Genomic DNA, 144,179 nt, shown 5'->3' with positions numbered 1-144,179 from the left:
GGTGGTGTGTTTTGGTGTCTTCTAAAAATGGAAAATGTGGTCTAACAAGCAAAAAATAAATAAGAAGCCTTTGGTTTTCCGAGAGAGTGTAATCTAACTGAGCATCTAAACTCCTGCTCTCCTGCTCCTCTTGTTATACATTAACATTTCGAGAAAAGGTCAGCACATTTAAGTCAATTGATAGGTCAAATACTGTCAGTCGACCGGTCAGTTGGCCACCTGTTTAATGATCAGGGTCAGATATTGCCAATATTCCACGAAGGCATGGATGTTCTGCTGTCGGATTGCCCTTGACATTTCATCATGGTCTTTTATTTTGCCAGCAAGGAGAGTCGTGAGGGCATCTTTCCCCCAAGTCAGGCAAACACCGAGCAGCAGTGGAAATCTTAATATGAGAGCAACCCACTTGGATTGGACTGAAGTCCCATCTAGTCCGTCGCTCTGTGTTTCCATTGTGTCTAGGCAGAAGCTGCCAGGAAGTCCAACGGCAGAACTTGAAGGCAATAGTCCTTGCCCCCTGTTGGCACCCAGCAAGTGGTATTCATGTTGCCTCAAAATCTGGGAGGCTCCATTTATCTGAATCTGTCCAACCTCCCTTTTAAAGGTCATCTGAGCCGTTATAGCCCTCGTTACATTTTGCGGCAACAAATTTGGTAAATTTATTATTGTGCTGTGTTAGGAAATATTCAACTTTGTTCTGAATTTATTGGCGGGCAGTACCATTGTGTGATCTGCGGAACTAGTACTACAAGAGAGGGAGAAAAACTTCTCTCTATTCACTTTCTCCATGCTATGCATAATTTTTGCACCCCCTTAGTCATTTCTAAAAAAAAAAAAAATACCCTAAACACTTCAGCTTCCACTACCTGATAATTTTTAGTTGCCCTCTTTCCACACCTTTTCCAGCTTTCTGATAATCTTTTTGAGATGGAGGGACCAGAACAACACGTTATATTATAAATGTGACTGCATTTATCAGTTCCACCACATTTTTAACTTGGTTTCATTGCAACACAGCCATAGTTAATTATTTTGCTTTTGTGATTAGCATGCACGACGACGGAAGTATTTAGTTTTTGTTCTAATAAAACAAATGCTTTAAAAATCCTTGTCTTTAACTGATGCTGGAATACCCAGTACCACATTATTTCTTGATGGGTTAAATGCCCAACCATATTTTGAGAGCATTTAGTGGGATGTATTGTAACTTAAGATCAATTGAGAGAACCTAATGATTGATGTTATCTCATGTATATTTTGGCCTAAGGGGTTTGGCTTTTAAATTTACAATGCTACCCTATCCATGTCCACTTGCATGTAAGTCTTAGCGAGTTCAATGAGACGTACAGGTATGCTTGCATAGGATGGCAGCCTTAACTTATTTCATTTAACTTGGAGAATCCGGTGCCCCCATCAGCCCCAGCAAGCATGGACAATATTTTTTGGGGGTATGCATATATTGTCCAACATCTGGAGGCTTACAGGTTCACCTTTCCAGGCTTAAGAAGACAAGAGTCTGTCTCTGACATTAGGGTCTTAGATGCAATCTAATTTTGTAATATTTGCTGTGCCCCCTGGATTCCATTTCCTTTAGGTACTTTTTAGCTTCTAAGCCAGGGTTCTTAGAATTTTGAATCTTTCTTTTCTACATGAACCACTTTTTCTACCCATTTAAATTCTCCTCCTCCTCTGAAAGGTGACCTTGTGACAGCTGTTACTGAGAGAGGGAGAGAGAGAGGCTTGTGCATATCTCATCGGTAATTTCCACATCAGACGTGTGCTGTTACAAATCGAAGCGTATTTGAACGGTGAAAAAATACCTGGTGGTGCCCCACAGCCAAAGTGGTTCCTCTTCCATTTACTTCAAGGATTTGCTAGCCTCCTGGAAAAGCTAGTTGTATTAAGACACAGCTTCAAAGGCATTCTGTGCAGGGCAGGCAGTCATCAAGCGGAGGGGTTGAGCACAGGGCTTTGTGTTTTGAGAAAATACGTCTCTTTGGGGCCCACCTTTCTTCAAAGCCCTTGCTTAAAATCCACTCTTCTACAACCCCAGCAAACTTCAACAAACACACACCTTATTATGCTTGCTTCTCCCAACAGCCTCTTTTCTGTTCTCTTCTTACTTTATAGTCATACCTCAACAGTGTAAGCTTGTTGGGGCAGGGATCTTGTTTTGGTGATGCTGTAAAGCACTCTCCCGCTATGTAGGGAACATTTATTTATGTAAGTGGGCAGTCATCACCACTTGCTATCGTAATCCAACCCCATATCATTGCGGCAGTTTTTGCCTAGTGTGACTCAGGGCCTGGAGTTACAGGCTGCTTCGTGCAGGTATGCACGAAGGTGAATATCTGAAGCCTCTGAGTGCCTGCAGCATCCACTGAGCGCCTTCTTCTAGCATTATTGCCTGGTCTGGCAGCAAAGAGAAATAAGGGTGCTGTGGAAGTTGTACAAACCAGTTCCTCTCTGTTGCAAGAAGATTCTGGGTCCAAACAGAGGTTGGTTTATGCTGCTGTTGAGATTGCTGGAAAGGGTCAGCCTGTGAGTGGCTGTAGCAGCTGTCAGAGCTGCTAGCTACTACAGTCACCTAGAGGCATCCAGCTATGTGGAGTCTTGATCATGGGTTGCTGTGGAGATCATTTCTAGGTTATTCCATTTCCATAAACTTACAGTTAAAGAGGGTGGAACTGGTACTTTGGTGTAGTCCTGTCTTTATATGATATTATATTAAAAGGTAAAGGTAAAGGACCCCTGACAGTTAAGTCCAGTTGCAGACGATTCTGGGGTTGTGGTGCTCATCTCGCTTTACTGGCTGAGAGAGCCGACGTTTGACCACAGACTGTTTTTCTGGTTCATGTGGCCAGCATAACTAAGCCGTTTCTGGCAAAACCAGAGCAGCGCACGGAAACACTGTTTACCTTCCCGCCAGAGCAGTACCTATTTATCTACTTGCACTTAGATGTGCTTTTGAATTGCTAGGTTGGCAGGAGCTGGGGCCAAGCAACAGGAGCTCACCCTGTCGCGGGGATTCGAACCACGACCTTTTGATCGGCAAGCCCTAGGCTCAGTGGTTTAGATCACAGCGCCACCCGTATCCCTATGATATTATAATTTATGAAATCTGAATACCCACCTGGATCTGTAGATCTCAGGGAGGTTCACAACATAAATAAAAACACAATAAAACACAATAAAAACACCACCACCACAAATCAATAAATTCCTTTCCCACAAACACATTTAAAAGGGCATAGGATGTAAATCAGATCAACCAAAGGCCTGGTTAAAAAGGAACGTTTTTGCCTGGCACCTAAAGGTGTATAATGAAAGCACCAGGCGAACTTCCTTGGGGAGAGCATTCTACAGATGGGGAGCCGCTGCAGAGAAGGCCCTGTTCTCGTGTTGCCACCCTCTGAAGCTCTCAAGGAGGAGGCACATGAAGAAGGGCCTCAGAAGATGATCTCAGGGTCCAGGTAGGTTCATATGGAAAGTGGCCATCCTTGAGGTATTGCGGTCCTGAGCCGTTTAAGGCTTTATAGGTCAAAACCAGCACTTTAAATTGGGCCCGGAAACTAATTGGTAGCCAGTGCAATCGGACCAGGATCGGTGTAAGATGCTCAAACCGTCCTGCTCTGGCGAGCAACCTGGCCACTGAATTCGGCACCAGCTGAAGAAGGGCCTCAAATGATCCTTGCAGGGTCCACATAGGCTCATATGGAGAGAGGTGGTCCTTGATTATGTCAGCAGGCTCCAAGGGGTGCTGTGGGTTTAGTTGCCCCAAAATGACTGTGATCCCCTCCGTCCACAGATGGGACCTTAGCATCCTCTGCCTTTTGCTGTGTAAGCATAAAAGAGCAGGAAATGACCAAAGAACCACATTACTGTTGCAGGGGCATCAACGGCTATGCGCTATGTTGAAACTCTTGCCCGAGTGTACAATTTTCAAACTGCTGATAAGCTCTCTGTGCATCGAAAGGGGAAGAAGCTTTAGTCAGCAGTCTCCTTGAAATGTTAGATATTCTAAAGGTGATTTTTTAAAAAGTTTAAGCATGTGATTTCCCTTCCCCCATCCTCATCACTCCCTTGATTAAAAAAAAAGCAGCACAGTCCCCATTCTCAGGGGGCTAAGGTGGTTGCCCTCTTTCAAATTCCTTTCAAATTTGGATAGTAGTTGAGCCACCCCTCCTTGTATTTTATTCAAATGAGGACCACCTGATCTAATTAGCAGCCTTATCAGCTGGGGGAAGCTAGCCAAGGATTTAGATTTGGTGCAATCTAGGGAGGAGGGAGCCCACTCCATGAGCTCAAGGAGAACCCCAGCGGATGACAAGCAGCTGAGTGAGTTTGGCAGCAGGGCCAGGAGGCCGGGGCAATCTACCCTGCACCATTTGACCTAACAAATCCCACGCTCCCAAGTAAACGAAAGTCGATAAACTGCAAAAAAAAGGTGTTTGGGGGTGGGGCTTGCTCCAAGGAGGCTCGACAGCCGTGTGGCTTATGGCTGATGTCTTACACAACAGGCCACACACCTTTCACCATTTTCTGCTTGCTTAAAATCGCCGTTCAGGGATGGCAAGCATTTCCACAAGCTTATGGCCTCAGAAGGCTGCAGGCAAACCCCCGGAAAGTGCTCTGCTGCAGCTTGAAAGCTGCAATCCCAATTAACATTCTGCATCAAAGGCCCGAAACATGTCATTTAGGTCTGCTTTTTTAAAACATCCCATAAAAAGAGGAGGAGCTGCTTGGACACGCTTTGGTCTTCACACACACACACACACACACACACACACACACACACACACACACGATGTTTGTCGGCCTTGATCACGAATGCTTGTGAGACTTCTGGAAGAATTAAACATGGTTTTTATCCTGTTCCTCACATCTCCTTATTTTGGGAGTGAAAACACTTTCTTGGAAGATGCGCCTGTTGAGTTACCTAATCTAATTCGCATAGCGTGCTGCCAGCGTGCAGGTAATTAGGCTATTCAAGGAGGACGATCCTCATTTCAGCAGATAAAAATGAAATACCGAGAATTATGGGGCAGTATTCTGGCGGGGAAGAAGGGTCCCTGGGAAGAAGGGTGCTCAGGCCTTTTCACAGAGGAGAATAGGACGGCACAATGACGACCCTTGTAGCTGGCAGACAAGATGCAGCCTTGGGTGGCCAGATCCTGCCACAAATGCTAGGAGCCCAGTTTTATGCCCTTTTGTCTGGTCAACAGAGCAGAGCCTTAAGCCTGTTGCACCTGATCTTGGGGTGTTGGAGTTGGCGTGGCTCTGGAGAAAGCAGCCTTCGAGTCGGAGTCAGGTGTGAAGATCTGCATTTTGGCCCCGGTGGTCGGTACGCGTGCAGTTGCAGCCAGAATCACCAGGTCCATGCAAACAGAAATGTATCACGGCTGACCTTTGGGCTTTTGAACGTGCAAAGCCCTTGCAGCTTTGAACTTGGCTGACCCCTCGCCAGCACCCTGTGAGTCAGGCTGCCATTTCCCTTCATGGTTTTCAGTGAAGCTAGGGGCAAGAGCTTGTGAACCCAAAGGCACCAGGCAAAAATCAGTGTCTTTCCTGCCTCCTCTATTCTTTTAAAAAACTGAGTAATTGTGGTTATGGCCTAAGGCCAATGGGAAGTTGGTCAGAACTCTATAGGCAAGATATGCTTATATATATATTTGTTTTGCTGCTGCTACTGGAACAGCTCTTTCAAAATTGTGCAACCCAGGCGATCTCGTAGGATATTTGAAGACGTTTTGGCTTTTCACAGACCCGAGGTGTATCGTGCCTCCTACAATTGCATAGCCGTGATACCATACAGTAGAGGTGGGAAAGTTTTTTTCATCCTGAGGGCCGTATTTCCTTCTGGACAGCTTTCCGAGGGCCACATGCCAGGGGCGGGTGGGGTCAGAGGAAAGTGGGAGGAGCAACGAATGTAAACGTTACCTTTGTGAAACAGTCTGCTTCCCATACACACTCACATACCCCAACCCCACCCTCTGTTTTTCAGCCAGTCTAGCATAAACACTTAGGGGGTAAAGCAGAGGTGGTCTGGGGAGAATTCCAGGGGCCAGATGTGGACTTCGAGGGCCACATTTAGCTCCCAGGCCTGAGATTCCCCGTCATTTCCAGCAATGGGGTGTTAGCAGAACGCTTAAGCGGTCTTCTTGAAGCCTTGAGCCTAGGAAACCACTCCGAAGCGTCTTTATAAGATGCGGCTTTATTTAGGGGGTCCCCTTACCAGCAGAAAAGTGCGTTGGAAAATGAAACATTGGTGATCGTAGCAATATGTAACAGAACCCAGAGACCGCCTACAGTCAGCCGGAACAGCTAATCCGTGGCCCAGTGAGAGGAATGTGATAAATGTAATAAACAAAATCTCCTCTTACAAAAATGGAAGTTTCAATACGACACACAGGAGTTTCTGGATAGGGAATGATGTTGATATTTGGGGGGCAGGTGGGGTGAGAGTGCTGATCTGTGGGGTTTTTGGACGGAAAATGTGCCGGTCTGTACCTGAAAGCCATAAAATGGAAGTGCCTTAGAAAGCACTGGGGCAAACCCAAGTGAGTTCTATGCACAGAGTGTTATGAGATGTTTTAGAAGGCCTGAGTGACTTTCATTTTCTCTTCTTCTGCCTGCTTGGGCAGAGCTTAGCCCTTTAAGCAGCTTAAAATGATTCGGGTGGAGATAGATGTTGCCTTTGAAGCTCATGCCACATTGTTGTTGTTTAGTCGTTTAGTCGTGTCCGACTCTTGGTGACCCCATGGACCAGAGCACGCCAGGCCCTCCTGTCTTCCACTGCCTCCCGCAGTTTGGTCAGACTCATGCTGGTAGCTTCGAGAACACTGTCCAACCATCTCGTCCTCTGTCATCCCCTTCTCCTTGTGCCCTCCATCTTTCCCAACATCAGGGTCTTTTCCAGGGAGTCTTCTCTTCTCATGAGGTGGCCAAAGTATTGGAGCCTCAGCTTCATGATCTGTCCTTCCAGTGAGCACTCAGGGCTAATTTCCTTAAGAATGGATACATTCTTAAGAATGGATCCTTAAGAATGGATACCATGCCACATTAAAACTGGTTAATTCCCAAGATGACGAAAGAGCAAAAAATAACATGTCTGTTATGGGGGACTTTGTCAAAAGCCTTACCAAAATCAAGATAAACTACGTCCATAGCATCCCCCAGATCCACCAAGATTGTAACTCTCTCAAAGCTCATTTAGGATCGTAATTTGTCCAGCTTCAGAAGGAGTTAGGAATGCTGGTTGTATACTAGTTTATGTTCTGTGCCTGCGGCTATGAGGTCAGATAGTTTTAAAACTAGTCATGGATTGAACTAACTGCCTGACAGCCATAAGCAAATAGGAAATCCAGGCAGGTGAGTTAAGAGGCCTGGAATGCTCTTTTCGGAAGGAAAGTCCCTTTCTTTGCAACCAGCATCAAAATGCGAAGGTCAGGAGGGACAGAGTGGCTCCCCTCCATTTAAATAGCCCGTTAGGAGGCTAAGAGAAGCCAACTGGGGAACATGGAAATACAGGTGAATAGTAGGCTGTAAATTTGGTTGTCACTATTGGCAAGTAAACATTTGTTTGCTGAATGCTTTTCAAAAAAAATCAGTGGTGCATTCTAAGGCTTGTAAAGATCTGATTGCACAAGAATCTAGAAATCATTGCTTTTTGTAGCGCTTCATAACTCCTTTCTAAGAACATTGAGCGTGAACAAAAGGAGAAGTTGAGAAGCTTTTTGGTTACTCTTAAGAGGGGAAAATAAAAGGCAGAGGAACAAAACAGAGCCCTGTTTGGCATACAACAGTTGGTATTAAAATGCAAGTTCAAAAATGCCAAAAGGAAATAACCTAATTAACACATGGGATGTATTGCCAAGTAATGTGGTTGCAAGCCAAGAATTTAGCAGGGTTTTGATCAGATATGATTGCATAATCAGGTAACATCCACTCCGGTGTATTTACAATGAGGAGCTGTTTCTGAGGGCATAAGAAGCGGCTGCGTCGGAAGACAAGCCAGGTTGTCTTCAAAGCAAGAGAGCATTTTTCCGGGGAAGGGAAAACAGCAACTGCTTGGCTTTCGGCAGCGCAGCGAAGTTTGCCAAAACGTTTCCCATTAGAAGTGCAATGTGCAGGGTGATGCTGTTTCTCTCGCTTCTCTTCAGAACATCTTTGTAAGGTAAGGTAGGGCTATGCCTGTTAAGTAGATGGATACCTGTGGGCTGCTTCTTGGTCCAACTTCCCCTATGCGTGCTTTTATTTAGGGTGTACATCGAGAAGGTGACTTGGAAGGAGAGTCAGAGTGAAACCTCTGAGCTACATATCCCTGCAGAACTTGGGATGTGGGGGAAAGTTGCAGGTTGGGGCATGGCAGCCCTGCCCTTCCGCATATAGCAACTTTGGAATTTCTTGTAGCGTTGCAATTAATGGATGGGCCCTTGTCACTTTCTGCTATACGTTCTCTTCGAAGCGCCTTCGTTTTCTCACACTCAGCTATACTTGTAGAAAAAGCCCGAGACTTTGGAAACAATGGGTTATACCCAGGTTTAGTCATATGAGTTGGCCTGTTGAAATCCGTGGGACTGAGCATAGTCATCCCTGACTTAAATCCCCTTGATCTCGGTGGGTCTGCTGTAAGCATGGTTAAATCTGGTTCCAACCTGATTGCTGCAGCCTGGAGGAGTTCGTCGAAAGCTTCAAACGCATGTGTAAGTGCTTTTTTAGGGTTTTCTCTGCAGTGATTCACACACACACACAAAACCACAGCACTTTGTATTTTAGAGACCTACTCAGAAACGTTAAGAGAACCTGGCTTGGTTCAGGGATTGTGACCAGTGAGTCTGGGAGCTTAAGAGTTGCGTTGTAATAACACGTCTAAGGGTTACCTGTGATTGTAGGAAATTTTGGTATGTGTGCATACTTTTTTTTTTTTGGTAAGTTGCTCTGAGCAAAAAAGTAATGAATAATAATAATAATAATAATAATAATAATAATAATAATAATGCCAAGGCACTGTTACACACACTACTCTTCCCCAGAGAGTGTGACATTTTAGGGGCACAGTGCTTAAGCTAGTTTAGTTTTTTCCGGGGGGAGAGATAACGGAATCGTAGACTTGCAGATTTGGGTCTGAGGACCATCTAGTCCAAACCCCTGCGATGCAGGAATCTTTTGCCCAAGGTGAGGCTCAAATCCATGACCCTGAGATTATGCTCTGCTGACTGAGCTATCCCGACTGGAGCTCTAAGGTGCTTCCGTAATAGTTGCGTTTTTGACAACAAAAATACAAGTTGAGCATAGGTGGACGAGGTAGTTTTAAGCACTCTCTACAGCAGATTCACTGCTGCATTTCAGAATCCCTACTGAGGCACTCCCTGCAAAAGTCCTTTCCAGAACTCAAAGCTATCTTTTCCCCACCCCTCTCTACTTGCCTCAAGTCTCTAAACTGCAGTTTCTTTGCACATACCTACTAGGTTCTATTGTCTCCAGCTTGGAGTTGGGGAAAGGTGAGCCTTATTCAGAATATTCTACAAAGGTCTTTGTATTGAGAAATGGAGACCTCTTGTCCTGGCCCTTAACATTCATCTCTTAATGCTGTGATGAAGCATTGCTCCAAGGCAAAATCCACAATGACCCGTTATGTCATGGTAATTGAAAGGTAACCTTTACCTTTCGATCTAGGCTTTTATTACTTGAGAATTGGTTTGGGGCAGTGCTAGCTGTCCTGCTTCTGTAGTACCCAAGAGGGAGGAAACTGAATCAGTTGCTTGCCGAACACTCCATTAATGTTTGTGCTACCCATAGTTCCTGTTGCAGCCCATCTCATGCACACTACGTGAGCATGAGTTCCCTTGGAAGGGGGGTTGATAGTTAAACTGCTCTGGGAATTGTAGCTCTCTGAGCAGAACAGGGGTCTCCTAATAACCCTCAACAGATTCCAGTTCCCAGGATTCTTTGGGGGAACCCATGACTGTTTAATGTGGCATGATGCTGCTTTAAATGTTCAGATGAGGCCTGATTGCTGGTCCATCTGGCCCAGTATTGTCTACCTAGCCTTCCCCATCCTGGTGCGTTGGACCACAACTCCCAATAGTCCCAGCCAGCAGTGTTGCTCGCCGAGGCTTGCTGGGAGTTGTAGTGCAGAAAATCTGGAGGGGAACGGGTCTGCCAAGTTTGCTGAGCTGTGTCTGGAGTGGCTTTCCAGGGTCTCCAGAGGTCTGGTACTGTGGTCCTCTTGAACTGGAGAGGCCAGGGATTGAAACTGGGACCTTCTGCACATACGCCGCATGTGCTCCACCACTGATCTGCTTCCCACCCACATCCAAACCACAATGCAGTGCTGCTCTTAACTCTTTTACAATCCCTGCTGCTCAATTTGGCCACCTGCAAAACATCCCAGCGGCACAGCTGAGTATCTGAGTCCACATGAGGCTTACTCTTCTCCCCTCCTGCAAATCCCCTCCCTTCATAGCACGGAAAGCATCTGGATCTCAGTTCAAAGGTGGCTTTGAAGATTGGATTGGTGTAATGGTTTAATTTCGTTTGAGGCTGCACTTGTTTCGTCTTGATCTTTCAAGGCTGCCACGCAGCAGCTGAGAAGCCTGTTCATCTGCATGGTGTTTGGTGGCGTCTGTCTTTAAATTTGCCTTGCAACAGGTGATATAAAATTCCTGGATCTTTTCCTCTGTGCTACATGTGAACCTGGGTGTGATCCAGTGCTCGAAGAGCAGTATCCACAGTCCATTGCCAAATGATGGACGGCTGTGTGTTGTGGCTCGGCAGTAGAGAACTCTACTCGTATATTTCTGCACACCAGCTCTTTAAAAAAGGAAAAATCAGGGTAAGAGTTCTCCAGCACCTGAGCAGGGATGCAAACAGCTTGAAAAATAAAATTAAAAGGGAAGGAAAAAGTCACATGAAACAGTCAGGCGTTTGCCTGTGCTGAGTTGGGGCGGCGTTGCCCGCTGGAGCAATACACTGGGAGAGATCTCTGCTTCTAAAATAATCAAAAAAGAAAAATGCACTTAAAAAAAAAAATACCTGGCAACAAAACTTAAAGTGATCATAAAATGGTGAACGATTGCTTATCGTAAGCTCCCAAGGAAGAACTTATCTGTACTTAACTTCTGGGATTGTCTGCTGCAAGGTGTCAGGATCGGCCGCCAGCTTAGATGGCTTTGGGAAAAGGGTTGGGATAAATCATGGAGGATAAGTCGATTAACAGTTGTCACTCATGTAAGTTCAGTGCTCAAGAAGCGGTATACTGCTAAGTCAGTGGTTCTCAAACGTTTTTCTCTGGGCTGCACTTTCAGAATAAAAAATTGCCTGTGCCACACAGATTTCTTAATTGATAAGAAATACACTGGTAAACACAACTAGGACTGTCCTCAGTATCATTTGATGCTCTTGCTCTCATTTTGAAAAAAACACCTTTCCCTAGTCTGCAATTATATTTTTTATACTGTGCTATACTATACTGAAATGTTTAAATGTTCTGTAGATTGTCCTTGAATCTCCCCCCACCCCCGCACTTGCCATCCTCTCTTGCCACACCAGTGTGGGGCGCCACACCTGTTGAGAACCACTGCCCAAAGCGCTACATAGAATCATAGAATGCGGGAATCTCAACTAGATCATCAATGATAGATGGCTGCCCAACCTTTGCTTAAAAACCTCCAAGTGCACAACCTTCTGAGGGAGTCTGTTCCACTGTTGAGCAGCTCTTACTGTCAGAAAGTTCTTCCTGATGTTGAGTCAGAATCTCCTTTCTTGTCACTTGAAGCCATTGGTTTGGGTCCTACCCTCCAGAGCAGGAGAAAACAAGCTTTGTTCCCTCTTCTATATGACAGCCCTTGAGATATTTGAAGATGGCTCTCATATCTCCTCTCAGTCTCATCTTTTCCAGGCTAAACATACCCAACTCCTTCAACCATTCCTCATAAGGCTTGGTTTCCAGCCCCTTGACCATCTTGGTTGCCCTCCTCTGCACACGTTCCAGCTTGTCAACTTCCTTCTTAAATGGTTGACAATGTTGGGAGTCAGTAACAGGGCAGAGCTTCTAGGTGGCATCTGCCCAGCTTCGGTTGCAAATACAAATCTGGATTTGATGGAACTTTGCTGCAACCCAGCAGGACTCTTCGAACGTTCTTAGCACTCTTGGAATACGTGCCTGGGAGACTTTGGGCTCTGCACGCTCTCCTGAATAGCGATGGATGCGCTGACTGGCCTGGGAAAAGGAATGGCACATTCCCGGTAAATATTGTGATTAGAGCGCTGGGAAAACGTGATCTCCAGCAGTTCTGAAGAAAGTGTTCCGTGCGACAGCTGTGTGTGTATTGGCACCTGCCGTTTCCTCTCGCTGGTTTCCAGACCCTGAGCATCTTGTGAACTCCACCCGCCTCGCTTCTTCCTCACACCCAGCTGATTTCACATTTGTCCCTGCCTTTTATTTTCAGCTGAGTCACAATGTTGAGCAGCAACGTTTTAAAATTTAAATGACTGCGCAAACAAGCAGCACAATTCAGCATTGCTGAGCTAAGCAGTTTTGGATGCTGCCGTTTTTTTAAAAAAGGCTTCACTTGAGAATTGCTGCCAGCCCACCCCAAAACCAGCCTGTGGAAAAGGCTGGTCTTTGACTCCCTCTCCTTTTTCCCTGGGGTGACGCTGGCAAAGGAAAGAGTGTCCTGTCACAGCCCTGCGGTCCCTTTGCGGGTAACCTTTCATTTTCCCAGAGAAGGTTGTGAAGGACGCCGAAAAGTCCTTTTATAGACTGGCAGACTTTGCTTCCTTCCGAGTCTTTAAAAAAGAGAGAGCAAAATGTCCAACTGGAAAGACTTCGTTCATGTGCAAATTTCCCTTCCCTTTTAAGAAATAATAAGGAAGTTGACCCCGGGGAAAGTCACCCATTCTCTTTTAGGTCAGCGTTTCTACGGTTTGCTGCTCAAAACAAGGCAGGTCAGAATGGTTGGCCAGTAAGACGCCAAAGAAATGGCCACCACATTCATTGAGAGCCAATTTGCTCCAGTGTTCCTTCCTTTGAAACACGACTTCTTCTAATAATGCATTATAGACTAGTGGGTGTTTTCAGACCTCAGACGACCCGGTCTGGAGAACATGGGTAGCCAATGCAATGTCCTTTGAAAGCTCCCATCAGTCCCACTCAACATGGCCAATCATCTGGGATGCTAGGAGTTGAAGTCCAAAACAACTGTGGAGGACTACCCCTCCTGCAGAATAAGTCATCCTCTCATTTTGGCCTCCTTCTCCCTCTGTGCATTTCACCCCCTCTTCTGCTCACTCCTGTCTTTATCCTTCTCTTTGAAATGACTTAAACAAAGGAGAACGGTGATGGCATCAACCTTTCATTAGGTCCCGACTCACCAGTTGCTGATCCATGGAATTGATGGGTGGAAGTCAGTGTTGCGCTAAAGCGGTTGTTCTATCAGTGTGAGTATTTCTGCTTATCCGACTGAGTCATCTCCCCTCTCCTCCCCACTGTGCCCTCTTCCAGGGCATCTCCCCACCTAAGCAGATTTGGGGAGGATGCAGGGGTCGCAGGGGACAAAGAACAGGGAGAAAGCCCTATTGCACTAGCCAGACTTATTTATACTCTTCCATTAGCTCAGCAACTTAGCTGAACCCAGCCCGGCACTTTTTAAACATTTCCGTAGACTTCCAAATATTACGTGTTTCACCCATGTTACCATAGAGTTGGATAAAGGAACTCAAAGAGAGCGCCCCCTAGTTTGGCTCCCTGGCAGTGCAGGAGACCCAGTGCTGCAGGATCCTTCCCCTCTTGCTGAAGAGATTGCACATAGAGAGCTGTATCCAACTAAGCTATTCTTGGAGTAGTCCCATTTAAATCAATGGACCAAAGTGCACTGTGCCCATTATTTTCAGTGGGTCTACTCTGAGCAGGACAGACAGTGGAGACCAGCTGTGCCTGCTCCTCTGTTTTTGCCTGGGCTGATCTCTCCAGTTCTGTTTCCTTTTCTTACTATGGCCCCCTTTTTCTTTTGGATTTCGACTGCAGCTCCTACCTCTTTCTCGCGTCTTCCTAATCCCCAGCTGGACTGGATAATGAGCTCCACTTTTGCTGCTAAGTGACCAGGCCCTGAACCCAGTTGTTGGCCCTCATATGTGCTGCTTTGCCAGAGGTTCCTCTAACTTGGGCCACTTACGTATTGTCGTTTTCTGAGATCTGAGGGCCCTTGTAGAGCATGCCCAGCGACGGGAGGTGGGGGGTTATTTGAGTTCTCCAAAGACATGATTCATGCCTCTTTACCTGGCAGAACATGCCTTAATTTGAGTGTTTGGAGGCTTCTGCCTGGTCTGAGTAGTGTTTTTGGAAGTGCCCCTTGGCAGGTAATATGCTCTGCCCATATGGTAGCAATCAATTCCACCCTCGTAGTCGGAAGCGTTCAGACCATATGCCAACGCGCTTGGTGGCTTGTTAAATAAACTTCTGCTTGTCAACAACTTCACTGGGGTTTTGTGTATGCGTGCGCTGGAATTGAAAGTGGCCTTGTGGTGATTTGGCCAGCTAGGAACAAGTTCGTTTTGCCCCAGGGGCACGGCACCAGTGAAACGAGTTGGAGAGCAGTGGTGGGAATCTGCAAGGCTTTGATCAGCATTTATATTAATAGTTCTTCAGCCCAGAATTTATTCATTTCCTCTCTCCCTTGCTCCTTACAAGTAGTGAGTGCTGGTGGGAGAAGCTGCCTGTGTGGCGTCCGGTGCCAGAGGCTGGCAGAGTTGGGCATCTGTCAGGACCTCCCCCAGCAGTTAAGGGCCACTCCCCAAGAGCACTCATGATTCTTGCGTTCTTGATTCTCGCTTGACTCTAGGCCCCGTCTGGCTAAGCCCCACATGTGAGGTGCATCTCCAAATCCTCTTTGTTTTCTTGGCAAGAACACTGGGGGCACTCTCTGAGTTTGCATGTGCCTCTAGGCTCTGCCACATCTGGTCTGCTTATGGGGCCCTCTCGGGCAGAGATGCCCAAAGGCTTCCTAGAAGCTGACGCCATCCCTGGCGGATGAGCTTATTATTCTGTATTGGGTGGGAGTCAAGACAGTACAGGGTGCTTTACCGCAGCAAGACAAATAGAGCCCTGCCCTGACAAGCTTACAGTCTGAATTTCAACATCCTGTGTCTGAATGTTCCAGGCTGGGAAACAGTCAAACATCAATTAAAACAGCAGGAAAACAGATAAGCAGATAAAGCTCCTGATATTTATATAAACAGCCTGTTATTTTTACTGGCTCTTTTTTATCTGTGTTTATATTGCCTGTGTTTTTGGTTTTAGAATTTTATGATTGCATCCCTGATATCATGTATTGATGAACGGTGGCTTTAAAACATTTTCAATAAATACATTAAAAAATAATAATCAGCACATCAGCTGTAACATAATATTCCATCCCAGCTGTTATTTATTTCATGCCCGATTCACTTTTCCTGTGATCGTGCTGGTCTGCCTCAAAAAAATCATTCGTAAAGACATTTCCTCGTTGGAATGTGTTTATTAAACAGTTTCACATCCTGCCATTTCCACCACTTAGGCCTTTGAGGTGGCTCAATGAAGTTGCTTACCGTCTCAGCGGTGGGACTTCCACATGTAGATCTTATCGGTGCTAGAAATTCCCCAGGAGCCAGGCGCATTTTGCAACTGGCACTGGTCCAATTGTGACCACGTGGAGATACCTGGATGCCAAGCTGGCTACTGGCATCTCCATCTGGCTGGCCCATCCATCCTTCTTAAGCAGGTAAGCAGAAGAGCTTATTTATTGCATTCATATCCCACCCTTTGCCCCAGGGAACACGTGGCTCACTCCCCTCCTCAGTTAATCCCTACAACGACCCTGCGAAGTAGCTTCAGAGGCCGTGACTGGCCCAAGGTCTCCCAGTGAGCATCCTGACGGAGTGGGGATTTGAACCCTGATCTCCCAGGTCCTGGTCCGGCACTCTTAACCACTACACCACCCTGCTTTCTTAGAGTAATTCTGCTATGGGGTAGCTCTATAAATTGAGTATGTAGGTCACTATGGGGAAAACAAATTGTCACATAGAGAAGGATCTGAAACAAATTGTCACATAGAGAAGGATCAAGTTTCCTTGAAGCTTGAATTTGTTCTGGATTGTTTGCTCTGCCCCTGCTAGCCGCTTGCATGATCTCATGTCCTGCAGAAGGTTGTTGAGAAGGGAATGCAGCTCTTGGGCCGAACGGTTTTCCCCGCCCCTGCCTGAAAGCATCTGGAAAACTTGCCCCTGTGGGTTGTGTCGGTGCAGTTGCATCCTCCGCAATGGACTGCTTGTCCCTCTTAAACAGCCAGCGTTGAAAGTCAAAAGCATCGGATCTACAGCGCAAAACAATTTCAGTTCACAGAAGCTTCCCTTGCCCTTTTCACACTTTGTGGTTCCCGACGGCCACCCTGCTAGCATCTTCACTTCCTCAGCGTTCCTCACATTCTGCAACGTGCTCTGAAATGTTGACTTTCCCAACTTTCAAATTTGCCCAAATGTGGGGCGCTAAAAAGTTGTAACAGGACTTGGGGAGTTCAAAAGATATTTCGGTTAAATTAATATAGTTTAGTTTTGCTTGGCAAGTGTGATGCGTGTAAAATTGCATAGAAATCATTAAGAATGATTGCGAAGTATTTGTAGTTATGTATGTATGTGTGTTTGTTTATCAACCAACCAAGCAATCAATTAATCATTACACGACATTTTCTGAAGGTAAAATTAAAACTGGTTTTCTGAAAGCAGTTTATGTGCTTTTTCATCAAAGATAAACTTACTAAGCTAAATGTTGTCCAGTCACAAAAATAACAGCAGATTTTAATTCCTCACACCCAAAAACATGTTTTTAAGTCCCTTCATTTAAGAAATGTGCAAAAATTAAGTTTCGCCCCTTAAAATGACGCACCATACTGCAGCCCAGTCCAAGGGGATGAACTTTCAGGCTTTTTTGATTCTCTTATTTTAATATGCACCCGTCCCTGACTCAGTATGTATATTTTAGACAGGATCTAAGCCTCCCTAGGTTCCTTGCCATGAATTCGTTTGGTACCCAAGGGTAGGTCAGTATCGCTCATCCTTCGTATTAGTGACTTATATTACAGGGTTGTCACAAAGGTGGCTACTATGAAGCATTTGAGAGTAAACTTGCACCTTAAAAATGCAACTATAGGGTCATGGTCTTTCAAACGCGTGTGCAAATTTTGGGAAGAGGTGATAAAGGAAATTTCTGAAACAGTAGCCCTTTAGAACCCAAACTGTGACAGTTTTGGATGCATCAAAGACAGACTTAGCATGTAAACCACTCATCGTTTTGCTAGCTGCTCATTTGACCATATCACAGGGCTGGGACAAGTCATTGGGCTTTTCTCATTTCGTTCAACATGGTAGCGTTTGTTTTTATTTCTGAGAAATTGACTCATAAACTAAGGGTATCTCGGGGTGCAAAATCCATAGGATGAAGGATCCAAGTGATGAAATACGGCTTTATATGGTATTCACAACACTTGTTTTCTCTCTGTAGCAGGCCAGTTTTTGTTGTAACATCTAATTCATTGTGTAGTCTCTTGAGAATGACTTTGTTTTTATGAGGTAACGTGAACCTTGTGTGTCCCCCCTTCCCTTTATTTCATTTCATATTTCTCTTACTATTATTTTAACTTTGCAGTAAAGTTTTGAAAACTAATAAAACCCTACATAGAACAATTCTGGCTGACACGTTCAGTGCGACAAGAGTCGCAGCCTGCAGCAGTTCAGAACAGCAGGTGTCTGGGATTCACCCAGGCTTCCTTTGTGGAATGCCGAATAACCCGGGACATTGCACAAAATGTTTTATTTGTCGTTCCTGGAGGTTGGAGGGCTGCCTTCAGAAGGAGGGAGAGGCAAGACAGGATCCTGCATGTCTCTCTGCGTTTCTCTTGCCCACTGGTGAGAGCACACGGCGTTCTCTTCCAGGCAGTGTGCTGTTTGCCTAAAGAGACAACCTGCGATTTAGGTCCAGTGAGTTGATAATGGCTTAGTACATTCCCATCCTGCCTTTCTTTCATCACAGAACTCCAGGCTGTTATATGGGGTTCCCACGGCAGTCATCTACCCAGGCGCTGGCCAGATCCAGAACTGTTTGCCTTCTGCAAACTGGCTGCGTAAAGCGCCAAGATTTCATCACTCCTAATAGCTTTTTTCCCCCAAAGAGAATGCCAGGCAGGGTGGACCGCGCGGCTCCTGGGCTAGCTTGCCTAAGCAGGATGTGCGTGTGTCATGTTTGTAGAACTCGCTCTGTATGTTTGTGTTCTGCATTTGGGCGGATGAAACCTGAACAGAAGTGGTGTGAGCTGGCTGGAAGGGCAACCCCCCCCGCCCTTTTACAGGTCAAAAATGCCATTCTTCACTTTTGTAGCCCTTCCCAACTGCAAGATTTGGAGCAGGCAACGGGCCACTGTTATCTTAAAAAGCCCGTGGAAAAAAATAGAAGCACGGACCCTGAATTGGCCTTGATGCTGGAGCCATGTCAATTCTGCAGTTTCAGCATGAGCTTGGAAATCAGCACCAAGCTCCCCAAGAATTGACTTCCACTTTGGGAAATGAAATAGAACACATTTGTATGGGAAGCTTCCTTATACGGAATCAGACTGTTTTGCTCAGTTATGTATACACTGGACTTTTTAAGGAGGCATTTTCATTCCTTGGCCTTTCTCCGCACCCCCTTCTTCGAAAACACCTCCTCTCCCCAGCCAAACCCTTGGGTTGATTGTCAGGAAATGCTTGGGGGCTAGTTGGGCAACTTCTTCTGCTTTTTCCTTTCCTGGTGATCTTCTCAAGTTTCCAGGTGGCCTTATAGGAATCATCAGATAGGATTGAGAGTCGGATGCGACTTTGAACTCACTTTGGGCTGGACTCCTGCCTATCTGTTCGTAATGGAGCTGATAGCATTGTCTCTGAGTACCGGCTAATCTAATCATAGTGGAATAGAATTTCTCCAGGCCACACTGGAACTTTTAGCAAGTTGGGAAATGGTTACAAAACTTGCCAGGCCCCCTCCCTAATTATATTTGTCATTTGTGGCACATGGAATGCCTAGGTGGTGAGAGGGGAGAAAAAGAACCAACTTTCTTCCAGTTTGCTGAAAGTTCCCTACTTGGTTTCCTGGAGGTGATTCCTACTTGCTGCAGGTAACCAGACGAGTGGCTGATTTGCAAGTTCATTAAGGTAAAGGTAAAGGGACCCCTGACCATTAGGTCCAGTTGCGGACGACTCTGGGGTTGTGGCGCTCATCTTGCTTTATTGGCCGAGGGAGCCGGCGTACAGCTTGTGGCCAGCATGACAAAGCTGCTTCTGGTGAACCAGAGCAGTGCACGGAAACACCATTTACATTCCAGCCAGAGCGGTACCTATTCATCCACTTGCACTGCGTGCTTTCGAACTGCTAGGTTGGCAGGAGCTGGGGCCGAACAACGGGAGCTCACCCTTTTGCGGGGATTTGAATTGCCGACCTTCTGATCAGCAAGCCCTAGTTCATTATAGACCCATTATTTATTGAAAGCCCCTTTCTACAGTTTCACACTAACCCGCAGAACTAGTTGTGTGGAAAATACCCAGTGTGGGTGTACCTTGTACGTGCTGGGCACCCTGAAAGCATTTTAAATTTCTCTCAAAATGTGAGTCCTCAGCTATCGCTTTAAACAGCAATATTACATTTTAATACAACCTGATAAGCCTTCAGTTTGTTTTGAAGCCAAGCCCCATAGTTCTTTCTGCAGCGTGGTGCTGATATTGGAAGAGCTCGCTGGTCCAAGCTTTCAAATTCTTCCTTTGGCTTCTGATGGTACTTATGCAACAACTTCTTTTTAGGGTTCTTTTGATGTCAGCATCTCATTGTGGCACTCACGGATGTCTTGGGCAAGCAGAGCTTGTCTCACTGATTGAATTGGCCCTTGATGTTCTCAGCGCAATGCTTGTATTGATCGCCTCATTCCATTACTTTCCAGCTTTGTTGGCTAAAGATGGGTGAGATGAAGCAGGCTGTGAAAACACCGCCTTTAAAAACAACCCAAATCTGTCGCATTTGGTTGATACAGGAAATTGCACAAATGGCATTTCAGAAGCGTGATGTGTTTGCCAGCCGTGGTCTGGTTTCCTTTTTCATATTTGCGTAGCTTTTGAAAAATTTGTACAAACAGGTGGGGGCCAATGAAAAAACAGCAGAGGGCAGAGAGGAAGGGGAAAGAAAACATTTTCTTAACACCTCTCTGCTTTTGCCTTTGCACCTCACACCTGGGAGGCAGACTCTTTTGCTCTACTTTTCTGTCTTCCACAAGCTCCCTGTCTTGAGCAACTTTCAACATCCACATGGGATGTCTGTAAGACGTTGCTTAGAATCCTAGAATTGTAGAGTCCGAGGGTCTTCTAGTCCCACTCCCAGTGTCCAGCCCTGCAGCCTCTATTCAGCTGACGTGTCTCTGGGATCTTTTCATATTGCCTACCCTGACACAACTCCTCCTGTGATATCTTTGTCCCAGCAAAACCGACAACTTCCTCTTCCCCCACAGAAGATGACCGCAGACATTCTCACAGCTTGGCCCCTTGAGTTGCTGCAATCTTGGGAGGCAAAATGCTGTGCCCTTTTACGCGTTTTCTCCATTCGGAGTTGCAGTCTTTGCCGCTGCGTGTGCAATAATACTACATGGATCTGCAAGAACTAGTTGGGCTACCAATAGCCCAAGACCAGAAAGCCACAACAATTTCCCTTCATCTCAGGACTCATCAGGCAGGGAGGACCTCGTATCTTGCAGCACCTCGGATAACCAACAACTGGGTGGGATTTTAGATGGGCATGCTATTCCAGGTTTCAGCTCAGAATTCTCTGCTACTGTGTGGCTCTTTATGCACTCATAAGCGTGGCACACTGTGTAATTTGAACTTGAAATGCTCCTGGCTCCAAGGCCCTATCATCAACTTAGCTTACATGCCACTTAACTTGTTTTAGAAGTTCAGACCTTTTTTTGGCACTGCGTCCTCAATTGTCTTTCCTGTGGATTTGCACAGCGATCGAGGAAAGGGTTGTGTCTAACCAACGGACTCTTCCCTGTCTGGATCAGAGAGTGGGGTGGGTGGGGTATGGGCATCTTCTCTGTATTTATGGCCTGCCAACTTTCCCTCTGAGGTTGTTTTTTTTTGGGGGGGGAGGGGGGATTTCAAGCTGGCATCATCACAGCAGGGTGTCTAGTGGGTGCTGGGCTGGGTGCTGATAAGTTGTCTGCATTTGCTGCCAGCTTGAAACCCTGAGCAGTGATAGATGCTCAGCTACAATTTCTCGTGTGAAGAGGCTGTGTGTTTTCATATTTAGCTTCCTTGCTCTTTTCCAACCAGGTCAGCTGCCATGCCCCTTATCTTTATGCACCGAAGCTTATGTTTTGTGGTTGCCAGAGAGGCAGAAGGAAAACTGAATCATTCCTTTGCTCTGCAGGTTTTTCACAGAATGTGTGTGTGTGGCGTCTGGGTTTTCCTCTACCGCAAGATTGGCACCTCGGGAGGGTCTATATGTCTATAAAAAGACATGCAAGGGCAAAAATGCATGTGAATTTTCTGAAAATATCATCTTTGATGACCGGGTGGATGCTTTTGTATTCACCAAGCCTTTCATTCCCGCAGAGTCAGAGGCATTTATATTCCAGGCCGGTCTTGCTTTCCTTTCAGTATCTCTCATTGAGAAGGTTTGGCTCTTGTTTCGGGATCCTCGAGTCCTGGGACGCCAGTGTTTCTCCAGAATTTATTGCTGCGCTGGAACAGGGAGATTGAAAAGCGACCTGAAGGGAAGGGAGAAGAGGGAGATAGGAAAAGAAAATTGCCAGTCTAATGCTCCGAAACTACTTTGTGTCCCCTTTCTTGGCAGGTTCCTTAGAAAGAGAGCTTGGACGGCATGCAAAGTAGTGAAATATCTGCAGACAGCACTGATGATCCTCTTAGTAGTGGCCTACGGAGAAAGCGACAGCCGCGAATAGTAGTTATCGGTGCTGGGCTCGCGGGCCTCTCTGCGACAAAAACCCTCCTGGAGAATGGTTTCACGGATGTGACTGTCCTCGAAGCGTCTGACCGAATCGGAGGCAGGATACAAAGCGTGAAGCTCGGTAAGGGAATCATTTCCTTGCAACGTGGCTTCCGGTTCTTGACCGGCCTTTGCATAATCACTATAAGAACAGGACTCAACGTTAAGGTCCGTTTAGCCCTTGTGACCTGTTTCTCATGGTGGTCAGTCTCTGGGAATCTCACGGGCAGCTGAGCATGACAGCCAAGAGCCCCCCTCCATGGTGTGTGCCCCTTGCACTTAGGTTTACTGCCTCTGGACCTGGGGGCATTGAGCTATTGTCATTCTCCCTATTTATGATCGTCAGAAGTTTGTGCTGTTCCTTATGTAGCCAGAAACGGCACTATCCATGTATGAGAGGGAGGAATTGGCAGGCAAGGCTTGTGGGGAAACCCCAAAGTAGGCAGAAGTACAAAAACAGCTTTAGGAGAAGACAATATTGATGGGGTGGAGGTTCAGAAATAACCCAAAGAGGAGGACCGAATGAGTTCAGGGGCTGTAGAATGCTGTGGGGATAGGGGTGGCAGGAACGTAATGGAGTGTCCCGGAGGAGGTGCTGGCTGGCTGGCTGGCTAGAGTGAAACCCCCTACATTTTGTGTAATGTCCTGCTTGTTACAGCTGATCGGTGTGTCCTCCGTGAACTTGTCCAATCCGAACAATGTAGGAAGATTCTCCCTCTCTTTCCCTAGCAAAACAGATAAATATTACTCAGAGTGTTTTATTAGAGGGTGAGGTCCTTTATGCCCAGTTCACTGGGCTCTGCAAAGTATCCCAGGATCTACCATGGCCTCGTGCCTTTTCCATTTCATTTTGCTTCAAAAAAAAAAAAAGTTCCTTCGCCCGTCTCGGTGCACAAGGATCATTGTAGTTGTTATCTCAAATGCTCTTTGTTTTCACATGTGGGTTTTTGAGCTGCACTTGCTGCAGCCGGCTTGGCATGCAAATCTAAAGCCGTACCATTGGCCAGAATGGCGACGCGCAGCGTAAACGCCCCCCCACTCCTTCCGCATTTGTGTCCTTATAAATTGCACGCATTCCAGAGGGGAGCGGTGTTGAGTCTGTTACAGCAAAAACAAAGGAACCTTGTGACTGCTTAAAGGCTTATCTGATCTGTGGCGGCAGAACCTTTCCCGGGCTGAAACCCACATCATCAGATGTGTGGAGCGTTGCTCTCTTTCATATTATGGGCTGTTCACACTCCCCTCCATCTCCGTCCATGTGTAGGGATTGATCTACAGGCTGAGGATAATATTTTGTGCTTGTTCCATAATATACCTGCCAGCCTCTTTTTATTTTGGCTGGCTATCTGGAAGGGCTAACAGAGACCTATCTATCATCCTTAGGGCTCAGTGGTCGAGCACCTGAGTGCCAAAGGTCCCAGGTTCCGTCCCTGGAAGCTCCAAGTAGGGATGAAAAAGATTTCCCTATGAAACCTTGGAGCAGCACTGCCAGTCAGTGCAGGGCGGGGAACACAGGGGCCAAATGTACCCCTCCACTTGGCCTTTGGGACGCTCCCTTCACTTCCTCAGCCGTGCCCCACATTCCTAATCCTCACCAGCTGACTGGAGCAAACTTGCGGTAAATCACACCGAGAAAACTGGAGTGAACTATTAGCAAACAGGATCTGCATAGGGGTGCCAGGCCTAATGAGCAGGTGGTGCCCCGTGAAGCCATTGCCGAGACTATAGGTCCCGGCCTCCCCACAGCCGGCTATGTCTCTTCCTCTCCAGGGTCCCTCCCCCAATGCAATCTGAGACTGCGTCTGTGTGCCTGTGTTTGCTCTTCCCTCTTCATGCCTCTCCTGGTTCTCAGAGGCCAGCAGGGAGGGGAGCTTGTTGCAGCAGGAAGGGGAAATTAAAAGCCTGACCCATCCTTGGCCTCCCTGTTCTCCTGCTTCAGCTTCTGATTCTGGGCTTTTCTCTGCCACAGACTCTTCTTGCTCACTAAGCCCTGTTAGCTCTTTGGCTTCTGGCTTCTCCTCTTCCCAGTCTTCTCCGCTTTCCCCCTCCAACCACTCATTGTTGTCCCACCACCAATCCCCAGGCTCAGAGCCTTTGTGCCTTGGGGGTTCCCCAGCTACTGCCTCCCACCATTCCTCTGCATCCAAGATGCCAGCTATATTCTGCATCCTCCTTGATTGTCATTGCCCAGCTGAAATGTGTCCTTGAACACTTAATAATGCTTGTCTTGCTTGTCTGAAGGAAGGATAGAGAGGAGTCGTGAGGATGGGTGAAACTTTGCTGTACCAAGGAACAGTTAAAGTAATAGAATAATAATAATAATAATAATAATAATAATAATAATAATAATAATAAAATAAAAATATAATAATTTATACCCTGCCCATCTGGCTGAGTTTTTCCAGCCACTCTTGGCAGCTCCCAATAGAATTAGTAGAATTAGTGATAACAAAAATAATAAAGCCATAAAACATCAGACATTAAAAACTTCCCTAAACAGGGCTGCCTTCAGATGTCTTCTAAAAGTCAGATAGTTGTTTATTTCCTTGAGATCTGATGGGAGGGCGTTCCACAGGGTGGGCGCCACTACCAAAAAGGCCCTCTGCCCGGTTCCCTGTAACTTTGCTTCTCACAGGGAAGGAACCACCAGAAGGCCCTCGGCGCTGGACCTCAGTGTCCGGGCAGAAGGATGGGGGTGGAGACACTCCTTCAGGTATCCTGTGCCGAGGCCATTTAGGGCTTTAAAGGTCAGCATCAACACTTAGAATTGTGCTAGGAAACATACTGGGAGCCAATGCAGGTCTTTCAGGACCAGTGTTATGTGGTCTCGGCGGCCGCTCCCTATCACTAGTCTAGCTGCCGCATTCTGGATTAGTTGCAGTTTCTGTGTCACCTTCAAAGGTAGCCCCATGTAGAGCTCATTGCAGTAGTCCAAGCGGGAGATAACCAGAGCATGCAGCACTCTGGCGAGACAGTCCTCGGGCAGGTCATTCATCCACATTTTTGCCTTAGCACAGAGTCAGGCCATTCGCTCGTCTTTCTCAGTATTGTCTATACAGACTCTCCAGGGGTTCAGGCAAGTGTGTTTCTCCCAGCCCTGCATGGAGATGCCGGGGATTGAACCTGAGACCTTCCGCATGCAAGGCAGCTGATCCACCACTGAGCCACAACGGGAGGATGCTCTGGGGGAACTTTGGGCAGAGCATGTCCTGGCTGCGCTGCAAATGACTTCCTTCTCTGCCTTTCTCATGGCAGTGAGCTGGTTTCCTTTACTATTTGGCCGTGCCCCGTTATAATAACCGGAGAAAGGGGCCCTAGGCCACCCCCCCACTTCCTGCTCCTTGCAGAAGCCCTGACATCACGCCCTGCGGTTCAGTCGATAAACACACCAGCAGTAAATTAAAAGCCGAACATCTGAGGGAAGTGGAGGGGAAAGGATGCCTTGCAAGCCCGGCATCCGCCTTTTCATTCAGGAGTTGCTGCTGAATGCTTGGCACCGGCCTGCGGATGGGAAGTGGGTCGTCCACTGCCGATACGCCGTGTCAAAAATAGCCCCCCTGGCAGGGTGTGCTGCCAGACAGAAGGGAAGTGCTCCATGCTCCGAGCCCTTAAGGGAGCCATCGCGTCACTCAGCACACCTGTGGAATGTTTCCTGGCTGTGGTCTTTATATATAGAAGGCCGGAGCTTCTATGCACACAAGAGGGCAATAGCACAGCTGCCCAGATTCTGTGCGCTTCCTTGCTTTTTCACGTTGGGGAGTCTATAAAGTGGTACCTCGGGTTAAGTACTTAATTCGTTCCGGAGGTCCGTTCTTAACCTGAAACTGTACTTAACCTGAAGCACCACTTTAGCTAATGGGGCCTCCCACTGCCGCCGCACAATTTCTCTTCTCATCCTGAAGCAAAGTTCTTAACCCAAGGTACTATTTCTGGGTTAGCGGAGTGTGTAACCTGAAGCGTCTGTAACCTGAAGCGTATGTAGCCCGAGGTACCACTGTACTGCCCTGGCTCTGTGCAACCCACAACTTCACGCACAAAATTCAGTGTTCTTGTAGGGCCAAAGGGCGTGGCAACAACCACTGTTACAGTTCCCCGTCTGCAAGAAACCTTTCAGTGAGGTGGGACTCCCTGCCTGTTGGTAATCTCAAACCTCTCCCGTGAGACCTATCTGGCTCCCACCCCATTTCTTCCTGTGATTGCACAGGCTTCGTTTTAGCCTTACACAAGGGCAGTTCTGGCAGAAAACTCCCGCCCTTGGGGGGGGGGCGCAGGGTTGTTACGTTATAAAGGTAAAGGGACCCCTGACCATTAGGTCCAGTCATGGCTGACTCTGGGGTTGCGGCACTCATCTTGCTTTATTGGCTGAGGGAGCCAGCGTACAGCTTCCGGGTCATGTGGTCAGCATGACTAAGCCGCTTCTGGCAAACCAGAGCAGTGCACGGAAATGCCGTTTACCTTCCCGCTGGAGCGGTACCTATTTATCTACTTGCACTTTGATGTGGTTTGGAACTGCTAGGTTGGCAGGAGCTGGGACCGAGCAACGGGAGCTCACCCCGTCGCGGGGATTCGAACTGCCAACCTTCTGATCGGCAAGCCCTAGGCTCTGTGGTTTAACCCACAGCGCCACCCATGTTTTGTTATATTCCTCTGGAAATATGCATTTGTTCCCAGCTCAGGGAAAAGAAAAACGGCAGCAAAACATACCCACGACTGCAGTAGTTGTTGCATTAATTGCAGGAGACTGCGTACTTTCCCTCCTCCATGCTCCAAGGGGTCTTTTAGTCAGGAGGAGCATCTGTTGTCTAAAAGGATGTGATTAACGTCACACTTTGATGTTGTACGTTTGCACCAAGCTCATCTGCTTTGAGGACTCTGGCTTAATGAGTTAGTAAACATTACAGGTGGCCCCGGTTATTTTTAGCCTGACTCATCCCTCTTCTCTGCTTTGCACATCTGATGCTGTACGGAAACGAGGACGTTTTGGCCGGTGTCCTCGGCACTTCTAAAGCCATCGTGAGCATCCCCGGGCGCGCGGCGCTCCTGGCATCTTTGCAAGGCAAGGCGGATGGCGGCAGAGCCGATGGCCCCGCCATCAGAGCGAGGGTCTCGCTTTCATGGATGCCCCCGCCTCAGTGCTCATGGGAATTCCCTTATTTATTTATTTTTTAATTTTATTTTTTTCCAACCAGCAAAACACAGTGAAACCCCCCAGGCGGCAGATACATTGGTTATACAATATTCAATAATATACATCTTCAATAATATACATATTCAATAATATTCAATAATAACATATTCGAATTAACCATATATACACTTCTATATACCTTAACACTCTTCCTTCCACAATAAGGCAATACGTCGCCGCATTTGGGACTTTTCCGTTCAGAGAAGCGGCGAGTAGCAGGCGACAGGACAGAAGTTTGCAAAATTATGTGTGGCATGGAGAAATTGTCATAGAATCAATAGAGTTGGAAGGGTCATCTAGTCCAACCCCCTGCAATGCAGGAATATTTTGTCCAACGTGTGGCTCAAACTCACAACCCTGGGATTAAGAAACTTTAGCTGGTGCAGAATTCAGTGGCCAGGTTGCTCGCCAGAGCAGGGCGGTTTGAGCATCTTACACCGATCCTGGTCCGACTGCACTGGCTACCGATTAGTTTCCAGGCCCAATTCAAAGTGCTGGTTTTGACCTATAAAGCCTTAAACGGCTCAGGACCGCAATACCTCAAGGACCGCTTCTTTCCATATGAACCTACCTGGACCCTGAGATCATCTTCTGAGGCCCTTCTTTGTGTGCCTCCTCCTCGAGAAGGCCGGAGGGTGGCAACACGAGAACAGGGCCTTCTCTGCAGCGGCTCCCCATCTGTAGAATGCTCTCCCCAAGGAAGTTCGCCTGGTGCTTTCATTATACACCTTTAGGTGCCAGACAAAAATGTTCCTTTTTAACTAGGCGTTTGGGACGTGGGTGGCGCTGTGGGTAAAAGCCTCAGCGCCTAGGGCTTGCCGATCGAAAGGTCGGCGGTTCGAATCCCCGCGGCGGGGTGCGCTCCCGTTGCTCGGTCCCAGCGCCTGCCAACCTAGCAGTTCGAAAGCACCCCCAGGTGCAAGTAGATAAATAGGGACCGCTTACTGGCGGGAAGGTAAACGGCGTTTCCGTGTGCTGCGCTGTTTCGCCAGATGCAGCTTTGTCACGCTGGCCACGTGACCCGGAAGTGTCTCCGGACAGCGCTGGCCCCTGGCCTCTTAAGTGAGATGGGCGCACAACCCCAGAGTCTGTCAAGACTGGCCCGTACGGGCAGGGGTACCTTTACCTTTACCTTTACCTTTTGCTTGATCTGATTTATATACTGTGCCCTTTTAAAACGTGTTTTCTTTTTGGGTGGGGGGACTCTATTGGGTTGTTTTTATTTTTATCATGTATTTTGTGGTTTTATATCTTGAATTTATTCTGTGAACTGACCTGAGACTCCTGGGAAAGGGTGGTATATTATTAATAATAATAATAATAATAATAATAGTAATAATAAGAATAAAAATAAGAATAAGGAAAGAGTCTCATGGTCTACCAACTGAGCTATCCAGCAGCTAGCGGATAGAGAAAAGCTTTTCTTCCTCTCTCAAGACACTAGAACTTATGGACATCCAAGGAAACTTGAGTGTTGGCAGATTCAGGATGGATAAAATGTACTTGTTCACGTAACTAAACTGTGGAACTTGCTTCCCAAAGACACAGGCGTGGTAACCAACTTGGATGGCTTTAAAGGAGGATTAGACAAATTCATGGAGGAAGAGAGGGCTATTGATGGCTGCTAGCTTCTGAATCCCAGTTGCTCTGTGGAAGGGAGAGGGCTCTGTGTTCGAATCCTGACTGCTGGTTTCCCACAGGCAACTGTTCACACACTGTGAGAACAAGATGCGGGACTAGATGGGCCATTGGCCTGATCCAGCCAGGATCTTCTTAGGTCCTTATGGCAAAGGCTAGTATTGGTCAGTGGGAAGACATGGGGACCATCTCTGTTTGCAGCTGGTTTTCCGTGAAAGCCCTTGGCTTTGCCTTTACCTGAAGGAGCGTCTCCACCTCCATCGTTCTGCCTGGACACTGAGGTCCAGCGCCGAGGGCCTTCTGGCGGTTCCCTCGCTGCGAGAAGCCAAGTTACAGGGAACCAGGCAGAAGGCCTTCTCGGTAGTGGCACCCGCCCTGTGGAACGCCCTCCCAGCAGATGTCAAAGAGAAAAATAACTACCAAACTTTTAGAAGACTTCTGAAGGCAGCCCTGTTCAGGGAAGCTTTTAATGTTTAATAGGTTATTGTATTTTAATATTTTTTTGGAAGCCGCCCAGAGTGGCTGGGGAAACCCAGCCAATGGGCGGGGTATAAATAATAAATTATTATTATTATTATTATTATTATTATTATTATTATTATTATTATTATAGCATCCTAACATAGGACTTCCTTCTCTCTCCCCTCCATAGAAAACGCTACTTTTGAACTGGGAGCTACGTGGATCCACGGTTCCAATGGAAACCCCATCTATCATCTAGCAGAAGATAATGGCTTACTCGAAGAGACGACAGACGGCGAGAGGAGTGTGGGCCGCATCAGCCTGTACTCCAAGAATGGGGTGGCTTATCACCTCACCAACAACGGTCAAAGGATCCCGAAAGATGTGGTTGAAGAATTCAGTGATTTATACAACGAGGTTTGTCGCCGATGAGTTACTAAAGCAAATTTGAAGGCAGCACGGACCCACCCGTCAGGGGTGTTTGCACGGTTTCAGGGTTGACCAGGGAGCTTTTCAAAGACGGGGTCGCCAAGGTGCGTTCCCCCCACAGGGACACATCTGCATGTAATATCCCCCCCCCCCCCGCTGAAATTACACTTGAGCAAAGCTTCTATCAACACAAGGCTTTTCTGAAGCGTATTGATGGCAGAGGGATGAGGGAATGGGCTGTTTTGGGATCCAGGCAGAGGGCCTTCTCGGTAGTGGCACCCACCCTGTGGAACGCCCTCCCATCAGATGTCAAAGAGAAAAATAACTACCAAACTTTTAGAAGACATCTGAAGGCAGCCCTGTTTAGGGAAGCTTTTAATGTTTAATAGGTTATTGTATTTTAGTGTTTATTATCACCCCCCTGACAAAAAAACACAACCCAGTGGGCCAGAAATGGCGACCTCACTCTCAGCCACAATTTGAAGCCTAAGAAGCTTTGAATTGACTGCAAGAGAAGGCTTCTTTCAGGTCTAATAACAATCAAGGAGAGGCATTTCCCCCCCCTACTGGTGCTGGTGTGTGTCTCAGCTGGGGGTAGTTAACTCTTTCCTTCCCACTTCTAACACCCCACCCTTTGCAGTTTGTTTCTCCCCTCAATTAACTGGGGGGGGGGCTGGCCTTATATTGAAGCCAACAGAAGGTCTTTTTTTAGCCTAATTGTTGCAGTGTGTGTATAAGGGTGTGTAAGACAGAGGGATCTTCCTGGAAAATGCAACTGGCATTAGAAGGTTAACTCTTGCCTCCCCAGCTATGCTCTACAGGACAGTCATGTCCTACCCCCATCCCCAGTTAAGAGTAAAGGTAAAGGGTAAAGGGACTCCTGACCATTAGGTCCAGTCGTGATCGACTCTGGGGTTGCAGCGCTCATCTTGCTTTATTGACTGAGGGAGCCGGCGTACAGCTTCTGGGTCATGTGGCCAGCATGACTAAGCCGCTCCTGGCAAACCAGAGCAGCGCACGGAAACACTGTTTACTTTCCCGCGGGAGCGGTACCTATTTATCTACTTGCACTTTGACGTGCTTTCGAACTGCTAGGTTGGCAGGAGCAGGGACCGAGCAACGGGAGCTCACCCCGTCACCGGGATTCAAACCGCCGGCCTTCTGATCGGCAGGTCCTAGGCTCTGTGGTTTAACCCACAGCACCACCCGCGTCCCACTCCAGTTAAGAGTGGACGAGAGCAAAAACACCGTTTTCCAGGCCTAATTCATTTCTAGCTCCCCACTTAATTGTCATTTTGCGTGCGGGGAGGGAAAATGTGGGTGTGTGGTTGTGCATGTGTGCACTGTTGCAGTTTGTGTGGTGTGCACAACAGATTCTCCAGCTTGCAATTGTTGTTGTTGTTTTTAATACGTTTTTATTTAAGCTTTTCCCTGTTGCAAAACAAACATATAAACAGGGAAAGGTACATCTGTGGTCTCTAGCCTGCAGTTGTTCGTACAGGCGCAGGAAAGTCTGGTGACTCTAGCAATCCGTCATGACCCACTTGGGACTGTTGCTCTTACGTTTGTCTCCGCTGGCCTGGTGGGTTTCTCTTTCGGATCCTTCTTTGGCCAGCCACAGTTCCAGCCCCCACCTGATACTCCTCCTCTCCAAGTTTCAGGGTTTTCTGAGGTCCTGTTTCTTGACTCGTGCAAATCTGCTTTACTGTGCTTTGTCTCATTTTATCCTCTTCGGGTCCTCGAGAAAGTGGATTAGGTAGAGAGGTTGAGACGTGCATGAGGCCACCTAGGGAGAGGCAGTTCATGAGATCCGTCACTCATAAATTGGCGCTTTGCTGCCTGTGCATGTGAAAATGGGAAAGGGTCATTTGGAATCACACCAAATAGTGTGATAGCTCTCTCTCCACAGCTGGAGGCAGTGTTGCTTCTGAACACCAGTGTTCAAGAGCAGCTGGTTTCCCACAGGCACATAGCTGGCCACTCTGAGAACAGGATGCTGGACTAGATGCGCCACTGGCCTGATCCTGCAGGCTCTTCTTATGTTCTTACCAGAAGCCAAGAGTGGTAGCTTGCCCCTGTGCATCCATCACACATTTGGCAAAGGGAGGTGGCTCAGTGAGCAGACATTTGCTTTGAATGCCGAAGGCACCACGTTCCGTCTCCTGGTGGAGACCCCTGCCTGAAACGCTAAGAGCTGCTGCCAATCAGCGTTGACCATGCTCAGCTAGATAAACCAGTGGGCTTACTCAGTATTAAGCCTGCTTCCTGTGTTCCCTGGTGTGGGAGGTGCAGCATGCTGAACTGAGCCTCGGCTACAAGACTGAGTGGAGAGTCAGACCTGGGTTTCCTGCTTTGCAATAATAATAATAATAATAATAATAATAATAATAATAATAATAATAATAATTTATACCCCACCCATCTGGCTGGGTTTCCCCAGCCACTCTGGGTGGCTTCCAACCGAATATTAAAAACAATACAGTGTCAGACATTTAAAACTTCCCTAAACAGGGCTGCCTTCAGATGTCTTCTAAAAGTCAGATAGTTGTTTATTTCCTTGACATCTGATGGGAGGGCGTTCCACAGAGCGGGCGCCACTACTGAGAAGGCCCTCTGCCCGGTTCCCTGTAACTTCTCGTCTTGTAGGGAGGGAACCGCCAGAAGGCCCTCGGCGCTGGACCTCAGTGTCTGGGCTGAACGATGGGGGTGGAGACGCTCCTTCAGGTATACAGGACCGAGGCCATTTAGGGCTTTAAAGGTCAGCACCAACACTTTGAATTGTGCTCGGAAACGTACTTAAAATAACATGAAGGGGTCAAGCCCTGTACCGTGAGCCAGACTTGATATCTGTCCTTTTCACCTGACGGTTTCTCATATATGTGTGTGTTGGGTTCCACGTTGGGTAAAAGATTCCTGCATTGACCCTCGTGGTCCCTTCCAGCTCTACAGTTCTGTGTTCCACAGTCCTATGTGTGTTTACTCGGAAGGAAGCCCCTATGAGTTCTGTGCTGCTCCCTCCCATGTAAGTCTGCCAAGAGCTCCTGTGTTAGAGGTTTCCAGCACTGAACCTGCCTGCGAAAAGCTATGGGGGCTACTTTGGAGATGTATTAGTTAGATCCTCTTAGAACATTCCTAGCGCCACTCAAAATGCAGGGAATTAGGGTCATGCAGCTGACTTAAGCTCTACCCTACTCCCTCCTCTTGGGGTTCTTCAGCAATTGGTTCAGATAAGTGTTTGAAGTTTTAAAAAGTTGGCCCTTTTTGTACAAAAGGAAAAGGGAAGGGCAGTCAAAAACAGGCTGTGGCTAATTGAGCCTCTGCCCAGTTACTTAATGTATTTTAATGTGGTTTTGCTCTCCTTGTGAACGTGCAATCTGCTTACGGCCAGCGAGCAGCTTATGCAAGCCAAGGGTTGCAGCGACTTTGATATCTTCGTGCAAGCCAGGGGTTCTGACCTCCCCAAAGCAAGTGGGGTGGTCTCCGGTGAAACCCCCCAGTTCCATTTCTTGCAACAAGAGGAAGCTGGGTGCCCCCTTAACTTTTAGCAAGCCTCTGTAGTTGGAAACACCAGGCCCTTGATCATGTTTCTGTAGCTACGTGACCAAGGTCACATCGCCCGCCTTGGCTGATTAGTTCCCCCGAATTACTGGCCATCAAAGGTTGTTTTTCCCTCTCTGCTTACCATGCATGTTGACACAGAGCTTATTATCCATGTTCCGGTGGCTAGTTTCATGCGGAGAGCAAATCGGGATGGCAAGAACTCCGTCCATGGAAAATGCTCAGAATGTTTAGAATTGCAACACTGTTTGAGGCTAAAATGGCCCAGTCTGGGCTGTGTTGCTACCTTTAAAAGATTGCATTTGCTTCTGTGGCCCAGTTAGCCTGGTGGATAGCTTGTTATAGGGTGGGATGGAGCTTCTACGGTGTCAATTTGGTGATTGAATATGTGAAACTCTTTTGAGTTTCTTCTGGCGGTTCCCTCCCTGTGAGAAGCGAAGTTGCAGGCAGAGAGCCTTCTTGGTGGTGGCGCCTGCCCTGTGGAATGCCCTCCCATCAGATGTCAAGGAAATAAACAACTATCTGACTTTTAGAAGACATTTGAAGGCAGCCCTGTTTAGGGCAATTTTTAATGTTTGATTTTTTACTATTTTTTATATATGCTGAAAGCTGCCCAGAGTGGCTGGGGAAACCCAGCCAGATGGGCGGGGTATAAAGAAAACAACCAGCAACAACAACAGCACTCAAGGAAGCACTATATAGATGCAAAATATTTTTTATTAGTATTTATGTTAGAAGGTAAATGTGCAGTTTCCCCTAGGTTTCCTCTAAATCCCAGGCAAATAGTTTATACAGTCATACCTTGGAAGTTGAACAGAATCCATTCCGGAAGTCCGTTCGATTTCCAAAGCGTTTGGGAACCAAGGTGTGTTCTGATTGGCTGCAGGAAGCTCCTGCAGCCAATCAGAACCTGCACCTGACGTTTGAACAGAGAATGTTTCAAAGAATGTTCGCAAACTGGAACACTCACTTCCGGGTTTGAGACGTTCAGGGGCCAAAACGTTTGACTCGCAAGGCATTCGACTTCCAAGGTACGACTGTATCTACATGAGCAAAAGCAGGCATTCATCAGTTGGACTTATGTTTAATACTGTTTTTAGTGTCTGGTTTGCTCTAAGGTAGCCGTGGAACGCACAACACATCTGACGCATTGCATTCCTTGCTAATGTAGCTGTTTTAGAATCTTGTGTTAATATATTTCTAGCTGCAAACATGGAAAATATTTGTATGTCCATAACTAGTAGGTTCTTCTGGTAACCTATAAGCATATTTAATACGCTTGTTTCATAATAAAAGAAACTTTTCCAGCAACCATTTCCTGAAACAGCTGTGCAGGTTTGCATTCCCACTTCTGGACGTATGGTGTTGTTAACCCCCTTTGTGTGTCCCCTCTCCCTGTCTCGAGACAGGTCTATAACCTGACTCAGGAGTTCTTCCAGAGTGGTAAACCAGTCAATGCCGAGAGCAAGAACAGTGTGGGCGTCTTCACGCGAGATGTCGTGCGCAAGCGCATCAAAGCCGATCCGGACGACTCGGAGACGATCAGGAGGCTGAAACTTGCCATGATCCAGCAATACCTTAAGGTATGGACAGCGATGGCAGGGTTTGCTTGAGACGTTGCAGCACCATATAGCATAGGCTGGCAATAGCAAGTTGGCACGTGGCTGAGATTTTCAAAACCCCATTTGTGGAATTCTCTGTCCCGGGCGGTTTGACTGGTGCCTTCATTATACACCTTTAGGTGCCAGGTGAAAACATTCCTCTTTAACCAGGCCTTTCCTGATTCACATTCATTGCCCTTTTAAAATCTGTTGTTGGACAGAGGAGTTACTGGGTTGTCCTTGTCTTTATTCCTGTTACGAATTTTGTGTTTCTTCCGTTGTGATTTTCTGTTGTAAGCCGCACTTAGGAGAAAAACAGCCCCCATCTGAAAGCCCTTCTTCTCTGCCTGCTTTTCCCTAGGTGGAGAGTTGCGAGAGCAGCTCCCACAGCATGGACGAGGTGTCGCTCAGCGAATTCGGGGAGTGGACCGAAATCCCCGGGGCCCACCACATCATCCCGTGCGGCTTCATGAAGATCGTGGAGATCCTCTCCCGCGCCATCCCGGAGTCGGTCATCCAGCTGAACAAGCCGGTCAAGTGCATCCACTGGAACCAGTCGGTCAGCAAGGAGATCGAGGGGGTGGCCGACCACAACAGCGACCGCACGGGGGAGCGGGACGTGGGCTACCACGTCTGCGTGGAGTGCGAGGACTGCGAGTTCATCCTGGCCGACCACGTCATCGTGACGGTGTCCCTGGGGGTGCTGAAGAAGCACCACGAGAACATGTTCCACCCCCGGCTGCCCGAGGAGAAGGTGATGGCCATCCAGAAGCTGGGCATCAGCACCACGGACAAGATATTCCTGGAGTTTGAGGAGCCCTTCTGGAGCCCCGAGTGCAACAGCATCCAGTTCGTGTGGGAGGACGAGGCCGAGGCGGAGAGCCTCACCTACCCCGAGGGGATGTGGTACAAGAAGATCTGCAGCTTCGACGTCCTCTACCCGCCCGAGCGCTACGGCCACGTGCTGAGCGGCTGGATCTGCGGGGAGGAGGCCCTGATCATGGAGAAATGTGACGATGAAACCGTAGCAGAGACTTGCACTGAGATGCTGCGTAAATTTACAGGTCTGCAGCTGCCCCCACTGCCTTGGCGTTTGGGTCCGGAGAGCGGAAAGGGCTGGGCTGGGTGGGGTGGGGTGGGAGGCAGCGCATTTAAACCCGTCGTGACTTTCCCAGAGAATCATGGGAAGTGTAGTTTACTAAGGATTGCAGCTCTGTGAGGGTTCTCCTAGCAACTCTCAGGATCCTTCACGAACCACAGTTCCCAGGGTTCTTTGCAGGGAGCCATGATTATTGAAGTGGCACGGGACTGCTTTAGAGGTCTGGTGCGGATGCGACCAGGGTAAAAGAAGGATATGGGTTAATGTGTCATGCTCAGATTTTAGCATTTCTACACACTTAAAGGGTTGCCTTAGGCAAACATACGTCTCAGCCTCAGTTCACCATGCAGCATTAAAGAGGTGGTACTAATTGCAGGTGTGCGAAGCTCTGCAATTGAGTTCTGCCTTGGTTCGTCATTATTGATCTTCTCATTACTTAGGACTCTTGGTAAATTTCAGAGGACCCTGGCGCGCAGCTTGGAAAATGCTGCCATGGCTCCTCCTGGGAAAATTATCCCATGAACTTCGCCTGCAGACAGGGTCAGAGCTAGACTCTGTCATCTTTTCCATTCGTGATCACTTGTGCTTGGTGCCCCTTTCGTCCCAGAAACTATTTATCCAGGGGGACTTTGATTTCCTCCACACGTTAGCATAATGGATTATTTGGATTTGCTGTCCAAACACCCCAGACTTCAGGCAGGCTACGAGCCATTGACAACTGCGGCTCTATGTAAACCTGATTAAAGTGGTGCCTCGCTCAAAACAACTCAGTTTCTTGTACACAGCCTTTGTCGGCTAAGCCCTCGGATGTTAGGTGCCTGGATTTCAGGGGAGCCAGAAGCTTTCAAGTTCACAGGATTGCTGTATCTTCTGGCTGCTGCCCAATCGTTGGGCTGCTGCCCAATCGGAGCTCACGGGTGCAACCGTGCCTCTCGCCGTTTTGCGCTCTGTGTGTGTGTTCCTGAGGATGATTTTAGCCGTGCTAAAATCCCAGCTCTCCTTTTGATCTTTCCACATTGCTGGTCTTCTGTGATCGTTCTCAGATGGCTTCAGCATTGGAATTGAGCCACACCTTTGGTCTGAGGTCAATAATCAGTTGCCACAAATGTGGTTGCAAGCAGGCCACTCATCTTCTGAGTGTGGTGATCTCCTGTTCCATTGCAGAGTGGGGCTCATTTGAGGAAAAGGCTGTAGTTCAGAGATAGAACACCTGCTTTGCAACATCCAGATTCAGCCACCAGCATCTCCTAGTAGGACTGCAAATGTCTCCTACCTGAAAACCTGGAGAGCCGCTGGTCTGACCTGATAGAATGCAGTTTCCTATACAGTGGTACCTTGGGTTAAGTACTTAATTCGTTCCGGAGGTCCATTTTTAACCTGAAACTGTTCTTAACCTGAAGCACCACTTTAGCTAATGGGGCCTCCCGCTGCTGCCGAGCCACTGGAGTACGATTTCTGTTCTCATCCTGAAGCAAAGTTCTTAACCCGAGGTACTATTTCTGGGTTAGTGGAGTCTGTAACCTGAAGCGTCTGTAACCTGAAGCTTCTGTAACCCGAGGTACCACTGTATTCCTTTCTGGAGTTGGAACAAAACTTAAATAGTCATATAAACAATTGACTAATCTCATGTTAATCAATGGACAATAAAATTAAACAGTGCACTGATAAGTCACAATAAAGTCTAAGCATAACACTTCGCTGCTGCAAACACAGCGAAAACAACCCGAGAGTTAGAAACTCAACTTGATTGGCATAAGGGACGAGCGCCTCAGGTTGTCTTTGTCGGTGGGAGAGATCATTGTGTCTCACTGGTCAGCTACTGCCAGTCTTAAGATGTGCAGTCCCCGGTCCAATAAGTGCTGACCTGCCACTGTCTGCCTGCTTCAATGGGTGCTTGGAGCTCAGCGTATCACTTGACAAGAGAACTGAATTTCTGCACCAGCCAAAAAAAGAACCCAAAAGTTTGACTTCACCCCCAAAGGTGCACCCCTCCGTTGTCTCCTGAGACAGATGGATGATAAAAATACAAGAACACAGTCAAGGTGGCCCCTTTGAAACGAAGTCTCAAAAAACCCTGAAACGGTACCCCATCCCAGGAGATGGCAGAAAATGCACTTGCTCCAGTCCCTCAATCCAGTCCCTCAATACTCCAACCCAAGATAAAAACTCATACAGTCATACCTCAGGTTGAAGTAGCTTTGGGATATTTTTGGGTTGCGCACTGTGGCGACCTAGAAGTAACGGAGCGCGTTACTTCCGGGTTTCGCCGCTCGCGCATGCGCAGACTGTCAAAATGACATCACGCGCATGCATGGAAGCGGCAAATCGTAACCCGTGCACGCGCAGATGCGGGTTGCGTTCGCTTCTGGATGCGAACCGGACTCCAGAACGGATCCCATTCGCATCCAGAGGTACCACTGTACTAGAAACATGGATTGTAGTACCCTGATTTCCTCCAGAACACGACTCTTTCAATTAATCCATCCAGTGTTTATCTGAACCACCAGGAGTCACTGTCAGTGAAGTGTGTGCACGTTTTCACAGGGCCATGCCATATATATCTGGTTAGCTGAACTTGGATTATTTTTCCAGGCCTCTTCCCCTGACGCCTCTGCGCCTTCTCTTTCGGTCTAGGGAATCCGGACATTCCGAAACCTCGGCGGATCTTGCGATCCTCGTGGGGCAGCAATCCTTACTTCCGCGGCTCCTATTCCTACACTCAAGTTGGGTCTAGCGGAGCAGACGTGGAGAAACTCGCAAAGCCACTGCCTTATACCGAGAGCTCCAAGACGGTTGTAAGTATTGTTCCGGAAACGAACCCCGTGAAATGGCTCTGCCAGAAAGAACGCTCATTTGAAAAACGGGCCATTGGGTAGGGAAAAATCCGCAACAAATTATTAAAACTGGGAAGGGTGCAAGTTTTTTTTTTGTCTGTGGTGCAGTAGAAAGGACCAAGGGCAAACGCTCACTTTCTGTCCTATTGCCAATATTAAATGAATTAATTGACGTAAAAGCCTTTCTAGTTAGCATTTAAAACGGCTTGAGAATTGTAGGCCGGATCCTCCAGTCCCTAAATCTTAGCCCCAAAGAACATGCGAGGGCGATTGCAGGATCCAAGCTACATGTTTGTCAATGGAACTGCTGGGCTAAGCTGTCCTCATAGCATTTATTTAAGATAGTATTTTTATGCTGCCATATTATAAACTATCAGGGCATTGTGTAGTAGTAGTAGTAGTAATAATTAAGGTTTAATAAGTTAACTCTTTATAGTTGGACAACTTTTTTGCTGTACTTTCTTGGAAGGAGAAAAATAATCATTTCCTTAATAACAATTTAAACAATTCATTTAACTAAAGCAATAACATTATAGCATATGTATCCGTGTTTGTTAACTGATGTGGTTAAACAATTTTTTTAGCACACATGCAGAACTTAAAACAAATCCTTATTTCCTGATGAATGGCCTTTGGACTATAATCTAACTTAAATAGAAAACTATCTTTAGAAAGATTTTTCCTCCAAAAGCATTTTATTTTTAAAATCCGATTTAAATTTAAAAAATAATTCTGATTTTTTTAAAAAATGCAATTTTTCACACGTTTTACTCAAATTTTAATTCAACCGAAACCTCCTTTGACTTCCCATGTCCTGTTCTAGCGGTTTTTTTTGCACCCCTCATTTTTGGAATTTGAAAAGTTCAACACACCCCACACGCCCAAGGCGTTCAGGTCTCCCCCCCCGAAAAACACACACCATGCATTCACGGAACATGGTGCGTTTGTGTTTGTGTGTGCATCTGCAAAGGGCTGTTCTCTTTCAAGACGCTTTTGGCTCTGCACATCTCATGAAAGCCCTTTATTGCATGAGTGGAGAAGCGCCAGCATCCATGCAGTTCCGTGTGTGTTTTTGCCTGTGTCCAGTCCTTGCCTCCCCCTGACATTGTTATCTCTCCAAATACCTTTTCCTGACGTGTGTTCTCTCTCCCTGTCCCCAACCTCTCCCCTCCCTCCCTCCCTCCCTCCCCGGATCTCCAGCCTATGCAGGTGATGTTTTCGGGCGAGGCCACCCACAGGAAGTATTATTCCACTACCCATGGTGCTTTGCTTTCTGGCCAGAGGGAGGCAAACCACCTTCTTGAAATGTACCAAGACCTCTTGCAATGCAGAAACTGAGAGGGGCCTGAACCACTAACTCGTGATTCCTTTTACGGCTGTGTGTTTAAAGAAGTCTTTCTTTCTTTCTTTCTTCCTTTTCTAAAAAAACAAGCGAATTAAAAACAACAACACATTTTTATCTTTTTATATCTATATATCTCTATAAAAGTCTTAATTCTTTTGACCCGTAGTTGACTGATGGTAGTTTATTTCCATGTACTGTATCTGTCAACAGGAAAAGCTTGCTCTTCCTGTCTGAGTGAAAGCGATTTCTCTTTTTCTTTTCTTTTCTTTTGGTGTAATTTTGATTTCTGATTGCACATCTGGTGCTTCTTCCCCCTCCACCTCTTCCCCAGGTCCCTGGTATTGTAAGTGCCTTCTATATTTCAATAAATGTTGTCATAACCACTGTGCTCTCGTGTGGGTCCATTTCAGCGGGGCTTGTCCGAGACTAGATCACACTCGTCAGCGTTTTTCTAGGTCGAAGCATAGCAATGGCATCCTCTGTGGTGATCCTGTGGCGCATTGCTTTCTTTGCCAAATTTGGTTTTGCAACTTCAGCCTTGCAGTTGCTGGAAGCCACAGGTGGGAAGAGCAGCAGTTAGGTCCTTTTTGCATGCTTCCTGCAGGCTTCTGGTTGGCCACTGTGAGACCAGCATACTGCTGGACTAGTTGAACCATCGGCATGTTCCTGCAAGGCTCTTCGCATGTTCCTGTGCCCCTTTGTCTTGGAAACGGAAGGTTGGGACCTGTATTTGGGTGTAAACCGTGCCCAGATAATCTCTATCTAACCCTTAATTGTTGTGCCTAGACTCACAAAAGCGGCTTGAACGGCTCCTCCAGCAAGCTAGACAACACCTTTTGTGACGTTGTCCTGTTTGGGCTAGCTTGGTTCCCATAGCTGAAACACTGGCTACGAACAGCAGTTCTACTAGGGCTGGGCGGTACCTGGTTTTCAACATCGTGATATATCACATCGCGATATACAGTGGACACTTGGGTTGCAAACGTGATCCATGCGGGATGCACATTCGCAACCTGCAGCGCCATGTCTGCGCATGCGCGGGTTGCAATTTGGTGCTTCTGCACATGCGCAAAGCACGATTCACCGCTTCTGCACATGCGCAACCACCAAAACCCGGAAGTAACCCGTTTTGGTACTTCTGGGTTTCGGCGGTCCGCAACCCAAAAAAACGCAACCTGAAGCGTCTGTAACCCGAGGTATGACTGTACTGATATATCACAATGTCTGAAATAAGGATGGAGCTCTGTAGAGGCATTGGCTGGCTTCGCGGTTTTCCCTGTATCGTGATATTTGCATAGCATTCACACATACATCACGATTCACGATATATTGCCAGATGAAACCGATATCATGATACACACTTCAAACTGGTTTGGGACGATATATCAATATATCGTCCAGCCTTGCACCCACCCTTTGGGGTTGCGCTGTGTGGCAAGCTGATATCCCTTTCTTTGACTCCTTTTGCTCTGCTTTTTGCAAGGAGATGAAACATCAGTCCAGGGAGGTGGCCGCCAGGGATTTACGGTGTTGACGTCCTTCCTCTTGTTTCATTGTTTATGAAGCAGTGGCTCAGAAACTGCCCGCTTGCCTTTGTAGTCTCACTCATCTCCCATCATCTGTTTCTATACTGCTTCCCCACAAGATGCCCGAAGCACCTCACTACATCTCCAGATGAATGGTGACAATTCAAAACATGTTAGAAATGGTGGTCAGTAATCAGCAAGCTCAAAGAATCGGTCTATACAAAATTGTATGAAACGATACAAACAAGACAACATAGAATCAAAGATGATTAGAATCAGTGAGAACCGCCTTTGTGTTCATCTGTTTCTATACTGCTTCCCCACAAAATGCACGAAGCACATCACTACACCTCCAAATGAATGGTGACAATTCAAAACATGTTAGAAATGGTGATCAGTAACCAGTAAACTCAAAAAATCGGTCTGCACAAAATTGTATGAAACGATGATTAGAATCGGCAAGAACTGCCTCTGCGTCGCATTATTGCTGCTGTCTCTTTAAAAAAAATAAAGTTCCTAATCTGGTTATAAAGCTTCGGCATTTTGAACCCTACCTGTGGTTCTCCTTTCGTGTCTCTCTCCGCCCCCGCCTTCTTTTTGTATAAGCAAATGTTTGCCAAGACACATGTTCCCATTCAACGGCGCGAGGCAAAAGTCAACATGGAAATCCGAGCTATCGTAAGTAAATACATACTGAATGTTGAGCAGCTGTACAAGATCATCTCAATGTGGGCCGGGCAGCTAGAACTGGTAACTGGTATCTCATCGAGGGTTTTATAACATGGTGTGCGGCAGCCTCCGGCCCAGGGTCCAAAAGCGGCTCACTATGGCTGTTGGGAGTGTGGTAACTCTTACTGCAGCAGTGTGCAGAAAGCAACAGTCTGGGCAAGACTGCTGGTTTGAAGGGCTAAAGGAAGTGGGAGCTGCCCAAATAAAACAACGGAGAAATCCAGGATTTTAGCGTCGCTGGGGCTGGGTTGCATGTCGCAGCCAAAAAAAGAAGCATGCTTTCCTGCAGAATCTTTATTTTTTATAATCGAGAGTGTTCAAATTTTAAAGCCCAGCAGGTCTGCAGTCAAGTCAATGAAGCATAAGTTTTCTTGTATTGCAGTAGGGAGTGCCTCTCCTGGTATGCCCCGTGGAGGACCTTAAGGTCCACAAATGACAACACTTTGGAGGTCCCAAGTCGCAAGGTGGTTAGATGGGTCTCAACTAAGGCCAGGGCCTTTTCAGTACCGGCCCCGACTTGGTGGAACGCTCTGTCACAAGAGACCAGGGCCCTGCGGGACTTGACATCTTTCCACAGGGCCTGCAAGACAGAGCTGTTCCGCCTGGCCTTTGGTTTGGACTCAGTCTGACCCTTATGTTTCCCTCCCCTTATGGTTTTGATCTATGGGCTACTATTAAAATGAGGCTGCATTTTAAATTGCATTTTAACCTGTATTTTAAATTGCCCCCCCATTATGTTTTTATTGTAATTTTACTGGTGTTAGCTGCCCTGAGCCCGGCTCTGGCTGGGGAGGGCAGGGTATAAATGAAATTTATTATTATTATTATTATTATTATTATTATTATTATTATTATTCGGATGCTGGATTTGGGGCTGTGTGGGGTTTCTTAAAGGAGGTAGCCCTTCGTTGCAAGAAAGCTAGACCCACCTCAGCCCGCCTTCCACTGAAAATATTAGCAGGGAGCTGCACTAAAACTGGAATCGCTTGAAAGGTTTTTCTTACAGCCGGCGGAATATAAATTTCATCAAAATAAGCGAATTTTTAAATGTCTTAAAACTTAATAATAATAGCATGAAAACGTTGGCAGCATTAAGATAAATTCAACAGTGTAAATAAGTTTGATGAATGAAATAATGGAATACTGAATGGTTTAGGTTTTGTAAAATATGCAGGGATTTGTGATATGCAGAATGAACCATGGAAAGAAGAAGGAAAGTCATTGATACTTTAAGGATGTTTAAATGAGTTTAAATGAGTATTCTAAATTGTAAAACAGAAAATTTAATTACACACACACGCACACACACACACACACACACACACCAGCAACGGCAGCAGCAACAACAGCTTAAGGTAAACAAGCAGAGAAGCTTTTCACATAGTGATAATGGGCTTGAATGTCATTGACTGGTTGGGCTTCTCTAGGCAGGCCTGGGAGAGAGACCCTCGCCTGAGATCCTGGAAAGCTGCTGCCAGTCCGTATAGACAATACTGAACTAGGTGGAGGAATGGCCTGACTGTGTTAAGGCAAAAGAGTGGAGGAATGACTTTTAACTGTTCCTTCGTACAGCAGGAGAAGTTTCACCCGTGCTCACAGCGCCTCTCTATCCTTCCTCCTGATGAGCAAGAGGCATTGTTAAGTGTTCAAGGACACAATTCAGCTGGGCAAAGACACTCAAGGAGAATCCAGAATATAGCCAGTGTCACAGTTGCGGAGGAACCAGCTGGGGAACCCCCAAGGGAAGAAGGCTCAGAGCCTCGGCATTGGTGGTGGGACAACAATGAGTGGTTGGAGGGAGAAGGCTGGGAGGAGAAGGTGTCAGAAGTTGAAGAGGTAACAGGACTTGGAGAGAAGGGAGAGTCTGCAGCATGGAGAAGTCCAGAATCAAAATCGGGAGAGTGGCCAGGGGAGGTGAAGAGGCAGAGATGAGTCAGGCTGGTGAAGAAGTCAAGGTGTCTCCTGCTCCTGCTGCGACCTCCCTGATGGTCTCCCGGGACCATGAGAGGCATGAAACGGGAGGAGCAAAGGGAGGTATGGAGGCATAGTCTCAGATTGCTTGGGGAGGGGAAGCCTGAAGAGGAGGAGACTTAGGCAACTGTGGGAAGGTGGGGACCAACTGAGAAAGAGTTGCTGTGCTCATTTGCCTGGCACTCTTGGGCATATCATACGTTTCTAATAAAGAGTTAATTTCGCCTACTCCCTGTGATTTACGGCAGGCTCGCTTCTGATGTTGAACTTGGAGAAGAAGCAGGAAGGAAGGGAATCCCCTGATGGAAGGGCACATTCCAGCCAGGCAAGAACATGCAAAGAGGGTGCAAATCGGTGGTGGAAAAAAGAGGCAGTATCTGGCCATGGGATAGAATAGACAGCCATCCACCCTTAACTTTGCCCTGCTGCCCCCTGGTTCATGCTGCCCCCTCTCCTCCCCACAGAGTCGAGTTTGTTTATAGTGTCCCTGTCCGCTCTGTGTCATCAGCTGAACTGTTTTCTGTTTCCTGAGTGCAAACCTGCCCTTAGGCTCGGGATCACATTTCTCTCGCTGTGCTAAATTTAGCAATTGTTTACAAGCAGGCACATAAAGTTAGGTGCTTCTGCAGACCGACAGAAATAAATGCATGAGCTCAAGAGGTGGCCTGAAAGCCATATGTCAGGGTGATGATGGTAACATATAGCATTTATAGGCTACTTCTGGAACTGCTTTGAGCCCTCTGATTTTATTGTCCGTTCATATCCCACTTCCCCTCCGAGGAGCTGAAGGTGCTCTCCCGCTCTCTGTTTTATCCGTACAACAATCCTGTGAGGTAGGTTAAGAGTTATTGACCCAACATCACCCAGTGAGCTATGTGGCTAAGTGGGGGATTTGAATCCTGGTCTCCCACACCCAGTGCTCTAACCACTATGCCACACTGTCTTTATGTGAATTTGGTAATCCTTACAACAAGCTGCTGAGGTAGGTCAGTATCAAGTCCTGCCTCTTCATGCTGGATTAGACTAGTATAAAGTAAGCAGCTTAGTAAGTGAATAAATGCTTAAGTCAAGAAAGAACTTAGCATATGAAGTTGAATGTATGTAAATACACCAAAATCTTGAGGGAGAATTTCCTGAAGAAAGAAATGAAATATTTTAGCTTAATCTAAGAAGAAATGTAATATATGGACTTGAATGTTTATAAATATATCAAAACTATGAGAGAGAATTTACTGAAGAAGCCCAAGACTCTTGATGGGCGAAACAGGTGACAAACGCCGGCACCCTGTCTAACTCTTGTGCGTAACATCACCGACACTTCGTTTGATCAAACTTATCCTCGTTGATATCTAACCCTTGAACGTAACATCGCCGACACTCCTTTTGATCCAACTTACCTTTGTTGATATCTACAGGAGCCTGGCTAAAGGAACCTTTAAAGACTGAATCTTCCTTTTGTACACAATTTGAATGAGTTTTCTGTTTGTGGCTTCTGTTGTAGATCTTGTACATAGCTCTCTCAATTTTTGTATTATTAATATAAGATTTAGAACGCAGAATGGTTTTTTAGTGTTTTGTGTGCTGCTTATGTGCTGCTTACTTTATACTAGTCTACTACGAGAATTGGCAGCATAGGTTCATTTCTTCATGTTGGATGGCTGCCTCCTGTTCACCCGGCAATGAAGCGGCCTGAGTTGTGCCAAACACACCTTGTATTTCTGCATTTCAGGGGCTTGGACTAGATGACCCCCCCCAGGCTTCTGTCCAACTCTATACAGTTCTCTGATTCTATTATTATTATCCTGATATGGAAAAGGTGTGTAGGCAGACCTAGAATAGTATGCCTAAAACCCACTTGATGCATTCATGATCACAGCAAAATTTGAACGCAAAACTGAAAGCTCAGTCGGTAGAGCGTGAGACTCTTAATCCCAGGGTCATGCGTTTGAGCCCCACACTGAGCAAAAGATTCCTGCCTTGCGGGGGGGCGGGTTGGACTAGATGACCCTGAGAGATCCCTTCCAATTATGTAATTCTATGATTCTATGTTTTAATGGCAAACCACCTCACAAAATTCAGAGCAAGTGCAAATTTAAAAGGATAGCTGCATGTTGGTCCTCATCCTTTCTGGAAGTGTGAATTTGGCGAGTTCCCATTGAAACATTAACCATTTTCTTCTCTCAGGCCTAGGCTACATTTGTTTGTTGGTTTGTTTATTTTATTGATTAATGAATCTCCGTTTACATATGCGCCAAGGCGACTTAACAAACTTGTCATAAAAGGTAAAGGTAAAGGGACCCCTGACCATTAGGCCCAGTTGTGGCCGACACTGGGGTTGCGGCGCTCATCTCGCTTTATTGGCCGAGGGAGCCGGTGTACAGCTTCCGGGTCATGTGGCCAACATAACTAAGCCACTTCTGGCGAACCAGAGCAGCGCACAGAAACGCCGTTTACCTTCCTGCTGGAGCGGTACCTATTTATCTACTTGTACTTTGACATGCTTTCGAACTGCTAGGTTGGCAGGAGCTGGGACCGAGCAACGGGAGCTCACCCCGTTGCGGGGAATACGAACCGCCGACCTTCTGATCGGCAAGCCCTAGGCTCTGTGGTTTAGACCACAGCGCCACCCGCGTCCCTAACAAACCTATCATAAAACCAGCTAAAAATAACTATAAAAACGGTACAAAAAGATAGGTTTCAGAAATAAAACAAAATCAAACACCTAGGGCAGAGGCTTTTGGGATCCAGCTGGAAAAGATTGCCAAAATTAAAAGATGTATTCAAGTGACCCTACTTGGACGTATAAGGTATAAAGCAGCCTCTTAAGTAACCTGCCTCTGAACTCTGTATGGCTCTTCCTTTGTTTTTAAATTGCTTTTATTAATGATTTTCTTGGGTAACAAAAGTACACACACCCTCTCTGCTTTCCGTTCATAGACACTTTGCACTTCTCTGCCTTTGCCGCTTGTTTGCTACCCTCCCTTTTTATATTTTAAAATCCTGACACCCCCCCCCGCCATCTAGCAACCCAAGGATGACTTCTCAGGAAATGGCTCTTGACCGTGAAAGTTTCTGCAACAATAAATTGGTTAGCTCTTACCTACCAAAGAGCTGTTCCTATGCCCGCTTTTCAGTAACCAGTTCAAAAGTGAACAAATACTGCCATCTTCTGTGTACAAGAAGGAAACAACTGAGAACTGGAGAAGAGCAGAGGGGGAGCAACTGACTGCTCACACCAATCAGTTAATGTCTCTCTCCTGACTGCATCACTCCTTATTCCAAGGTTGCAGAGCCTGTAGCAGCAGCTTTATATCAAAGCAAGAGGGGTCTGTATCCTCGGAGGACTTGCAATCCCAAAATAAGGTTGCACATTCCAAACTTTGGATAAATGGTCGAGCAAAGGGCAGCTTTGCTCGATGGTTTGACCTTTGTGGATTGTGGGACAAGATCTTCCTTGCTCATGGAGCTACTGGGATTACAGTTTGTGTGTGCATGTTCAATTGGGATGCATTCCTGCTTCAAGTACTAGCTGGAAACCAGTGATGTAGCATGGGTTGCCATTGACCAGGGCAATACAAGTACTAAAGAAATGAACCTATGCTGCCAATTCTCGTAGTAGACCAGTATAAAATAAGCAGCACACAAGTGGCACACAAAACACTACCAAACCATTCTATGTTCTAAATCTTGTATTTATAATCCAAAAATTGAGAGAGCTATGTACAGAAGCAAGAAACAGAAAACTCATTCAAAATGTGTCCAGGAGCCTGGCTAAAGGAACTTTAAAGACTGAAACTTCCTTTTGGACACAATTTGAATGAGTTTTCTGATTGTTTTCTGTTTGTGGCTTCTGTAGTAGATCTTATACATAGCTCTCTCAATTTTTGGATTATAAATATAAGATTTAGAACATAGAATGGTTTTGTAGTGTTTTGTGTGCCACTTATGTGCTGCTTACTTTATACTGGTCATTGACCAGGGCAAGGCAAGTATTACACCCCCTAACCCGTGGTTCCGGTTAGGGCTTGCTCGTTTTTTGTTTTTTTACAGTTTTCTTTTGAAATTTTGCTCTCCCCCCAAATTCTGCACCCAGAGCAACAGCCCCTCTGCCGCCCCGTCACACTATGCTGCTGCTTGAATCTCACCCTGGGGGGAGAGCAAAAAATAATGTGATGCGATAGATCTGGCATGCCTTGAGATCTCAGGGCGATCAAACACCAGCCCAAAGCTTGTATTGTTTTAAAATCAGGGTGGCCTGGACTGGCTGGACTGGCTGGATGACGAGGAGTGGTAGGAGGTACCAGTTGGGGAACCCCCAAGGGAAACCCCAGAGGAAGAAGGTTCAGAGCCAGGGGGTTGGTGCTGGGACACTGAGGAGAGATTGGAGAGAGAAGATTGGGGAGAAGGAAGTGTTGGGTGCGGAAGGGCAACAGGGTTTAGTGAGCAGGGAGAGCTAGTGACGGGGAGCAGCTTAGACTCCGAGGCTGAAGCAGGAGGGGGGACGGGGACGTCAAGAAGCTGCAGAAGAATCCAGGGAGTCTCCTCCTGCTGTGACAATCTCCCCTCCCTCCTGGTCTCCAAGAATGTGCAGAATAATGAAAGGAAAGAACAGAAGTCAGAGGTGCGCAGATGCTGTTTGAAACTGGGAAACATCTGGAAGAGGAGGAGCCTTAGAGAAGGTGGAAGCCAGGGACCTTTAGTCCTGGCAACTGCTCCACAGGCGCAAGACCTTCTGGGGAGTGTTACTGGGCTGTAGCTCTTTTCCTTGAATAAAGAGTTAGCTTCACTGACAATGGAGCCCTGCATCTTTTGTGCTGACGTGCATCTGACTCCAGCCCTGACCCAGGGGTGGAGAACCTGTGGCCCTTCAGAAGTTGCTGAAATACAACTCCCATGACCCACGGTTTCCCCACCCTTGGTAAAGGTAAAGGACCCCTGGACAGTTAAGTCCAGTCAAAGGTGACTATGAAGTTGCGGCGCTCATCTCACTTTCAGGCCGAGGGAGCTGGTGTTTGTCCACAGACAGCTTTCCCGGTCATGTGGCCAGCAGGACTTAACCACTTCTGGTGCAACAGAACACCCTGACAGAAGTCAGAGTGCATTGAAATGCTGTTTACCTTCCCATGACAGTGGTACCTATTTATCTACTTGCACTGGTGTGATTTCAAACTGCTAGGTTGGCAGAAGCTGGAAAGGAGCAACAGGAGTTCACTCCATCGTGGGGATTCGAACCGCCGACCTTCTGATTGGCAAGCCCAAGAGGCTCAGTGGTTTAAACCACAGTGTCACCCACGTCTTAGTCTATGTAGTCCAGTGTGCTCTTTCCATAGTGGTCAACCAAATGGCCATGAGAAGTCCACAAATAGGAATTGAACATCCTTCCTACATTGTCTATGTGACAGCAATGGGGATCAGAGGGATATCACTTCTGAACCTGGAGTGTCCGCCCCCCCATATGACTTTGGAGTTTTGCATTTTTGTTGCGAAGGTACACCGCTTCCCAATTGATGTGATCCTCTGTTTCAGTTTCCAAATCAGTGTGACTCCCCCCCGCACTAAGCTTTCAGGGCAGGTTGGGATGGAAACAAAGAGAAAGATGTCCTGAGCCACTGCCGGTGAGACTAAATCGCTTACATAACTCCCAGCTTAAAACGCCCCAAAATTAATTTGCTGCATTAAATACAGTGGCATTGATGGAACATCGGTATTGGAGATGAAACATGTGAGATTTTCCCCATCACGATTCCTGCAGCAGCAAAAGAGAAGCTTGGCTTTTAGTATTCTGCTCGAGGGATGCTCTCGGTTAATTTAACACCGTCCAAATGACTTTGTTGGGTCCATCTCATTCCGTGCTAATGATCTTCAGCTCGTTGTTAATATTAGTCATGAGAGCTGCAGATCTATGGCTCCCTTCCTGTCATGGCAGCAGCAAATGCAAGTGCAGGATGGTGATTTTCACAAAGCAGCAAAACAGCCACTGTGGCTTATTGGTTAGACGGTTGGACTGGGACCTGGGAGACCAGGGTTCGAATCCCTGCTCAGTTCTGAAGCTCGCTTGTGACCTTGGGCCAGGCACTCACTCTCAGCCCAGCCTACCTCACAAGGGTGTTGTGAGGATGAATTGGGTAGATGCAGTCATAATCCATGCATCTGTCCTGTTCTTCAATAGGATCCTTGTGAGCAATGACATTACTTTAATGGCAGAAGCATTGAGGTCTCCTCGCAATGACCTATTTATGGAGCATTCCTCCTCATTTTTGGGGGGACGCGGGTGGCTCTGTGGGTAAAACCTCAGTGCCTAGGACTTGCTGATCGCATGGTCGGCGGTTCGAATCCCCGCGGCGGGGTGAGCTCCCGTCTTTCAGTCCCAGCTCCTGCCCACCTAGCAGTTCAAAAGCACCCCTAAGTGCAAGTAGATAAATAGGTACCGCTTTATAGCAGGAAGGTAAACGGCGTTTCCGTGTGCTGTGCTGGTGCTGGCTCGCCAGCTGCAGCTTCGTCACGCTGGCCACGTGACCCGGAAGTGTCTTTGGACGGCGCCGGCTCACGGCCTCTTGAGCGAGATGAGTGCGCAACTCTAGAGTCGGACACGACTGGCCTGTACGGATAGGGGTACCTCCTCATTTGATTGCACAAAGCGTAGTTTATATCCGGTCGTTATTGAACAATTCATTCTGATTTGTTTATGGGAAAGTTGTATGAAAATGAGTCTTTCATTTGTCCTGATATGCTCACACAAAGCTTATGAGGTGGTTGGTTAATAATAACCAGCCTTTATTGAACAATTTGTTCTGATTTGCTTGCAGAGCAGTTATATGACAATGAGCAGTTATCCTGTTTGGCTGGCAGGGTGTTTATACGTCTTCGCATTAGTTGTTTATTCGCCCCACACTTTTCAACGCATTTCCCTTCCCCTTTCCAAACTGCAGTTTCTTTTTTGTTTCTTTAAAAAGTGTATTGGTTGTATCAGGGCAGAGCTCGACTCCACTTTAACTGCAGAAACCCCAAGCTCTGATAACACTTGAATCCCTTCCATGAAATAGCCACCCATAAATTCTCCAGGGAATTAGAGTGTGTTGAGAATACAACAGCCCAACTGCTCCCCCCACTCGTACTTTGACAGCCCTGGGTCACCCCGGGTGGGTCCAACTCGGGGCGATTGAGGGATTGGTCAGAATCAGCCTGATTTAGTTCTGAATCCAGCATTTCTCTGAACCAGATTGCAGAGCCCTCTGCACAACCTCTGGCAGTGGATAAAGAACATATATATCTCAACTTCTCCGGGGCACAGAGGCGACTTCCCAGCTGCCCTAAGTCTGTAGTGAAGCAGCAGAGCAGATGGATGAGCTAAACAGCAGCACTGGGGGGCCGTGATGGACCTGCTGTCAGGACCTGGAACCCGAGGCCTTGGGGGAGGAAAAGCAAGGAGAGCAGGACCCTCCACAGTGGTGGCTGGTGCCCATGGCAACTGGTGGGGTGGAAGGCAGGGATGTTAGGATTCTTGCTCCGTGCTTGCAGTCATGGGATTGTCGTCTATCACATGACGCTGTATGTTTTCATTCCACATAGTGGGAAGTGACGGAGACAGGATGTTTTTATCACTGTGTTCTGTGATGTGGGACTATTGTCCTTTGTTCTTTCTCTCTTTGCTGTCTGATGAGAAAGAGGAAGGAGCTAAGTCAGAATGCTCCGAGTGTATTATATGTAAATAAAAGTATTGAGCTATTGAGTCTGTTAGGCGAACTGCTAACACCCTGCAGGTTCCGTAAGTGTGCCAATGCCTCTTGGTATCAGTCGCTGTGATGTTCGGGCTGGAGAAAGCTATTGAAGCTCCCGAATGACTGACCAGGAGGGAGAGAACATGCCAGTCCGGCATGTGTCTCTGCCAGGGTCCTACACGCTAGTAGGACGATCCTAACAAGGGAGCCCAACAGCAGGTGGCGCCAGAGCAAATGATAGGCAGAGCCCTCTAATTCTAGTTATGCTCCCATCCTCTTCCCAGCTGAGTTCTGCAAGGGCAAAAATGAAACGAGGGAGGAAGAAGAGGAAGCTGGGCAACCCCACGCCCAGAACTGGTTGTACGCTGGAAGACAGCTGGGGATTGGCTGCAAGGCAAACAGAGGCTGGTGAACCCAGACCCTCCAATTGTCCCTATTTTCAAGGGACAGTCCTGGATTTACAGAAGCCGTCCCGGTTTCAGATTTGATCCTCAAATGTCCTGTTTTTCCTTGGGACGTCCCCATTTTCGACAGAGAAATGTTGGAGAGTATGGAATATGACGTTTCCAGGGCTTCCCCCCTGCCCCAAGCCATTGCCATTATAAGAGAACAAGGAAGATGTTCATGATGAGTTTCGGTACCTCTTTTTCTGGAAAAATAGCACCGGACATCCCTATGCCCATCGGAGAAATGTTGGAGGTTATGTGACCCAGAAGAGCCATTGAATCAGGTCTCTGTTGCTGTGTGGTGTGTGTGTGTGTGTTGGGTTGTGGTTCTGTTTACTGGTGTTCACCCATGTAAATTAAAAACAACTCTCCTTGCATGTAACAAACTAACACATCACCCGGGAGAAAGATTTAGTGCAGACCTTTCATTGATGCGCTTTTTTTCTATATGCAGGGAGAATTTTAGGTGGGACAGCGTTAAAAAATGCTAGGATTTTGTTTGTTTGTTTTTATGTAAACTGCTTGGAGATTTTTTATTATATCAAGCAGTGCATTTGTTTGCAAAGAACTTTAAAAATATGGCCCTGCCACTTGCAATCTGATGGAACTGTCCAGAGTTGCAAAGAGCGATTGTGCCCCGTAATGAAATGTCATCAGCATTCTGATAACTCTTTGGGCTTCCCTTGATATTTCTGAAGCTGTTTTGTATGAAGAGTTTGCTTTGCATTTCAAGGGCAACTTAATAGGCTCTTCTGGGAACTGATAAATAAAGGGGAACACGTCACGTCTTAAACAATGCACATTTTTTTCTTTTTTAGGCAGAGTTGTGCGTGTATTTGGTACAAATAAACAAAATAATAATAATGTGCATTCTGGTTTTGCAAAGGTATACATAAATCAATCCAGCAGAGTTTGCATCGAATGACAGGAAGGAAAAACCCACTCTGGCTAATAAATACACTTGCAGATTGTTAAAAGGGAGAGAGAAAAGAGGAACGAGACATGAAATATCCAAAGATTCATTAAAGGAAATGTACACCTATGTACACATCTGTAAACAATAAAATAGAAAGATTATAAAACATCAGTCCAGCATTACAGTGGATGAAGCTTTCTTCCTTTCTTTCGTAGCATTGGTGAGATTTTGCTGATGTATGGAATTCAATCAACTGTGCTGAGCAGACGAGGGAAATCTGGGGATCAGATAGATCTGACATACACAATCCATATGTTACATCCATTGTCCAACATAGGGCTCTGCATTTGGTCGTTGCTGCTGCTGCTGTTTTCCTTCCCACTGCAGAAGAGGCAAGTCTTCTGAATAATGAAATGGAGGCTTGCCTCTTCAGCGGCGGGAATTTTCTGCAGCAAAAGGACCAAGAGCAACGCTGGTCGTGTGCATAGCTCTGTCCTACATCTGCATGCCCCTTCTTTGGGCCACTCACTGAGTATGCATTCACAGATTCATGTGCTTATGCATCTATCCCTGGATTCATGGGCTGATTCTTTTTATTATTAAACTGTTACAGTTGACTACAGTGGATTTTCTCAGAAGGTCTGGGCATGTGATCCCTTCAACGCCCTGCCAGACTGAGGTTCGCTACAGCCACTTTGCATACAGCCACTTTGCAATATAATTTTTTTTTCTGGATGCAGGCCAATGGGATCTGGATACTTCATTTTCCTTTTTTTTTTTTTTTTGAGTATTCACAAGCTTGGCTTAACACACCAGCATTTTACGAGAAGTTGACCTGACACGTAAACAACAAGCAAGCAGAAACAGTTCTATTTATTAGTCCTAACCTGGGCGCTGACTCTTGGGATCTCCCATTCGTAGGTAATCCACGTGATCCTGTTGAGGCCGTAATGACTGCATATATGTTTGGTCACTTGAGGCAACGGAAATTTATGGTTGCTGACACAATCCAAGGGTGGGGTTGAGGAGTTGGAAGGGACCACAAAGGCCATCTATTCCAGCCCCCTGTGATGCAGAAATCTTTCTCACTCAATGTGGGGGATCTTTAGGGAAACCTGGTTCCAAACCTCCAAAACATCTGGACGCATGCAAATACTTTGCTCCTACTTTCTGTGGGAAGGAGGGCTGGCCAGTGATGAACCTCCTAATATAAGAGACTTCAGGGCAACTAGCAAGAGAGCATTTTCACAGACTCCACAGCCTCGGAAGCCTCCTTGAGGCCATCCAACCTGACCTCAAGATGTGGGTATACTATTTCTGACCAATAACAAGCTTGCCTAAACACCCCAAGTAAAGGGGAGCCCCCACACCCCAAGGTAGTCTATCACACTGCAAAACCTTACCATCAGGATGTCTCCCAAAGTTTAATCAAAATCTGCTCACCTGACATTTCTAACTGTTGGCCCCTAGCTTGCACTCTGGGGCAAGAGAGATGGCCAACAGCATATCTTCAGATGTTTGGAGACAGCTATTCTGCCTCCCCTTCCCCATCTTCCCTATTCCCAGGTTAAACATTCCTAGCTCTTTCTACTGGACCTTGTAGGACTTTATTTACCATCCTGGCTCTCCTCCTCTGGACATGCAGTGGCGTGGAATAGAGAATTAGAATCTGCTACACAAGCTAAACAATGCAAAATTGCTTTCTGATCTATGCAGAATGTTTCCCTCGATCCAAAATTGAGACTGTGCCAGCAAAAATGGATGTTTGGGGTGTACTGGGCTCCACAATGTCTTTATAAGAAGTATTGTCTGATACAGAAAGATGCTGGAGTTGTGATACGGAAAATGCCACCAGATATACTCCTTTTGGGTCTGAAGTTGCTGTCCGTATCAATTTTGTACTGGCAGAACCTTTGATATTTGCAGATGTTCGTGTACTTTTCAATCATATTCCTGTAGTATGTATCAGGACAACTAAAGTGGATTTTCTGAGCTGCTATGGTCACTTAAAGACCTTAACTTTGTGCCTGAAAGAATAAATACCCACCATCTATTAAGCAACAGTCTGAGGACCTCACCACACCATGGCTAAATTTGAAAACATATTTTCTATGAACTCCAGGCTTGGGTGGATACCAATTTGGGCCTCTGGAGGGCTTACATCAACTTGTATGCATGCTTATTTTCAATTGGATTTTAATTGCATTTTAAATACGAGCTGACCAGGTTTTATATCTTTATGTTTATTTTGTTTTATTTCCCTTTCGTCGTTGGGGGTTGGACTAGATGATCCGTTGGGTCCCTTCCAACGCTACAATTCTGCACCTAGGATGGGACACAGTTCTCCAGATACAAGCTGACCATCTCTCTTTTACACTTTCTGTGCTTAAAACAGAGCGGCGTCAAAGTACAATGGTGGCAACAGATGGCAGGGTGGGATTCCGTTAACAAATGTTAAGTGTTTCATGGGGGTTTAGCAAAGCTGCAAACAGTTCATTGTTACTAGGAAAGATCTGCTTCCCCAATTGTGTATGCATTGCAGTCACAGCAGTCAGTGCTCCAGGAGAGAGCATATGTTTAGTATTCATGTTAAGAAACTGATTTATCTTCTCCACTCACTGTGCAACATCCGCCATATATATATCGCTGCCTAGGAAAGCTTGAGTCACAGCAAAGCCCATCTTACAGCAGCTTTTCATGTCATGGGAAAAGAATGGTTGCCTGCAAAAGCTTCCCAGGAAGGTCTCCTAGTAGAGAGTAATCCAGGAAGCACTGCCCTCACAGCACCCAATAATTGCCCTCTGTTGCCCTTGGTCATGTGCTCACACGGCCAAATACCATTGGCTATATAGCATCGGGACATCATCATGCTCACAGCATGGTATCTTTGGGCAGGAATGACTAAATGTCCAGTAATTTTCAATGTTTTTCAATACATCTTTCCAACCCACCAAAATGTCTATCTTTAGTTTGGGGGGGGGGGAGCAAAACTAGAGAATATTCATTGCATCCTGATAATTACCTCAATATTTGTGAAGCACCATGCATGGAAATCTGTGCATTGCATGGACGCTATCCGTTTTGATCCCAAATCAACAGAAATCCCCAGATTTTAGTAGTACTCCACATTAACTTTGTTTTTAAAATAAAATTCTACATTCAAGCCTTCCCATTGACCTCAAGTGGAATTTTGACTCTGCGCCAACGGGGTTTTGATGGCCAAAGTTGTTTCCTTATGAAAACAAGTACAGGCGGCGTTCAATGGCTATGATGCTATTTTCAGCGCTTGGGTTTGATTCACAGTTGCTATGGGCCATGATTTGCTGGCTGCCACCCAGGTCCAAATAAAAAATGAAAGGGGTTGTGAGGGGGGGGGGAGGAATCACGTTTTGATCCAAGTTGTCCTATTGGGAATTTTGCCAGGGATTTAAGAAATCTGGGGGTTCAGAGGGTCCACATGCAGTCGCTGGTTCTTTCCAAGCATTAATTTTGGCAAATGTTATCTCAGAAACACACGCAGACCAGATGGAGTTGTGTCAGCTCAATCAGGGCCAGTTTTTGCCTGACATTATTGGCTGCCTTGGGGGAAATATTTTGACAAACACCAGAATGGCCGCCTGAAATTCATCCAGTCGGCGTGTGCTGTGACAGCACAGGGAAAAGGGAATAGAAAAATGTACATACAGCCCTTTCTTGCTATTCCCACCATCCACCTACAGTTCCTTCCTTCCTTCCTTCCTTCCTTCCTTCCTTCCTTCCTTCCTTCCTTCCTTCCTTCCTTCCTTCCTTTTCTCACTGTAAAATCACAGTTGCTACCCTTGGAACGCAACTGTAAACCTCAGTTTAGAGGTTGAATCAAGCTGGAAACCTTTGCAAGTCCTACCAGTTTTTCCTTCTTTGGGCGATGCTTCTGTTTTGTGCAAATCTAAACACTCAGAATTCTGGGTGCTGGGCATGAACTTGTGCTTCCATCGAACCTGTGCTTTCATTCTTGCTTCAGGTTTCTAGTCCTTATGACCACAAAGAGTCACTTGAAAGCATGTGGGCAATGAGAGACGCCAAGCTGGCTAAATAAGATTTCTGGCAGTCGGGTGGGGTGGGGATTGCTTTCCACGCATGAGCATATGCAGAGTGATTTCCCCTCACTGTTGAGTGACCGTCATCAACTCATAGTCATTTGGGCCTCCATACAAACAGGCAATCATAGCAATGTGGACTCATGTGGAGGGCTGGTTGTCTGCCACACCCAGTCATTGTGGCAAAGTGAATTTTATCACAATTCCCTAACCAAATTGGAAATACTGGGTAGTTTGCAAATTGCGGGATCCAGGGGAGGTGGTTAAATTCTCCTCGCCGTGTGAATGAGTCCACTGGTGAAGCTGACAATCTCTCCAAACGGATTAAGGAGACCTGGTCCCCATCCATGTTGTTTTAAAAAGGTCCCTATTGTAATACAGTGGACCTCTGGTTAATTTGTTCCAGAGGTCCGTTCTTAACCTGAAACTGTTCTTAAGCTGAGGTACCACTTTAGCTAATGGGGCCTCCCACTGCCACCACGATGTTGGCACGCGATTTCTATTCTCATCCTGAGGTAAAGTTCTTAACCTGAGGTACTACTTCCGGGTTAGCGGAGTCTGTAACCTGAAGTGTTTGTAACCCAAGGTGTTTGTAACCTGAGGTACCACTAGACTGACTTGACCTCACTTCATAGCTAAGTTACATTTGATCTGCTTTTAGGATTTCTGCTGTTTTCGGCATTTCTTTTAAGAAATCTAAAGAACATCAGATTTGGGTTCTTCAAACTCCAGTTAGAAAGCAAGCTTCTAGACCACTTTGTTGCAGGAATAAATTTTGAAAATGGGAACATCTCCTGTTCTCTAAACCTGGAGTGGACAACCTTTTTCACACAAAGGGCCGCCTTCCCAGCTGGGTAGCTTTCTGAGGGCTGTATGCTGGCAGTGGGCGGAGTCAGAGGCAGACATGGGCGGAGCAATGAATGCAAATGCTACCCTTGTACCGTAGGCATGTTTCTGCACATTCACACAAACACACATTGCTCTCCATCTTCCATCCATTGAAGCAAAAGGCATCGTCAGAATTCAAGGGCACACTTGAGCCAAGCAGAAACACTCGGGATGCAAAGCAGGGACAGTGAGGGGCGTGGCCTGGAGAGTGTTCCAAGGGCCTGATAGGGAGGCCTTGGGGGCCACATTTGTGTCCCTCAGAAAGTTGCACTCCAAGCAGATATTCCTTCCGTCTTGCTTTCTCCCTCGAAACAACAATGACATGAAAGAGATATTCTGTGTTAAGACTGTGTTCCTCCTCCCCTCTGGATCAAGGGGTGGAGCTTCTGCGAGCTCTCTGATTGGCTACCCTCTTTCCCCCTCTTGCCTGAGGTCACATGTCCTTACCTCTCCTGCTTCCATGTTATGTACTGAGTTGAATAGGATCCAAAATGCAGCAGTCTGATTGGTCCTAGAACAATAGGATTCAGAATGCAGCAGTCTGATTGGTCCTAGAACAATAGGATTCAGAATGCAGCAGTCTGATTGGTCCTAGAACAATAGGATTCAGAATGCAGCAGTCTGATTGGTCCTAGAACAATAGGATCAAGAATGCAGCAGTCTGATTGGTCCACAGGAGCCACCCAATCCAGCTCCAGGTGGAAGTGAATCCGCAACCTGATTGGCCTACAGGTGAATCCCGGAATTAGCCAATCACGTGGGGCCCATTGTGTAAATAATGTACGGTATATAAAGCAGACATCCTGGGGGAACTTCCATTCCTCCTCACCACTATGAGTTGAATAAAGAGCATGAAATCCACTTTCGACTCTGAGTATATTTCACTCCGTATGGCCAAAAATTGTAGCTTTCTGCAACCAAGAGCTCAGAATAAAGAGTAACATTTGGACAAATTTATGCAAAAAAACCCCAAACCCGTCTATTGACTTGTGCCATTAATTTATGCATTTCGGAGTTTCTAGGCAAATACTTGGGGTTTCCCCGGTGCCAAGTATGGGTGGGGGCACAGATTAAAAAGGGTTTCCCAACCCTACCAAGACCACCCCCTGGCCTATAAGAGAAACAGATATTTCTCACTGCTCTGTCTCCTGTGCTGACAAACTCTTCTTCCATGGACTACCCCAACGCTCACGGGAGTCCGTTGAGCTGGACCTGCCCATGTAGACCTCGAAGGGTCCCATCCAGATCCATGGCGGATTCGACCACAATATTCTGAGCACCAGTACAAAATGGGGCACCTCACACCTGGGCTTAAAACCGGGCATTTGCCAACCACCTTTCATTCCGGTAGACTTTGCCCGGTGGAAGGAACTGGTGGCAACTTCTCCCCGCGCAGATTCCAAGTTTGATGACGGCTGAGGGAAAGGACCGGGTTCAAATCAAACAGTTTATAATCTGCCTTATCCTGAGTCAGACACAACTGAATCAGTATAGCCTACACGGCCAGGCAGAGGCTCCCCAAATATCTGGCAGAGGAGACATTTTCTTCCTCAGTTTTTGCTACCTGAGACCCTTCTTGGACCGGAGATGGCTTGGGACAGAGCATGGGGCCTTTTGTACTCAAAACTCGGGCTCCCACACTCGGTTCCCAGGGCACCCACTTGAGTCTACTGGCCCCCCTTTTGACAGCCAACCACCGCGTGAGAGACATCGACAAAAGAAAACGGAACCCCAAAGGGCAGAGATCCCTGCTGGCAATTAAATATCCGTCTCCTTAAGCCCGCAGGACTCGGAATCCGTCAAATCGTCATACATGTGGTACTCAACGCACTCCATGAACTCGTTGGGGATTCCGATGGAGACCGACTCCACCTCTGTCTTGTACGAGGCCACGGCGCCCCCTTTGAGGGAGCTGCCCCGGATTTTCTGCGAGAGGCTGTTCATTTTTTCCTTCAGCTGGGTGGAGGGCTTCTGGAAAGGGGAAAAGAGTCTCCACCTCTTGAAGTTCAGAGTCCTCCGTTTGCTGGCTCTTTCCAAGCCGCCCGAGTTCAACATGAAGGAGCCGTTGAGTGTGGAGATCCTGGACCTGGGCTCCTTCTCGGAGTCTTGGCCCGACCCGTTCATGGAGGCCCCTCGCCAGTGGTTGTCGTAGACCCTCCAAATGGGCCTCCTCCTCCTCCGGCACTGGCACTTGAGGAGGCGGGTGAAAGCCCTCTTGAACTCTTTGCTCGAGCAAGGGTAGATGATGGGGTTGACGCAGCTGTTGAAGTAGCCCAACCAGAAGATGACTTTGAAGAGCATCCCCGAGGGCTTCAGGGAAGGGAAGAAGGAACCTGGGCAGGAGATGGGAGAGAAAACAAGGCAAGAACGTAAGAATGGCATCGCAGTGTCAGACCACGGACCTTAGCATCATGGAATCTTTTTTCTTTAAAATTTTAATTATGCTTTCCAGATATATAGTTTTGACTGATTTTACATATTTTGACATATATTTTTTGATGCACCAAAAAAGAAAACAAAAACAAATGAAAATATTGATAAACACAATATTAATTACAAAACAATAAATTAAAAAAAAAGGTCTTTAGACATTTAGACATTTTAAAACTTGACTTCCTTCCCTCTCTTTCTGTGGTTCCTTAAATTTATTTTTAATATCTTCTGCATTACCTAAATTAACTTACTCATTTACTTATCTTCTTTAAATATATAATCTTATGTAACGGTAAAGGTACCCCTGACCATTGGGTCCAGTCGTGGACGACTCTGGGGTTGCGGTGCTCATCTCGCTTTACTGGCTGAGTGTGCCAATGTTTGTCCGCAGACAGTTTTTCCGGGTCATGTGGCCAGCATGACTAAGCCACTTCTGGCGAACCAGAGCAGCGCATGGAAACGCCGTTTATCTTCCTGCCGGAGCAGTACCTATTTATCTACTTGCACTTTGACATGCTTTCGAACTGCTAGGTTGGCAGGAATAATCTTATGTAGCTGCGGGTTATTACAGTAATCCTGTCAGTGTTTTTATCTGTTTACAATTTATCTGTAAATATTCAATAAACCATTTTCATTCTTTTATAAAATGTTTGTTCTCTTGATTTCTTATTTTTCTGGTAAGTTTTGCCATTTCTGCATATTCCATAAGTTTTTGTATCCATTCTTCCTTTGCTGGGACTTCTTTCCATTTTTGGGTAAGTAACATTCTCGCCGCTGTAGTCGCATATATGAATAAATTTCTATACAGTTTAGGTACTTCTATCCCTCTTAGCTTCACAGAATCATAGAATAATACAATTGTAGAATTGTAGAGTTGGAAGGGACCCAATGGTCATCTAGTCCAACCCCAGCAATTCTGGAATCTAAATATCCCTTCTAGACATCTGAAGGCAGCCCTGTGTAGGGAAGTTTTTAGTTTTATTGTGTTTTTATTATTTTGTTGGGAGCCGCCCAGAGTGGCAACCCAATCTGATGGAAATAATAATAATAATAATAATAATAATAATAATAATTTATTATTTATACCGCTCCCATGTAGCTGGGTTTTCCCAGCCACTCTGGGCGGCTTCTAACAAAATATTAAAATACAATAGTTTGTTAAGCATTAAAAGCTTCCCTAAACATTATTATTCCCTATTATTATTATTATTATTATTATTATTATTATTATTATTATTACATCCCTCCAACAGTCATTTCTGGAGGGTGAGTGCCGACCCTGCAGAGCCAGAACAGTTCATGCAGAAGTGGAAGGTTTCACCTGGCTCAGGAAAACCCAAAGTTTACAGAAGGATCACATTGCATGCCGTTGCAGACTTCACATGCTCAGTTGCTATGGAGTGCTGACTGCTAGAGAGGGGGACACTGGAAAATGGAAGTGTGTCTGAAGAAAATGGAATATCCTGCAAGAGGGCATGGCTGGCTGGCTAGGACCCTAAACTGGAGCGATCCCTGCTGCAGCAACATCTGTTTCACCTGTCACTGTGCGAGAGCACCTGGTCTGGTCTTCTGGGGGCCCATGGCCAAACAGTGTGCTGCATGGTTCAGAAAAGGTTTGAACCCTCTCCCCTACACATCAAACACTGAATCTAACTTATTGCATCCCTCAAAACTTATTTACACTGTTGAATTCATCTGAACGCTGCCAGCGTTTTCAGCTGTACACAATTATTTCCCACATATTCTATAAACACTTCCCAATCTTGTTTAAAGATATGTTCTTCTTGTTCTCTTATTCTATATGTTAAGTCTGCGAGTTGTGCATATTCTGTCAACTTAAGTTGCCATTCTCCTTTAGTTGGGACCTCGCTCATTTTCCAAAACATGGGCCACAGTAATAGCACACATTAATAACCTTTTTTGACACCTGGGAATTTCAGTCTGAATTATCCCCAACAGAAAGGACTCTGCTTTTTTTGGGAAAGTACATTTAAACATTTTTTTCAATTCATTATGGATCATTTCCCAATACTCTTTTACCCTTTTACAAGTCTAATACATCGGAAAGAATGTTCCCTCCATCTCCAGCACTTATCTGATTCAGTCTTATACATCTTAGCAAACCTACTTTGAGTTAAATACCATCTCCAAATCATTTTCAAGTACTTCTCCTTCAAAGAATAACATGCTGCGAACTTCAAGTCACTTTTCCAGAGTTTTCCCCAGAGGTTAAAATCTATACTGTGTTCCATATCTATTGCCCAGTGTGTCATTGAAGCTCTAACTAGCTCGTTTTTTTGTTGGGAAGCCCCATTTGATACCCGCGCTCAGACTATCAAGGAGCGGTCCGAGGTAGAATGGGGGTGGGATCCTTTCTGGACCCCAGATCCTATCCCCAGAGTTATGGCCTCAACACATTCCTGCAGGGCTGGATTTAGGTTTGATGAGGCCCTAAGCTACTGAAGGTAATGGGGCCCTTTATACGCCCAGCTGTCCCTTGTCAACAACAAATTGTTGCTGTTTTTTGTGTTGAATATATCTGTATAGTAATTTATGGACCTAATAGGTATCTAAAGCCATTTGCACATGTTGCCATGCAACCAGTCCATGCAGAATGTAAAAAAAGGGTAAAGGGACCCCTGACCGTTAGGTCCAGTCGCAGATGACTCTGGGGTTGCGGCGCTCATCTCGCTTTACTGGCTGAGGGAGCCGGAGTCTAAGCATGACTAAGCCGCTTCTGGCGAACCAGAGCAGCACACAGAAACGCTGTTTACCTTCCTGCTGGAGCGGTACCTATTTATCTACTTGTACTTCGTGCTTTCGAACTGCTAGGTTGGCAGGAGCTAGGACTGAGCAACGGCAGCTCACCCCGTTGCTGGGATTTGAACCACCCACTTTCTGATCGGCAAGCCCTAGGCTCAGTGGTTTAGACCACAGCGCCACCCGCGTCTCGACATGCATAATGTAGGCACCCTATATATAGAAATGAGCAAACAAGTGATATTTTAGGGAGCAGGCTAGCAGGTGGGGCCCATGACTTACATCATAGGAGCCCACACAACACAAAACACTGTTGCTATATGTATATGTTGGAAGCTGCCCAGAGTGGCTGGGGAAGCCCAGCCAGATGGGCGGGGTATAAATAATAATAATAATATTAATTATTGTTGTTGTTATTGTTGTTGTTGTTGTTATATGCAGGGAACCAAGAGGACTCCGTCTCCAGGGATGCAGAGACCGAAATCTCCAGCCCCTGATTCATGTCAAGGATGTCAAACCAGGGCCTGATTTTTTTCACCTGTCCCAGAGTCTAGAGAGGATCTAATAAATTACAGGGCAACTCTAACCATCCCTACTCAGAAGTAAGTCCCACTTGGGTTCATAGAACTGTTGGAAAGGATGCCCAGGGTTCAACCCCATGCAAAATTTCAGTGGGGTTTACTTCGAAATAAGAGAGATTAGGATTGCAGCCTAAATTTATTGACTCTAGATTGGCGTCTCCAAACCTCATGGATCAAATCTATGCTTCCAGGTGCCATGAGAAAGTTGCAGAGATAGCGCAGGATAGTGCACACCCTGGAAATGATCTCTTTCAGCTTCTGCCTTCTGGAAGAAGATACAGAGTTATAAACACTAGGACTAGCCCCCTGAGAAACAGTTTCTATCCAAATGTGATTTTGGTTTTAAACGCAGTGTAAGGTAGTCTCTATGTGAGTATATTGTATTTAATTACGGGGTATCAGAGTTTTTAGGGGGCTAACCAGGCTGGGATAGCTAGGATAGCAGGCTTGTTGGTTTTTGAATGTCTGATGTAGATTTTTCAGTTTCGTTGTTCTGTATGGGACAATGACAATAAAGATTCGTATCATATTGTATTGTATCATATCGTATCAATACGCTTTAGCGTGGCCCCAGGCTGGGGTAGATGGGGTCTGTAGAATCACAGAAAACAACAACAACAATTTATATACCACCCTATACCCACAGGTCTCAGGGCAGTTACAACATAAAACCACAATATAAAAACACAAAATACATGGGAAAAACAAAAACAAAAAAAGCCAATGTTGAATTGGAAGGGATGCCAAGGGACATCTAGTCCAACCCCCTGAAATGCAGGAAGTCTGATGCATCTGGAGGGCACCAGGTTGGGGAAGCCTGGTCTACGTTATAACTGGGAATGGATTGTGTCTGGGTATTCGTGTATCAACTCAGCCTCGGCCGAAACCTCAAGGCGAGAGTCCTTTCCCAAAAGCGATAATGAGCGCTCGCCCTAATGCCATCATCCATTCCTGGAGTTTTGCCTTCAGAAATAGAAAGCGGAACGGCTGAGAAGCCAGCAGGGCCAGTCCTTTGATTGTGGCATGATGTTCTTGGATAATTGGAAGAGGCTTTCTTGTGCAAGCACCAAATCCTCTCTTGTCTATTAATCCCCATTTGTCCCCATTAATCCCCCGTTAACCCTCTCGGAGTTCCGGCACGTGGCGTTTCCCATCTCTGTCCGGCAGATGGCTCTCCTGCACTCTGCCCGGGCTCCGTGGCTATTGCCCAGGGAACTCTAAGAATAACTCTCTGACTCAGCCTGACTGTTTTTTAATTTTAGATGAATCATGACGCTGCGTGACTGCGGTGTTAATTTGTATTATGGGTAAATAGCATGCGCTTCCAAGGCACTGGTGCTAAACCCCGGTGTCAAAACAGCTCCGAGGGGAGCGCTTGGCATTGCGGGCAAGGAAACATCGGAATCCTGAAAGCGAGAACAGAAAACACCATCTCACAAGACAGCCCCATAGTTTGCTGGCTGAGAAAAGCAGCCTCCGGGACCTGTTTGTAGAGGGGAGAAAAACACACACCCAGCAACGTTGTGGGGGTCCTGATTTTGCAGAGTGTGAACTGTGGGCTTCACTTTCAGAAGCTGCAAGATTCCAGGGCAAGTGATATAGTCATTCACAAGAACATAAGTAGACCCTGAATACAGGCTTCAAGCTCTTGTGAGTTGCATTGACAAACCAAACACAGGGAAATGATGTATACAGAGTCAGACCTTTCGGCTCTCCAGCTCAAGGTTGTCTACGTGCCAGAAATGAACGGGATCTGGTGGGTGGGCCAAATCCTTAACTTCCTTATACCTTGCTGGCCAAATGCAAGGTCGATGGGGAAACTCTCTGCCCAAGCATCTGCCATCACAATGACACCAGGCAATGGTCCTCAGGACTTCAAAGCACTGGTTCAGCAGGCTTGAAGTCATAGAATTACAGAATTGTAGAGCTGGGACCATGAGGATCATCCAGTCCAACCCCCTGCAATTCAGGAATCTTTACGCCCAACGTGGGATTTGAACCCACGACCCTGGGATTGAGAGTCTCATGCTCCACCCACTGAGCTATCCCAGGTGATAGGGTGGTGACTTCAAGCCTGCTCCCTTCAGGGATTGTCTAGGCAATGTCTAGGCAACACGATGACCATGTACATGCGCAATAAACAATCTTTTATAGAATTCCTTCAAACCACAACAAGTCCAAAATGAAATCTTCGGTCTCAAAGTCTCTGAAAATTTTTAAATGAAGCGAGGTACCAGACTTTGTACGATGAAAGACAAGCTGTGAAGCTTTGTGTATTCAGCAAATATGATGTCCAACACTGAACAGTGATTCCGGATGTTGACTCCTGTTTCGTAGAATTCTTCGTCAGCATGGTGGGAGGAGATAGAATTGCTTCATAAACCCATCTTATTTCGAATGAATGTATGTAAATGAAAATATCAAACACTGTGGACCAGTGCTCATGTAATAATGTAGTCACTGCTGCATGATAGAGCCGGGAGCTTTGTGATTTGCTGAGTTGCTGATTTTAATCAGCAAATATTAACCAGTAAGGCTGTGAGTAAAAGCACACCCTTGCTTAAAAGTTGCAGCTATTTTGGAGCTGGTATGTTGTTAACTGTACCAGGGAATGGAAGAAAAAAAATAAACATTGAAGATGGACGCCCCTTCTAACAAGAGATTTTAGCTTGGAAAGATGTTTAGCATAGAAAAAAGGGAGTCTGAGAGGAGATATGAGAGCCCATAGCTGTCAACTGTCCCTTATTTGACGGGAAACTCCCTTATCCCAGCGCTGTGTCCTGCTGCTGTCCCTTATTGTTGATGTCCCTTAAATTTCCCGGGTTTCAAAGGAAGCAGCTCCTCTCCCTCCCTCCCTGCCGGCCAGGGAGGAGGGAGGCTCCAACTGGGTTGCTTGGCTGCGTTGCTCACCCAATAAGGAGTCTAAGAACGACTGGGGGGTGGAACTTGCATGCCTTGTGCCGATCAAATCGGCCGCATTGCCTGGGGACTCGCCTTTGCTCAGCGCTTCCCAGCGGAGAGGTGACGGTGGTTTTCCTTGCTGCATCCCCTTTGCCAGGTTGCTGCGCTGTGGGAACCACCGCTTGAGGCTTTGTTTGGCTGCTGGCTGGGCTTTCTGCCTTTGGCTCGGAGGTGCTCAGAAGTTGAACATACCTGTGCCCACAAAAATCCCTTATTTTGGCTGCTGATCCCTTATTTTCGAGGCTGCTGGTCCCTTATTTTCAAATCTGTAAATTGACAGCTATGATGAGAACCATCTTCAAAAATCTCAGTGGCATGCTTGTTTTTTCCTGCTCCGGAGGGTAGGACTCGAACCCAGGGCTTCAAATTGCCAGAAAGGAGATTCCGACTAAAAGTTTGGAAAAAAACTTTCTGACAGTAACAGCTTTTCAGCAGCGGAACAGACTCGCTTGAGTGGTGGTGGACTCTCATTTTTAAGCAGAGGTTGGATGGCCATCTGTCATGGATGATCTGGTTGAGATTCCTGCATTTCAGGGGGTTGGACTAGATGACCACTGGGAGCCTTCCAACTCTAGGATTCTATGATTAGTCTGTGTTGTTTGCTAAATTGTCATGCTAGTTCACACATCTGCCCAAAAGAGGAGGTCACGTGTTATGCTCTCTCTCTCTCTCTCACTTTTAAACAAAACAGCCGAGCTATTATTCTGGAATCCCAGGCAGGGATGCAGCCAGAATCTTTGAGAGGTTTCTTGTGCCGCAATTGGCAAGTCTCAAGTCCCTTTTGGAAGGGCATTTGTTTATCACCAGACTTGCATTCTGGAGCAGCCTGGAACCGACTCCCAAAATACCTTGGTGATGCTCTTTTTTCGTTCTCGCCCTTCAACTCCCTCCTCAAAAGCCAACTGTTCTGTGAAATAAACACCCCCCCCCAATTGAACCTCCTTCCCCCCATTGCCCCTGTGGTGTGTCTAATTTAAGACTGAAAGTTCCTCGGGGCAGGGATAGCTCTGTCGGAAGAGACTCATAATCCCTGTGTTCAAGCCCCGCATTGGGCAAAAGATTCCTGCATTGCAAGGGGTTGGACTAGATGGTCCTCATGGGCCCTTTTAGGTCTATACTATTTAAAAATAGTAAATTTATTTTAAAATAAATACTATTTCTTTTTTATCCCGCAAAGCAGGTCCAACATCCTCTGGCAAGGCCCACTGGCTCTGACACCTGCCCTGGATCTGCGAGCCACCCTTTTGAATTTCCCACAATGCCCCTGAGGTAACACCACTCCAGGGCATTATGGGAAAGGTAAAAATGGTGGCTTGCAGCTGGTCCCCGCCATCGCCGAGCAAGTCCATGGTTGGGGGCCCACAGATAAAGGAGGTGGACCACCAGAGAGCTATTTCCCTGGGAGACATAAAAAAAAAATAATTACCAATATTTCTGGAGCGAGGAAGGACAGTTGTGGTCTTTATTGACCAAATTAGATGCTTTGTGTTATGTACTGAAGTTCTCACCCTGGGCCAGCAGGGGGATACTGTAGATAGTTTTCACTCAGGTCCACATATGCAAATAAGGAATTGAAAGTGACGTTCAGTGATTGGATAGTTACAGAAAGTTGTTACTGTTGCTTTGTAGTTGAGCTCTATATAGGCAGGTTGGCTAAACCCTTCAGTTCAGTTCTGTTCTGGCCTGTGAATAAACAAGAGCTGTCTGAAGAATTGCTGTGTCGTCTGATATGTTCACCCGCAACCTAACACTTTGGGCTGTACCGGTCCACCCTGATTTCCCAAACAGCAGTGGTTTATTCCAGAAGGAGAGTAGCTTGCTTCTACATGGCTTCCTCTGCCCCTTTGGTGGGGAGAAAGGGTCTGTGAGAAGCATTTGGAAAACAGACAAGCCAGCCAGATTTTCTAGACCTCGGCTCGGAGGGAGGGAGAGATGGAGGCTGGGATATATGCAATTCATCCTCAGGCCGATAGCAGCAACTGTGCACATCCGCAACATTCATTTTCATTCGGGTGTTCCTGGTTTACGGAGGGCATTCCTCTGTTCGTCAGGGTCAAGGGGCTGTTTTCTCAAAGACCAGAGAGTTGGGGGACCCGAGAAGAGGTGCCCACCAAGACCTTAACACCTGGGCAGCAGACCGATTGCACTTTGACTGCAATTTCAGCAACTGTTTCTAACTCTTTTGCCTCTGTGCATATAAATTGGGGCATGCAAATACGATGCAAATGTGTGCCCAATATAGCCCCCTCTCTCTCCCTTTTTGGTACCTGCTTGAATGGCGCCTGCACTCAGGCAGCTGCCTGAGTTTGACACAGAAATGATTGGCGGGTGCACAGCTCCAGGGCTCTCTGCCTGCCTCTGGGGACTCTACCCAGCCTGCAGCCCTCCCTTGCCCTGCCCTGTGCCCTCCTTGAACTTGTTGGCCTGTCTGGGAAGCAGCAGTACCATCTGGGCCCCACGACAGAAGGTGTCTTGGGGTTGTGGGTGCATTAAAGCGTGCACGGCCCTGGCGCCAAAATTTGTGGATGCCAGGTCCCTTCATGGGGAATTTTGTGGGTGCTTGGGCACCCAAGGCCCCAGGGAGTTGGCACCTACGCTGGGATGTTCCCTTGAATACTGCTTGACTGCATCGAGAGGAAGGTAGGTGTGTCTTTGTGTGTGCATGCGTGGAAAAAAGTGAGTTATAAACGCAAAAAATGAATGATGTGTTACCGTCTCCCTTCTTTCCAATATTAGGAAATGGTCCTAGCTTTCTTGTTTGCCTTTTAAGTCTCCCTGGATAGCTGAGTCAGTGAAGTATGAGACTCTTAATGTCAGGGTCCTGGCTTCGAGTCCCATGTTGGGCAAAATATTCCTGCATCGCAGAGGGTTGGACTAGATGACCCTTGTGGTCCCTTCCAACTCTACTATTCTACAGACCATAAGCATCAAATACAGCATATGGTTAGAAGAAGACGAAAAAGACGAAAAAGAAGAAGAAGAAGAAGAAGAAGAAGAAGGGGAGGAGGAGGAGGAGGAGGAGGAGGAGGAGGAGTTTGGATTTGATATCCCGCTTTATCATTACCCAAAGGAGTCTCAAAGCGGCTAACAATCTCCTTTTCTCTTCCTCCCCCCAAACAAACACTCTGTGAGGTGAGTGAGGCTGAGAGACTTCAGAGAAGTGTGACTAGCCCAGGGGTCAGCAAACTTTTTCAGCAGGGGGCTGGTCCACTGTCCCTCAGACTTTGTGGGGAGCCGGACTATATTATTTTTTTTTGGGGGGGAATGAACAAATTCCTATGTCCCCAAAATAATACAGAGATGCATTTTAAATAAAAGCACACATTTTACTCCTGTAAAAACACCAGGCAGGCCCCACAAATAACCCAGAGATGCATTTTAAATAAAAGGACACATTCTACTTATGTAAAAACACGATGATTCCCGGACCGTCCGTGGGCCAGATTTAGAAGGCGACTGGGCCGGATCCAGCCCCCAGGCCTTAGTTTGCCTACCCATGCACTAGCCCAAGGTCACGCAGCAGCTGCATGTGGAGGAGCGGGGACGCGAACCCGGTTCACCAGATTACGAGTCTACTGAGCTATCCAGATGACTGGAGATTTGAACCCTGCACCTACCACTTGGAGGGAGCCAAGCAAACCTAGAGACCCCAGGGCTTGAGAGCAGCTACTTGGTAGACCCTCAATTTCAGGGTTTTGGGTTTAAGCCCCACATTGGGCAAAAGATCCATTCATTGCAGGGGGCTGGACTAGAAGACCCTTGTGGCCCCTTCCAACTCTGCAATTCTACAATGATTTTATGATTTTATGAAACAATGAATGGGGTTCTCCGCTTCAAGTCAAAACTCCCTTTGGGCTTCCTCTGCTCTTAGCCACCGGAAGTAACTTACGACGAGGCTTCCTAGCGTTCTGCTCAACGTTCCTGGTACGTGACCAAACTGAGATTGATTCATTCTCTACTTCCCCGACGTGGCTGGAGAATGAAGTTTGGTTGTGCAGGGACATGTGTTCGCCTCGCTGTCCGTGAATCGGGCTGCTGGCTGATGAATTACTAGCGTGTGACGAAACGCACCGATCGGCTTCCCAGCTGAACACCGCAGGCTTAGAGATGCGAGCGGCTATTCTTGGCTCCATTCATCCCTGGGGCCACGTTCATCCTTAAAGCAACCCCCAGCTCCCATCCACGGCAGTAAATGAATTTGCGCCGGAGGAGAAATTGGCCCTTCTCCTACGTAGGCCCGAGAGAGCCGTTAAGCTCTTCCGCAGATTAAAATGTCTTTTGGCAAAACAGGGGCCGGTGATATTTATTATCTGCTAAGTGAGATGAGCTGAAGGGCCTGGTCACATACAGGACAGTCGCATGCTGGTCGCGAGGGGCTTAAGAGGTGGACGAGCAGGGGCTCAGTCAAGCTCTCTCGGGCTTGTGGTTTGGCCCCAGCATAGCCTCACAAGCCCCTGTCCTTCAGAAACATCTGTCCCTTGCAATATGAAATGCAAAGCACAGCTAGGGGGTAGAGCTTTTGCCTTAGGATAATAGAATCACAGAATCATAGAATTGTAGAGTTGGAAGGCACCCCAAGGTCCTCTAGTCCAACCCCCTGTAATGCAGGAGTCTCAGCAAGGCAACAGCAAACAAATCTATGGTCATGTAAAACATACTCAATAAACACATGAGACGTACTGGCTGTGCTGTGATTCAAGGACCCACCACCCGCTTGGGGATAAGAAAGACACATGGACACAGTATATTAGGTTAAAAGTAAAGGGACTCCTGACCATTAGGTCCAGTCGTGTCATGTCCACTCATCTCACTTTATTGGCCGAGGGAGCCGGTGTACAGCTTCCGGGTCATGTGGCCAGCATGACTAAGCCGCTTCTGGCGAACCAGAGCAGCGCACGGAAATGCCGTTTACCTTCCCGCCGCAGCGGTACCTATTTATCTACTTGCACTTTGACGTGCTTTCGAACTGCTAGGTTGGCAGGCGCTGGGACCGAGCAACAGGAGCTCACCCCGTTGCGGGGATTCGAACCGCCGACCTTCTGATCGGCAAGTCCTAGGCTCTGTAGTTTAACCCACAGTGCCACCTGCGTCCCTCATTAGGTTAATATTAGGTTAATGGGCTAAAAAGGCCACAACTTTACTGATTAAAGCATGTGAGAGGTATTGGCTTAGGCATTGGATAAAGCAACAGAGCGTGACTCCACCCCCTCAGGGAGGAGTGAGTCTAACAAGGGTTAACCACCAGTGGGAGGAGCCTGTTGATGGAAATACAACTGGAAGCTCCCGCTGATGTCACCGGGGGTCATGCCATGGCCCTAGCCACCAGCAAGGGCATCGGACAGGATCCACCATCGCCGGATTCCTCTACCGGAATACCCATAAAGTGGAGGGGTAGGCGATGGCCACACCCTGCCCTCCAATACACAAACATATTCCGATACCTAACCGCCAATACCTAGAAGTTGTGACGATTTGCTATGAGGTAGGCGAAAAACCAAGTGAACCAGCAGCAGAATGAAAGGGAAGTGCTGCCGCGGCCGCATTTGAGCGGCTAAACCCCGCCCCCAAGCCTCCACCTGATTGGTTGGCTACCTGGGGGTGTGGCGTGGCAGCCAGGCCAGCTGGGCAGGGGCTGGAACGCCACCCTGCCAACGCGGGAAACGGCTCCTGCTCACAACTCCTCCCCTCTGTAAGGAGGAGAGGCTTTCTTAGATAAATGGACCTTATGCATGAACTGACTATAGAATGATCTGATCCACTGGGTCTTCTGGTTTGTTCGTTTGTTGAACTTTATGAGTTCTGTTGAGATTTACAATTTGAAACTATGAATAGGATATCTTGTTTATCTAAGACCACAGCCGTCTCATGTGTTTATTGGGAATCTCAGCAAGAGCACCCCTCAAAGATGGCTATCCAACCTCTGTTTAAAAGCCTCCAAGGAGAGTCCACAACCTCCTGAGCGAGTCTGTTCCACCATTGAACAGCTCTTACTGTCAGGAAGACCTTCCTGATGTTTGGTGGAATCTCCTTCCTTGTAACTTGAAGCCATGGGTTTGAGTCCTGCCCTCCAGAGCAGGAGAAAACAATCCAGGGAAAACTCAAATTGCCGTTTGCTCTGATTGAGCGCTTATGGCTCAGCCGGCAGAGCATGAGACTCTTAATTTCAGGGTTGCGGGTTCGAGCCCCACATTGGGCAAAAAGATTCCTGCATTGCAGGGGGTTGGACTAGATGACCCTCATGGTCCCTTGCAGCTCTACGACTCCACGATTCTAAAGAGCATTTGAGTTGGCAAAGTTGACGGGGAAGATCCGGAATCAGCGCGATGAACTGTTTCAACTGTTAAATGAAAGAACATTGTAAACATCTGAAAAGGTTTGTAGGTTTGAGTTGAAATGTTTTGTAATGTGACCATATGGAACTGATTTACATATAATGAGGTGAAATATATAAAAAAGAAGATAGAAGGTAAAAAAGTGGTTATAGAAATGCTAAGTATTTCGTAAATATGTTCGGAAGTCAGAAAGAGGGATGGAGGGAGGTCGATGCTCAGTTGGAGCAATGTTTCAGGCTATAGAATTGTGTAATAGAATATGATAATATGGAAAACTCAGTAAAAATTATTATAAAAATAAATAAAAATAAAGAGCATTTGAAGGCAGCTGGAGAAAAGGAAGTGTGGGTGATCCCTGAGCTGGCATGCGCGAACGATCCAGCCCAGCTGAAATGCCACAGAGACCAAACTTTATGACAGCGTCAGCATGCGCGTACGTGTGAGCATGGATGATGCATATAGAAGCATCTTCAGCAAGCAGACTCCTTTCCCCCTCTCAGTCAGCCTCAGCCTCGGCCTGGCCTGCCACATCTTGGAGGTCATGAGACTTTCCTTGTTTTGTTTAGACTGCCTCTAAGCAGCCCGTGATTGATGCCTCTCCTTTTAGTTAATTGCGTTTCAGCTCTTGATGCTTTTATTGTGACATTTTATGGCTGGCTTTAGTTCTTATTTTTTTTTTTTAAAAAAGAATGATTACGTTCTGCTTTTATGCCTTCTGCTTTGAGTCTCCAGAATGGCAGCATAAAAGACAAAATTAGAAAAATGAAAAAGCATGGCGGTGAAGTTTCCTCCTTGCTGTGCCTCCCTCAGTTACTTTCCGTGTGTTGGGTCTGAGAGGCAGGTTTTCTTCCTCTCTTCTCCCCACCTGTTTCCAGCAAATTGCAATTGCAAAACCAGGTGGTGCTTATCGAAGGTCGGGGACTGCCAGCTGCCACCCCTCGCAGCGAGAGCATGTCCGGACTTGACCTTCAGGCCCTGTTGCTGTTACATGATCCATGTTCCCTACATTTCAGCCAAGAAGGCTGAGCAGGTTGTGGAACGAAGGTGTCAGATTTGAGGTGCCAAGATTTACTCAGAGACCCTATTCCGCCTCCAGAGAATTTCCTTCATATGTGGTGGACTTGTTGCTTGTTGCTGTTGTTTAGTCATTTAGTCGTGTCCGACTCTTCATGACCCCATGGACCAGAGCACGCCAGGCACTCCTGTCTTCAACTGCCTCCCGCAGTTTGGTCAAACTCACATTGGTAGCTTCGCGAACACTGTCCCACCATCTCGTCCTCTGTCGTCCCCTTCTCCTTGTGCCCTCCATCTTTCCCAGCATCAGGGTCTTTTCCAGGGAGTCTTCTCTTCTCATGAGGTGGCCAAAGTCTTGGAGCCTCAGCTTCAGGATCTGTCCTTCCAGTGAGCACTCAGGGCTGATTTCCTTCAGAATGGAGAGGTTTGATCTTCTGGCAGTCCATGGGACTCTCAAGAGTCTCCTCCTGCACCATAATTCAAAAGCATCAATTCTTCGGCGATCAGCCTTCTTTATGGTCCAGCTCTCACTTCCATACATCACTACTGGGAAAACCATAGCTTTAACTATATGGATCTTTGTTGGCAAGGTGATGTCTCTGCTTTTTAAGATGCTGTCTAGGTTTGTCATTGCTGGTGGACTTGTACCAAGGTCAAAGCCTTCTGGTATATAATATATAATGAATTAAAAATGGTTTTAAAATATAATTTCAACAAAAAAGGCATTTTTGTTAGTTTTAATTGGAGAAGAAATAAAAGAAAAAGATGTAAATTTGTTTAAGTATGCCACAACGGCTTCTGGCCCAGAAATGGAAGTAGCAGGAACGTCCTACATTGGAAGAATGGCAAACAAAGATGGTGAAATACGTAGAGTTGGCAAAGCTGTCGGGGAAGATCTGCAATCAGCGCGACAAAATGTTTCAACAGGACTGGAGCAAGTTTATATTTTACATTGTAAACATTTGAAAACATTTGTAGGTTGGATTTGAAATGTATTGTAATGTGAAAATAAGGAGCTGTTTTACATATTACGAGGTGAAATGTTAAAAGAAGATAGAAGGTAAGAAAGTGGTTATAGAAATGCTAAGAATTTATTTAAAGATGTTTGGAAGTCAGAAAAAGGGAGGGAAGGTGGTTGATGCTCTGTTTGAGCAAGGTTTAAGGTTATAGATTTAGGTAATAAAATGTGACTAAACATGGAAAACTCAATAAAAATTATTATTATATATAAAAAGAGACCCAATTCCCCCTCCAGAGCTACAATTCTCTCTGGGGTTTACCAGTCCATCCCTTTTCTCAGGGAGCTCTGGGAACCGTAGCTCTGTCAGGAGACCAGGGGATCGAACAACTCTCCTTACCCTTAAAAATGACAGCTCCCAGAATTCTTTGGGGGAAACCGCGGCTGTTTGAAGCAGCACCATGGTGCTTTAAATGTATAATGCAGATGTTTGCTTCATGCTCTGACGGCATGGTATGAATAATGGTGATTTTAGCACAGCGCCGAAGTGACCATGATAATACGGCAGCTTGGAGCCGAATCTTCCTCTCATTTTTTTTTGCAGCCAAGTCAGATCTGCAAAATTCAAGAAACTTGGTGCAGGCCAGGGGTTAACCTCCAAGTTCACATTCTTAGAAAACCAGAGGGAGGGGAGGAACTTGGAAGCTGGAAAAACAAACACAGAATAGTCTTGGGAGAGGTTCGGCCATCACGGAACTATTTTTCCAAGTCTCCAAGTGAACAGATTGAGCATCCGTTGCATTTGCCCTTTTATGAGTTGTCTGGGTGGATGATTTGCCATCAGTTTTTCCAGTGTCACCTTTTGCTCTTCAGCAGGAAGCGTTTTTCTATATCCCCAGCGAAAAGAGAGGGTTGCGGGGGAAACTGCACACTCTCTGGTTCGATTAATATGAATCAATCGGTTTTGACACAGACTAATCCGGCATATGCCCTCTCTCAATCAGCATGCAAACCGAAGCACGGCTGGCTATCCTTTGAAACTGACAATTCCCCACTGATGCGATGGTGCAGTTCTCCAACCCCAAACAGCGAGAAAAATGCCCATGTTTGTGAAAATAATGCACAGAACTCTACCAAGGGGAGAAGGAATGGCTTGCAAAATTGGGTGTATGAAACAAACTTGTGTATTATTTTTGATTTGCTGGACCCTGAGACCCCCGGGTATAGGGTGGTATATAAATTCAATAAATAAAAATAAAATAAAATAAAAGTAATACTGTAGCAGCAGCAACAAAAACCCACTGTTTCAAAGCAGCAAAAAGTAAAAGCACAGGTAGATATGGCAACTCCATTTCTCAGGGAACATTTTGTGTCTCCTGAAGCCCCTCCTCTTTCAACCCCAAAATATTTGCAGAATTCAGCGAAACCCTGATATAACCGTGAGCAGAGTCTTGCCAGATCAGACCAAGGGTACATCGAATTCATATTTTCAGCAGCGTTCAGCCAAATTTCTCTGGGAAGAATGAATATAAGAAAGAGCCCTGGAATTTTGTTGTTTAGTCGTTTAGTCGTGTCTGACTCTTCGTGACCCCATGGACCAGAGCACGCCAGGCACTTCTGTCTTCCACTGCCTCCCGCAGTTTGGTCAAACTCATGCTGGTAGCTTTGAGAACACTATCCAACCATCTCGTCCTCTGTCATCCCCTTCTTCTTGTGCCCTCCATCCTTCCCAACATCAGGGTCTTTTCCAGGGAGTCTTCTCTTCCCATGAGGTGGCCAAAGTCTTGGAGCCTCAGCTTCAGGATCTGTCCTTCCAGTGAGCACTCAGGGCTGATTTCCTTAAGAATGGATAGGTTTGATCTTCTTGCAGTTCATGGGACTCTCAAGAGTCTCCTCCAGCACCAGAATTCAAAAGCATCAATTCTTCTACGATCAGCCTTCTTTATGGTCCAGCTCTCACTTCCGTACATCACTACTGGGAAAACTATAGCTTTAACTATACGGACCTTTGTTGGCAAGCTGATGTCTCTGCTTTTTAAGATGCTGTCTAGGTTTGTCATTGCTTTTCTCCCAAGAAGCAGGTGTCTTTTAATTTCGTGGCTGTTGTCACCATCTGCAGTGATCATGGAGCCCAAGAAAGTAAAATGTCTCACTGCCTCCATTTCTTCCCCTTCTATTTGCCAGGAGGTGATAGGACCAGTGGCCATGATCTTCATTTTTTTGATGTTGAGCTTCAAACCATATTTTGCGCTCTCCTCTTTCACCCTCATTAAAAGGTTCTTTAATTCCTCCTCACTTTCTGCCATCAATGTTGTGTCATCTGCATATCTGAGGTTGTTGATATTTCTTCTGGCAATCTTAATTCCAGCTAGGGATTCGAGGATAAAAGCCCATTTGGTCCAGCAGCCTGTTCTCATAGCAGCCAACCAGCTGCCTATGGGAAGCCCTATGTTCTCTCTATGAGAGAACAACAATGTCCTCCCCTGGGGAAAAAATGCACTAGTCTATGCACCAAGATGGTCAAGGGTCTGGAAACCAAGCCTTATGAGGAACGGTTGAGGGAGTTGAGTATGTTCAGCCAGGGAAAGAGGAGAATGAGAGGAGATAGGATAATCATCTTCAGATATCTAAAGGGAAGGAAGATGGAGCTTATGGTCCCGTCCACTCTACAGTGCTATGATTCTATGTATCCTCTGGCCCCTGAGATGTCTTAAGGCAGCAGAATCAAAAGCCTTTCTATGCTGATATTTCTGTCTGCTTCATTGATCTGACTTATGACATTCTGCTTATTCCCATTTTATTTCCGTTCTGAGTTGTTGCAAGTAGCTTTGGAGGCCGGAGACCATGCCAGAGGCAGTGCATTCATCGCCGGGCAGTAGATTCCTCCAAATCTCCAGGTGCTGGAAACTGCAGGTGGAAAGAGGGTTGTTGCTCTCAGTTCTGCTTGCAGTCTTCCCCAGGGCATCTGCTGGACCACAGTTGTGAGAGCAGGACATTGGATGAGAGGCAGCGTGGGCCGGATGCTACAGGTTTCGTCTTACTCCCTCAAGGAGTGTGATGGCCTGGGACTTGGGCGCGGACTTGGAGCCAGAGGAGTCTCAGTCCGCACCAGATCCTTTGCCTCAGGCGGCAACCAAACCTAGTCTGGGGCCTGATCCTGAAGAGCCCCAGTCTGCACAGGTTCCCCTGCAACAAGCACCAGCTGGGCCGAGTCAGGGGCCTGAGCCTGCCCTGGCTCCAGATACGGGGATTACCTTGTTGCCTCCAGCTGGGCCATCGCTTACAGCTGCTGCACTACCGGTTGGGTCAGGAGAGGCTGAGGCGGCTTCTGGGTTTAGTAACCCACCAACATCTCCCAAGCTGCAGAGACTCAGGTCGGAAAGAAGTAGAGACCTGAGAACTCACAGGAGGAGTGCTCTCCTTTGGGTGAGACAGGGAGGTGAATTGCTGGGGGATCAGGACCGGCCGTTACCCCGACAAAGATAAAAGGCTGCTGGACCCCGCCCCAGGTTGCAGGAGCAACGTTGCTGTTTGCCTGAACCTGCCTGTGATCCTGTGCCTGACCTTGCCTGGTTTCCTGCCTCGTGTCCTGCCTTTGCCCTGTCAGACTGACTCCTCGCAGAACCCTTGGATTTGGGACCGGACTTGGACCGCGTTGCTTGGGTTACCCCCCGGCCCAGCACAACCGCAACCAGCCAATCCACCAAGGAAGTCAGAGAATGAGTGGACCGAGGACAGGAGAAGACAAGCCTTCCTCTTCCAGATCCACGAAGCAAAAACAGAAGCCCCCCAAAAGAGGGAGCCATGTGGCCAGAGGGTGGAGTTCTTTGCAGCTCCCAGCTGAGACAGCTCCCACACTGTCCCTTTTCAGGCTTGCCTGGGGTGCTTGCCAAAAAGAACACACTTGACTTGCCAAGTCCCCAGCTTTTCGCCAGCTGATTCCGTGTGAAAAAACGCACATAATTTCCCATAATTTTTGATGACAGGGCGGGAGGGGGAGGGGCCATCTCCTTCTCTCCACGTCCTTGGTTGCTCTTCCTTCCCACCTAGAGAACCCAGCCCGGCTAACTAGTTTCCTTGGAAGTGTCCCATGGAAAGATCTGAGCTGAGATGTTTAGCAGCTTGAGAAGGGCTGCTCCATTTTTCTTTCATTGGTGGGGAGGGGAGAAAGTGTGGGGAGGGGGTAAAACCAGGACGCTGTGAATGGTCCTGCTGGCTACCTTCTGCCAAGGGGGAGACAGAACGGGCTTTGTTTTCAAACTTCTGTGAGACGGATCTCTGCTTTCGTACACAATGAGCAACTTCCTCTGGGATTGTTTGGCCATGTCTCCCTTTGTCTCCCTCTCGTTTGGCGCCTCCTTATTTCATGTGATGCTCTTTGATGCATTTGCAACCTTGGCCCAGACCAGTGCCAAACTCAGCCAGCAAGTTGGCCGGGTCAGTAAAGGAGGTCAGCTCTCAGGAGCAGAGAACATGCTTTGCAGTCAACAAGGACTCAGGCTCTATTGCCGGAACCTCCGGTTCAAAGCAGGGCTAGGGAAGACATGGGCCTGAGACCTGGAAGAGGGTCTCCAAGGCGGTGCCCGTGAGCATCAGTGTGGCCCCTCAGTAGCTCCCGGGGCATTCACAAAAGTCACCAGTGTGATGCAGCAGCAAACAAACAAACAAGAAGAGAGGCAAACAACTAATGCAACTCTAGGCTGCTTCAATAGAAGTCTAGTGTCCAGATCAAGGGAAATAATAGTACCACTCTATTCAGCCTTGATCAGACCACACCTGGAACAATGTGTCCAATTCTGGGCACCACAATTTCTGAAGGATGCTGACAAGCTGGAACGTGTGCAGAGGAAAGCAACCAGGATGATTAAGAGTCTGGAAATGAAGCCTTATGAGGAACGGTTGAAGGAGCTGGGTATGTTTAGCCTGGAAAAGGGGAGACTGAGAGCAGATATGATAGCCATCTTTGAATATCTCAAGGGCTGTCACATGGAAGATGGAGCAAGCTTGCTTTCTTCTGCTGTGGAGGGTAGGACCTGAACTGATGGATTCAAGTTACCAGAAAGGAGATTCAGGTTAAACATTAGGAAGACTTTCCTGAGGACAAGAGATTTTCAGCATTTAAAGGGCGTGTCTTTCCCCCAAAGCATCCTGGGAACTGCAGTTTGCCCCTCGCCAAATGGCAGCTCCCAGAAAACTGCAGCTCCCACAATTCTTTGGGGGCAGTTGGGAGCTTTAAAAGTATGGTATGTACACAGTCTGAGTTTCCAGCCTAAGTTTGTCCTAAAAGGACAGGTTATTGGAGACAGGGGTAGCAGCTGGTAAATGTAGGTCTAAAAAATAGGGAGATGACCCGTGCCCCTCCAAATAATGTATCCACCATCTCCTCTTGAGCACCGGGACTTGACTTATCACTGCCACAAAACTTTGCTTAAAAGTCCTGTCCCGTTGACCCTCGGGGACCAATAATGGCATTTTTGGAAGCTGCTCAGTTGCTCAGGCTGGAGGAATCCGGGCTGAGTCCCTGCAGGGAACACTCTGTTCCCTGTTGCAGCCAAGGGAAGCTGTGTATCTTTCTTGAGATACCTCTCCCAGTGACCCCTTGCGCAGTCACCACTGCCGCCGCCACTATCAGCTCATTCCTGGCAGGCTCCCTGATGTGTGCTCTCCATGAGCATGGGAAGAGGGCCAAGACACACATGTCCTGCCTGCAGCTCTGCCCAAAGGAGGGGGTTCAGTCTTGGGGAGAGCATGCTGGCATCCAATGCTGCCCACTTCTTAGCAGGACACGGCCCTAAAATGCCCTAGGGGAAAACCCCCATCCATCACACTTTGGGCGATAGGCTCTAAAGTGGACTGACCTTCTGTCACTTTCCAGCAGCTCAATCACCAAAGTTTCCCGGGCAAAATTGATGGAACTTTAAGACAACCTTGCAAAGAGGTGACCTCATTACAGTAGACGCTCGGGTTGCGAACGTGATCCGTGTGGGATGCATGTTCACAACCTGCAGTGTCCGCAACTTGCAGTGGTGTGTCTGCGCACACGCGGGTTGCCATTTGGCACTTCTGCGCATAGCGTGATTTAGTGCTTTTGCGCATGTGCAACCGCTGAAACCCGGAAGTAACCTGTTCTGGTACTTCTGGGTTTTGGTGGTCCGTAACCCGAAAAAAACGCAACCTGAAGCGTCTGTAACCCGAGGTATGACAGTAGATCATGGGGAAAATGTATGGCAAACCCCCTGCACACCTTCCAACATTCCTCAGATGAAAATAGGGACATTTTGAAAAGCAAAAAAGAAAAGAAAAAAGAGAAGACGCTATGACGACTCTCATTTTAAATACCTCTACTATATGTAGGCTAAAGCCAGTCTTTGACCATCAGTTATGGCTATGCCTCATCCAGAATGTATAGACAGGGACGGTTTGGCAAATGTTAAAAATCCACCCAGACAGAAATTTTACCCCTGAAAAAGAGGACGTGTCCTGGAAAAAGAGGACACATGGCAATTCTAGATATCCTATTCCATCATCGTCATCACATATAATGTAATATAATAATAATAATTTTATTATTTACACTCTGTCCATCTGACTGGGTTGCACTTTGGGCGGCTTCCAAAATATATAAAAACATAATTAAACATTAAACATTTTTTAAAAATACACTTCCCTGTACAGGGGCTGCCTTCAGACGGCCTGGGGGTTGCATAATCACCAACATTTCTCTGATGAAAATACTGATGTCCCAAGGAAAACTGGGACAGTCCAGGATCAAATAAGAAACTGGGATGACTTCTATAAATCCAGGACTGTCCCTGGAAAATAGGGACACTTGGAGCGTGTGCCCTAAGGCGGCCTTGAAAAGAGTTGTCATCATTAGATCACAGGGAGGAATGTGTTGCAGGACATCTGCTCTTGCTAAACCTAGGCAGCTGGATCAAAACAGAGCAATACCTTTGCTCCTCTGCCATCAAACTAGTGCCATTAGTATGACGAAGTCTGAACCGCTGAGAAAATAATCCTCGGTCGTCCTGGAAGTCCTTAGCTGCTTTGCAGGCAGACTTAGCAACGTACACCTTGCAATAGCATGAACTGGAAATCAATAACAATTACAGTCGTACCTTGCATCCCAAACGACCTGGAACTCAAGACATTTTGGCTCCCAAACGCCGCTAACCCAGAAGTGATTGTTCCAGTTTGTGAACATTCTTTTGGAAGCCGAACGTCTGACAGGGCTTCTGCGGCGTCTAATTGACTGCAGGGGCTTTCTGCAGCCAATCAGAAGCCACGATTTGGTTTCTGAATGTTTTGAAAGTCGAATGGACTTCCGGAATGCATTCTGTTCAACTTCCAAGGTACGACTGTACGCTTACATTGGCCTGAACCGATAGGATCTTCTTCTTCTAAATGTATTTTTATTAAAGATTTCTTGGTTTACAAAAGTATGTGCAGTGTCTCTTTTTTCAAGTTACGTTTTCTACAGATCAGTTTCACTTGCTGAGACATTAGTGTTACATTAGGAAGAAAAGGGGGAAAGAGGTGGAGGGGGGCATGGTGAGTGGGGGTGGGGTCGGGTGGCGATGTTTCTATTTTACTTAATGTATGTGTGGGTTTTTGTGTCAGCGTCGCTTGTGCAGGTTCTCTTTGTTATTCGCTTTGGTGGTGAGAGAGGTTGGGGTTGGCCTAGGTTGTGGTTGTTTGTTTGTGATTGGTTGTGGTGATCTTTGTTTTCATGTGTGAGGGGGTTGGGTGGGTATTTTGAATCAGGTTAGCCATATTGATTCATATGCTGTTGGTGGATTCTTGTCATTGTCTTGTTGGGCTGTGTATGTGATAAAGGGGAGCCATACCGGGGTGAAGGTGTCTTCTTCTATTTGTCCCCTTGTCAGTTTCAGTTTATTGGTTAATTTTTCTAGTAAGGCTGTTTCCCATACTATTTGGTACCATTGGTCCATGCTTACTCCTGACAGGTCTCTCCAGTGTCTGGTTATGATGTTTCTGGCTGCTGAGAGTAGGTGGGTTATGAGTTCTTTGTGATGTGAGTGGGCATTATTGTCTTGGAAGATGGTTGTTGTCCAGAATAGTTGGATTTTGGGGCATTCCCACCACATGTGGAAGTATGTGCCTGTGGAGGTGCACCCTCTCCAGCATTTTGGTGAGGTTCCTGGGCATATTAGCGCTAATTTCCTTGGTGTTAGGTGCCACCTGTAGGTGAGCCAACAGACACTTCTTATGTACTACAAAAAGGAGACCATCTCTGAGAAGACAACCCAAACCATTGCATTGTAGAACCTTGAATACTAATACGTTCATTATGACATCAGCCAGATTTATGATGGCATCATGGACTTGGACTGCATATACCTAGCACATTTAAAGCACCCTCCACAATAATCCTGGAAATTGTAGTTTGTTAAGGGTGCTGGGAGCTGCTGCTCTGCGGGGAGACAAACTACAGTTCCTGGGGTTCCTTTTTTGGGGTGTGTGTGCATGGATGTGCTCTATATATACTGTATGGTGTGTATGGAATGACACAGCTGTGAAGGAAAAGCGTAAAAGTTGGTGCTAAAAGGTCATGAAAGGCAAAAAGTACAGCCTGTGACAGTTCAATCGGAGCTTAAATGCAGGTGAAATAAGCATGTCGCAACAGCAGTAGGTGAAGATAACAAAATTATCTTAGCATTGCCAAGTAAAGTAGCACCTCTAATGAGACAGGCCACCATTGTCTCTGTTCAGACCCAGATGAATAGGATTAAACTCTTGGTGAGTTTCAAATCAGTTTCACCAACAAGTTTTCCTTCAAAGTTCCTTTTTTCAAGGTGGGGAGGCATGGTGCACCTGAAGGTCAGTAAGAGAGTATCCTGATAGGCTGAAGTATTTGAATGCTGTCATTGTCACATGAAATCTAGATCAGCGTTGCTGAAATCAATGGTTTTACAGGCCAGTCCATCTGCTGTCCCAGTGCCCTGAAGGATATCACCTGCCAATGCACCTGCTATTTGTGGTGGCTATTGATGCTCACCTTTGACTACCAGGCATCCTTCCAAGGTTGGGAAAACAGCAACACCTAAGCAACACCTTAGCGAGTGCAATGTGGCGGGTGAGGCCAGAGCTGGGAGTGGCTGCCGAGACCATATAACACTGGTCCTGAAAGATCTTCATTGGCTCCCAGTACGTTTCCGAGCACAATTCAAAGTGTTGGTGCTGACCTTTAAAGCCCTAAACGGCCTCAGCCCAGTATACCTGAAGGCGTGTCTCCACCCCCATTATCCAGCCCAGACACTGAGGTCCAGCGCTGAGGGCCTTCTGGTGGTTCCCTCGCTACGAGAAATGAGGTTACAGAGAACCAGGCAGAGGGCCTTCTCGATAGTCGCCCCTGCCCTATGGAATGCCCTCCCAGCAGATGTTCAGGCAATAAAAACTATTTTACTTTAAAAAGACAATTGAAGGCGGCCCTGTTTAGGGAAGTTTTTAATGTCTGACACTGTATTGTTTTTAATATTCGGTTGGAAGCTTATATTTGATCCAAGGTGGGAAGAGTGCACCCAATTATTCTCTCCGCAGTCTTTACAATCCTGGACAGCATTGTTCCCTCCCTGACCTTGCAGCTCCCAAACCACACACAGAGACCATAAATTAATACAGTCTCCACAGTACAATGGTAAAATGCCATCAACAGGTCCTTTGAGAGATTATTTTTCTGGAGGATTCTCAGAAAATATAACCTCTGCTGTGCTCTCTTCATCAGGTCTAACCTTTGATCAGGTTAGGTCATTTCTGAACTCCATTCCCAGAAATCGAAACACAATCTGGGGACCCAAGGGTGAGAAAGGCTGCTCTATAGCACATGCAGAAGCTGCATTCTTGACCATTGGACCCCCTCTCAGTCTCATCTGCTCAATCCACCAGAGGCAGTAATGCTTCTGAATACCAGTTTCTGGAAACTGCAGGAGAGGAGCGTGTTCCTGAACTCAGTTCCTGCTTTCGGGTTTCCCCCTGGGGCATCTGGTTGGCCACTGTGAGAGCAGAATGCTTGAGTAGGCAGGCCACGATCCAGAGGACTCTTATTCTCTTAAGCAAACATTGCCAGTGGATTATTTCTTTTTAAGTTAGGTTTTATGGCCCTCTTCGTTTTAAAACCTGTGTTTTAACTGTACTTTTAGTTTTAATAGTTTTTTTTTATTGTTTTAGATTGCATTTTAATTACTTGGTGAACCACACAGCAAACTCAGAGGCAGACGTATAAATTCAGCTCATGAAACAAGTTATTGCACGATTGCTGATTGGCTGGATTTGATACCCAGAAAAGGGAGTCTTGTAATTAGAAGCACAAAAATAGCATTCAAGCATCGGCAAATGGTGAGAATGCTCTCAGAAGCAAGACCTTTGAGAAATGACAGTGGAACGGATTTTCTTGGAAGGAGGTGGACTCTCCTTCCTTGGAGGTTTTTCAGCAGAGGTTGTGTGGCCATCTGTCAGGGATGCTTTAGCCGAGATTCCTGCATCACAGAGGGTTGGACTCGATGACTCTTGGGGTACCTTCCAACTCTACGATTCTATGATTCTGGGAAGCAGCTCCTACCAGCCAAAATCAGTGGAAACGAAGGATACAGAAGGTTCGGTGAGAGAGCTGCGTCTAGTGTGTTCTGCTGTTAATCCACCCCGGGTCTTCAGCACCACTTTGCTCTCCTGAACAAACACCACATCTGACATATGGCGATGCTCGGCATGATCCTTTTTCAAATATGCCTCGTGTGGGATGAGGTGGGTGGGAAGTTGAACTTCTCAGCCTGGGATCTGGCCACTTTGAGCAACCTACAAACAGTTCCGTTGAGAATAAGTTCTGAAAATGTGGGTAACCAGTAGAAGAGTGTCCAGAATGCGGCAGCTAGACTGGTGACTGGGAGTGGCTGCTGGGACGACATAACACCGGTCCTGAAAGATCTTCATTGGCTCCCAGTACGTTTCCGAGCACAATTCAAAGTGTTGGTGCTGACCTTTAAAGCCCTAAATGGCCTCAGTCCTGTATACCTGAAGGAGCGTCTCCACCTCCATCATTCAGCCCGGACGCTGAGGTCCAGCTCCGAGGGCCTTCTGGCGGTTCCCTCGCTGCGAGGTTACAGGGAACCAGGCAGAGGGCCTTCTTGGTAGTAGCGCCTGCACTGTGGAACGCCCTCCCATCAGATGTCAAGGCAATAAACAACTATTTTACTTTTAGAAGACAACTGAAGGTGGCCCTATTTAGGGAAGTTTTTAATGTCTGACACTGTATTGTTTTTAATATTCGGTTGGAAGCCACCCAGAGTGGCTGGGGAAACCCAGTCAAATGGGCAGGATATAAATAATAAATCATCATCATCATCATCATCATTATTATTATAGCAAACCTTCATGCTGGGACCTGGTTTCCCAGGTTGCAAGGCAGGAGATTGTGACTCAACATCAGGAAGAACTTTCTGAACGTAATAGTTGTTTGACAGTGGAACCGTCTCCCTCCAGAGGTTGTGGACTCTCCTTCATTTGAGGTTTTTAAGCAGAGGTTGGATGGCCATCTGGCATGGACGCTTTAGCTGAGATTCCTGCCTTGCAGGGGGTTGGAATGGATGATCCTTGGGTCCCTTCCAATTCTACAATTCTGTGATTCCACCAGGGCTTGCTGTGGAATCAGCTGATCAGTGCTGACAGCAAGCCATGCTTGCTGAGCACACTTCAAGGCCTCCTGTGCAGCTGTATCTCTATCTTTTCATGGCTAAAAATTGGCCGCTTTATGTATATACCTTTATGTATAGAGTGGTCAATGTTAGTGTTGCGTGTGGGTTGGCTGGATGGTAGAAAGCTGGTTGCATTTGATATGTATAAAGAACAAGAAGAAGAGTTTGAATTTGATATCCCACTTTATCACTACCCTAAGGAGTCTCGAAGCAGCTAACAATCTCCTTTCCCTTCCTCCCCCACAACAAATACTCTGTGAGGTGAGTGAGGCTGAGAGACTTCAGAGAAGTGTGACCAGCCCAAGGTCACCCAGCAGTTGCATGTGGAGGAGTGGGGAAGCGAACCCGGTTCCCCAGATTATGAGTCCACCGCTCTTAACCACTACACCACACTGGCTCTCTGGACAAAGCTGTCGGTCATGGTTGAAGAAGAAGACTTTTTAAGAATAAAAGCAGCAATACTCTGCAAGAACACTCTTTCTCAAAGACTCTTTTGTGCCAACTAAGGTCTGAGCACTAGGCAAAGGAGTAAAAAGGAGGTCAGAACCTTTTCTTTTTCAAACACTGACATATCTGTCCAACACAACCTCATATACAGCATTGGGTGTGTCAGGTCTAATTTGACCCACATGTCAGAGGTTCCCTTCCCCTGGCTGACTGCGACAAGAATATTTAGCAGAGCCACATCATTTTATTTTATTTTTGAGATGGGAAGCTCTGTAATAGCTAATGGTCATTATAACTCCTTATTCTGAAATGGAACCATTTTCATTTGTTACGGTAAGGAAAATATATTTCCACAGAGCAGCTTAACATGCATTATGCTGGGATTTAAAACAGTTTATTGGATGCTGTTCTTTCCTGTCTCCAATATACTTTCCCCCCTTCCAGACACAAAATTTTGCCTTAACAACAAATGTGGGAAAACTCTGGTTCATGATGCGTTTTCCATTTATTCTGGAAGAGCTCCTGCAATATGAATGAGAGGCAACGATCTTGGTATTGGATGCCTCCCTGTTGAATTAGTTGAGCATGTTTGCACAGTGCAGCTTGTGTTAAGCACACTGAACACAGATGCCCAATAGCATCTTCCTTTGAATAGACAATTCTGTGGTTTATGCCATCTTGCATATTTTATAGGATCGCAATCGTACGTGTGTCTAGTCATACAAAGTCCCTTTGAGTTCAGTGTGGATGATTTATTAATAATATCAGAAATATTAACGTGGGTGGCGCTGTGGGTTAAACCACAGAGCCTAGGGCTTGCCAATCAGAAGGTCAGCTGTTCGAATCCCCATGATGGGGTGAGCTCCCGTTGTTCTGTCCCTGCTCCTGCCCATCTAGCAGTTTGAAAGCACGCCAAAGTGCAAGTAGATAAATAGGTACCACTCCGGCGGGAAGGTAAACGGCGTTTCCGTGCGCTGCTCTGGCTTGCCAGAAGCGGCTTAGTCATGCTGGCCACATGACCCGGAAGCTGTACGCCGGCCCCCTCGGCCAATAAAGCGAGATGAGCGCTGCAACTTCAGAGTCGGTCATGACTGGACCTAATGGTCAGGGGTCCCTTTACCTTTTTATCAACAATATTTATTTGTTGCCTTCTTGCGCTAAGGTGCTTCAAAGCGAATTCCACAATTAAACATGTAAATAACAAGGACATTAAAACCAGATCCAAAACCAGCAATAAACAGGAGCTGAAATATGTGTCCAAAAATATGATTCAGAAGACAAATCCTACCCACCTTTCTTAAAGGATGAGTGCAACAAAGGCCGCTGACACAACTAACTACCCTCCCAATTTTAAAAAATCAAAGCCCTGTGTGAATAAACACATTTTTGCCTGCCACTGAAAACCTGACAATGAGAGTGCCAGGCATGCTTCTCTGGGGTGAGTATTCCACAAATGGGGAGCCACCACTGAGAAGGCCCAATCTAGTGTCGCCACCCCCCTCAGAGAGGGCACACGGAGAATGGACTCAGGGGATGAAAGAAGCACCCGGCTTGGTTCCTGTGGGGAGAGGGAAGTGGGTGTGGATACTGATATGAGAGCAAAACTCATGGGACCCAGCGGGACTTACTTTTGAGTAAGTTTGTATGGGATTGCATTGCTAGAATGAGCAACTAAGGAAACGCGTTGAATTGGAGGTTGAATCAGGCAATGTATTTTTTTAAAAAATTGAAATTCTTTAATATAGAAATGTTTGTAAAAACTGCTTGTGCTATGATATCTCTCTCCCTCTCTCTCTCTCTCTCCATGAAACAAAGTCTGTTCCTCTGCTTCAGAATCAGTATATTATGCAATTTACCCCCCTCACTTCAGAACCAGTGTTTATGCATAAATTGCATAACCAATTTATGCAAATGCCATCGCTTAATGAATCTATTAATACTAATCTGCTTCATTAACTGAGATGTCTCCAATTGAGCGAGAGCCCTGATAATTTATACTACTTTTTGCTAATCCCAGGAATGGGCTGTGAATAATGAAGACCCATCCCTCTTCAGTCATTTGAAATCTTATCTGGCCACCTCCTGGCTTTGGGGATTTCAGCTGAGGTTGCCCACACACCTTCAAGCCAATATATCCGTAAGAACTAGACTATTCTTGGTTTTTTAATCGAAAGCTGAGATTCTCAAGAAGCTGAATTCCATGCTCAATATCACATCCTGAGCTCTTTCTGCGTTTCTGAGGAACCACGGAACCCGCTCAGCCCTGGCAATCTGAAAATTTCCTCATCCATGTCACCAAAGCAAGGTTGAAAGAGCAAATCCGATCCCAGTTCTCTTATTTGACATGCTGTCCTCTGCTTGATTAAGCCTTGAATTTCCCCTTGAATTTCCCATTACGTGTCTCGTGTGGTGTCTGTAATTAAGACAGAGTGCAACTTAGCAAACACAGACTAATTTTCAGCCTGCCATCTTTCTGCAGGCTGTCATGCAGGTCGTCTGCACAATGTAAAATATTTCCCCTTGAAAAATGCAGGGACCTGCAATTATCTTTCCTTTTCCTTTCCTTAAAAAAAAAAAAAAAGAATTTACAGACTGAATGAACAACCTTCATACCTTCATGCGAATGCCAGCTGCTAAGGAGGTAGAACAATGGCTGCACTTCGAAAAGTAATATTTTTAAAAGGGGAGATAAAGGTTCCCCGTTTGGCATTTTCAGGTTAACACAAAGGGGAAACGCGGTCCCGAAAATCTGGAAGAACCTCAAATAACAATGAGGCAAACGGTTGCAGAGGTGTAAGGTTGGACTGCTTGTCAAGAACATTTCTTGAAAGAGCTTTGTTGTTTTTTTTAAAAAAATAATATTTATTAAAGTTTTAAGAGTACAACAAAAGAAAAAACAACAAAAACATCAACATAGATAAAAAAATCAAACAAAAAAAGAAAAAAGAATACACACAAATACCATAAACCTTCTATAACTTAACTTTCATTTACTTGTTTCTTTGACCTCCTCACACCTCCCTTTTTTGTATTCTGCTTCAATTAGCTATTTCAGCAAATCCTTTCCATCTTTCCCAATTTTATCCATTAATTAATCTTAACATAGTATAATTTTTCCTTTCCTGCTTTCCTTCAACAATCTATTTAACTTAAATCGTTTATGATGATTATGCAATAGTCCCATACCTTCATTCCAGCCTCCTTCTAAACTTCCTTAATTTTACTATGTTTCTGTAAATAAACTTTAAATTTCTTCCAATCTTCTTCCACCGACTGAAAGAGCTTTGTTTGGGCAGCCCATTGGACGGGGGCTTTCCTTTCCTTTGCAAGCTCCAATCACCCACCGACATGCTGATATTATCTGCCACGTTCAATTGGAAGTGTGGGCGACTGCGGATTCCACAGGGGTCCAAGTGGCTAATGGCTTCTTTCAAACCATTGCCATCGCAGGCGCAGGGCAGACAAGCCAGTTGTGTTCTGAGGTTGTGTTCCTTGTGTTCTAAGGAAAAGAGGGACATTCTGGGATCAAATCTGGGATGGCTTCTGTAAATCCGGGACTGTCCCTGGAAAACAGGGACACCAGGAGGGTCTGCTAGTTTTCTCCTTCCAGGAAGCTTTTGTGCAAATGCAACCACCTCCATCTGAAGTAGAATTGTTTGTTCTATCATGTTAGGCCTATACTGTACCACCTCATTCTGCATTATGAGTAGATGCCACCTAAGGTAGGTCAGGCCCAGGGCTTAGGACAACACAGCAGAGATAAGACTATGTAGCATGATAAAACAGGTCTTAGATGGGAGGTTTGGGGTCTCCCTCCACCCCCAAATCTACCTTTAGGGCACCCTCAACCAAGTACATTTTCTACCCCTCACCTTAGGAGAAGAGTTCTGTCAACGTCCTCTCAACAGTGACACCTAGCAAGGCACAAATGGCACAAATGAATGAAACAGGACTTTCTCCCCAATTACTGTTTCCATGTGTCATTTGACCCAGTCACCATGGCGATCGCATCCATTGGGAAAATGCGAGGCGATGACTCACCCTAAATGGCTTCTTGGAGCCACAACATCAAAACGGAGCAATCTTTAAATCTTCCGTCTGCCCCAACAAGCAGAAGTCGGGAGATTTCCTATGGAGACGTCGACAGCTTTAAAAGGCCTCTGCGCCTTGTGTTTTCATATTTCTTCCCTTGATTGACAGGGCTATTTTAATATGGCTGAACTCAGAGAAGGCCACTCGTCAGAAAAAAACGTTAGGCCCTAATAAGGAACTCGACTCAAAGGAATGAGGCACCCACACAAAAGTGAGCAATTTGGGGTCCTCAAGTAAATAGCAAATGTGCGTATTACTGCCCGTGTGACATAATTCCCATACCCAGTGCCTTTTTCCCCCAGGAAAAATGTGCCGGTACTCACCAGCAAGCAGCAAGCTTGTTGCGTGAATCATGCTCCAAGAATTTAAAGCTGTTCCAGTAAGAGATCACCGCTACATTTATGATAGCAAATCCTATGTGCGGGCAAAAAACAAAACAAGCCCTACGTTCTTTTACCTGTCCTAATTTTCCCAGCGCACAGAACATTGGATGGGCCAATGCGTTATGCAAGGGAGAAGAAGATGATCCAGAACGAGAACACAGATTTGGCTAAAATTTGCATTTATGTGTATAGGTGCAATAATGACTATAATTTAAATAGACATGCAGTCTGTCTCCACCTGCCAACTGCTGAAAAGCAGCATCAAGGCCTCCGCTCCCTGTCCTACTTCATTTTTAAGCTCAGCTTGGAGCGGAAAGCCTTGAAAGAGAGGTTCCTTTGAACAGCGAACTGCCAGATAGCAGACTGCATACCCTCCAACATTTCTCTGGTGTAAATAAGGACATCCTATTCCATCCCCTCCAACTTTTCTCTGGTGAAAATAGGCAACCCACCCAGTCAGATGGATGGCCAATTAATAATATAGTGGCACCTCGTGTTAAGAACTTAATTTGTTCCGGAGGTTCGTTCTTAACCTGAAACTGTTCTTAACCTAAAGCACCACTTTAGCTAATGGGGCCTCCTGCTGCCGCCGCGCCACCGGAGCACGATTTCTGTTCTCATCCTGAAGCAAAGTTCTTAACCCGAGGTACTATTTCTAGGTTAGCGGAGTCTGTAACCTGAAGCGTCTGTAATCCCGAGGTACCACTGTAATACAAATATGAATACTAATACTAATAGACTGGGGTTTTAATCGTGGCAAAAGCTTTTGTGGCCTTCAGTTGACTCTAGTTCATGAAAGCTTATGCCAGCCCTGTGCTGACTGGAAGCTGATGGGAGATCTAATCCAAAAGCAGGCACCAGGTTGGGGTGAGATTGCTTTATACTTTAATGTGCCCCAAAATTCCACGTTTTTTTCCCATAAGAAGATCACTGTCCATCATTCTTAAAGGTACAAATTGTCTGTCTGGACAATGGCTTCACTTCTGAGCAAATCAAGTTCATGCCCAAAGAAGGTACCGGTAAGTTGTACGAGAAGCTACTACATACTGCACAAAGAAATTTTTACAAAATACTATTTTTTTTTCTGGTTTTGGAGCAACTTATTCATGTCCAGAGACTTATTCACTTCCTAGCAAGGTCCTTTTCAAGAGACAAGGTGCAGGAAGAATTTAGACACTCTTCTGCGGACTGGCCAACTGATAAACTTGGCAGCAGCTGTGCAACAGACTGGGGTGCAAGAGACTGGGGTGGTAGAAATGAAGATGAGAAAAAATTGATCCATTTGACTCAAATCAGATTGGCTAGACCCAATTTTTTAAGCAACATGGACTAGGTAGGATTTGGGGCCCTGTAGCTACAGCTTCCTTGATTTCATAGTCAATCAGTAGCTCAGGACACTAGGCAGTCAATTGTGACACCAGTCAGGTCTGATTCTTCGCTAGGAGTTCCACTGTCAAACAGCTCTTACCATCAGAAAGTTAATCCTGATGTTGAGTCGGAATCTCCTTTCTTGTAACTTGAAGCCTTTGGTTCAAGTCCTACCTTCCAGAGCAGGAAAAACAAGCTTGTTCTGTCTTCTTTGTGACAGCCCTTGAGATATTTGAAGATGGCTATCATATCTCCTCTCAGTCTCCTCTTGTTGTTGTTTGTTGTTTAGTTGTTTAGTCGTGTCCGACTCTTCGTGACCCCATGGACCAGAGCACGCCAGGCACTCCTGTCTTTCACTGCCTCCTGCAGTTTGGTCAAACTCATGCTGGTAGCTTTGAGAACACTGTCCCACCATCTCGTCCTCTGTCGTCCCCTTCTCCTTCTGCCCTCCATCTTTCCCAGCATCAGGGTCTTTTCCAGGGAGTCTTCTCTTCTCATGAGGTGGCCAAAGTACTGGAGCCTCAGCTTTAGGATCTGTCCTTCCAGTGAGCACTCAGGGCTGATTTCCTTAAGAATGGATAGGTTTGATCTTCTTGCAGTCCATGGGAGTCTCATCTTTTCCAGGCTAAACATACCCAACTCCTTCAACCATTCCTCATACGGCTTGGTTTCCAGCCCCTTGATCACCTTGGTCACCCTCCTCTGCACACTTCTGCAATTGTTGTGACCAGAATTGGACAAAGTATTCCAGGTGTGGTCTGACCAAGGCAGAATAGAGTGGGACTATTATTACTTCCCTTGATCTGGACTCTAGACTTCTGTTGATGCAGTCTAGAATAGCATTTCCTTTTCCTGCTGCATCACACTATTGACTCACGTTGAGCTTGTGATCAAGGGCCAGGAGAACTGGCCAGGGGATCTATTCACCAAGAGGGTATGAAAGCAACTTTGGGCCTGTGGAGGAATATCAACTCCAACTGCAGAGCTTAAGCGTTTCAGCTGGACCTGGCGGGCAGCGCCAGTGTAAGAATGGGCTCCCATTCTAAGTCCTTTTCCTGAATAGCTGCCAAGGAAAGGGTTGAAGAGGCTGGTAGGCGGGGGGGGGGGGGGAGCACGACATCAAAGCCATCTGCTACAGCAATGGAAAAGGCAAGCATATTGTTAGCAAAAAGGACTGAATGCGAAGCAGCAGATCTGATGCCATTATATAAATTTATGACACAGCCCACACGCGGATGCCACGAGCAGTTCTGCTTGCAAAAGGCTCTCGAAAAAGGATGTTGCTTCGCAGCCCTGGAAGAGGTTCCGGAAAGGGCAGAGGAAAGGAGAGAGAGCGTTTGGTACACATTTCCTAATAGGGAACGGCAAAAAGGCATTTGCATTTGGAGGTGGGGGGAGTGTAAAGAAAAGAGAAGTGCGGGGTCACACTCTGTGAATCAGGGCAGAGTGCGGCTCAAAGGAAATCTTCCATTTGCTCCACAAAGTAGGACGGGAAAGCGAATCGGGACAGTCAAAGGGAGGGCCATTGCTCACATCACATTTTGCTGGGAAAATATAGCATTAAGAAGCACAGTGGTTGGAGTGTCAGGCTAGGACCTTGGGAGGCCAAGGGTTCGAATCTCCACTCAGCAAAGAAGCTCACTAGTGACCTTCGGCTGCTCACTGCCTTTCAGCCTAACCTACCTCACAGGGTGGTTTGTTGTGGCGAGTAAATGAGGAGGGTGGAGGAATATACCATGTATGCTGCCTGGAGCTCCTTGGAGGAAAAAGTGGGATATAAAATGCAAGAAATTAATAAGTGCCTGCAGAATAGCTGCCATTCAGCATGGACTAGCCTTCTCCTCCAGCTGCTTTGGGCTACAATGGCTGGATTTGTTGGGGCTGATGGGAGTTGTAGACCATATGAAGGTTCGGGAAGGCTGTGGCAGGTAATCTGAGGCAACCCCCCCCCCAGATGCTGTGGACACCACATCCCCCCCCACCCAGCCCAATGGTCCAGTTCAACAACACCTGAAGGTCAACTAGCAGAAAGCAATGCTCAACTAGATTAGGGCTGCCATATATCCAGATACGTCTTGGAATCACTCAGAAAAATGGCGTTCAGGCGGATTTTGCTGAATCGGCAAAATGTCCGGGAAAACCCGGATGTACAACAAGAAGTAGGGCTATTTTTTAATAAAAATATTTATGGAAAAATAAAACAGATTAAATCAAATGAAAAGATGTCCCCCCAAAAAAGCTCAACAACTCTGTCCGGATTTTGGGAAGATGGCAACCCTAACTAGATGGACTTGGCCTAATGCAGATTCCTCTGTTTCTACAAGGACACTTATTGATTCAACTAAGCTTTAGTTTTTAGACATCAAGGCCGCAAAATGTTGTGATGATTGCTATGGGGGCAGCTTTTTAAATGACTTGATAAATTTGCAGAGGGGGAGTATATCACCGTTCTGTGCAATCTGTCTTTGCATGCAGCATACCCTGTACTGTAATTGCCTGGGGTCACAGGGGGTCGAAGACTCTCTTCCAGGGCTTTTCCTTTTTCAGCTGGAGCTCACTGGAGCTCAGCTCTGGCCCATCTCAGTTGGGCGCCATTGCCATTCTAAGAGAACCAGGGTGAAGTTCATGGTGAGGTCCCTGCTCTTTTCATTTCCTGCATGTGAACTTTCTGGCGGCATCTGCCTCGATCCAGGATGCAGGACTAGGTAGACAAGGGTAGGCAAACTAAGGCCCGGGGGCCGGATCTGGGCCAATCGCCTTCTAAATCTGGCCCGTCGATGTTTTTACATGAGTAGAATGTGCGCTTTTATTTAAAATCCATCTCTGGGTTATTTGTGGGGCATAAGAATTCATTCATTTCTTCCCCCAAAATATAGTCCGGCCCCCCACAAGGTCTGAGGGACAGTGGACCGGCCCCCTGCTGAAAAGGTTTGCTGACTCCTGAGGTAGACCTTGTATCTCATGGGTAGGCAAACTAAGGCCCGGGGGCCGGATCTGGCCCAATCGCCTTCTAAATCCGGCCCGTGGACGGTCTGGGAATCAGCATGTTTTTACATGAGTAGAATGTGTCCTTTTATTTAAAATGCATTTCTGGGTTATTTGTGGGGCATTGGAATTCGTTCATTCCTCCCCCCCCAAAAAAAGTATAGTCTGGCCCCCCACAAGGTCTGAGGGACAGTGGACCGGCTCCCTGCTGAAAACGTTTGCTGACCCTTGAGGTAGACCTTGTAACTCAACCAGTAGTGTTCTTCTTATGTTCTTAGAACAGCAGATAGGGAACCATTTTGAGTCATCAGACCAGATGTTCAGCTCCTTTCCTTAAGCTTTGCTTCTTCTCCTGCACTCCCCTCGCCCCCCTGAAGTTGGCTCAGGGCAGAGGGAGAATTCGCGAGAAAGACCCACACTTTCCAAATCAATATGTGACGCTCACTCTTCTCTGAATTTTGCGGTGCAGCTATCCAACCAAAGGATGTGTGCAAAAATACATGTGTTAGTCAAAAGCAGTGCTTTTTCTTTTCTTTTCTAAAAAAAACCAAACACGTATGGGGTACTCTCATTTTGACTCAAGAAAATCACCATTTTATAGTTCAAATCTGGAAAAATAAATACAGTAAATGGACAAAAGTACGAAGATTCACAAAATGTTTAGGGGCATGTGTACCCCTGCGTCCCCCCAGGAAAAAAAGCACTGGTCAAAAGTGTGTGCAAAGTGCATTTTCAGTTGAGAGAAATAGACAAGAAAATGCACGCATTTTCGTGAAAGTTCTTCTCGTATAAAAACATTGCAAATGGATGCAGAATTTGAGCACTTAACAAATGAGGAACTGAAATTTGACCCAGGAGAAAAACGATCAGCAAAGTTTGCTTACGAAAGCAAACGGAGCTACGTTTTCTAAGAAGATTCAGAGCTCTCCTCTTTTGCTTTTTTATATGTGCATAGGAAGACCTGGGCTTAGGATTCTGCTGCTATCGTCTAGTCTGGACAGCTGACCACACCAGTCTAAGAGATTGAGTCAGATTATCTCACCTCTCCTAGCTATGCAAGGGTTGCACACAGCCGTGGGCTAAGATTGACTTTTGCCTGCCAGTTATTCTTAGATAGGAGTCTCCTATCGGCACATTCTTCCTCTCCTCAATTCTGCCATAAGAAAGGGCTTCGGGGAGAATGCTATCTTTGAGAAAAAATCTGAAGCAATTTCAAAACCCCAAATCAGAAGATTTTTTGACCTTGATCACTGGTCTTGACATTTGAAAGGTTGGAAAACATAAAACGTATTTTGATTGGGGCCAGTCGCACCTGGGCAATTGTAATTACAAGTTTTGAGAACTTTCCTTGACACTCTAATTGGGCATGTTTGGTCTGCAAATGTCAGCAGCTGCTTCTACTCCCTTCCACAGGACTGTGAAAGGCTGAGGATCAAGCACTGCTCTATCTCCTGTTTCTGAACTCAGACAAACTGTATGGGGGCTTTGCACATGCATACACATCTCTTGCCCTGAGTGTGGTGCTTATGTAGAATTTTGTAATTCCTTGCATGTAGAAAGCTAGCAGGTCAAGGAGAAGGTGAGATTAGAACTCTCTTCTGTAAAATGCTAGTCTTCTATTTGCATGTGAGCACACACAGACACACAAAAGCATCCGGTCACATCAACTGCAGTCTAAAGCAGGATAGACCAGCCCAAATGAGAACTAGACTATAGGCATCCAACTCATAACCTAAGCTGAAAGGATCGGGTTGCCGATGGAAGAGGCCTCTTGCAAACTGTTATGGAAATGTGGCCTACGGCCAGGAAAAATGAGAAACTCAGAGAAAATGAAACGGACACCCTCGCCCATTCCCAGATCAGGAGGATGGAGGAGAAATTTGGTGCAGTTCACGTTTGAAGGTGCATGTAACAATTCAAAAGAAAATGCAAACCGAAACACAGCCATCCTTTGAAATCCGCACAAATTTCACAATACAGTTCTCCAGCTAAGTAACGTGTACAAGAAAGCATATGCAGAAATCCCTCATCTTACATGGGTCCAAGGGGTCACACACAAACATGAAAGTCAGGCATAGAAAGGGTTGCCATATGGGATTTAAAAGGTGGAATTGACGTCTAGGGGGAATTTGGCTTTTTTTGGCGTTTTTGTAACAGCTCAACAATTCTGGGGGTTTCCTAAAAAAAAAAAAAAAAGCTCAAAAGCTCAATGATTCAACAACTTCTCTGGTGTCCTGATTCTTACTTTTTGAAATATGTCAACCCCAGTATAGTCAAACCTTTAAAGCCACCCCTTAATTCGTGGGGTGATTGGTTGGGGGAGAGTATCCGCAGCAACCCCAGAGCCCGTGCTGTGCCAGGGGTGGGGAACCTCTGGCCAAATCAGGGTCACCAAGCCATTTTGGCCCAGCCCCGTCCACCTGCCCTATGCCTGATGTCATATATGGGGCAAGTAAAGTCACAGCTGGGCCCCAGAGGGAGTTGCAGACCTTGCAGATCAGCTGATAAGCAGAGCCTGCAAAGGTGCTTTGAAGCCCCGATTCTTTGGTGATTGCCAGGGCTTCAAAGGACAGTGCGGGGTCTTTGCAAACACCAGTAATAAGGTGGTCCGATCCATTTCCCCATTCCTACTCTCTGTGCCCACCTAGTTCTGAATGGCTCCTTCCACATGCTCAGAACCACTAGCTGCTCTGTGCAATTAAACGCTGACCTCCCATGATGTGCATTTGAATAAAACATATTGGGTCGGTCAATCCCTTTTTCTTTTTCTTTTTTAGAAAAGCCTTCAAAATTTAAAGACATTTCTATTCTTTTTTCTGACTCACAGCTCTTGAACGACGAGTGATGCCCAGTACGGCTGAAAGGAACGACTCTCCTTTGTCTCCGCATTCTGACCCAAAGCCAGCAACCCTCCCTCTGAAAAAGCATCATATTTCCAATGGGAAAGCAGATCAAAGGCTAAAAACGGTAATGCAAAGGAGGCACTTTCCAAAACATCCCGTCCGGTCTTGTTATCGAAATGGGCTGGCGCTGTGCCTGCTCCGCTTGCCAGCCACCCTCTTAAGCCGTACGATAATTCTCTCGGAAAAAGACCCCGCGAGCAGAAATACCAAAGAGCTTGGGGAACCTGGCTAAAGCAAATTGTCCCAGAGCAGTGGAGCAGAACCTCAGGCCCGGGTCCAAATGCAGCTCTCCAGGCCTATTTGCGTGGACAGAGTCCCCCAAACCCTGGGCAGCCCCTGTGTGGAGTAATGACTCAAGACAACGTGCCATGGGATTAAAATTGGCCATAACTTTGCTTTTTGAGGCCCCCAGGACTCACCCCCTGAAAATAACTTCACATGGACACTTATTTTAGTTTTAAGTTTTTGGGCAAATTTTGGCCACAACTTTATTGAAATACAATCACGTGAGCGGTATTGGCTTAGGCATTGACTTCCCACTATGACTGACTCCACCTCTCAGGGTGATCGTCCAATGGGGTAAATCAAACGAGGGGGCTAGGTTGATGAGGACCAACCTAAGCTCACCCTGGGGTTCCTGTGGTCCTGGCATGGCCCTAGCCCCTCAAGCGGACTTCGGACGAGATCCAGGACCCCCAGATTCCTTTAACGGAATACCCAGTTCCTGGAGGGGCAGGTGATGGCCGCGCCTCCCCTCCCCACAATCCAACTGAGCGACTGCCTAATCGCCACCTTACAAGTTGTAGACGGTTTGCTAAGGGGTAGGCGAAAACCAAGTGGCTACAGCCAATTTGCCAAATGGAGAAATTCCTACCCAGCCCCTGTTCCAAAATAGGCGACCTCAACCAAAGCAAGGTCAAGCGACACAATTCTATGTAGGGAGGTAGGGTCAGTGGCGTAGCGTGGGGGGTGCAGGGGGGGCCGGCCGCACCAGGCACAACATCTGGGGGTTAGGGTTAGGGGGCGCAAATCCATGGGTTAGGGGGCGCAAATCCACGGGTTAGGGGGCACAAATTACTTCCCTTGCCTCGGGTGCTGACAACCCACGCTACGCCACTGGGTAGGGTGTTCAGCAGGATAAAGCAAGTGCCCCATCTTGCATCATGCTGCCAGATTTAAAAGCCCCTGGGATCACGCCACCCCCTGGCGATTGGCTAAAACAGCCTGGCATGATCACAGGGCTATGGCCAGGACCTTTTAGCTATTCCCCCACAAATTAACCCTGTAGGGGAGAGCCCCGGGGGCCCGTGAGCAACCAGGACCCTTTATTAGGAGGATCCCATTTATTATGTTTCAGATGTGGGTAGACCTTGGCTCAGGCAATGGGCATTTATCCCTCCCAGTCCCCCACTGGGGATCTGGGGAACATCAGGTTTACCCAGAGTGTGTGTGGTGAATGGGCTGGCTCTGGAGAACATATGTTCAAGCAGGGAGAGCCCGCCCCCATTACGCTGCCGTCGCAGGGGAGAGCAATGATGACCTCTAGGCGTACGGCCAAAGCCTCCCCTCAAAACAACCCCTTTAACGGGGAACACTGGTATCGCCGCCGCAAAGAGAAGTGGGGCGTGGGTCACCGCTATACGCCCACCCCCAATTTAGGGAAGATAGTCAAAAGGATTCCGCCCAAGGCCCGATACCACCAAAGTTGTGACGTTTTGCTATGGGAAAGGCAAACCTGCCAATGCAGGAGAATTCCTTTCATGCCCTTCAACAGCGACCTTGGCGTAGCAGCGCCCGTGTACCTGGGAGAAAAATTAACTTGCAAAAGAAGTCTTAACTGAGGATGGGTAGGGTAGGAGAAGCTCTGGAGCCGACGGATGATTCCCAGGTAAGATCCTCCCCCTATTGTGTGGGCAGGTAGTCCCTCCCCTACCTGGCCTGATCACCTTGGCAACGCCTCCCCAGGTGGGACTGGGCAACTGGCTGAGGTAGGTGGAGACCTCCAGGTATCCCACCTGGGGAAGGCGAAGCCAAGCCTGTGCTAATGGTGCCTCACAGGGTCCCGGCTGCTGCGCCGACCACACAAAGGGTGCCCCCCATTTAATGTGGGGAGCAGTTATTATCAACACACACTCCCAGAGCCTCCCTAGGCCACCCTCTGCCCCCCCGCCCTGCTCTGTGACATCCCTGGGTGCTTTTGCCTGCCTGGAATATGTCCCCAAACTGCAATAATGCCTCTTGCTTGCTTGAAGATTGGGAAAAATTGTGGAAAATAGATTTAGAATTTACAGACGGTTCTCTTTTGAAAGAAAACTACATGAAAATGATGTACAGATGGTATGTAACACCAGTACAGATAGCAAGAATGTATAAAACCTGGTCAAACATATGTTGGAAATGTAAAGAAAAGGAAGGGACCTTTTACCATATGTGGTGGGAATGCAGAGAAATTTTAAAAATTCTGGGAAATGATATATAATGAATTGAAGAAAATGTTTAAAATGACATTTGTAAAAAACCCAGAATCATTTTTGTTAGGGATTGTAGGACAAGACCTGCCAAGGAAAATAAAGAATTTATTTATGTATGCTACAACAGCGGCAAGAGTCTTGATAGCACAAGGATGGAAGAATGAGGAAACCCCGACAAAGGAACAGTGGCAAGAAAAATTCATGAACTATGCAGAACTGGCGAAACTGACATACAAACTGCGAGATAAGAACAACTGTGACTTCAAAAAAGAATGGGAACTTTTTACAAATTATTTAAAAAGACAACAAAATGAACTGGACTCCTTGGCAGGTTTCGAATAAACATACACACATTTATTAAGGGTTAATATAGGAGACAGATAATAAAAGGATGTATACAGTTTTACAGTATGCAGAAAACAACATGAGTTGAGAAATCAGAGAGAGGAGCTGAGGGAAGTCTTGGGGGGGAGGGAGGGTTCATCAGGTAGGGGGGAGGGAAAAAGGGGGGAAATAATGAAGATGATTTGATTTTATAATTTAATAATAATAATAATAATAATTTATTTATTTATTTATATCCCGCCCTCCCCAGCCGAAGCCAGGCTCAGGGCAGCTAACAACAACAATTTGTTGTGTGGAAATTGTTAATAATATATATATATTGTGGGATATATGTGACTGTCACCTGTCTGTGTATATGTATTATTTTAATATTTTATTTAATATTTTATTAATTTTATATTCGGCCCTTCACCTGAGGATCACAGGGCGGTTGACAGTGTAATGTTTGTATATGTGTGTGCACATATGGTGTAATAGATTTGAAGGGGAGCCCCTTCCCCCAAGCCCTAGAAATTAATAAATGGTAGGATTTTGATGTGAAATACAAGCTGCAGAGGAATTCCTGGGATAGCCTATGCAAAATGCCCTGGTCAAGCTGTTCAGAAACAATAAAGTGACATTGAGGGCCATTGGCAATGGGAGAGTACTGAGATGGGAGCAGAGACTGGGGATTTGGAAGGTTGCCAGGGCAGCTGGGTGTCTGAGGTGACAGGAAAAGAGAGTCTTGAACAAGGTGTGCTGGGAAGAAGAAGGAGGAAGAAAGACTGGGAAGAAGGGAGGGAATAAAAGGAGAGCTCCATCTTGGGCAGGTTGGCTGAAGGACATGCCTTGGACTCCAGATCTGCACTGCTGTGGGGGACAAACTCCTCTTGAAATGACCATGCTGTAAGATCTGGACGCGGGTGGTGCTGAGGGTTAAACCACAGAGCCTCGGACTTGCCGATCAGAAGGTCAGCGGTTCGAATCCCTGCGACGGGGTGAGCTCCTGTTGCTCAGTCCCTGCTCCTGCCAACCTAGCAGTTCAAAAGCATGTCAAAGTGCAAGTAGATAAATAGGTACCGCTCCGGCAGGAAGGTAAACTGTGTTTCCATGTGCTGCTCTGGTTTGCCAGAAGCGGCTTAGTCATGCTGGCCACATGACCTGGAAGCTGTACGCCGGCTCCCTCAGCCAATAAAGCGAGATGAGCACCGCAACCCCAGAGTCGGTCACGACTGGACCTAATGGTCAGGGGTCCCTTTACTTTTACCTTTAAGATCTGGACCCCCTCCATGCAGACTGAAGGTGTAAATAAGTGAATAAATCATATTTCTTCAAGCTACAACAGTCTCTGCTGCGTCTTGAATCTCAAAGGAACAGAGACCTGGGGTGAGCGCCTAGAACCCCCTGGAATCTTGCAGATAGTGGGGTGGCAGCTGACTTGCATGTAGGTGTGTATGTATACATGTATATGTATATGTTTGTGTGTGTGGTTTTTTGTGGGGGAACGCAAGGGTACACATAAGTAAAGGTAAAGGTACCCCTGCCCGTACGGGCCAGTCTTGACAGACTCTGGGGTTGTGCGCCCATCTCACTCAAGAGGCCGGGGGCCAGCGCTGTCTGGAGACACTTCCGGGTCACGTGGCCAGTGTGACAAAGCTGCATCTGGCGAGCCAGCGCAGCACACGGAAACGCCGTTTACCTTCCCGCCAGTAAGCGGTCCCTATTTATCTACTTGCACTCGGGGGTGCTTTCGAACTGCTAGGTTGGCAGGCGCTGGGACTGAGCAGCGGGAGCGCACCCTGCCACGGGGATTCGAACCGCTGACCTTTCGATCGGCAAGCCCTAGGCGCTGAGGCTTTTACCCACAGCGCCACCCGCGTCCCGCAAGCGTACACATACTCCTAAACATTTTGTGATTCTAAGTTTGGCCTCATTGAGGGGCAGTATTTCAATATGAGTAGGAAAATGACAGTACTGTACCTCTCTTTCTCAATTTTTTAAAGAAAAAAAGCACTCTCTCTCTCTCTCTCTCGCCTGTTGTGCCTTGGATCTTCAATGCCTTGGCTCCCAAACAAATCAGCTCCTGAACAATCTAAACCAGAAGCGAGTGTTCCGGTTTCCAAATGATTTTCAGAAGCCGAAAGTCTGGGATGGCTTCCACAGCTTCCGATTGGTTGTTTGGTTTCCGAACATTTTGGAAGTTGAATGGACTTCCGGAACGGATTCCATTCAACTACCAAGGTATGACTTTATATATATTTGTAACAAGATGCACACACAATGTAAGGCTGTCATCAAGCAGCCCCCCATTGCAGGGCTTGTAGGGCATCCTCCCAAAACTGGACTTACATGAAATCAGGGCAGGGGAGCAAAAAAAGGAGGCAGGTTGCACAATAGCAGAGGAAAACGGCAGGTTTAAAGATAAGAGTCACACCCATTGTTTCAGCCACTTTTGCCTATGGCTCCATCCACCACCAGCATGCGGTACCCAGAACTTGCCCAGAAAGCTTTAGATGAATATATTGAATGAAAGCCTATCAGCCAGTATTTACTATACGCATCAAAAGTGCATTCGTATCCCAACAGTCATCTAAGGACCTCAGAACAGGGTTGTCTCCCTTTTCCCATCGCAACAACCTTATGAGGTAGGTTAGGCCAGAAGAACATGACCTGAAGCTATCTGAAGGAGACATTTGACTCGAAGTTTCCCCTGCGCTCAAGTCCAAAGGTCTGACCTGGCACACATCTAACACACTGTGAGCAATGTGAATTGGTGTGGGGAGAGGGCATAGCGGTGAGGTGGTCCTAATGTGCCAGCTTTGGATTTTTCTCACTGGGATTCCTACACCGTGCACCAAGGAGCATGCAATGTTTTAGCCATTTTACAGATGGGGAAAACTGAGGTCCAGTGAAGAAAACCAACGTCTCTGCACATTTGCAGTGGAGAAAAGGAAGATGGGGTCATTAACCATCTTGGCTTCCCAAGTCCCATTCCCAGCACCCTCTGGCTCCCTGGATTTCCTCATCCTAATAATCAGAATGCTCTGCAAGATTCATTATTCCAAGAGTCCGCTTGTGTCTGTTGCAAAGCTGAGAATTCTTGAAGGGCATGGAAGACAGAAGAAATGCCTTTTTCTATTTTGCTACCTGCCAGCGGGATATTGTGTGCGCAGGCATGTGGGTGTTACTGTTGGAGGCTACAGCTCTCTGGCTTTCGACCAAACGTATTAGTGAAAGACGGCATCAACAGAGAGAGCTATCCGTAAGGATTAGCATTAAAGAGCCGTTTCCTCCAGTCGAGTCATGCCTGCCCTTTGCTGTGCCAATAAATTACCGGGCATTACGAAATGCGGTTTTCTCTGTTTCATGGTGGCAGCCTTTGGATTGGTAGAACTGCGATCTGGGGAACAGGGGGCAAAGGACAGGAACCTTCTAGGGGGCTTGCCAGCTGCTGGGGGTGGTTGGAGAGTTCCGGATTATCCCCAAATTTAAATCAGCACTCAGCCGCAAAGCTTAAAGCATGTTCATGAGGCGGTCATCACCTCTCGCGACCTGACCTTCCTTGCAGGGCGTTTATTAGGAAAGATGGAATAAAATTGTAACAAGTGGGCATTCTAGGCATTCTAGAATGCCTAGAATGTTGTTTTTATTTCAAACATTGCAGATTTTAGACAAAATGGATTGTTTCAAGAAGTGGCAAAAAGACATATCTAGATTTGTCTGGCAGGGCAAAAAGCCCAGAATAAAATTTAAGATACTAACTGATGCAAAAGAAAGAGGGGGGTTTGCCCTGCCGGACTTAAAGTTGTACTATGAATCAGCGGCGTTTTGCTGGCTGAAAAGCTGGCTGCTTCTTGAAAACACAGACATCTTGGATTTGGAAGGGTTTAACAACAGATTTGGCTGGCATGCATATATATGGTACGACAAGGTAAAAATTCATCAAGGTTTCAAGAACCATATTGTTAGGAAAGCATTGTATAAGGTTTGGATTCGATATAAAGATTTGTTGGAAAACAAAACCCCCAGGTGGTTGTCACCAATGGAGGCTAAGGAAGTGAAAAAACTTAATATGGAATCCAAATGGCCAAAGTACTGGGAAATTATAGAACAGGAGGAGGGAAAAGTGAAATTGCAGAGCTATGAGAAACTGAAGTCAAAAGTAAGAGACTGGCTTCATTACTATCAGATATATGAAGTCTTCAAACAGGACAGGAAAATTGGCTTCCAGGTGGAGAGGTCAAAATTAGAAACAGAGCTATTGGAACCCAATACTAAGAACTTGTCAAGAATGTATAACCTGCTGTTGAAATGGAATACACAGGATGAGACGGTTAAATCAGCTATGATTAAATGGGCACAAGACATTGGTCATAACATTATGTTTGCTGACTGGGAACAGTTATGGACCACCGGTATAAAGTTTACGGCATGTAATGCCTTGAGAGAGAACATTATGAAAATGATTTATAGGTGGTACATGACCCCAGTCAAGCTTGCAAAAATTTATCACATGCCCGATAATAAATGTTGGAAATGTAAGGAAACTGAAGGTACTTTCTACCACCTTTGGTGGACGTGCCCAAGGATCAAGGTATTCTGGGAAATGATTTATAATGAAATGAAAAAGGTGCTTAAATGCACGTTTGTGAAGAAACCAGAAGCCTTCCTCCTGGGCATGGTAGGCCAATTGGTGTCAAGGAAAGATAGGACGTTTTTTATGTACGCTACAACAGCAGCAAGAGTACTATTAGCGAAGTATTGGAAGACACGAGAACTACCCACACTGGAAGAATGGCAGACTAAGGTAATAGACTATATGGGACTGGCTGAGATGACCGGCAGAATCCGTGACCAAGGGAAAGAGACGGTGGAAGAAGATTGGAAGAAGTTTAAAATTTATCTCAAGAACTGTTGTAAAATTAATGAATGCTAAAATGTTTTGGGTAATGCAAAAAAGAATTGCAGTGATTAGCAATTGGATATGAGAAATAAGATCTAAAGAAAGTATTATATTGAAATTAGGGGATGCTGAAAAGATTGATAACAGGGATGCAGAAAGGGGAGGTATGGGGAAGTCGCTGAAAGAAGGCTTAAGAAATGAAAGGTTAAGAAATTATACGTGTTTATATGTTTGTATGTCTTGTATTGTGTTGTATTGTCTTGTATTATGTGTGGAAAAAACCAATAAAAATTTATAAAAAAATAAAAATAAAATAAAAAAAAAATTGTAACAAGTGGGAAGTGCGGCAAATGATTATCGTGTATCTCCCTCTTTCCCAAGTTTTGGCTGAGCATGTGGATGAGGGGGATGTTATTCGTGTCCACGGCCCGCCCTCATTCTTCCCTACCCATGGAAGCACCATAGAATCATTGGAAGGGCCGGCCCTACCATTAGACAGAACAAGATGCTTGCCTCAGGTGGGAGATGCTGGGGGGACAGGCGGGAAACAGTAGGGAGGATCTGGAGAGCCAGAGCTTTGCATGTACTGCATGGCCTCTAAGCAAGCGTCTTGCCGTCAGGTGTGGTGGAAAATGCTGTCCTGTCACCAGGATTGAAATCAGATGCACTGGAAAGCAGGAAGCTGCCTTAGAACAAGTCAGAGCCTTGTTCCTTGTAGCTAAGCATTGTCTGCACTGACTGGCAGAGGCTCTCCAGGGTTTTAGAGCAGGGTCACTTCTGGCTGGACCTGGAGATGCCAGGAACCGAAACTGGGATCTACTACATGCAAAGCAGATCCTCTGCCACTCAATTTGGCTGCTAGTACGGTCAGCTGGTCTGCATGGAAAGGGAAGGAATTTTCAGCTCAGCCCCTAACATGTCTTTTTGTGTGTGTGTGTAAAATTGTTATTAAGTTTTTCTATTTTACATTTTAGAATATTCATTTAAACAACCTAAAAATACCAGTGACTTCCCTTCTTCTCATGGCATGGTTCAGTTTGCATGCCATAAATCCCTGCATATTTTACATAAACTAAATCATTCAGTATTCCATTTTTACATCCATCAAAACTTATTTACACAGCTGAATTTATCTTAAAGCTGCCAAGGTTTTCAAACATACACAATTTTCACCCATATACTCAATAAGCATTTCCCAGTCTTCTTTAAATGTATACTCTCCTTTTTCTCTTATTCTATAAATTAGATCCGCAAGCTGTACATATTCCATCAGTTTAAGTTGCCATTCTTCTTTGGCTGGCACCTCACTCATTTTCCATTTTGGGGCTAACAAAACACGGGCCACAGTAGTGGCATATATAAACAGCCTTTTTTGACACCTGGGGATTTCCATCTGAATGATCCCCAGGCCCGTAACATGTCTTGGGCTGGTCCTGGTTTGTATGATGCTCTTTTAATCATTTAGATTTGTTGCGTACTGCGTGCATGTGGTGGCCTTTGCAGGAAGGTTGCATAAAAATATTAGGCGCACAAACACCATAATCAAGAATTCCAGAGCAGAAGACGATCCCGGCTGCTGGAGTGGGCCAAAGGGGCCCCAACCTATCCAATATCCTAGTGCCACAGTTGTGGGATATTTAAAGCGCAGCCAAATTCATGTATTGCTAGGTAGACACATGACAGGAACTGAAACTCACAGAGTTTCTGTGAGAGACATTCCCGGTGTGCCCTGACAGAGGGAGGGTGTAGGTCCAGTGCCGGATTTAGGTATAAGCTAAACTAGCTATAGCTTAGGGCCCCACTCTCTTGGGGAACCCCAAAAAATTTAAAGGAGAAAAAAACTGGATGTACATTTCCGAAATATAAGATAAAAAACAAATAAAATAAAACCTGCCTACAGCAACAGTGATTTGTGTTTGTGTAGGCTCTTGTGATGAAAGTAATGGGCCCTGCCTGCTAGCTTGCTCCCTAAAATATCACTGGTTTGCTCATTTCTATATACAGTGGTATCTCAGGTTAAGTACCTAATTTGTTCTGGAGGTCCATACTTAACCTGAAACTGTTCTTAACCAGAAGCACCACTTTAACTAATGGGGCCTCCTGCTGCTGCTGTGCCGCCGGAGCACAATTTCTGTTCTCATCCTGAAGCAAATTTCTTAACCCGAGGTAATATTTCTGGGTTAGCGGAGTCTGTAACCTGAAGTGTATGTAACCTGAAGCGTATGTAACTCGAGGTACCACTGTATAGGGTGCCTACATTCTGCATGTGCAAATGGCTTTAGAAACCTATTAGGTCCATAAATTACCATATAGCATATATTCAACACAAAAAACAGTGACAATTTGTTGTTGACAAAGGACAGCGCGGGACATATGAAGGGCCCCATTACCTTCAGTAGCTCAGGGCCTCATCAAACCTAAATCTGGCACTGTTAGGTCCAACCTGCTTGGGAACACCCTCTTCCTCTTCAGCAAGCAACATGAGAACATCTACATATTTGAGTTCCAAGCTCAGACACCATTTCTAACTAGACTTAAGTACAGTATGTCTTTGCAACCAAATTACCATTTTAAGGCTGCCTGAATAAATCTGCTGTATCTGTTTCTCTTCAGCAAGTATTCTGAGTAAATGTTATTTTTTCTCCTTTTACAAGACTGTTTGTGTGGTTGTTATTTTAAGGGGGGAAAAAGGGGGGAAATACCAAGAAAATATTGGGACGCGGGTGGCGCTGTGGGTTAAACCACAGAGCCTAGGACTTGTCAATCAGAAGGTCAGCGGTTCGAATCCCTGCGACGGGGTGAACTCCCGTTGCTCAGTCCCAGCTCCTGCCAACCTAGCAGTTTGAAAGCACGTCAAAGTGCAAGTAGATAAATAGGTACCACTCCAGCGGGAAGGTAAACAGCATTTCCGTGCACTGCTCTGGTTTGCCAGAAGCAGCTTAGTCATGCTGGCCACATGACCCAGAAGCTGTGCGCCGGCTCCCTCGGCCAGTAAAGCGAGATAAGCGCCGCAACCCCAGAGTCGGCCATGACTGGACCTAATGGTCAGGGGTCCCTTTACCTTTACCAAGAAAATCCAGTCTGCCTTAGAGCATCCTCGATGACTTAAACCAAAAGGCTAAAGATCTCTAATCAGGTACCCTCCAGATGTTTTTGACTGCAATGAGGCTGTGCTGGCTCAGATCAGAGGGCACCGGGTTGGGGAAGGATGGCCCAAAACGCTTTCTATGCTTAGGAAAAGGTATGTATAAATAAGCCTGCCTTATTATAGGTGCCTTAAGCAACTTCCTTCCCATCCTAAGCTTTCCAACCAACTTTCGCTATTTCTCGGCTCACTGGGGTATAATCAGGAATTAATATACCATGCAATAGTCCCCAAATTTAATTTAATTGCTCCCTTCCAGAGTGGATGGCTCAGTGTAAAACATTTTAAAGGGGGACATTCTGTTTCCAAAGCACAGGACAACAAATGGCTTTGATGACAAGCTATATTTCTTTGGGCACAATACCTCCATCAAATAAAAGTCCCCTTTCAGGTGGCAGGCTGTAAATTCAGGCTGCTTAGCCCTTCTGAGTCCTTCTGAGTCTATTTCTGCAACAATGCTGGGCTTTAAGAGAGAGAATATATATCCACTCCGGGGAACAGCTTCACAATTAAAACTCTACAGGCACCATCACTTGAGTGGCTCAGAAGCTTTCCTGTTTATCATCCCAGCCCCCTTTCTTTTCATTCCTGAAGATGGTGGGAATAAATTAGTGTGTTGGATAATTCTATTTGTTCCAGCAGAGTCAATTAAAAACACACACAAAGGGAATACTGGACAGGTAAACAATGGCAGAATCAGAAGCTGGATTGCACCAGCTGCACCTCCCCACCTAAAAGAACATTAACCCACCTTGTGTTGGGTCAGCGCATCAGGGATAGCTCAGTTGGTAGAGCTGGAGACTCTTAACCCCAGGGTTGCGGGTTCGAGTCCCACATTGGGCACAAAGATTCCTGCATTGCAGGGGGCTGGACTAGATGACCCTCGTGGTCCCTTCCAGCTCTACGTTTCTATTAGTCTATGCGATATTGCAGATAATTACAATGAAAACAGCACAGCACCAGCCCTTTCATTAAAAGCAGCCAGTTCCCCAAAGCCTATTGCAATAAGGAGGTCTTCAGCTGCCGGCAGAACGACAAATAAATTCTGTTTATTTTCAAAAGCGCCGTGATGCTTTTGTTGTTTCAAGCGCAGGCAGTCTTTGCTCCCTGACCCATGGGGTGACGTCATCAGAGCACAAGAAGACAGCTGCTTGATCAGGCCAATAGTCCACCTAGTCCAGCATCCTGTTCTCACAGTGGCCAACAAGATGCCCGTTATGGGAAGTCTGCAAACAGGACCTGACTGCAACAGAAGCTGTCCTGCTCCCTGTAGTTTCCAGCCACTGGTGCTCAAGAGCACGCTACCTCCAGCTTCAACATCAGCTTCCTTGGACTGGTCATGTTGTGTGGATGCCTGTTTATCGTCTTCCCAAGCAACTACTCTATTCTGAACTTAAAAATGGAAAGCGTAATGCTGGTGGTCAACAAAAGAGGTTTAAAGACTCTCTCAAGGCAAATCTAAAAAAATGTAGTGTTAAGTTGTGGGTGAACATATCAGACGACACAGCGATTCTTCAGACAGCTCTTGTTTATTCACAGGCCAGAACTGAACTGAACTGGAAGGGTTCAGCCAACCTGCTTATATAGAGCTCAACTACAAGGCAACAGTAACAACTTTCTGTAACTATCCAATCATTGAATGTCACTTTCAATTCCTTATTTGCATATGTGGACCTGAGTGAAAACTATCTACAGTATCCCCCTGCTGGCCCAGGGTGAGAACGTCAGTACATAACATGTAGTATAAACACCAACAACTGGGAAACACTAGCCTGTGAGTGCTCCAATTGGAGAACAGCCTTTACCAAAGGTGTCATGGGCTTTGAAGACACTCGAACTCAGGACGCAAGGGAGAAACGTGCTAAGAGGAAGGCACGCTTGGCAAATCCACACCGTGATCAACTCCCGCCTGGAAACCTCTGTCCCCACTGTGGAAGGATGTGTGGCTCCAGAATTGGCCTCCACAGTCACTTACGGACTCTCTGTTAAGACCATGTTCATGAAAACAATCTTATTCAGCTATGAGTGATCGCCAAAGAAGAAGAAAAAGCTACTTCCGATAGTGGAGGCAGAACATATCCATCCGGGTTTATAGCCATTAGCTTCTCACCTGAAGCATTTTTGTTAGGGATTATAGGGAAAGACGTGCCAAAAAAGCTGAAAAACATCTTCATGTATGCAACAATGGCCGTGAGAGTTCTAAGAGCACAAGGATGGAAGACTGAAGAAACCCCAACTAAAGAATCATGGCAAGAAAAATTGATGGACTATGCAGAACTGGCAAAACTGACATATAAGTTACGGGACAAGGATAACTGTGACTTTAAAGATGAATGGGAACCCTTTACAAAGTATTTGAAGATGCAACAAAGTGAACTGGGCTCCTTCACAAACTTTTTATTGATAATAATCACCTAAATAGTTTGAGGATCTATACAACTGTGTAACATGCAGAAAACAGCATTCTTACAGAAATCAAAGACTGGAACTGAGGGAAGCCGGGGTGTGGGTGGGTTTTGTGTGGGAGGGTGGGGGGAGGGAGGGAGGAAAAGTAGGAGGAGAAATAAGGATAATATGTTTCTGGATAAAAATTTTTGTTTTAATGTTGAATTAAAAAAAATTGAAAAAGAAAAAAAGAAAAGAAAGAATAGCCATTAGTTCCTCCAAGAGCTTGTCGAACCCTCTTTCAAAGCAGTCCCATGCTTTGAAGCTTCTATGTGTACAGGTGGCTCCCTGCTTCAGAAGACTCATGGAAGACACTTAGTACAGTGATCTGGGGTGGGGAGGAGAGCTTGCACCCTCGCCTACGATGCTCCTATCTAGCATCTTTTCTTAACATGCATCTGGAACACTCAAAGACAGTGAGATCTCCTGCAACACAAGAAGCTGCATCACAGCAAGTCAGATCACAGGTCCATCTAGCTTAGTATTGTCTACACTGGCCAGCAGCAGCTCTCCATGGTGTCTGGCGGTGTTCACTCTCAGCCCTGCTTGGGGATGCCAGAGATTGCCCCTGGGGCTTCTGCATGCAAGGCAGATGTTCTGTCACTGAGTCATGGCCCTTAACCCCTTCTCTAAGCCATCCACAAGTAATATTAGAAAAGATAAGCAGCATTAATCCTGAACAGTAAGCTGATGGCCTGGCTAGTTCATCGTTGACAGGCAGAGAGAGTGAATGAGAGAGAGAGAGAATGAGAAAAAAACCCATGTTTTTGCTGACATGTTCACTGGATGCTGTTATTGTTGTTATTATTACAGTGGTACCTCCGGTTGTGAACAGGATTCATTCCGGAGGTCCGGCCGCATCCCGATGAATTCACAATTGGAGGATCGCTGCTGCGCATGCACATGGTGCGGTTTAGCACTTTTGCGCATGCACGAGCGGCAAAACCCGGAAAAATACTTCCGGGTTTGCCGCTTTCGCAACCCGAAGTTTACATTACCCTCTGGTAAGCCGAGGGTCCACTATATTTAAATTTGTATACAGCCCTAACTTGGAGGTCTCTGGTTGGCTACAGCATAAAATCACAACCTAAAAACACAAAAGACATGATAAAAACAAAAACAACCCAGTAAACCCTGCCTCCCCAAGGGCAATGAATTTCAATCAGCCAAAGACCTAGTTAAAGAGGAACGTTTTCGCCTGGTGCCTAAAGGTGTATAATGAAGGCACCAACCAAACCATTCCACAAACAGGGAGCCACTGCAGAAAAGGCCCTGTTCTTGTGTTGCCACCCTCCAGACCTCCCATGGAAGAGACACATGAAGAATATACGGAGAGGGGACCATATCGGCTGGCCTTAACTTAAACCTCCACACATTCACCCAGAGATCAGAGCAACCATGCCAATGCCAGATGTTTTATAGGACCAGGAAGAATCTTATTGGGCCGCTTGCATCACCTGATCCTTGCTGAGCTGGCATTTCCTGCATCTATCAGGCTGATGCAGAGACAGAAAAGCCATAGAGAACCTGGGGCACAAGCGACTGGACCACTTCCAATTCTCTCGCTGTTTGGTTTTCCAGCCAACTGTGGCCTCTTCATTTCCACCAACTCAGATCCTTTAATCCTTATTCCAGATAGGTAAACGCTGAGTCATGTCCGCTCCGCCGGACTGTGTAAAAATAGCCTAGTCACTTTTTATCTCTTATTCTATCTGATAAAAATGTCCCTGTTAAATATATCCCAGGGAACGTGAAATGGAGCAATAAAGATTCCGGACAACCTTGCTTCCCCCGTTTCTTTCTTTCTTTTTCAATTAAAAGCTTACAAGTTACCAGATGTTTGGCCTGCTGCACTCGCTCCTGGTCCATGCCCAGATAGGACACTCTGCCCCTCTTGAGAGAAGGGAATGGGCTACCTTATGGCTTCATCAGAGATTTACAAGGGTTTCTAGGAATTTAAACATGCCCATCTGCATAATTAAGGAACATCCCATTGACACTGACATCTGCTTAAGATGCGCCTGCCATATAAATGTTGTCATCTGTCTCCTCCATCCACCCCCGGACTCCTCAAATGGAAAAAGCTCCCTTGCATGTAGAAAAACTGTGCAACAGGCAGCGGGTGATGCAATATTATGAGCCACACTGTGCCATTTTATCTTGTGAACTGCCCTGAGACCTGTGGGTATAGGGCAGTACAGTGGTACCTTGGGTTTCGGATGCTTCAGGTTACAGACACTTCAGGTTACAGACTCTTCTAACCCAGAAATAGTACCTCGGGTACTTTGCTTCAGGATGAGAATGGAAATCGTGCTCTGGCGGCACGGCGGCAGTTGGAGGCCCCATTAGCTAAAGTGGTGCTTTACGTTAAGAACAGTTTCAGGTTAAGAATGGACCTCTGGAACGAATTAAGTTCTTAATCTGAGGTACCACTGTATAATCATCATCATCATCATCATCATCAACAACAACCCTTTTGCATTCTGAAATCACGCAGTCCAGAATTCTAGCAACTCATTTTGCCACCTTTTCTTTGTAATATATAGGTCAACTATACATTATACATAGGGACAAATGTGAAGTTCTGCACTTAGGCAGGATGAACCAGATGCAGAAATATAGGATGGAGGGCACCTGGCTTACTAGTAGTACATGTGAAAAGGATCTAGGGGTCTTGGTGGACCACAAGCTTAACAAGGGTGATGCAGCAGAAGAAAAAGCTCATGCTATTCTAGGCTGCATCAACCAAAGTCTAGTGTCCAGATCAAGGGATCAAGGGAAGTAATAGTCCGGCTCTATTCTGCCTTGATCAGACCACGCCTGGAATACTGTGTCCAGTTCTGGGCACCACAATTTCAGAAGGATTTAGACAAGGTGGATTGTGTGCAGAGGAGGGCCTGGAAAATAAGCCTTATGAGGAACGGTTGAAGGAGCTGGGTATGTTTAGCCTGGAAAAGAGGAGAGCGGTGTTGGGGATTGAATCTATGCATTCTGAATTTATGGTACATGTTCCACCATTGAGTCATGGCCCTTCCTCACATTAGGTAGCCGACTGAAGTGGATGAATTCTGTGGACTATGCCAGTTCAGAATACAGCTGAGTTCCATTTCTGAATGCAGAAAACTCCCTGCATGCAGACAACTAGAACACCAAGGATAAAGGTTTAGGTGCTAGCTTTTTAGAAGCCAAGTTCTTAAAAATAAATAAATCAGCACCCACCTGCCATTTGATATGGCATGTTCCAAAACCCTATCCCCCCATCATCTGAGTTAAGTATAGATTCACTCTTTCTTTAGCCTTTCCAAATAGCTTATAAGCAACCGGGCTAAAAATATGCCCCTTTTAGAGGCTAGCAGACTTCTTGGAAGGTTGATAGCAATAAGTGGAATCAGACAGAGGCGCGAGAATGAGATGTGTACAGAGTCCACCAGCACAGGCAACCTGCTCATTATGGGACTAAAATCAAGGTAAATCTAAATGATAATTTTTGCATACAGTATGTCATTTCACAGGAATGCTGAGTGCCCCTTACAGCGGTGCAAAGGCAGCAGTCTTTAACCCCCAAGGCAGGGAGGAAAAGGAGACCACCAACTAATCAGCCATTTCTCCCTTGTTGAACAAACAGCTTTTCCAAATTGCCTCATTAGCCAGGCAAACTTGTCTTGATTAATTGCACAGGTACTTCTTGATGACTGCATCATTACTCTGGGGAGCAGAGAATCTGTGGGGTTGGGAGGGAAGCGGCTCCTGTTACAGATACCCATCAAGGCAAAAAGCAACCTTCACAGGTGGCATTTCAAACTTTCCGCAGAAGGCACCAGAAAAGATTCTGCAAGCTCTCCAAATAGCTCAGCCTAGTTGTTGTTGATGAGGACGATGTTATATAGGAGATTTTGCAACCCAGCTCCTTTCCTGGGGATAACACATGCCAAGATGCATAATAATATTAATAAATTTTATTTCTACCCTGCCCTCCCCAGCCAAGACCGGGCTCAGGGCGGCTAACACCAGGTATAAAAACAATTGATTAAAATACAACTTAAAAACAAGAGTAAAATACAACATTAAAATGCAGCCTCATTTCAGTAGAAACTCAAATCAAAAACTTTTGGGGGATGATAATGTCAAATCTTCACCAAGGCCAACTATCCAGACTGGTCCTACGCGGGCCAGAAAAAAGCCAGGGAAGTCCCCAAATAGGAGTTCCATCACAGAAAGAGAAAGGAAAAAGGAAAGAGGGGAAGGGGATCAAGTTGATTCCAAGCCAAAGGCCGGGTGGAACAACTCTGTCTTACAGGCCTTGCAGAAAGAAATCAGATCCCGCAGGGCCCTGGTCTCATGAGACTCATCAGGTGGACTCATGGCCACAGCTGCACATTGTGGCTCATCCACACGCTGGGATTTATCGGATCATAAAAAAATCCAATCATAGAGTTGGAAAGGACCGCAATGGCCATCTAGGCTGGGTTGGTGCCCAGGAACAACTTGCTGCAGGACAGACCTTGAGCAGGAAACAACAGAGCACCGCAGCTATGCAGTACATAATTAAACTATGGAACTCATTTCCCCAGGAGGCAGTCATGACCCCCAACGCAGATGGCTTTTAAAAGAGGATTGGACAAATTCATGGAAGAGAACCCTGGGAAGATGCTGCCAGTCAGTTCAGCTAACACTGGGCAAGATAAACGAACGGCCTTCCTTGGTTTAAAGCAGATTCCTATGTCTAAAGCTCAGCTGTGGGTAGATTTGCAAACCATGGTTAGATTGGAGGCAGTTATCCACTCCTACAAACAACGGGGAGAGGCCATAGCTCTGTGGCGGTGCCTCTGCTTTCCATGTAGAAGGTCACAGGTTTGATCCTGGGCTTCACCACGTAGGGCTAGGAAAGACACCCAGTAAGGAGCCTCTGGTCAGCCTAGACCAGGGATGGGGAATCAGTGGTCCTCCCAATATTGCTGGACTACAGCTGCCATCATGCTTGGCCATGCTGGCTGGGGTTGATGGGAGCTGGAGTTGAGCAACATGGGAAGAGCCACAGGTTCCCCATGAAGGGTGAACTTCGGACTTCAAATTTCAGCTGCGCCCTCTAAAAGCCCAAAATTCGGAGCCCCTCCATGCCTCTCGCCTTCTGTTCTGCTCCATTCACTATGTCATAGTTGTGATCTCCTGCAGTGCCCCCTAGGCTTGGCACCCAGCATGGCAGAACCGGCTGCGCTGTCCTAAATCTGTCTCTGACAAACCGGACACAGGGAGCAGTGGATTGACGGGCTAGACAGTCGTCTCCTCTCTAGTTTAATCCAACCATCCCCTTTTTATAATTTTAAAACCATTGTATATTTTTCTATCATCTGTGGACACGATGAATAATTGCTTCCTCTTTGCTTATCCACGAATCACGAGGGTTAGAATTTAGCATACAAAAAAGTAAAAGAAATGAAGAGAGTTTCTCCCAGTCTGCTTCTACAGTTCTTATAGGTTTCCTTGCAACAGAGAGGTACTGAGCTACAGCCCTTCCCCAGCTAGCTTGCTCTTTTCCTCCATTTGCACAGAAGAAATGCATCAAAGAACAGCATTTCCTAAGAAACAGTAGGATATATACAGAATAGATATGGATTGTGGCTATTGTTCATGTGTACCCCGGTTCCTAAACCAGCAGTGGCAGCATACTGGATACATAGCAAACAGGAGTGTGCACACAGCTTTAGTTTGCAAGTTCCTTTTGAAACTGATATGAAAAGGTGTTGAATATGCTTGAAAGCAAAGAGATAAATAAAAGCATTCTAGGGTAGACTGCTTCTAAGCATGGAAGCTCCCTATTAGCATCATAGCAAACAGTGGGATGGAATAAGGTAATGATCCTGCCAGCCTCCTAAATTTATTTTTGGATCTGCAGTGATTGACTTTCTGATGGCGGAGAGAAGAGGAGCATTTTTAGCATGTCATACTGTGTGATTGCAGAAAATATTGGGATAGGCATGTCTATTTTCTGAAAGGGAGATTTGTTTTTGTTTGAGTCAGACTCCACCTTTGCCTCACACTCACTTTGTGGCCTTGGGAAAGTCCCTTCTCTCTCTCTCTCTCTGGTCCAGTCCTCTATCTAGGCTGCCTTCAGAATGCCATAATTCTATGAGCAAAATAATTCTCAAAAACATACCAGGAAATTTTGGTAGATTGGATTGAAGTGCTCTGTTGCCCTGGCTCAAGAAATCCACTTTGAAAACAAAACAAAAGCAGACTTTTCTTTTTTTGCAGTGAGGAAAGAGACAAGGAAAAGTGTGAGCTAAAGAAATGATTAATAGAAACCACCACTTCAAAAGCAAAGTGGGATGAATACAGAATGGACACTCGTCATATAACCTCCCCACTAACATATCAGAACCAATGTGCAATAAAGAATAGAGAGAGTCTCATCTCTGCATGAAGGATAATGGCTCAGTAAGCAGGTTGCTTGGAGGAGTTCTGAGTCCAAACCCAGGCAAATGCCACTGGGAAACATATTACTAAAAGTTTCACTGTTGTTTTCCACTGTTGACTTTGAGCAGAGAGATTCCATTTAGCTACCAATGGGCTCCCTTGGGTGGGGCAGGGGTGTAATAGGTAGGGCTTTGCCTGGCAGGGTCTGTGGGGAGGCATCTTCCTGATGGTGGAAACCAACTGTTTTAGCTTTGTAGCATGGGTGAGACTAACAAATCAACAGCCTGTCTGTACCAGGTGACTTTGGAAAGACTGCTCTGAGTCAGAACGAAGAGGGAAAGTCTCATTGTCATATTTCACAGGGGAGGCAGCGATATTGGTCAAGGGTACCAGGAATCTGGTTGCAATCTGAGCGATGCCTGCCTTTGCAAAGAAGATACCTGGGCACCTCTCTTGGATTTCCACACAGCTGAGTGCCTGGTGTCCCGGAATCCTTTGCATGGCTGCAAAGGATCTTGGGAGAAGCACCTTCCGATGTGCAGTGCAGCCACATCAGCAAACTGCTGGGTATTCTCCACTCCCCATTCCACCACAGTCCTTGGAGTAGTCAACATCAAGGGGCTTGAGCTCTCGGGCAAATTTGATGGGTGCTTCTTGCTTTCAAATGAGCATGAATCACCGGTTGCTGAGTGGTGCTTCGAAAAAGAGAACCGCCTCCTATCTGTAGCATGACCCTGCCAGGCAGATTAGGGGAAGGGTGGTAGTTCGGTGCTTTGCATGCAGAAGGTTCCTGGTTCAATCCCCAGCATCTCCTGGTGGGAAGCCTTGGAGAGCCACTGCCAGCCAGCTAGGTGCACCAATGGTCTGACACGGGGTAAGGCAGCTGCTTTTGTTTGGGACTGACTGTGGCTCAGTGGCAGAGCCAGAATCAATCCCTGGCTTCTTCAGGTAGGATTGGGAAAGGCTGCCTACCTAGAACCCCAGACAAGCTCTTCTATTTAATATAGACATTGCTGAGCTCAGTGGAATAATGGGTCTGATTTTCCTACGAAGCGCCTAGGATGAGATTGGCAGTGAGTGTTTGGATGCCACTCAAGTCATATATAAGCATGGTTTAAAATTTGCATTTTCAGTCAATTAGTTGACAAGTACCAGTACTCTGTAATATGGCTACTTTTCTGATTGTATGGCTCATTGTAACATGAGAAAATTATATATAACTTTGTACGATTATATTGATGTCCGTGTGGGACATTGTTACTATGGGATATCAATGTACTTTTTTATATACAAGCAGTTGGGTCTTGGTGATGATTGTGTTTTCTCACTTGCAGGTGGACAGAAACGTTTCAAATAAGGAAATTAAATAAAGAATTGTCCTCTTCTCATCTAGCCTCTGAGCAGCTATATTCTGTGGGGTCAAAACAACAACAGCCCTGCAAGGGAGGCCACTGCTGGCTTAATTGGACAGGTGGGGTGGCAAGGCCAAAATGTAATGATAATAAGAAGCTATCCAGAGTATCTAATGGGATTCAAGGTTTACTGGATGGCCCACATTGGCTGATAGTTATCCCCACTGCCAGCCTATTTTATTTCTAAGGGAACCTAGAAAAGTAGACTTAACAAGGTTGTAAAGTTCACCCTTGAGGAGCAACTGGAATTCACAATTTATTAATCACATTGCTGGATCACCCTTCCTCTAAAGAAGCTCAGGGCAATGTACAATAAAACATTTTTTTAAAGTATCATAAATAAGATGTAACAGTAAGCAATATACTTTAAAATATCTATCTATAAAGTCAGGACCATTAAAACACACCACATATAAAAATATAAAAGTGAAGACAGATGCAATGTAAGAAGAGAAGACAGATGTCATGTAAAAGAGAACTCGCATCACGTGAACATCGCACAAGAGAAGTCAAGGTGCCTCACTTACCAAACGACAGCACGAAAAAGAAAGGCAGCCAGCAGAGGATGAAAACCCCGACAACGATCGCAAGAGTTTTGGCCGCTTTCTTCTCCCTGGAGAACTTCAAGAGGCGCACTGAGAGAGAGCTCCTGAAGGTGTGCCCTTTGCCCTTGGTGCTGGCGGCCAGGGAGTCCTCGAGGACACTGCGGCAGTGGATCCTGAGCACCACTTCCATGGACTTCCCACGCTCTTTCTTGACCCCGGCCTCCAAGCTCTTGGTGGTCCTCCTTGCCACCACGTAGATGTTGAAGTACATCACCAGGATGACCATGAGTGGCAAGTAGAAGGAGAAGAGCGAAGAGAAGATGGCGTAGCCCGGCTCCATCGTGATGCTGCAGGTTTCGTCGTTTTCGGGCGGCTCCTCCTTCCAGCCCAAGAGGGGCCCAATGGAGATGACCATGGAAGAGAGCCAGACCACCACTAGGATAATGACCGCCTTCTTCTCGGTCATAATGGTGGGGTACTTGAGCGAGTATTTGACCCCGATGTACCGATCCACAGAGATGATGCACAGGCTCATGATGGAGGCGGTACAGCAGAGGACGTCTACCGCCGCCCAGATGTCGCAGAAGATGCGGCCAAAGATCCACAGGTCCAGAACTTCCAAGGTGGCCGAGAAGGGCAGGACAGTGGTGCTGAGCAGCAGGTCAGCAATGGCCAAGTTGATGATGAAGTAGTTGGTCACCGTCTGCAACTGACGGTTGCAGGCTACCGAGAGGATGACCAGGATATTGCCCACGATGGCCGAGAGGATGAAGAGGGCGAGGAAGACCCCCACGCCCACCGACTGCAAGGTCAACCTCAGTGCCAAGGAGGTGCTGTTGTCGGGGTCAACACCCCCCCCTGCCCAGGACCCGTTGACCCCCTCGGCTTCTTCTCCCGTGTGGTTCCCATTCAAGCTGGCATTAATCCGGTCAGGGAAAGTCATTCTTTTTCAAAAGGGGCCAGTCTCCATGGGAGATGGGTTGAGCGTGATGGAGGTGCCTAGGAGATGAGCAACAGGCATGGCTCACTCTCTCCCTGGTACCATCCCCAGAATCACCTATAATGATTTTGAACTCCACACTCCCAAGAGAGAGAAAAAAAGTCTCTCTTTTTGCACACGAGGAGTTTCCTCCCACTTATATCTCTCCTCCTCTGCAATCCTTTTTTTTTTTTACACCATCGTTTCCTGCAAAGGTGGACCTCTATCCACGTCACTGCACGCCACCAGGGATGCTGTTGTGTCCCTACTCTTCTCACTTCTTGCACACACACATGAGCAGCAAAATCATCTTGCAAAGGTGCTGGATCTCAAGGAAACCGCTTTCTCTCTCTCTCCTCCCGCGACAATGCTGCGCGGGGTACCTCTTTCACCTCCCTCCCTCCCTCCCCCCTCTCACCTCTCTGTCCATCAGGTGTGTTCGTGTGTGCGGTCCCTGAGCTGTCCCCTTCGTCCTCAGCCACCTCCTCCACTCAGTAATAAGATAAAAAAGTATTTGACGTTCCTCCTTGCACCTCTCCAACGCGCGCGCGCGTTTGCAAAAGTCCCTTGTAAAAAGGCTGAGCAGCAACAACCTCTGTACGCGGGGGTGCGGGGGTGGGAATAAAAAATAAAACAGAAAATTGGGACCGGGGGTGAGAAGGCAGCAAATCACTCCTTTAAATAACTCCTGTCGGCCCCCCGCTTGTTTCCCCCATCGAGGGTCCTTCATCCAGGAAGATGCGTTGGCTGCGGAGGCTTTGGGAAGAAGGACCGAGCTGGGCGCAAGCGTCGCGTCGTCGTCAGTGTCCAGAGCCGGCTGCTTGACAGTTTCCCGGACATCCTTCCAGCTTGTCGGTCCAGAGGATGCGACGCAGGAGCGCGGAGGGAGAGAAAAGGGGAACGGCGGGGAAGACGTTGCCGGTGCCTCTGCAGCTAAATCCGAGCCCCCTCCAATCGGAGCGGGAGAGAAGTGGCGGTTGGGGAGCCAGAGGAGCAAAAGTAGGCTGCGTCCTGGGGAGCTTTGCGCGCTCGGCGTCTCCCGGGTTGTCAATCTCTCTCCCTCTCTCTCTGCAGCGAGATCTACGGCGCAGCAGCAGCGAAATCCAGCAAGTCGCCTTCCTCAACTCCTCCTAGAGGGCTTGTGGCATCCTTCTGCCGGCGTAGGGTGGCCGGAGGGGCTGGCTCTGCAAGTTTGGCAGCGAGGGTGGGTGGCCAACCGCGCGCAGGAGAGGCGGGAGGGAGGCAGAGGAGAGACTCCTCTTAATTTTTAAAAAAGAGGGACGGAGCGCGCGGGGGGCGGTTGGATAACGCGCTGGGTCGTGGGGGGTGGGTGGGAGGGAGGCCCTTAAAGATATATATATATATATATATTTATGTACCGAAAATAGCTTCATTGAAGGATTTCCATTTCCTGGGCGAGGCGACCGAGAGACGCTAGAGAGCAGCAAAGGGCTGGTCGACGGAGCTGCCGCTAACGCTAATGCGCTCCTGGTCCATTGCAAAGCCCTCGGTGTTGATTAGAGAAGCCGTTATTCTGGGATGATCACCTCGGCGGGGCTCCCTGCAACCTGTTTGATTTGCTTTACGTGGGAGGAGGCCGGCCGATTTAAGCCTTGCAGCTCCTGTGCTTACAATTTTTTTAAAAAGGCGTAAGTGCATGTCCAAAGGCAGATCTTGTCCGTGGGTTCTGCTTGATGCCAAACCCACCGTTGCAGGCTGTTCCCGGCGCATCCAGACGGTCGTGTGAACATATGCTGGAGAGTCAGGAACGGCTGGTTTGCTTGTTTACCTGGGAGTTTCTGATCCTCTCCTTCAACTGACTTCAGCCTGCGATTCAGATTTCAATGTGACAAAGGATTGCAATGTGACGGTGACCACACAGAGGTCTGCACCCCCCATCACCCAAACATTTTCTTGGATGGAGTGCTTAGAGACCCAAGTCATCTAGTCCCAAGACCAATCTGGGTTGGGGAGGCCAGAAGGACCATTTGGGTCAAGCTCAAAGGGTGCCTCAGAGCTAGACACTTTTCAAATTTTTGGCACTTGCTTTTATTTATTTTATTATATCCCACCTTTCCTCCAAGGAGCTGAAGGTGGTATGTGTACATGGTTCTCTTCCTCCCCATTGTATGCTCACAACAACCCTGTGAGGTAGGTTAGGGGGAGAGAAAGTGGCTGAGGTCACCCAAGTGAGTTCCATGGCTGAAGCGGAGATTTGAACCCAGGTCCCCACCAGTTTGATAAGTTTCTCAACTTGTTTTTCTGTGCATCAGACCAAATGGTGGAACGCTCTCTCAGTTTGGAGCTGCAAATTTAAACAAATGAGAGCTGTGCTTTGCTAAAAGGCATTCTTTTTTTTTTTTTTTTTTTGCTAATTGATATAGATTTTGTCATATGCTTAATGTCAGCTGTGACGCTGCACAAAAGCAATATTTCCCCTCAATAATTAGTGCAGTTGCACAGGAAAGGCTAGAAAAGCATATGTTAAATTGTATAGGGGGGGGGAATCAAATCGTGGCACACCAGCTACAAAGATGTTTGCGAACATGACATGAAGGCTGGCAGCATCAACCCCACCATGTGGGAATCCCTTGTAGAAGACCACAGTGCCTGGAGACAGACAGCCAGGTTGTGCATCCATAGCAGTGGCTGGAGGAGGAATGACCGCTGTGAAGACCGCAGAGAGAATAAACGCCATGGTGCACCTGCAGCAGCACAACCGGACGCCTTCCTCTGCCCCAGCTGCAACAAAACATGTCTCTCCTGTATTGGTCTCTGCAGCCACAGCAGGCGCTGCAACCTTCCAACAGTTTGACTTCACTCCTCCATTGCCTCCCAAGACAGGCGGATGCTGACCAACCAACCAGGGCAACACACATTTCCATGGATCAGGCAACTGCTTGCGAGATTTCATGGGAAGGAAGGGAGCACTCATCTGCCTGGTCACCCACTCCTCTCTCACTGCTGAAGGGTTGGAGCACATTTGTGGTTCTCCACTTGTTGGACTCCCAAGTACCACCAGCCCCACCAGCATTTCCAAATAAGAAAGACATATGAACCATCAGTTTTGCACTCGGACAACCAGTTAGGCGTTACACCTCTATGCACTGTTAACATTACAGTGGTACCTCGGGTTACATACGCTTCAGGTTACATACACTTCAGGTTACAGACTCCGCTAACCCAGAAATATTACCTCGGGTTAAGAACTTTGCTTCAGGATGAGAACAGAAATCGTGCTCCGGCTGCGCGTCAGCAGCAGGAGGCCCCTTTAGCTCAAGTGGTGCTTCAGGTTAAGAACAGTTTCAGGTTAAGAACGGACCTCTGGAAAGAATTAAGTACTTAACCCGAGGTACCCCTGTACCTAATAGTCCACTTATATTGCAGCTGGTGATGAAATAATAATAAATTTTATTATACCCACCCTCCCCATCCAGAGCCAGGCTCAGGGCGGCTAACACCAATAAAATTACAATAGAAACATAATGGGGGAGGGGGAACCTAATTTAAAATCGAGGTTAAAATTCAATTTAAAATGCAGTCTCATTTTAAAAGTAGCCCATAGATCAAAACCGTAAGGGGAGGGAAGACATAAGCGTCAGACTGAGTCCAAATCAAAGGCCAGGCAGAACAGCTCTGTCTTGCAGGCCCTGCAGAAAGATGTCAAGTCCCGCAGGGCCCTAGTCTGTTCTGACAGAGCGTTCCACCAAGTCGGGGCCAGTACTGAAAAGGCCCTGGCCCTAGTTGAGACCAATCTAACCACCAATTTAAATATTTTGGGCAGACTTTCTCTGCCTGATGTCTTCATGCTCCAACACAGTGGTGGGAAACCTCAAGCCTGGGGGGGGATCAATATGGCCCCCCAAGCCTCACCATCTGGCCCTTGGGACTCTCCCCAGCCACATCACCTAGTGGCCCTGCTCTGCAGCCTCTTTGAAGGCTTTGGCTCCCTGGGACCCTGGTAATGCTTCTTGCTTCCTTTGATACAGAGAGGCGTGGGTGTAGAAATCAGCCTGCAATACAGCAATTGCATCAATTGCTCCACCCACTTTTGCTTCTGGCCCCACCCACCAGTGTCATGTGGTCTCTGGAAGGTAGTCCAGAAGGGACTGTGGCCTCCATTCTCCCTTTCCTGAAGTCAGTTCTCATAGGCACCCTCTGGCAAAGAGATGAGGGCTGGTTCTATCAAACACCAGGGTGGTTTTTTTATAGTGTGTTTATGTGTGTTTTTCCTTAAGAAGAAAGCTGCATGGAAACTCAAAAGCCTGGTTTTGCAGCATGTCTTGTAAACCATTTAGAAGTAGATTAATGATTTGTGTATCTTTTCTTTTCAAATCTGCTGGGGTGGGGTGGGAGTGGTGGGGTGAACAAAGCCCTTGGGACTGTTCCAGTCGCTTTAAGCCCTGACAAAGAATTCATGTGACTCTCAGAATGTTGAGGTACTTTTTTTTGTTGTCAACAAAATATTAAAAGCCGCATTTGATACTGCTTTGCTGTGAGCAACCCTCCACGTTGTGTTTTCGCTTTGCTGTGGCTTGGGCCTGGCATTTTATGATAATATTGTGGCTTGCACATGCTGTTTTGCAACAAGACAGCCTCAGCTTTAAACCCTGGCATCTAGTGAGGTTTTTCTTTCCAGCTAGCAAAACCTCCATCCTTCTGTCTCCCCAGAGCCCCCATCTTAAGTACTGCTGGGTTCCCTTCTGGAAAGACTTTTTGGATCCCAGAATACACTCAATCCACTTAGCCTGAATTCCAGACTAAGATCCACAGTCTAATCTGGGCTTCAGTGGAAACAGAACTTGGAATGGTCTCTGGGCCTGGTGTGCCAGGATTAAGAAAAAGCAGAATGGCTGTGAATAGTGTAGAATCAATAATAACATTTCCTTAATAAAACAAGTACAAAAGGCTCCATAAATCAGTAGATTGGATTTGTACATCAATATACAGTAGCTGGGTCCCTGCTTCTTGGGAGGAAAGCAATGACACACCTAGACAGCATCTTAAAAAGCAGAGGCATCACCTTGCCGACAAAGGTCCGTATAGTTAAAACTATGGTTTTCCCAGTAGTGATGTATGGAAGGGAGAGCTGGACCATAAAGAAGGCTTTTGAATAATGGTGCTGGAGGAGATTCTTGAGAGTCCCATGGATTGCAAGAAGATCAAACCTATCCATTCTGAAGGAAATCAGCCCTGAGTGCTCACTGGAAGGACAGATCGTGAAACCTTTGGCAACCTCATGAGAAGAGAAGACTCCCTGGAAAAGACCCTGATGTTGGGAAAGATGGAGGGCACAAGGAGAAGGGGACGACAGAGGACGAGATGGTTGGACAGTGTTCTTGAAGCTACTAGCATGAGTTTGACCAAACTGCGGGAGGCAGGGGAAGACAGGAGTGCCTGGCGTGCTCTGGTCCAGGGGGTCACGAGGAATTGGACATGACTAAAGAACAACAACAATAGCTGGGTCACCCTTCATGCAAAGGGTGAATTTTAAGCAGGCACCACAATGCAAATACTGTAGGCATCTATCTGAAGTTCATTGGGAGCATATTCCACATGGCAGGTGCCACCACTCTCAAGGCCCTGGTCTCAGTGGATGTAAGACAGACCTCAGGAACATATGACACTACAAGGAATGTCTCCCACATGGATCAAAGTCAGGGGCATAAGAACATAAGAAGAGCCTTATGGGTCAGACTCATGGCCCATCTAGTCCAGCATCCTGTTCTCACAGTGATCAGGATCCGAGCACAAGAGCCCTCTCCCCTCCTGTGGTTTCCAGCAACTGGCATTTAGAAGCACTGCTGCCTCTGGCGATGGAGGCAAAGAACAGCCATTGTGGCTAGTAGCCCTCAATAGTCTTCTCCACGAATTTGCCTACTCCTCTTTTAAAGCCATCCAAGTTACTGGTCATCACTGCTTCCTGCAGAAGTGAGTTCCATAGTTCAACTATGCACTGTGTGACAAAGTACTTTCTCTTATCTGTCTTGAATCTTCCAACATTCAGCTTCATTGGACATCCACAAGTCCTAGACTTATGGGGGGGAAGGGGAAAGCTTTTCTCTATCCAATTTTTCCATGCCATGTATAATTTTATAAACTTCTGTCATGCCACCTCTTACTTGCTTTTTTATATATATGGAAAAGTCCCAAATGCTGCAGCCTTCCGTCCATCTCCGTGATCAGAAAAGTTTGCTGTGGCGATCACACAGGGTCCCTGGTCGTTTAACGGTCTATTGATCCCTGTGCCACCACTGTGCTCGCTTCCCCGCTGCCACCAACCAGTTACTCTCTGGTAAAACACTGAGTCCAGGCAGTTGTTAAAAGCAACCCCCCCCAAGTTTATTTTACAAACATTAACGAGTTTATAGTTTCTCAGATAATATTCCTGTCAGTATCTTAACTTTCGTTTCTTTACCAGCCTATACCTTCCTATTACCTTCTGACTGATTATCTCAACTGTTTGACTGACTCCTCTTAACAAATTCTCTCCCTCTCTCACACCAGACTAGCTCAAACCACAGACTTATCTTCTCTGCCTCTTCTAACCCCAGACTGTCTTCTCAACAACTCTAACTCTCCTAAAAAAACCTCTATACTTAAACCTTATACACAGTTAACTCTGCCTCCTGGGTTCCCATTGGTTAGCCATTTTACAATTAGTTAACCCTTTCCCTATGAACCCAGTATGATGTCACACACATAGGAGGGCAAACGCCACAGTTGCCTTTTACTGAACCTTTTGGAACATGACAATATCCTTTTTGAGCTGAGGTACCCAGAACTGGGTACTCCGAATACAGTTGTGCCATCGATTTGTACAACGACATTACTGTATGATGTTGGCAGTTTTATTTTCCATTCCTTTCCGAATTTGCTATTTTCACACTTGCTGTACACTGGGATAGCATGCCCATCAAACTATCCACTATAACCCCAAGTTCTCATTCAAGTCCTTAAACTTGGCCCAGTAGCCTATCAGCAGCCAGTGCAGGTCTTTTAGCTGTCTCCTATCAACAGGGTGTCCACTTCAGAAGCATCGCTGTGACATTCTGCATTAGCTACATCTCCCAAACCAATGTTCAGGGAAGCCACAGTAAGACTATGTTGTACTAATCCAATTCTGGAGATTACTAATGCCTGGACTACTGTAGCTAGACTATCCCAATCCAGGAATGGCCAAAGCTGTCATGTCAACTGCCAGAAGGGACTCCTAACCACTGAAGCCACTTGCACCACCAGTGACAAATAGGGCAACAGGTGCACCCCCAAGTTATGTTCCTGATCCTTCATGTGGGATGTAAAACACATAGCAGTCAAGTACAACATTCCCAAAATGGATATGCTAGGGGATGCTTTGTAGCAGCCAGGAGACAACTTCCTGTTTCCTCCTGAGCTGAGACAAAGACTGCATGTGACTTGATGTGGGTGTGGCCTGATCTGGGTAAGTGAGCACATCTTCTTTTGCTCCCCTCTTTTCTCCATTTTGTTTTTCTCTATGTGTGATCAGAAGTGACTGTCTGTCTGCCGTCACTTAGGACTAACTCCCTTATGGGATAGTTCCACATGTATATATACTTTTGTAACCTAAGTCTGCCTTCAGTGATCTAACTGTGAACTGAATGAATGTGAGTAAACTACTTTTATATTCACTTGAATAAGGTTGTCGTGTAAATTCTTTTTAAGAGGGACAAGAAGGGATCTTACCAGGAATCTTATATAGAGAGGTTCAGACGAACCTGCAACAAGCAAACCACTGTGCGTTTAAAGGGGAATGTTTAAACTCTGCTAAGACATAGAACTTGCTAACGCAATTTAGGAAGGAAACAATATATCTTCTCCTGCCTCCCTGAACATTCCCAGTGTGGTGTTGTGGTTAAGAGCGGTAGACTTGTAATCTGGGGGACTGGGTTCGGGTCTCCGCTCCTCCACATGCAGCTGCTGGGTGACCTTGGGCCAGTCACGCTTCTCTGAAGTCTCTCAGCCCCACTCACCTCACAGAGTGTTTGTTGTGGGGAAGGAAGGGAAAGGAGAATGTTAGCCGCTTTGAGATTCCTTAGGGTAGTGATAAAGCGGGATATCACATCCAAACCCTTCTTCTTCTTCTTCCTCCCACACTTCAGAGATAGTCCAACTCTATCCAGAGAAGCGCATCAGAGGGAGTGCAAGCTCAACCATTAAAGACCTTATATCATAAATGGGACTTCTGGAATATGCTCAAACCGTGCTAGGTCTGATCTCAGAGTTGGGTTTGGAATCATTTTGCCCTCCCCCAATTGGGACCCAGTTTGACCCAGATTCCAAGTGGGGCAGAATTTGTCACCAGGCCTATCCCATTCATCATCAAGGGAAGCCTTTAATGTGTGTGTGTGTGTGTGTGTGTGTGTGTGTGTGTGTGTGTGTGTGTGTTGCACACTGCCTATCTCCATGTTTCCAGGAGTGCCTTCCGTCTTCAGACACCCGGGACCACCTTCCCTTCTCTTTTGCATCTCTGACAGTTTATATCTGGCTGCAAGTCTTCATAACAACAGATTGCAATGAAAATGGCTAGGCATTTAATCTTGAGCCTTGTTTACACAAACAGCTGCTTTTCCCACAGATCAAGGCTGAACCAACTAACAGAGCTCTCTTCTTCTTCTTCTTCTTCTTCTTCTTCTTCTTCTTCTTCTTCTTCTTCTTCTTCTTCTTCTTCTACTTGAGGCATCTTTATTATTTTTTTGCCTGGGGCTCCAGGACTGTCCCCTTGGGGTTGCATTTAGCACCAGCCCACTTAAAGAATTCTAAATACTCATATTAATGCTTCTTGCCAGAGGGTACCTGCACCATGAATCATGCGCCCCTGCTAAACCTTGTGTGCGAACCGAGATATTCTTGACTGCCATCTCTAAAAGACACAATGCAAATCCGAAATAATTATGCACATTTACTTTGCATAAACTTTTGTGGGTTTTCTTTGTGTGTGGGGTGGTGGTGGGATTTCAGGATCTGAAACTTGGGTTTTTGCAGAAGTGACATTTTTGAGGGGGCAGGAGAACGGAAGTCTGAATGGCATGCCAGGTCAGAGTCACCCGGCCTGCGATGGCTCTGCGGTGTGCCTGGCCCAGCTGGATGCAAATGGAACTGGTCCAAAAGCCACAGACTACTGTTGACACCAGGATGTCGGGAGTGCAATGCTTTCCCAAGGGCCTTTTCAACCCCAGCTGGTGAGAGGCGGGGAAGGACGAATGACTTGGTCAGCACCGAGTGACAAATGCTTCAAGGGATGCCTTGCTGGGAGGAAAGAGGCGAGGGAGAATAACCTAGCCCAGAACACAGATGTCCTGGGGGCTTCTAGCAGGGGTAGGGAAGCTGTGGGCTCCAGATGTTAAATTCCTATGAGCCCCAATCATCATGGCTTATAGCCAAGGATTACGGGTGTTGTAGTCAACCTGGCTTGGATAAACACCAACTGAGGGGACCATCATATTTGGGGCTCAATAGCTTTAATAGCTGTGGGCTAAACCACTGAGCCTCTTGGGCTTGCCGATCAGAAGAAGAAGAGAAGAAGAGTTTGGATCTGATATCCCACTTTATCACTACCCAAAGGAGTCTCAAAGCGGCTAACATTCTCCTTTCCCTTCCTCCCCCACAACAAACACTCTGTGAGGTGAGTGGGGCTGAGAGACTTCAGAGAAATGTGACTAGCCCAAGGTCACCCAGCAGCTGCATGTGGAGGAGCGGAGACACAAACCCAGTTCCCCAGATTACGAATCTATCGCTCTTAACCACTACACCACACTGGCTTTGATGGCGGTTTGAATCCCCGCGACGGCGTGAGCTCCTCTTGTTCAGTCCCAGCTCCTGCCAACCTAGCAGTTTTAAAGCACACCAAAAATGCAAGTAGATAAATAGGTACTGCTCCAGAGGGAAGGTAAACAGTGTTTCCGTGCGCTGCTCTGGTTTCGCCAGAAGTGGCTCAGTCATGCTGGGCACATGACCTGGAAAAACTGTCTGTGGAAAAACGCCAGCTCCCTCGGCCTGTAAAGCGAGATGAGCACCACAACCCCAGAGTCGTCTGCGACTGGACTTAACTGTCAGGGGTCCTTTACCTTTTTTTTTTTTTAGCTTTAACAGAAACTATATTATTCTAACAGAAAGGACAATGAAAATAGAAATAAGGTTTTATATTTGCATACTTTCATCCATACCCACTGCATTGTGGGACATCTTCGGGAGAAGAAAAGGATAAGGAGTAAACTAAAATGGATAGGAAGTCCCTAAAATAGTTGGGTGGCATCTTGTACCTCTCCTTTCGGCAACTCCTGCAGCCAAGCTGGTGCCAAACGTATTGTTCTGCTTTCATGTGGACCCCATCAAGTGAGGCCAAGAGTGGTCTTGTTGTCTGGGCAGCCAGGACCTCCATGCACACTGCCCAGGCTTGTGCCCCGGAGAAGTCACTTTGGTGCTGCTAATGCAGCAAAAAATGTAGGAGGCAGTGGTTACAAGTTATCAGTCTCTGCAGTCACAGTTGCTGCTGTGATTCTCCAGAGGTTTGACTTCACCCCTGGAGGTGCACTCCAGACAGATGCCAACAACATTTATCCATGGGCAAGCCAAAAACAAACAAACAAGCAAAGCAGCCAAAAGATTCATCTTTCAATAAGCCCCTCTCAATCTTTTTTAAACCAGCATGTAAAACTTGAAATTTAGCAATTTGTAGTCATACAGATTCATAATTGGAGTCTTAAGTTATAGTGCGTAAATTTGGTACTGACCCCAACAGCATCTGTATAGGTTTCTCATTCCTTGTCATTACTGACTGGGAGGCTTCCAACAGGGAAGCTTTCCCAGCAATGCTGTGGATTGAACCTTCCCTTTTGCTTGTTCAGTGGATAATTGTTCTGCAGGACCACGGAGAGCTCCTAAGGACAGCAGAGGTTCTTCCAACAGCAGCCAGTGCTGAACCTTTTAAAAAAAATTAATAATGTGGGTGGTGGGGGGTGGTGGTCTGTGTATGGCTGCCCTGTGTGGTGAGCCTCTGAACTGCAGGCAGCTTCTCTGTGAAGAAACGTCTTGGCCTGCCCTGCCTACTGGATCCTTCTAAGCAAGAAGGTGTTTGCTGTTGACTAATGGCCATGCTGGCTGGGGCTGAGGAGAAGGAGTTCAACAACATCAGGAGGGCACCACATTGGTTATGCCTGCTGTTGGAAATTGCTTTATGCAGAGGTAGACCGATGGCCCCTCCAAACACAGTAATTAAATGGATAATTTGTTGCGGAGTGTGTTAATCTTCACCCTGTAAATCAGTAAAGCTGTTAAGCTCACCAACACAAAACAGTTTTCTAAAGCAGAGTTGCTTTACTTAGCACACATAGAACACAAACTCTATACAGTGGTACCTCGGGTTAAGAACTTAATTCGTTCTGGAGGTCCGTACTTAACCTGAAACTGTTCTTAACCTGAAGCACCACTTTAGCTAATGGGGCCTCCTGCTGCCGCCACGCCGCCGGAGCCTGATTTCTGTTCTTATCCTGAAGCAAAGTTCTTAACCTGAAGCACTATTTCTAGGTTAGCGGAGTGTGTAACCTGAAGCATATGTAACCTGAAGCGTATGTAACCCGAGGTACCACTGTATTTACACACTTTATGTAGGTTCCAGAAGAATTTCTGTACTTCAGAGTCCTTGCTGAACAAAGTCCACACACAAGTTTTAAGTCAATTTGCACGGAGTCCGGCAGCAGCTTAGAATTCTCCGAGTCCTGAAGGCTGGCAATTCTTGGATTCTTCTTCGAAGATGAGCTCTTCTCAAAGTGTTCAGGCAACTCCACAGTTCTGCAATGATCAGCTCCTTCCTGCTAATGACCAGTGACCCACTTCCAACAACCCACAACCAATGCTGTAATCTGAGCCCTTTTATACCCAAAGTTACCCGCCTCACCTGCTCCTTAACACTGATAGGAAAGTCATGAGATTCAGCCAGGTGCATCTCAGGAATGAGTCAGAATGAGTCAGCTCTTTCTTCTCTAATGGAATTAACCCACTACCTGCATTCCTTAAAATCACTGGTCCTGATTATTGATTATTGAATTTCTATACTGCTAAATATATTTAAAAATATCTCAAAGTGGAGTACGCAAAAGAAGCAGCAACAGACAACTTAAACAAAATACAGTGGTACTTTGGTTGCCAAACTTAATCCGTTCTGGGAGTCTGTTCGACTCCTGGAACTGTTCAAAAACCAAGGTGTGGCTTCTGATTGGCTGCAGGAGCTTCTTGCACTCAATCAGAAGCCACGGAAGCTGCTCCAGACGTTTGGCTTCCAAAAAACGTTCGCAAACTGGAACACTCACTTTCGGGTTTTAGCGTTCGGGAGCCGATTTGTTCGGGAGCCAAGCCTTTCAACAGCCAAGGTACCTGTCAGAGCTGTGGGCGTCTCTCTTCACCACAGATGCCACGGGAGCAAATTTTATAGTCTGTATTTACAATGGGTCATTAGCACATCGTTCATCCATCAGAGTCACTCAGTTCAGATCTCTGCTGAGGCCTGCGTTTGCCCCTCCAACAGCTCATAAAATGGTGAAGTCTCCCATCCATCGTTCCACCCTTCTCTTTACCACATGCCTCTCGAGGGCGGTTGTAAATTTCCCCCCTGATTTTGAGCCTGAGCTTAACCTCTGTGTTCCCTGTGAACTTTCCATTTCCCCAGCCCTTTCTGGGTGTGCTGGGCCTGGGGGTAACCTGAGTAACACGGTCCAGGTCTGGTCCCGAATCCAAGGGTTCCGCGAGGAGTCAGTCCGACAGGGCCAAGGCAGGGCACAAGGCAAGGTCAGGCACAGGATCACAGGCAGGTCCTGGCAAACAGCAACGTTGCTCCCGCAACCTGGGGTGGGGTCTGGCAGCCTTTTATCTCTGTCGGGTAACGGTCGGTCCTGATCCCCCGGTGACTCACCTCCCTGTCTTGCCCGAAGGCGAGCACTCCTCCTGCGAGTACTCAGGTCTCTCCTTCTCTCAGACCTTCATCTCTGCAGCTTGGGAGACGTCGGTGGGTTACTAGACCCAGAGGTGGCCTCAGCCTCTCCTGACCCAACTGGTAGTGGAGCAGCTGTAAGTGATGGCCCAGCTGAAGGCAACGAGGTCATCCCCACATCTGGAGCCAGGGCAGGCTCAGGCCCCTGACTCGGCTCAGCTGGGGCTTGTTGCAGGGGAACCTGTGCAGACTGGGGCTCTTCAGAATTAGTCCCCAGACTAGGTTCAGCTGCTGCCTGAGGCAAAGGATCTGGTGTGGACTGAGACTCCTCTGGCTCCGAGTCCGACCCCGAGTCCCAGGCCATCACACTGGGCTTATTCCAACCGCTCTCTCCTCATTGCCTCCCTCCCCCTCGGTCACCTTGTCCACATCTTCCACTCCCAGGCCTCCCTCTCCCTCTGGGGAACTTGAGACCTCTGGTTCGTCCCTGATAAAGGTAAAGGTACCCCTGCCCGTACGGGCCAGTCTTGACAGACTCTGGGGTTGTGCGCCCATCTCACTCAAGAGGCCGGGGGCCAGCGCTGTCCGGAGACACTTCCGGGTCACGTGGCCAGCGTGACAAAGCTGCATCTGGCGAACCAGCGCAGCACACGGAAACGCCGTTTACCTTCCCGCCAGTAAGCGGTCCCTATTTATCTACTTGCACCTGGGGGTGCTTTCGAACTGCTAGGTTGGCAGGCGCTGGGACCGAGCAACGGGAGCGCACCCCGCCGCGGGGATTCGAACCGCCGACCTTTCGATCGGCAAGCCCTAGGCGCTTAGGCTTTTACCCACAGCGCCACCCGCGTCCCTTTCGTCCCTGATAGTACCACTGTATTAAAAAAATATTACACAGTTACATATAAAAAAGTTGCATCAATACAAAGTTACTAAAAAATATGAATCAATATCATTTCATTTTCCTTCTGACACACCCTCCCTCTCAGCCTCCAGGTGCTCACGCTAGCTCACCCAAAAAAGTCTCAGCTTGGGGGTTGCATAACTAGTCTGACTCAGCATCAAGATGGAGCAGGGGTCTAACCTGGGTTAAAGATGGCTCAAGGTCTGACTCGGCATAAAGATGGATCAGGTGTCAGACTTGCTATAAACCACCTGCCTATGTAAATTTGCAGTTATATTTTTAGACACCTCAAAAGACTTGTCTTGAAATAATCTTTTGCACAAATTCATATGCAGGATTTTTCTTCTTCTTTGTTTAAAAAACATGTTCTAGTTTACCTTCATTAAAAGTATTTCTGGGGCATTCCATCCTGTTTTGCTCTTGAGATGGAAGTGCAAATGTATAGTGAGTGATTGCTTGGTTTAATTTTAGGCTGGATCTGCTCCTTCCCTTTTCCAGCCCATTGCTTTATGTTTGTATTTGCATCTCATATGCATTTGATCAAATGGCCACCATCTGAAGTCTCCATATGCTTCATGTAAGGAATGGAACACAGAACTGTGGGATGTCGACAGGAGTGATTGTTTTTTAGGCAATTTGTACTTTGTCATCAAACGCCATCAAACACGATGTCAGCTCAGGAATTTACTTCTCCCAACACCGCGGAATGGATTAGAGCAGCTTAAATCTGAGGTTTTCTGCTTTAACTGGATTGCAAATTGCTGTCTTCACCTTCTGAGCCTATGAAGCAGCCATGGAACATTGGCAGTTGCCGTCCGCTGAGTGAGACTGTTGGGTCCATGTAGCTCAGTACTGTCAACACAGGCTGGCAGCAGCTTCCCAGAGTTTCAGACAGACAAGGCGCATTCCCAGCCCTATGTGGGGGTGTCAGGGATTGAAAGAAGGAGCTTTGCCATGGAGATGGTGTGGTTGGGGCAGAGCAGTTCCCCAACCCATGTGCCAGCGGAGACCCAGCTTAGCATTTTGAAAGGCCAAACTGCGTATGGCCTGAATGATGGGAAAGCAATTGAAATGCACGCAACGAAATAAAAATCAAACAGCTACAGGGAGGAGATGGTTCTCATTGGGATCGCAGTGAGCGAGAAGGGAGGGCTTAACCCTTCCCTGCCAGCTGCTATTAGTCCCGACACATTCTTTGGGCTAAGGGCAGTTTGCGGGAGGAGATTTTTGTCAGGGTAACAATGGGGAGGAAAGGGTTACAGGAGGGCTGGGGGAACTTATTCTGCCCAAGGGCCACATTTCCTTCTGCGCAACATTCTAGGGGCCAGGGGTCAGTAGTGGGCAGGACCAGAAGAAAAAGTGGGTGGAACAATGAGTGTAAGTTTCTTTTTCTTTTTCTATAATTTTTTTAATTAAATTTCAATTTTAACAATCCAATAAAAACCACAATAAAACATTCCAAATTATCATACAATCAAAAAAAGCCAATTATTCAATGCCAAATTATATATCTCTTGTGTGACTTCCCATGCTCTGAAGATCGGGGAGTGATGATTTAATATAATTACTGCATTTCTTAAATAATAAATGGTCCAAATAAGGCATTTCCGATGTTGATCCTTCAATGAGTGTAAGTTTCACCTTTGTACAGTAGACTAGTTTCAACACGCACATCCACCACCCCACCAATAGGGGGTAGGAATAGATGACTCCCAGGTCCCTTCCAACTCTATAGTTCTATGATAATAATATATTTATATGCCACCCATCTGAATGGGTTGCCCCAGTCACTCTGGGTGGCTTCCAACAAGCTAAAAACATTAAGCACAGTAAAACATCAAACATTAAAAATTTCCCTAAAACTGTCTTGTAAAAGTCTGATAGTTGTTTATTTCCTTGACATCTGATGGGAGGGTGTTCCACAGGGCGGGTGCCACTACTGAGAAGGCCCTCTGCCTGGTTCCCTGTAGCTTCACTTCTCACAATGAGGGAACTGCCAGAAGGCCCTCAGAGCTGGACCTCAGCGTCTGGACTGAACGATGAGGGTGGAGACTCTCCTTCTCGTTCTATCAAGACTTCTCCTCCTCCCAGAGGGGAGGCGTTGTGAGTGGGAGCCAGTTCCCGCATTGGCAGGGGGGCGTTCCCGGCTCCCTACACCAGCCATTCCGGCTGCCGCATCGCGCCCCCACCGCCAGCCAATCGGCCTGGCTCGGGGGTGGGGTTTAACCGCACCTAAGCGGCCGTGGCAGTGCTGCGCCATCACTTTGCTCTGGATTTTCGTCAGGGCACTCACCCAACCCTCCCTTTAGGTCATATCGTTATGGTTGACATTGCTATGGACCTTGGTTGGTTGCCTTGGTTGTCCAAGGAGCCTGGTAGGAATTTTTATCCATTTGGCTAATTGGCTCCTGCCTCTTGGTTTTTCGCCTGTTGTTGTTTAGTCATTTAGTCATGTCCGACTCTTTGTGACCCCCTGGACCAGAGCATGCCAGGCACTCCTGTCTTCCACTGCCTCCTGCAGTTTGCTCAAACTCATGTTCGTAGCTTCGAGAACACTGTCCAACCATCTCGTCCTCTGTCGTCCCTTCTCCTTGTGCCCTCCATCTTTCCCAACATCAGGGTCTTTTCCAGGGAGTCTTCTCTTCTCATGAGGTGACCAAAGTACTGGAGTCTCAGCTTCAGGATCTGTCCTTCCAGTGAGTGCTCAGGGCTGATTTCCTTAAGAATGGATAGGTTTGATCTTCTTGCAGTCCATGGGACTCTCAAGAGTCTCCTCCATCACCATAATTCAAAAGCATCAATTCTTTGGCGATCAGCCTTCTTTATGGTCCAGCTTTCACTTCCATACATCACTACTGGGAAAACCATACCTTTAACTATACGGGCCTTGGTTTTTTGCCTACCTCGTAGCAAACCATCACAACTTTTTGGGTATTGGCGGTTAGGCATTGGAATATGTGTGCTGTGTTGGAGGGCAGGTCATGGCCATCACCTACCCCTCATATTTTGGGTATTCCGTTAAAGGGATCTCGCGGTTGTGGATCCTGTCTGATGCCCTGCTGGTGGCTAGGGCCATGGCACGACCCCTGGTGATGTCAGGGGGAAGCTTTTAAGTTGTATTTGCATTAACAGGCTCCTCTCACTGGTCATTAACCTTTAAAATGACTTCCCGCTGGACGGGGTTGAGTCATGTATAAATCATCTTATCCAGTGCCTAAGCCAATACCACTCACATGCTGTAACCAATAAAGTTGTGGCCTCATTTAACCCATTAACCTAAAATACATGTGTCCTTGTGTCTTATTTATCCCCAAGTGGGTGGTGGGTCCTTGACTCACAAGTGGCTTTCCTGCTGGTGAGCTTTCTCTAAGCTTTGGCCGCCATGGGGAGTAGAAAGCTGCCTATTGGCCCATCTAGTTCAGTCTTGTCCACCCTGACTGGCAACATCTCTCCAGCTTTTCAGGCTGGGAATCTTCCCAGTCCTACCTGGAGAGGCTCTCAGGGATTGAACCTGGAACCTTCTGCTCTGCCAGGGAGCCATAGCCCTTCCTAGACCAGGGACCATTAGAGCTCTTCTGATGCTCCTACCCAGATGAAGAGGTCGCTCAGCTGGAGGCCCTCTGATAAGGGAAGCTGCACAGAACCTGTGAGCCAAGACAATGTTTAAAAAGCCTCGCACATCGCTTCCAGCAGAGTGGAATTGACAAATCGGGAAGAGAGAATCTCTCGGCTTCTTGATCAGAGCGATTAGCCACCTGAAGGGAAATAATGGACAGCACCACATGAAGGTAAACAGTGGCAGAATGGCGGAGCAAAGGGCTCGTCCACTGCTACAGTCTCTTTTCAAACCGTGGCTTTCTTCCCCTTCTGAGCAATCAAATGTATCAGCTGGCAATCAGCCTCCCACAGCTGCTGGCAGTTTGACTCAAAATCACTGGCAAGGCTCAGATTCTGCCCTCTCCTCCGGCGCGCCTGGTAGCCCCACCGATGCGCAGCTTGCTCCGATGAGAGCCAGACGTGCCTGCAGGTGCGAGAGGCAGCATCAACAAGGCCTGCCCACCTCTGCCCCCCATGCCAGCGGAGTCCTCTCCCCAGCGGCTTCATTGCCCCAGTCCCGTTTCAGAGGCATCATTGGGCCTGCATGCCAGTCCAACTGCTTGCTTCGAAAATCAGCAGGATCAAAGGCAGCAGACTCTGTTCATTATTTTAAGCCGAGGGTGGTGGCATGTTTACATCTGCAGGCCAGGTGCTCAGGGGTTGGTTTTGTGGCGGCGAAGACATAGTCAACCGACAGTGTGCAAAGTTAGAAAGAGTCTCTATGTCAAAGTACCTGTCAGACTGGAAACCGTGGTCTCTCTAGATCTGCTTTGGGGCAGAATGTGCTGTTCCCCCCGGAGCCTTGCTCAGGCTAAAATCCATGCATGAGTGTGTGTGTGTTTTTTAAAATGGAAATGTTTAATGCCTATTTTTCAAGTGTTGTGTATAGACTTCTACATTAGCAGAACTTGTAAAAGTCACTTGTATTAAGATGAATAAGGTTTTAAAATGGGATTGTTAAGATTATAAGGTTTTATGGACGAGCATGAATAAGCATAGAGTGAAACCAGGAGGGGGAGTGGAGGGAAGTCAATTGAGTTAAGATTTATGATTTGAATTTTTGTTTGTGGGTTTTTTTTGTCATTATTAAATTAATAAATTGTATTTTTTTTAAAAAAAACACATATAGAATAAGAGAACAAGAACAACATACATTTAGAGAAGATTGGAAAATGTTTATTGAATATGTGGGAAATAACTGTGTACAGCTGAAAACGCCGGGAGCGTTAAGATAAATTCAACAGTGTAAAAAGGTTTTGATGAATGGAGTAATGGAATACTGAATGGTATAGTTTTTTGTAAAATATGCGGGGATTCATGACACTCAAAATGAACCATGGAAAGAGAAAAAGGGAAGTCATTGATCCCTTAAGGATGTAAAAGGAGTATTTTAAATTGTAAAATAGAATATTTAATAATAAAAAAGAACCCTCCATGTGCTCCATGAACTCATTCCAACAGGTGGCTGTGATGGCCACCAACTTGGGTGACTTTAAAAGAGGAATAGACAAAATCATGGAGGAGGAGAAGGCTATGGATGGCTACCAGTCAGGAAGTCTGTGCTCTGCCTCCAGTTAGAGACAACAATGCTTCTGAATGCCAGTTGCCATCCAGCAAGTTCTTCTTATGTTTTAGCTTTTCCCAAAGTTATCTGTTTGACTGATACACCATTCAAGAGAGAAGAGAGGCAGGACTCTGCCAGCCAAAATGCATTGATGGAGAAACGCGCGCTTTGGCAGACGTTCTGTACCCAAGTGTGCGGCTGGGATTGCTTGCCTGTGTTGTTTACTATCCGTTACCCGAGTTGACGTGTGAAGTCATTAGCGAGTCATTCCCCCCCCGCCATACCCGTTATTTGAATCAATCTTTTTAATCTCCAACCGATAAGGATCCTGAGAGCTAATGAGTCAACCTGACAAAGCCTTACTCTCCAAATGAGTCATGGAAAGCATTGGCGAGAAGACAGGTAACAACATACAGCATTGGCAGGATGGAGGGAAAGGAAGAAAAGAGCTCAGCTGTACGGGCAAAAGCTCTTGCAAGAAGCTCACATCAACACAACAATAGTAAAGGTAAAGGGACCCCTGACCATTAGGTCCGGTCGTGACCGACTCTGGGGTTGTGGCGAGGGAGCCGGCGTACAGCTTCCGGGTCATGTGGCCAGCATGACTAAACCACTTCTGGCGAACCAGAGCAGCGCACGGAAATGCTGTTTACCTTCCCGCCGGAGCGGTACCTATTTATCTACTTGCACTTTGATGTGCTTTTCGAACTGCTAGGTTGGCAGGAGCTGGAACCGAGCAACGGGAGCTCACCCCGTCGCGGGGATTCAAACCGCTGACCTTCTGATCGGCAAGTCTAGGCTCTGTGGTTTAACCCACAGCGCCACCCGCGTCCCTTGAATTAGCTATACCAACACAAATACTAAGTGCATAAAAACAGCCTGGCTGGATCAGGGCAGTGGCCCATCTTAATCCAATACAGTGGTACCTCAGGTTACAGACACTTCAGGTTACAGATGCTTCAGGTTACAGACTCCGCTAACCCAGAAATATTACCTCGGGTTAAGAACTTTGCTTCAGGATGAGAACAGAAATCGCAGTGATACCTTGAGTTAAGAACTTAATTCGTTCTGGAGGTCCGTTCTTAACCTGAAACTGTTCTTAACCTGAGGTACCACTTTAGCTAATGGGGCCTCCCACTGCCGCTGCACGGTTTCTGTTCTCATCCTGAAGCAAAGTTATTTACCTGAGGTACTATTTCTGGGTTAGCGGAGTCTGTAACCTGAAGCATCTGTAACCCGAGGTACCACTGTATTTATTTTATTCATGAGCATATGTCTATACCACCATAGAATAACCAGCTGGATCATGCCAAGGGCCCATCTAATCTAGCATCCTGTTCTCGCAGATGCTCTCTCAGAGCACATATTTATTTTATATATGAACATATCTAGCATCCTGTTCTCACAGTGGCCAACCAGATACCCACAGGAACCCAAGAAGCAGAACATGAGCACCAGAGCCTTCTTTCCTACTATGGTTTCCAGCAACTGGCATTCAGAAGCATTTCTTCCCCCAGCTGTGGAGCAGAGCAGAGCCATTGTGGCTAGTAGCCAATGATGGCCCTCTCTCCCATGAATTTATCTAACCCTCTTCTAAAAGCCTCCAAGTGGGTGGCTATCATGGTCTGCTGTGGGAGCAAGATGCATAACTTGACTCTGCACTGATTGAAGGAGTGCTTTCTTTTTATCTGCCTTATAGCATAAAACACCAAGGCAGTATACTACATTAGAACTCCACTGAAACAAATATAGGTAACCGTTAAAGTTTACAGCCACTAATCAGCTAATAAGCCCCGGGGGGTGGGGTGGGAGTCAATAGATAAAGATGCAATGGAAAAGAAGTCTGCCAGGACTTGCAGAGTCTCTAAAATTTAGTTTGGCCTTGAACTTAACAGCAGCCTGCAGTGACAACGAGTCTCATTTGGAGTTTTTTTTTAAGGCTGTGACATTTGTTGCAGCTGGGGAGGAACTAAAGGAGAGCAGCCTCTGTTGCTATGCAGCCCAAAGGTCCATCATCTCATAAAGCTTAGCACCAATAATGCAAAATTCCGGGCTTGCCGTGTTAAACCTTTTCCCCTCAGGTGTTTCGGCACAGAGCCATCCAATGACATTTGAATATTTGGCAGCGTTTGGGAAAGGAAACACATCCCTGCCACTGCCACCACTCTTATTTACACAGTTGGGGGACATTTGTTTAATGGAAGTTGCTGCAGAAAAGAGGGGTGGGCTCCTTGAGCTCCTGTGATTGGTTTCCAGTATAAAGCCTCAGGATTGGTCAGATCTAGAAGCACAGCTTTTGTTGTTTTGACTGGGCCACAAAGCCCCTAGCCAATGGGGGAAAGCTGCCAGTTTTGGGGTCCTGAATTGGAGAACAGATGCCCTGGTTTGGGGGGTTTGTCTAAAGCCACCTGGAGGGTTTGAAAATAAGGTTTAAGCTTGGTGCTAAGTCTCTTATTCTTAAAATGGATGAGTGGTCAAGTTCATCTGAGCCTTTTAATCCTTTTAAAAACAGGGAAAAGAATTCAAGTCAATATTTTTCAGGCTTGCTATCACCGCTGCACTTTAACAATTAAGAGTTGTTTGGATAATAAGGTAACCGCTTTTATTTTAACTGGCGTGACCCAAACCAAACACATGCTGGAAGGAATCAGGCCTATGCCAAGGGCGTCTAGACAGCGCCATGCGGGATTAAAACAAATGATCATGGAAGCCAAAGGAATGGATCCTGCCAACATGAGTGGCATATATTAATTTCTATGTAGCTGCTTGCATGGGTAAGGAAACCCAGCCCTCAGGAGGCAGGAATACGGTTGGCTTGCCTGTACTGGGGTGTAGTGGTTAGAACAGGGGGGAGGTAGGCAAAGTGGAGCTCGCCAGATGTTGCCGGACTACAATTCCCATCACCACTGTCCATTGGTCATGCTGGCTAGGGGCTTTGAAAGGCAGAGCCCATTCTCAGAGGTCCTGCACTTTCTGGAACTGTCAGGGAACTGTCATCAGCTCAGAGGCGAGAGGTGAAAGGGCAGCTGGGTTACAGGGAGCCTCCCCGCCTCTTCCTCCCCACCTCTAGTGGGGAAGGGATGCAGGGCTCAGAGGATGTAAGAGAGAGCCAAGACACTGTGCATGAGCA

At 46.7% G+C, this 144,179-nt stretch overlaps 2 protein-coding genes across 3 annotated transcripts in view; one reads left to right on the top strand and one right to left on the bottom strand.

The window, feature by feature from the left end:
- SMOX (spermine oxidase) overlaps positions 1–40,592 on the top strand; it is a 45,723-nt gene extending 5,131 nt beyond the window's left edge. The window contains exons 2-7 of one of the 2 annotated variants that reach the window (XM_053402058.1): positions 21,902–22,136; positions 29,533–29,759; positions 34,739–34,912; positions 35,292–35,994; positions 38,664–38,824; positions 40,064–40,592. In XM_053402058.1, the coding sequence (XP_053258033.1) occupies positions 21,929–22,136; positions 29,533–29,759; positions 34,739–34,912; positions 35,292–35,994; positions 38,664–38,824; positions 40,064–40,201 (1,611 nt within the window). In that variant the 5' untranslated portion in view covers positions 21,902–21,928 and the 3' untranslated portion in view covers positions 40,202–40,592. The remainder of the gene's footprint in view (positions 1–21,901; positions 22,137–29,532; positions 29,760–34,738; positions 34,913–35,291; positions 35,995–38,663; positions 38,825–40,063) is intronic. The other variant, XM_053402059.1, reaches the window with a different exon arrangement.
- Positions 40,593–58,676: 18,084 nt separating this feature from the next.
- ADRA1D (adrenoceptor alpha 1D) lies at positions 58,677–123,055 on the bottom strand. Its single transcript, XM_053402060.1, has 2 exons — positions 121,045–123,055; positions 58,677–60,811 (listed from the first exon to the last, which is right to left on the bottom strand). Exons 1-2 carry the CDS (start codon positions 122,003–122,005, stop codon positions 60,237–60,239), a joined length of 1,536 nt encoding a protein of 511 aa, XP_053258035.1. The 5' UTR covers positions 122,006–123,055; the 3' UTR covers positions 58,677–60,236.
- Positions 123,056–144,179: the final 21,124 nt, after the last annotated feature.

This window comes from Podarcis raffonei, chromosome 9 (assembly GCF_027172205.1).
Source record: "Podarcis raffonei isolate rPodRaf1 chromosome 9, rPodRaf1.pri, whole genome shotgun sequence".
Classification (NCBI taxonomy): Eukaryota; Metazoa; Chordata; class Lepidosauria; order Squamata; family Lacertidae; genus Podarcis; species Podarcis raffonei.
Note: the sequence above shows the minus strand (reverse complement) of the source record. Positions and strands in the feature narration are given on the sequence as shown.

Bases quoted from the DNA above. Each gene is read 5' to 3' on its own strand.
- ADRA1D (XM_053402060.1), bottom strand. From the start codon at position 122,005: ATGACTTTCCCTGACCGGATTAATGCCAGCTTGAATGGGAACCACACG. The intron at 60,812-121,044 runs GTAAGTGAGGCA...TCTCCTGCCCAG, and splicing joins CTTTTTCGTGCTGTCGTTTG to GTTCCTTCTTCCCTTCCCTG.